Below are 121,047 nucleotides of genomic sequence, written 5' to 3'. Positions count from 1 at the left end.
CTAAATATTTGTTTAATGTATGAATGAATAATGCTGTACTACTCTTATAAGTAGCAACGTAATATACGAAACAACAAACCTAGAAATCGTCCGAGTCACCAACCATAGAGAATGAAGTCTACAAACTTGGCGAGGTTTTTAAGTCCTTCCCAGTCCCGCCCACTTCTCCAGCCTCCAAACCTTCCAGACCACCCACTCCAACCCCGTTCGAGCACACGCAGTTTACTCCCAGCGACGCATACTGCCGCCACTAGGAGATGCCCAAGCCCGGCCGCCCGCAAAGCACAAACACCCGTCACACGTGACCGGCGTCGCAGCCGGTGAGCGTCACGTGACGGACTCAGGTTTCCGCCAATCGTTGTGCACGTTATGGGGATTCCACTCTCGACTTGGCGTGAGACTTAAAACGCCCCATTCTCCCGCCAGCCAAAAGGGCCGGCTCCGTCAGCAAGCTGGGCTGCAGTGTCTCTCAAGAGTCCTCTCGTAAACCGACTCGGGGAGGCCCGGGCCTCCACCGTGCTCGGTCCCGGAAGTGACGTCTCCCAGAGGGGCCGGAAGTGGCAGTGGAGGGAGGGAAGATGGCGGAGGTGGTGAGTCCGGTGCCCGGGGCGGGGCGGAGGGAGCCAGGGGAGGTGGGTAGAGCCCGAGGCCCCCCAGTAGCCGACCCTGGCGCCGCGCTGTCTCCCCAGGGGGAGATAATCGAGGGCTGCCGCCTGCCCGTGCTGCGGCGGAACCAGGACAACGAAGATGAGTGGCGTGAGTGACGTCGGGGGGCGGGGCTAAGGAACCTGAGTGAGAGGGGCGGGAGGGAGTCAACGGAACCCCTAGAAGGGGGAGGGGCTTCTAGAATCCTGGAGCGGGTGGGGCGCAGATACTAAGGAGGGGCGTGGCTTTTAGCCGCTGGAGATGGACAGGGCGGGACTTGGAGAGGGGACGACACTTGGTGACTAACGGGGGCTTGGGCGAGAGCTTCCAAGTGCTGGGGTTTAGGGATCCGGCCTGGGGGTGGAGTTCAGGTCGTAGGAGGGTGGAGCTTCATGGCCTGGACGATCTAAGGCCCTTGCCTGTGCGGTTCCCACAGCCCTGGCCGAGATCCTGAGCGTGAAGGACATCAGTGGCCGGAAGCTTTTCTATGTCCATTACATTGACTGTGAGTTCTAGGCCGGGATGAGGTGGGGCTGCAGGGTTGGGGGGGCAGCCTCTGGCACTCCTTTCTAAGCCATCCCCACTGCTGCAGTCAACAAACGCCTGGATGAATGGGTGACCCATGAGCGGCTGGACCTAAAGAAGATCCAGTTCCCCAAGAAAGAGGCCAAGACCCCCACCAAGAACGGACTTCCTGGGTCCCGCCCCGGCTCTCCAGAGAGAGAGGTGGTGAGTAGGTCCCCTGCTTCACCTCTTCTCTCCTGCCTCCTATTTTTCTCATCTCTTGGCCTCAGTGGCTCCCAGATGGTCAGGAGGGTGTACCCTCCCTCCCTGGCTTCAGCTTGCAAAGGATGGGGGCCAAATTGCAGATGTAGCTTCCATAGTTCAGTGGCTACCCTGTGTCCTTGAGAGGGCAGAGGGCGGGGTTTGATTACTCCATGCTGAGGGGCCCCTACTTCCCTTCCCCATCCCACACCATCCCCACCCCAGAGGAAGACCCTGGACCTATCTCTACAGCCGGCCTCCGCCCAGGCCAGCGGGAAGACCTTGCCAATCCCGGTCCAGATCACACTCCGCTTCAACCTGCCCAAGGAGCGGGAGGCCATTCCCGGTGGCGAGCCCGACCAGCCGCTCTCCTCCAGCTCCTGCCTGCAACCCAACCACCGCTCAACGGTACCCTCAGCAATTCCAGGGACCTTGCTTTCCTCTCAGGTCCCACCTTCTCTACCTTCTGACCCACCTTTCTTGGTTTCTCTCTGCAGAAACGGAAGGTGGAGGTGGTTTCACCAGCAACGCCAGTGCCCAGTGAGACAGCTCCAACCTCAGTTTTTCCACAGGTGAGTCCCCCAAACCATCTCTTCTTCCTGTCCCTTCTCTTACCCTCTGGTAGCCCTTTTTGGGCTCATCTCACAGCCACCCCCTCTATTTCTACCATCTCACCTGCAGAATGGATCCGCCCGTAGGGCAGTGGCAGCTCAGCCAGGGCGGAAGCGAAAATCAAATTGCTTGGGCACTGATGAGGTAGGTCTGGGGAAGAGGGAAGCTGGGTGAAAAGGAGGGGACATAAGCAGGGCAGAGAGTTTAGTGACTAATTTAAAAATGAACAAGGGGTGCTGGGCAGAGATAGTATTGGTGGGTTTAGGAGTGAGACAAAGCCAGTTCAGATCAGGCATTTAGTGATCTTTTCCAAGTCTTGGTTTCTCTAACGAGAAAGCGGGGATTATATTACCCCTTACTTCCCCCAATGGAGTTGCTCTTAGGCTTAAACAAGGAAACCTGTGGAAGGGCTATGTGAGCTGTGAAGTGTCCTGCTTGAGTTGTCTTCTGTAACCCGGTGTCTTCCACTGGCCCTGGGCAGGACTCCCAGGACAGCTCAGATGGAATACCGTCGGCTCCTCGCATGACTGGGAGCTTGGTGTCTGACCGCAGCCACGACGACATCGTCACCCGGATGAAGAACATCGAGTGCATCGAGCTGGGCCGGCACCGCCTGAAGCCGTGGTACTTCTCCCCGTACCCACAGGAGCTCACCACGCTGCCCGTCCTCTACCTCTGCGAGTTCTGCCTCAAGTATGGCCGGAGCCTCAAATGTCTGCAGCGTCACTTGGTATGAGGGGTCCCAGGAGGCCACCCTCCTAGCCCTACCCCCACCCCACCCTCACCCGATTCTCCTCTCTTACTCAGACCAAGTGCGACCTGCGACATCCTCCAGGCAATGAGATTTACCGAAAGGGCACCATCTCCTTCTTTGAGATTGATGGACGTAAGAACAAGGTCAGTGGCTGAGGAGCAGTGGGGAGTCCTTGACGCTAGGAGTCTAGGGGAAGTCAGATGAGCAGCTTCTCCCAGTTGGGGAAAACACTGAGCTTGATGGCTAACAGATCTGTTCAATTCATTTATCACATTCCTGCTGTAGGGCAGGTGCCAGGAGATAGTGACTAGCAATTAGACAAAATCTCCGTTCCTTGAGAGCTCACAGGGGAAAACAGACACGCCAGTTGCTGCTTACAATAAGTGTCGTGAAACAAAGTATAAGTTGTTATCAGGATCCAGAGAAGGTGATCAGCAAATCTTCACAGAGGAGGTAACCTTTGAGCCTTGACACAAAGGACAAGGTGGGTACGGGAATCCCAAGCGGTGGGATCTGAAGGGCAGGAATGGATGTATAGGCAGACCTTGGAGTTACTGCAGGTCCAGTTCCAGACCACCGCAAGAAAGTGAATATCACAGTAAAGCAGTCACATGAATTATTTTGGTTTCCCAGAGCACATTAAAGTTATATTTACATTATGTTGTAGCCTGTTAAGCGTGTAATAGCATTGTGTCTAAAAAAACAAGGCACGTACCTTACTTGAAAATTCAGAATGTAGAAATAATTACAATAGTAACATCAAGGATCACTGATGACACAAAGACCTGAAGTGTGCCAACACCGTTGTGGTGCCTACAGATGTGCTCAATGTGGGGTTGTCACAAACCTTCAATTGTAAAAAAAAAAAAAAAAAAAAAAAAGCAAAATGCCCCATCTGTGAAACAATACAATGGAGTGTGCCTGTGCAGAGACAGCATGAAAGGCGAATCCTCTGGCTGGAGGGCAGGCAGGATGAGGCAAGGCTGTTACTAAGGACAGAGCTCAGATGGTGGGAATGAGGTCAGTTGGGGAGGGAGTGGGGACACTACAGGTTTGGGGCTTCAAACCTGCCTCAGTCTGGCTGTGGGGAGGAAGGGGGGAGCAACCTGGAGGGACCTTTAAGAGTGAGACTCCTCCATTCCTGGTACCTAGAGGGCAGGGAAGGAGAGACAGTCACCTTGACCAGCAGAGGAGAGCTCTGGCTTGGGTGCTGGGGGAGCTTGAGAGGAAGATGCTGCTTTAAAAGACTGTTCCGTATTAACTGTTCTGTATTAAATCACAGCCCAAATTCACGCACTTCACTCTATCTCTCTACCCTGGGCCCCATATGTGTTTTCTTACTTGCGCATCAAATGGCGTGCCCAGCATGTGGTTAAAATCCATGTCTGAAATGCAGGAGAATTATGGAAATAGAAGTAGCAAAGTTAATGATTTTGCTAGGGCAGCCATTAAGGTTGTCATTTTGTCAAATTTAGAATTCCTTACCCCTGGTGTGGAGTGGCAGATCATTTCTCAGGTGTGACTGTAGGTGGGAGAGTGCTGTGGTTTTTGATAGCCAGACTGCTGAGACTATCACACAGGCAGAGCTCCTCTCGTAAGCCTGTCAGTCTCCCTGGGGACACACTAGTTTGTTGACTGTTGTTAATTGTAGCAAAGGCCAGTGCTGGATAGAGGTGTGGGGAGCAGGGGTGGTAAACCTGCCCAGCTCTCCTGGGAGGCAGGTGGTTGAACACCATCCAGAGCTGGTACATGGGTTTCTCAACTCTAAGAAGGGCCTATGCACAGGGACGGCCTGTCCGGTGGACTGGGTCAGGCCCCGGGAAGGAAGGCTCATCACTTATCATCCTGGGGACAAGGAAGCTCCGGGCTGACTCTAACCCAATGGCCCCGCTCAAGGCGGGGTACCCAGATTGGTGACAGACCTTTTTCTTTGCAGAGTTACTCTCAGAACCTGTGTCTTCTGGCCAAATGTTTCCTCGACCACAAGACGTTGTACTATGACACAGACCCTTTCCTCTTCTACGTCATGACGGAGTATGACTGCAAAGGCTTCCACATTGTGGGCTACTTCTCCAAGGTGAGTGCTTATCCAGGCTGTTCTTAGTTCTTCCCTGTGCTAGTTTCCTTCCCTCACACTCACTCGCCCCTCTTTTCCAGGAAAAGGAATCCACGGAAGATTACAATGTGGCCTGCATCCTGACCCTGCCTCCCTACCAGCGCCGGGGCTACGGCAAGCTGCTGATTGAGTTCAGTGAGTACCTGTGCTGCTGGCCGGGGGCCGGCTGGGGGTGCCGGCAGGCCCAGGCCCTGTCAGTGCTGCGCACACAGACCTGTCGGGTTGCTGTGATTCTCGGCCCTGGCTGTACAGCCCAGTCACCAGGGCAATTGGCCAGAAATAAAGATGAGACTCCCCCAAGGTTCTCTCCATTCCAGGGTGACTGCCCTGCTCGTCTGGACGAGGTTCTCAGCCTCTCACAGTTCTGTGGCCAAGGTTCTAAGCACCACTCAGCTTTTCCCAAATCTGACTCATCTACTCCAGGGCCATGAGCAGAAGCCGAGTGAGCCACTCTTGCTCAACTGTCTGGTCCTGTGTGTCATACGTGCTCCCAGGCGAGGACCTGCGGTTCATTTCCCCACTTGTCCCCTGAGCCTTGTGGACAGTAGACATCAGAGTGCTGTGAACTCAACAAATAGACGTGAGCACTGACGTGCAGGGATATGTTCTCTGCCCCTCATCATACGTGAACTCTTCACTGTCCCCCTCAACCCCGCCACTTCCCAGCCTCTTACCCCCCATTCCATTCGACTCACCACTCACTGAACCCTTGGGATAACCAAGCTCTGACCTGGGAGATGAGGAGGGAGCCTTAGCTGTCTGGTAGACTTTGAGGCTTGATTTGATCATGGTCATGGTCTGTTTGAGAAATATTTTGGTAGAAAGATGCCAAGATGGGGTCACATCCTCAGGAAGCCGTCTGCTTGGTAGAGCAGGCGGATGCTTGAAGAAACTCAGTCTAAGCCTAGGAGTTCAAACCTCAGTGGAGATGGGATGTGGGCAGGGCCACCACGGAGATGTGCCAGTTCTGCCCAGCACCATTCCAGGCAGCTCCAGAGGATGGGTGGGTGGGTGTTCACCGGGGAGGGGCCAGGAGTTCCCTGCAGCTGAGGCAGGTGTGGCCTCCAGTTACTCTGTCTGGAGGCTGCATGCACGCCCGTGAAGCTGAGTAAGAACTCAAGTGTGCCCCTTTCCTCTCCAGGCTTCCTTTCTCCAAAGCACGGCTTCTCTGTCCTCCCCACTGGGCTGCCTGGTGGCAGTCACAGGAGGTTGGGCAAGAGGGTCAGACTGGCTATTAAAGATATATCGGGGTGGGAAGAAGCAGAAAGGGTTCTGGTCCAACACAAGGCTATTTATGAGGGTGAAGAAGGGCTTCTGTAAGTAGTGGAGACATCCTAGGCCCCTGATGGGGAAAATGAAGACTCTGAGGAAGAGATGTGGAGCCACTCGGGGTCTTTGCAGGGCCTGAGGGTCTCACCAGGAATTGCCTGCCAGTGCCCAGTAGTCCACAGGATAGGGGAGGGCAGAGCAGGCCAAGTGGGAGGCAACGGGCCGCTGGAGAGGTAGTTACTTGCTGAGGAAAGGCCTGTCTTACTTGGGAAGGGCCTTGGTCTCCTCTCCTTGCTTCCTTAACAACCATCCTGTCAGGCATTCAGGCCAGCCTCATCTTAGAGCAGCTGATGCTTCTCAGGTCACAGCTGGGGGACTGATCTGACTTGAGAATCCAAGCATCCTTAGGCCTGGAGTGGAGGTGTGGTCTCCCCTACCTGTCTCCTCACATAGCCAGGCACAGAATCTGGTGTGACAGTAAAATTGGAGGCACTTCCTTTATGTAAGCCATTTTCTTTGCATTCCCCCCCATCCCACCTGTAATCCCTCACTGGCTCCTGCACGGCCCTCCAGGTTGATTGCAGCCACTCCTCTCAGTGCTCTGAGCACACAGGTGCAGAACATGCTCACTAGTCCTTTATGGAGAAACTGAGGCACGGAGCAGATAAGCCACATATCCTAGGTCACAGAAACCACACGGTGGGGCCCAAGATGGGAGCCAGGCAATCTGCCCCTGCAACCTGTGCTCTTAAACGACCTTTGCGTAATGCTGTGATTGCTCACCCACCCCCTCCTCCATTGCTTTAGGCTATGAACTCTCCAAAGTGGAAGGGAAAACGGGGACCCCTGAGAAGCCCCTCTCGGATCTTGGCCTCCTATCCTACCGAAGCTACTGGTCCCAGACCATTCTGGAAATCTTGATGGGGCTGAAGTCAGAGAGCGGGGAGAGGCCGCAGATCACCATCAAGTGAGCCTGGCCCTGCCTACCCCGGGGTGCATGGCATGACCTGTCTGTTCCTGGGCTTTCTCATTCCTCGGGCTTCTGGGGGCTTGGGGCAGAGAAGAAGGCCCCCAGGAGACCTCATCTCTGCCCTCCCACAGTGAGATCAGTGAAATCACCAGCATCAAGAAGGAGGATGTCATCTCCACTCTGCAATACCTCAACCTCATCAACTACTATAAGGTAGGGGGACCGGCAGGGGGGCAGGTGTGTGTCGGGGTACAGAGAGCAGGCCCTACATGGGCTGACCTGCCTGGCCCAATCTCCTGTCCAGGGCCAGTATATTCTCACACTGTCGGAGGACATCGTGGATGGGCATGAACGGGCTATGCTCAAGAGGCTTCTTCGGATTGACTCCAAGTGTCTGCACTTCACTCCCAAGGACTGGAGCAAGAGGGGAAAGTGGTGACCAGGCACTGCCCATCGCAGTCTCAGCATAGCCAGCAGAACTGGGGCTAACAGCCCATCCCACCCCCACTGGGGTCTCCAACAGGCACACCAAGGGAGACAGGGCTGAAGACAGCTCCACAAGAAGAGGACAGGCCTAGTAAAGGCCGGTTGGTGCTTAGCACCAAGGCGAGCTCAGGGCTCAGGTCAACTCCCAGGTCAGCTGGCTGCAGGCCCAGGGCTGCTATGAACCAGGGACCAGAGGGAGCCAGGCAGCTGTGTACAGTGAGATGGGGGTGCTCTGTACAGAGGACTGGTGGCTGTACAAATTTCTTTTGTAAAGTAGGAATTGGGGGTGGGTGGGTATTGGTTGCAAAATTCTGGCCTCTCTTGCCCCCATTGCCTTGGCAATAAATTGTTTCTATAGGCCAGAGCCATGAAAGCTGCTTTTGGGGAAGGGGTAGTGCTGGCTTAGGGGCTCCAAGGTGCTGGCAAACTCACAGGTTCCATGAAAAGCTCCTTTATTGAGGCGATGAAATCACGGGCTCCAAAGTGAAAAACAGGTTTACTGGGGTGAAGGGATTGGTGGTTTTCAATTTTCAAGCTGCTGTTCTCAGTCCTCCGGTACCTTTGCGTGAATCTGCAACAGGAATCACCTCTACTATTGAATTTCCGCAATATAGTGACTGGGTGGTCCAGACACCCCAGGAGAGACCCAGCTGCTCAGAATCATAGCCCTTCTAGACAGGCCAGAGAAGAATGTTGTTGGGGAAGCCAAGCTGCCCCTACCCAGTCTAATCCCCCAGTCAGACCCAGGATCCATCTGCCCCATTTTTTCCCCAGCCCCAAAGCCCCAAATCCACTTGGGGACAAGATTCTGACAACCCAGGAAATAACCTTCAAGCGGGGAGGAGGGGGTTGGACCGGGCCTGGGAGGGAGAGGGCCCGTCCATCTACTCACCGCTGCAGCGAGACTGGGCCAGTTTAAGGCCCCACGCACTTTGGCATCCGGACCAGGGATGGTTTCCAGGCCCCACAGGGTGAAACTGCTGAAGCTGGATGTGGCTTGGATAAAGCGGTCCTGGGGAAGGGGCCGGCTCAGCATCGAGGCCGCGCTCCCGCCCGCACTCCCAACCCTATTCCCCCGTGCTCACGAAATCCCGCCCTACAGCCTCTGGGGGTTCCACCAGCTGTTGCTCCTCTAGCTCCTCGTCATTGTCCGAACCCTCCAAGAAGTCCAGCTTTCCCACTAATACCTCTCCCTTCTCTTCTGTCACCATCACGTATCCCACCAGACCGGGCGGCACCACCATCTCCTCGCCGCGCAGACTGCGGCCCCGAAAGGACACTTCCAGTCCTGGGGGAGGCACGCGCGGGGTTTCAGAGAGGGCCTGATCCGGGCCTTCCGGGGCAAGCCCGGTACCAACCCTCCCGCCACCTCCGGTGGACCACGATCCCCGGGAGCCCTCGCGCCGCTCCTCGCAGAGGAGAGCGCGGCGCCGGCGCGGGGGCTGCCGGGAGCCGTAGTCCGGCGGCTTGCGCTCACCGTCGGGACTCTGGCGGATGGCCGGAGTGAAAAAGCGCCCCACGGGGGCGGGCCGGTTCACCGGGACATCGCAGGGCAGAAGGTGCAGCGTAACGGGGCGCAACTGGACGCGGCGCTCCTCGACGGCGTCCTCGTCGCTGCTCTCCATCGTCCACGGCGATTCCGTCGCTCGCTGGCTGTGGCCAAAGCTGGCGCGTAAAGCGCGCAGAGCCTGTCGGGAGGCCGGGGGCCGTCCGCGCAGAGCCTCCTGGGAAGCATAGTTCCTCTCTGAGGCTCCTCGGCAATCCCGCCTCCGTGAGTTCAAGTCCCAGATCTTTTTTCTTGAAATTATTTTTTCAATGGTACATTACTATTATAAAATATGAAAACTATTTCTAAAGTACACTCTTTATATTGATTGGTAGAGAGGTTTTTTTTTTTTTTTTTGGTTATGTGTGTGTGTTTAATTAAGGGTTAACAACCCTTCCTCAGGTATGTTGAAGATATTTTATCCGAGTTTTCAGTTTGTCTTCCAAACCTGTGTATAGGTGATTTTTATTACACAGAAGACTTTTATTTTTGTAGTCAATTTTATCAGCCTTTTCTTTATAAATGTCTTTTAGTTTTGGCAGTACTCTTTTCCGTTTGGTTTTTGAACGCTTCTCTATCGTTTATTTGTTCAGATACCCAACTTAGCTATGTTTTGACAAGTACTCTCATAAAATGAACCCACACAAATCTGGTAATTATGGTTAAAACTGCATATAACTTATAGATTTGAGAAAGAGAAAAACATCCCTGAACATCCAGAGCTGGCCTTGGTGTTCTGTTGAACATGAATTTCACAGAACATCGACATCAGACAAGGTCATTGTGTGATATGAGGGATGCAATCATGTGAATACAAAGACACAAATATTGTCCAAAATACAAACATAATGAACCACCCTTTTACATTGGATAAGTGACTGTTGCTATTTTACCAGTTATAGCTTTAGCCTCCATATAGTTAAAATTTGTTAACAGATGATCCTATCATAGAAATACTCTCACTTCCTGACGGCATCCATCCAGAGAAAAGTCCCACTTCCTTAAACCCTCCCCCAAATCCCCTAAACAAGCTCCAATCCTAGAAATCCGTCCTAACACCCTCCTCTTGAGATACCCCACAGTGCAAAAGTAATAACTACAGATGTGTTCCTGGTGGTTTTTGGCAGGAGGGTATTGACACATTAATTTAGTATCTTGCTTTAGTTTTCTACCAAGAATAAGATAATACCACTTATTCATGTCTCCTTTTATATCTTATCTGTACAATTGTGAAGTTTTCTTCTTTTATACATATTTTAAAGCTTATTTCTAGACAGCTTATATTTGTTTCTACTACAAACAAGATTTTTTTTTTCATTTTACTTTCTGATTATTATTTATCTATAGCAGAGGTTGGGAAACCTCACATTTGGTCGCTGACACAATTACTCAACTTTGTCATTGTAGCATAAAAACAGCCATTGACAATATGTAAGTGAGTAAGTATGCCCGTGTTCCAATAAAACTTTATTTGCAAAAACAGATAGTTGGCTGAATTTGGCCTGTAGGCCATAGTTTTCAGGAAAGCTGTTGATTCACACTTCTTATTAATTTTTAACCAGATATCTACTGAATTCTTTTATTATTCTAATAGTTTCTGTTTTACTTCCTGGGTCTCCCAGAAGTAGTCATCTCACTTTTAAATAATGATAATTTCACCTCCTCATTACATCATGTAATTTGTTTTCTTTTCTAGCACATTCAGAACAATCTCAAATATTACTGGTGTCAACAGACATCTTTTTCTTTTTCCTGAAACTTACATCAGGATGCTTTTGCTATTTCACCAAAATCGTGAAGCTGCCTTTCCATTTGTTATACATTCCATTAAAGCCGTACTACTAAGGGTTTTTAACTCAGGAGCAGATGTTTGATTTATTTTTACCTTTTTGGTTCTGTACGTATCCCATAGTCTGGATTTTAGTGATTGCATTCCTGTAGTGTTGTGTTCATCTGTCCTGTGTTTCCTGGGAATGAGCAATTCGATCTAGACGTTTCATCAGAGTCTTGGGGGATGGGGAGCAAGACTGATTCAAGGGGAGTTGTGTGTTTTCCATTATGAGGGACATAATACCTCAGTGCTTCCCTTTTCTTGTGAAGTTAGCACCCATGGATGATTATTGCCTAGATCTTTCAATTCACTGATATTCTAAGCCCACCATTTTGTCTTCATTTACTAGAATACTTCTATAAGGAAAACGTCCCTTCATCAACTATTTGGTTGCCCGTTGGTACAGTGAATAGAAGAAAAGCAAAATAATTGCTTGATATTTTCCTTGTATTTCCCAGTTTTTGAAAAACTTGCTTCCCTGGCATGCTCCAATGGTAACCTTTAAAAAAAAAAAAAGTATCAGTATTAAACAATGGATTTTTTTAATATATTTCAGTTAATTGTGTTTGTTATTCTTTTTAAAAAAAATTTATTTATTTTAATTCTTAATGTATTTTTTGGAGGGAAGATGTAATTAGGTATTTATTTATTTATTTATTTATTTTTAATGGAGGTGCTGGGGATTGAACCCAGGATCTTATGCATGCTAGGCACACACTCTACCACTGAGCTGTACCTCCCCCTGTGTTTGTTATTCTTACTGATCCTGAAATCGTCCCATCTTTTGCTAGTGAGAACCTCTTCAAGTTAGCTCCTGAGTCTTTTGATGTGACCCTAGTAGTCTTTTATAGGTTTCCTTGTTCTGAAACCACAGATATTCCTGGGTCATCTTGAACAGTTCCTGCCCCAGACTTGGAATCCTCCAAGGATCCCTAGTTCCTTTTGCTAAGAAGTGATATTTACTAATTCAGTCTGACACTAGATACACTCATTGCTGCTAGATTGTTTCTAGATATTTTCAGTGGACAAAGCTAGTAAATATGTATTTTTCTATTTTAAAGAAAGAATAATACATCATGAGTTCATACTGTTACTTCTAGGACTACTTTTTTTTTATACTAACCTCACTGCGCTTACATTTGTATCCTTTTCTCCTACACTGAAACATCTCAGTCCTCAGCAACTTGGTTCTACTACATACACAACAATCTCAGAATAAAAATAACAAGACTATAACTAACAGTATGATTACTAAACAGTTTAAAATTTTACTTTTGTAGTTCTTTTGGTCCTTAAGTTATATTCCACTAGATGTACAATCAATTTACTGTTTTTAGTTAAGTTCTATGGTTATTGCCGCCAGTTAGTTAGGACCATTTGTTTCATTTCCCTTTTGACTTTTCAAGATAGCTTTTTTAAAATTTACTTTTGCTTTATGTGATTATTAACATGTTTCCAAAGTCAAATCTACAAAATAAGACATATTTAAGAAAACCTAGTGTCTACCCCATTCCCTCCAACCTGTTATCTCCTGTCCTAAATAACCTTTAAAATATTTTAGTTTATTTTTCCATTGTTTACTCTTTAAAAATATTAGCATACATTTATGTATATTGAATTCAATTTCCTAGTATTTTGCTGAGGATTTTTGCACCTATGTTCATGAGCGGTATTGGTCTGTAGTTTTCCTTTCTTGTGATGTCTGCATCTGGTTTTGGTATCAGGGTAATGCTGATCTCGTAGAATAAGTTAGGAAGTGTTCTCTCTGCTTCTATTTTCTGGAAGAGATTGTAAAGAAATGTCATTGTTCTTTCTCAAAGTTTTTTTTCACCAGTAAAATTCACCAGGGTACCATCTGGGCCTGATGCTTTCTTTATTAAGTTTAAATTATTTTTTGTTGTTATTCATTTTAAGGGAGTTTTTTTCAGCTTTACTGAGGTATAACTGACAAACAAAATTGTAAGTTATTTAAAGTGTACATTGTGATTTAATATGTGTATACATTGTGAAAGGATTCCTCCCATCTAGCTTAACACATTCATCACCTCACATATTTATTATTATATTACGAATATACTATATATAAAAATATATTTAACTATTATATACTATATAACTATTAATTATTGATTCACTTTCTCTAGATGTAGCTCTATTCAGATTATCTTTTTTCCCTTGCCTAAGTTTTGTTATATTGTGCCATTCAAGAAATTGGTCCATTTCCTTGAAGTTATCAGACTGTGGGCATGGAGTTGTTCATAATATTTCTTTATCATCTTTTTAACGTCCATGGGACCAGTAGTGATGACCCCTCTTTCACTTCTGGTATTAGTAATTTGTGTCTTCTTTTTTTCTTAGTTAGCCTGGCTATAGGCCTATCAATTTTACTGATCTTTTCATAGAACCAGCTTTTGGTTTCATTGATTTTCTCTGTTGGCTTCCTGCTTTCAATTTCATTGGTTTCTGCTCCAACTTTTTTTATTTATTTCCCTCTACTTATTTTAGACTTACATTACTCTTCTTTCTCTAGTTTCCTAAGGCAAAGGCTAGATAATTGATTTTTAGATCTTTCTTTTTTTCTAATATATGTATTTACTGCCATAAACCTCACTCTAATATTGCTTTCACTGAATCCCACAGATTTTGACAAGTTGTATTTTCATTTTTGCTTAGTTCAAGATATTTTAGATTTTCTCTGAGGCTTCCTTGACCCATGTGTTAGTTAGAAGTGTGTTGGTAAATCTTCAGATATTTGGGAATTTCCCAGCTATCATTCTGTCATTGATTTCTAGTTTAATTCCATTGTGGTCCAAGAACAGATTTCGATTCTTTTAAATTTGTTGTGATTTATGGTCCCAAATGTGGTCTGTCTCAGTGAATTTTCTACATGCACTTGAGAAGAACATGTATTCTGCTCTTGTTGGATACAATAGTATATAATCAATAGATATTTTATAATCTGTATTCTTTAATCTATCATTAGTATTCTATAATTAAATCCAGTTGATTGATGGTGCTGCTCAGTTCAACTACATACTTACTCATTTTCTGCCTGTTTGACCTGTCAATTACTGATAAAAGGGTGTTGAAGTCTCCCCCAAATACTGCATTTGTTTATTTCTCCTTGCCGTTCTGTCAAGTTTTTTTCCCATGTTTTGACACTTTGTTGTTAAGTGCATATATGTTAAGGATTATTATGTCTTCTTGGAAAATTGACCCCTTTATCATTATATAATGCCCCTCTTTATCCCTGATAATTTCCTTTTTTGAAGTCTACTTGTCTGAAATTAATATAGCCCTGATACTTGGAGGACAACTTGTTTGAGTATAAAATCCTTGGTTGACACTTTAAAAATGTTTTAAAATGCTGTTCCATTGTTGGATTGCTTTGTATGTTGGTTTTAAAAGTCTGATGGCCATCCTAATTCTTTTGCCTTTATAAGTTACTCCATCTTTCTGCCTGGAGATCTTGAGGATTGTTTGGGGAGAAAATCTTCAAAATCTAATTGCTTTGTGAAGATATGTCTCAAAGTTGATCATTCTGGGTTAATTTTCCAAGCTTTTCAGTGGGCCCTTTGAATATGCTGTTTTTTTCTCCTGGAAAGTTTTCTTATAGTATTAAATATCAGTTCTGGTTCATTGTTTAGTTTTTCTTCAGAGACTCCAATAATACAAATTTGATTGATTCCTTCTTTGACTATCTTCTGTTTTCACTACTTTCTTCTGACCCCTTCTTTGTCTTGATCTCACTTTCATTATCTTGATTGTTTTTCTTTCTTCAATGCCCCTTATATTTTTTATTTGAGCCTATTCTCCCTTGGGCATATGTAATCTTTATTTCTAGACAATTTTTTTCTGTTTTTTCCATTTCTTTCTTGAGTTTGAGAGAGGAAGGAAAGGGACAGGGCACAAACACTAAAGGAATGACACAGCAATTGAGGATAGGACATAAACTGGTTAGAACCAAGCTGGCAGAATATTTGATCTCCACTAGACCTTGAGTTTCATTATATGCTCATTGTAATGTATTAGCATACGCACAGTTGCCGTAACAATTCCAAGGCTGGACATAAAAGACCAAAAAGTGGGCGGTAACCCAATTCCTGGGAAATCTTGCCCCTTCCCTAAAGTAGTTGAAAGAATCTTCCTACTTGTTAGCATATGAAATTACCCAGCCCACAAAAAGTAAATACCCTCACATTTCGTGGCTGATCTCACTTTCCTAGAGGACCCCACGCTCTGGGGCTGCCTCTTGCCTTTTGAGACTGCCCACACTCTGTCTATGGAGTGTGTATCAAAGGTAGATACAAAAATAAATTTAAACTAAACACCCCTACACCTTGAGGCCTCTCTGGCCTTGAGATGGCCTGCACTCTGAGTGTGTAACTTCCTGAGTAAATCTTTCACTGTACTTCAGCTCCCTCTTGAATTCTTTCCTGCACAAAGCCAAGGACCCTCACTTGATGGAACTCGTCCCAGGGACTCGCCCAAGACCTGGGCCACGGTCATCCTCTTGCACCCCACTTTCCTGCAACAAGTTCAGTCAACTCTCTTTTCATTTTTTCCTGGGTTTTTCCTATTTCAGTTCTTTTTAAATTTCTCTCCTAAGACAGTTTTGCATATCTTCAAATGCTTGTTTGGAGTATATTTAGTTCAATTTAGTGTTGTATTACAGCTTTCTTCTGCTTCATGGCTGTTTTTTGAGGAATGTGTGAATTTGCCTCGGTTGATATGCAGAGAAATTAATTGTCTGATATTTTACAGTAACCCTGTATGAACCTGCTCACTTTTTTCTTGTTTGTTTGTGTGATGTTGGGTGTTTCTTCTAAGATCCCTAGTTTAATGCGCCCTCTTCTGTCAACACTGAAAAGTCCAGATACTTCAAAGGGTTTGTTTTGAGAGTGGGGGAGGGGTGTGGGTCCTAATTTTGTTCTCTTTTGTCTTGCAGAACCGTGAAATTTCTCCCTTTGCTTCCCCTTTTATACCCAAATGCTAAAGGGCACTTCTCCCTTCCTTTCTACCTTTTTGATCCCCTGAATCTATGTGTTTCAAAGGCTGCCCCTTCAAGTTCCAGGTACTTTAAAATCCCTTCCCTTGAGTCCAAGCTCAGACCTACTCCAGACACTTGTTAACATTTGCAGACTTAGTTTCTGTTTCCTGGAACCGAACCCTTACCAATTGGGCAACGGCGTACCCAGATCACAAAAGCTCCAGCTTGGGACAGACCTCTCCACCCGATCTGCATCAGCCCCACTCATCCCGGGCCCTTCTTTCCTTCCCTGGCCCACCCCAGTCAGAAGGTTAAGAGTAGGAGCCCAAGAGACAGGGGCCACAGAAGAGGCCCTTTCCCCAGGGCAGTAAGGCCCGAGCCGCTGGTCATTCTCCACCCTGCACTACTGACTGTTGCTTCTGCAGCCTCCAGGGGGCGGCCCAGGACAGGAGGGTGGGGACTGTGGCCCTAAGGCCTGTGCAGATCCCTGCTCTGACAATGTGGCAATGGAAACCTGCTCTAGGATGACAAAACATGATTACCAACCAGCTGGGTGACTGCAGGCCAATCACTCAACTCCTCTAGCCTACAGATTTCCTCATCTGTGGGGCCCTGCTGAGCTGTTGCAAGGATGAAATGAAGCAATGGATGTGAAAAACAGCTCGGTGCTTGGCAGCAGAGTTGGCCTCAATACATCTGAACCCTAAGTAACTCATATTTGAGAAAGAACTAAGGGGACTAGTTCTCCTTACCTGGAAGATTCCTAGGTCAACAGACTGGGTTTTCTAGGGGCTAGGGTGAGGAAAAGTCAGCTGACTGTTAGCTCAGATCATGGGGCCCCCTCCTTCAGCCCCCAAACCATAGTAGCAGGCCCTTTCTAGAGCTGGTGCCAAGCAACACAGCCTGGGGAGGCCCCCTCTCTAGGGAACGGGACATCGGGCCACTGCAGCTGCCTGTTTCTGCCCACTGGCCCATCGTCCTATCTGGCCTGAGTACCCTATGCAGAGACCCTGCAGACCTCTGGAGTTATGAAGCACTGGCTCACAGGTCAGAAGGCTGAAGTCCAGCTTCAGCCTCATTCCTAAATTGCTGGGTGGTTTTGGGCAAAGCCAGACCCTCTCTAGGAAGCAGAGACTTGGATATCTTTGCTCCTGCCTTCTGGGCAGGGATTCTAGAGAATCCCCTACTGTAGCTGGGAAGGAAGGAAGTTGCATGCCCTGCAGTCTGGGGGCTCCTAGTCTGGAAGCTTTCCTGGAGCCTCTAACCCCCACCCAGTGTGCCTGTCCCCAACCAGCGCCCAAAAGAAAACAAGCCAGTGAGGGTCATTAGTAAATATAAGTTTTTTTAAAGAAAGGAGCTACAGGACTGTATCCTGGCTCTCAGCAGCCCTTCTTGGGCAAGAGCCTCCAAAGGCCAGTCTTGCTCCCACCTGGCCTGCCCCCAGGGCTCAGACAGCAGCTGACAGCCCACGGAGATAGGCTCCCACCAGAGGCAGCACAGCCCAGTCATCAGTCCGCAGGGCCACAGGCACTCCGTCCGCGTGGGCTGCCTCCAGCCGCAGCAGCAACCTTGAGTCCGGGGGCAGACGGATAGCTATGCAGTAGCTAGTAGGGGCCTGAGCCACCACCACAAAGGGCTCCAGGTGGCAGGACACCAAGGCCTCCAGCCTATGCGGCCCAAGAGGGCACCACAACTGGCTTTCAGTGCCCTCTGGAAGGCAGGAGTCCCAAAGCTCCTCAAAGAAGCCCACCTTAGCCCCCTCGGGAGGCTGGGGGAAAGGCAGAAAGAGATCAGCAAAGTTCACAGGCAGGGGTGGCAGATGAGCATGGCAGGTGAGGCCAGTGGGTGTGGTGTACAGGGCGCGCACATCCAGCCTTGCGGGAGCTGGGCGTCGGGGCTGCAGAGGCAGCAGGAGAGGGCTGGTGGGGCGGCCGGGGCATAGGCATGGCACGTGGACAGCCCCTACAGGTGCATAGAGCTGTCTTTCCACATGGAAGCGCAGCTCCAGCGAATACACTGGCTCCAGCACCTCCACCTGGAGCTGTAGCACTGGGACCGGTCCCTCAGCTCTGCGGGGACCTATGCTTAGCCGAATCGGGGCTGGGGCCTCCTGCACCATCAACGCCGCAGCAAAGCCCTGGTTCTCGGCTACCAGTGAAGAGGCCAGTGCAGGTGCAGCAAGTGAGGGACCCAAGGCCATCCCCAGCTTGGGCCCTGACAGGTGGGCCAGGAGGATATAGTAAAGGCGAGCATGGTCCCGCCCGTCAGGGTCCTCCAGCTGCCTGGCCAGCACCTGCAGCAAGTCGGCCAGGCCTCCCCCGACACCTGCCCGCAGCAGGGCCCGGCAGACCTGTAATAGGGCCTGCTGAAGGCCCCAGTCCAAGCAGTGGGCAGCTGCAGCCTGCAGGAAGCTGAGGGTGGCACTCTGGGCATCCTCATTTGCCACCTTTGCCAGCATCTGCAGGTGCCAACGAAGGGCCTCATCCTTGCCTGGCCTGGACACCACCTCCTGCCGCAAGGCCACCCTCAAGGGCTCCCCCAGCTCAGGGCCCACCCGATCCAAGAGATCTACAAAATGGGGAGCCAGTGCGGGCTGGGCTCGGTACAGCTGGGCCAGTCCGTGGGTCAAGGGTGTCAGGACCATAGGCTGCCCAGCCAGGCAGCGAACAACTAGATATGAAGCCTGGAAGCAGAGAATGGCCAAGGCCCGGGGGCCCCCATTCAGAGCTGCCCTCTGCCGCAGGCCAGCCAGTAGCTCCTCCAGGTAGCACCGGAGGCTCTGATCTTGGCCTTTCTCCTCCTTTTCTTCGTCTTCCACACAGAGCAGGCACAGCAGATGCAGGCGGGCCAGGAGGGCCATCGGGTCATGCAGGAGACTGGGCAGGAGGCCACGGCACAGCTGGGACCCCAGCAGCAACGGAACAGCCTCCTCTCCTGTGGGGCCCAGTGGCCAGTTCTCAGGGAAGCTCAAGAGGCAGTGCAGGTAGAAGAGATGGGCGGGCAGGGGCAGGGCTGGGTGCTGGGCAGCCAGGGTGAGCCGGCGAAGCAGCAAGGCCTCATCCTGGGCCGTGAACAGCGCCTCACCAAAGGCCGCCTTGAGAGCCAGAACAGCATGCAGCAGCGTCAGCTGTGCTGTGCCCAGCAGCCGTACCAGCTGTGGTTTGAAGAGCACTGGTGGCTGTCCCCGAAGACCCCGCACGGCCCAGCCCAGCAGCCACAGAAGCTGGGCCTGGGCTGCAGGAGTGAGCAGGTAGGAGGTGTCCAGAAGTTGGGCCACAGCAGCCCGCAGCTCCCGGGCCTCCTCAGGACTGGGCTCTAGCACAGCAAGGCCACACTCCCCCTCCTCAGCTGCTGACCAACTGGGGGCCTGGGGCTGAAGGTGGGCATCACCCTCCTCAGCCAGTGTCCAGTTCCAGGGACTACCCTCAGTGGGAGAGTTGCCAGCCACGAGCAGACCCTGCAGGCCGGCTCTGGCCTTGGCTTTTATCACCAAGGTGTTGCGCAGAGCAAGTGACAGCAGCAGGCTGAGTGGCTGGATGGGGCCCTCTTGCCCCATCAGGCCCCGCAGCAGCCCCAAGCAGCCCCCTAGCAGCCCAGGCTTGCAGCTCTCCAGCTCCCGCAGGCACTCGCACGCTGTGGCTTGCAGGGGGCGCTGTTCCGAGGCCGGGCCAAAACCTCGCCCCAGGTCGCGGCCCGCGGCCAAGCCAAGCAGCAGGGGCAAGAGCCGGCGGGAGGCTCCCGAGGTGGGGCCCAGCGCACCTCCTGCCGCCAAGGCTGTGGTGGCCGCCAGCAGCAGGGGCCGCCGCAGAGCCGAGGGCCGCGGCGGTAGAAGAACCAGGGTATCCAACAGGGAGGTGGCGGCTGCTTCGGCCGCAGGGGCGTCCGGCCACAGCTGGGCTGGGTACTCCAAGCTCAGAGACAGCAAAGAAACCTGGGGATGGGGGGATCTGGGTGGGAATCATGGAGTTGAGGTTTAGGGCACGATAAGCTGCGGTGACCACATGGGCCAAGGCAGGGGGCACATACGGGGCCTACCTTAGTCTGTTCGCTCAGCTTCTCACTCCTCAAGTCGCTCAGCAGGTCACGACCCAGATCCTCACCCTCGGGACCTACCATGAAGGCGGACGGGCTGGCCCGGAAGGTAGCCACGCGCTGGGCCCAGTTTTCCCGGCTCAGGGGCCCCATGGTCAGGCAAGCAGGTCCTTACAGAGAGGAGGAGGAAGGATCAGACCCGCGGCCTCGAGATGCGCGGGGCCCCAAGGCCGCAAGAGGGCGCGAGAGTCCCCGCGCCAACCCCGAAGGAGCCACCCACGCCAGGGCCGCCAAGCGACCCTAGACGCCGTCGGCCACGCGCAGACGCCAGCAGGGACCCCGCACCCGGGTCCCAAGATGAAACCGAAAGCCTTCGGGGATGACGCTGGGGCAGACCGCCAGGGTCCCCGCAGGGGAGGAGCTTGGGGAGGGGCTGGGCGGGCCGCTGGAACCGGGGTGCGTGCGGAGAGCTCATTAGTCTGCCCGCCCGCAGCCAGCACCGAAACCACAGCGCCGCCCTGGCCCCCGGCGCCCACGGTAACGGGTCGGCCGCTCTCACCCCGCCTGACTCAGCGGCCTCTGTTGCTCAGGCCGGCCGGCTCCTTCCGGGCTGGCGGCGCGGGGTGGGGCGGGGCGGGGCGCACGGCGCGTGGGCGGTGGAGACGGGGCGGGCTCCGGGGGCGGGGCCGTAACGGGGCCGCCGCCTCGCCCGCCCGCCCGGCAGGCAGGTGCCGACTCGCCGGTTTCGCTGGGGCTGAGTAACTGTCCCGCTGCGCTCGGGCCCTCCTCGCCCGAAACCGCCGCAGGCCGGGGCAGAGGCAGTAGAGTTGGGTGGGCCCGAGCTCCCGAATGCTGGGGTCCCCACCGCGCGCGGGCTGCAATCCCAGGGCCCTCCGGTGTTCAGCGGCCCCGGCCCGGCCCACGCACACCAGGTTGCTGAGGATGACAACTAGCGCGCCAGCAGCCCGCGGCCCCGGGGATGACGCGGTTTGAGAGTCTTGGGGCTCCCAGGGTGGCCGCTGGGGGGTGTTCAGGGTGCAGCCCCGGGTGCCCGCGCACTGCGCGCCGCGGGCCTGGCTGAACCGGTCGGGCGGGCGCCGCAGGGCTTGGCTTCGCTTCTCCGACGCCAACCCAGGCCCCCCACCTGCCCGGCTTCGGGGCGCGGGGCCGGCGCTGAGGTCATGGCAGGCGGAAGCTGCTGACCTTTGCCGGAGGCCGCGCCGACGGTCGGCTAGGGTCGCCGCAGCCAGGCCAGGGTAAAGCTGGCGGGGCCAGGCCACAAGCCGCGATGAAGCCGGAAAACAATGGGATGCAGACGTGAGGACTGGCAGGGCCTGACCAGTCACAGGGCCCACAGCATGCCTAGCACGGACTGCGAAACGAGATCAAGGGCCAAGCATTGCCCGCCCGTCACAGTGCTCTTGACTTACAGAGGGCGGGATTAGGGCTCTTTGGGGGCACTCAGCGGGCTGGACCTGGGGCTCACCTAGCAGCCTCTCTTGGGCCTGGGATCCAGGCTGCAGATGCCCCACTGACCACCCATTTCCAGGGCACAGAACCCTGGGCGTCCAGACCCCACACCCACAGGCCGCCGGTCTGAGTACCGCCTCTGGCTCTAATTAGGTGGCTTTGAAGATGAAACAGGCCTGAGCCACCATGCTAGCCACTGCCAACTAGGCTTGGCAGGCCCCTCCCTACCCCATCCTGCTACCCTCCAGATGGGAGGTGGTAGGGAATGGTGGGGTAGAGAGTGATGGAATAGAGGCTCTCTGGGTCCCCAGGGCGCCAAGGAGATGGAGACAGGAAACCACCCTGAGGGACAAGTCCAGCTAGAAAACCCAGTCCCAGCTCCCCTGGGCCCTGGCTCCACAGTTGACTCACAGGCGGCAGCCCCAAACTACTTCCCTCTAGGTGCCTCAGTTTCCCCACCTATAAAATGGGAGTGATGACTCCTGCCTGAGAGGCTGTGGGGTGGGGCTGCCTGGCTAATTAAACCTAAGATGAAAGAGACCAGGATGACAGCAGCCCTGGGAGGGAAGGCAGCTTGGGGGTAACAAGGAGCCTGTCTGGTTTCCCTGTCTGAGGCCCAGAGGGTGCTGATAACTGCACATCCCCAGCCCTTTCCACTTACAGGGAGGGAGGAATGATTATTAAACCCCTTTTACAATTGAGGGGACAGGCTTCAAAGGGTCAGGAAATATGATGCTGGCTCTGGCCCCAGCTCAGCCTCTGACAGCCACCAGCCTTTCTGAGCCTTGGCTTCTTGGGGCCCAGGGTCTGGAGGGAGGGAACCCAGGTGTAGTTCCCAGTGCTGTGGTGGGAGCATCCATGTGGATCCACTGAGGCTTATAGCACTCTGAGGTACCCGAGGATGGATACCATTCACAGATAAGGAAAGGGAGTCCTAGAAAGGTGCAGTCACTTGCCCAATGTCGCAGAGCCCCTAAAGGGTGCAGCCTGGACTTCAGCTCCTTGCTACTCCTGACTTGTGGCTCATACCAGCTCTCCTCAGCCTTCACCTGCCTGCCCAGATGTCTGCTCCCCTGAGGGCAGGGGGAGTGCTGGTCTGTCCCCAGCACAGGCCAGGCATAAAACTATAAAATTGAGCTCAGCCCACCAATACTGAGGACATGAGTGTTCCCTGAATCTGCAGCCAGCAAACCCACCCCTAAGAGTGACTTCCCAGCCAAGAGGGCCCAGGTATGGGCTGTAGCCAGGCGCCTGAGCAGGGAACTCCTCACTCAGTGCCCACAACTCATTCCTTCTCTTTGTGCTGAGTTTCCATCCTCCTCAGTGCAGCCCAGTTCTGGGGAGACACTAGTCACAAGGCTTGTAAAAGGGCAAGTCAGTTTCCCAAAGGGGTCCTGAGTCTCAGTTTTCTCATCTGTAAAATGGGAGATAACTCATCCTCATAGCACTGCACACTGGGGATACAGGGATGCTTTAAAAAGAATGCGTCAATACACAGATCCATAGAGAGCAGAGTAGTGGGTATCAAGGGCTGGATGTTGGGAGGAATGGAGGGTGACTGCTAATGGGTAGTGGGTTTCTTCTGGGTTATGAGATGTTCTGGAAGACAATGATGATGGTTGCTGCACAGCTCTGTGAAGATACTAAAAACCACTGAACTGTGCACTTTTAAAGGGTGAAGTTTATGGTATGTGAATGGTACCCAAATAAAGCTACTAAAAATGGCGTTAAACGATGTCCTTCACGTACAGAACTTATACTGGGGGAGACAGGAATAGACAAACAAAACAAATCAAAATTTCCTGGAATAAAAGATGCTGCCAAAAAAAACCCCAATAAAATAGGGTAAAGGGATAGAGGTGACGGGGGACAGGATTTTGCTAGGGTGGGCAGAGAGCCCTCTTGGAAGGGGGCACATATGGCTGAAACCTGAGGGACGAGAGAGAGCCAGTCATCAAGTAGGAAAAGTGTTCTGGGCAGAAGGAGCAGTGGAGAGGCCTGCGCTGGGAACAGGCTTTGTCCTGCTCAGTGGACAGAGGGCGAGCAGTGTGGCTTGGGGGAATGAGCAGTGGGAAGAGGCATGGGGTCAGAGGCCAGCAGGGGCCAGAGCATGCCAGGCCCCAAGGACTTTATTCATTTGGGATGGGAGCCACTGGAGGGTCTGTGCTGAGCGCAGACAGCTGGCTGGATGGGGGTTGGAGTCTGGGACGCTGATCAAGCAGCTGTTACGTGGGCCAGGTGAGGTGCAACAGGGGCTTGGATCAGGGTGCTAGCACGCTCCACTCTCCCCACAGCAGACCCCAAGTCTTCCCACTACACTGAGCCTCACATGATATGGCCAGTCTGCCTCTCCAACCTCAGTTCCTAAAGCCTTCCCACCCCTCCCCTCCCAGTCCAGCCACCTACCTCGCCTTTTAGTTCATCACACACACGGCTCACTCCTACTCTGGGGCCTTTGTGCCTTCTGTCCCAGGTATGGGTCAGGCTCTTCCCTGCTCTGCACAGCTGGCTCCTACCCCTCATTCAGATCTCAGCACCCCTCAACTGTCACCATCCCATCACCAGTTAAATGTCCCGCATCACACTAATAGTTTCCTTATTTCTTTGTTTGCCTTGCACCACAGAACACCCAGTGCTAGCATACAGTAGGTATTCAATAAATATTTGTCAACTGAATTAAGGAAGGAAGGAATGGTATTGAACCCGCACTCTGTGAACAGAGCAGAAAGTGCCTATCCTTATGGGGCTCATAGTTCAGCTCCATGTTTACCCAGCTTCACAAATTGTCTGGTTCTTGAGCTACCTGTGAACCACACCAGCAGCCTAGCGGTCAAATCTGCCTCACATATTTTATGTGACTCATTCCATGTTTTAGAAAAGGTTGAGTTAACGTTTAAAAATTGGTAGATTTCACATACAAATCTGGATTTCCAGCTTCTCTTGGGAAATGGATGAATGTGGCAACGTTGGTTTCTGTGCTCGAATGACATGCTTCTCACTGGTTCTTTCCATAGGCACAGTCTCCATGGTCCCCCCACTCCCCTATCTCCCCCTGACAGTTGCCCCTTATCACTGAGTTTGCACTATAGTTTTCCTTAGAATAAAGACATTTGCTTTATATTTATGCTTCTAGCAAAAGTTGGAGCATGAAAGGCTGAATGAGTCACATTAGTCAAGAAACAGGATATTCATTCATTTAACAAATACTTATTGCCAATCCCCTCGGTGGCAGGCAGGGTTGTAGATGCCGGAGGCACAGCGGTGGACAGCATGGACGAATATCCCTCCCTCCTGGGGCCTCAATCCATACACTGTGTGACTTTCTTTCCACAAGGGGAGACATTTGAGTTACTCCCCCAATGAGAAAGGCTGCCTCTGTGTCTGCCATCATCTATGAAGACTACATCAGTTTCCAGTAAGCACCTACTGTGTACTGATCCCTGACTGTTCTGGTACAACCAAAATGCCCAATAAATATTTGTTAAAGGAACGAACTAAATTTACCTTTCTCCTAAATGGTGTTGGTCTATCTTATTTCCCCAGGATTTATTCAAAAGATAAGCAAGGAGTAGGTGCTCACTTAAGGCCAACTGGATGAAAAGGTCCAGGGTAAGAGTGGAGGGCTGACAAGGGAAGTGCTGGCTACAGGAGGCAGAGCCCTGGGAAAGGAAGGGGCGTGGCAAACATTAGGACCCCTGCCAGAGCTCACAGCACTCTCAAGGTGGCCCTGGGAAGTAGCTGATAGTATTCTCAGGCGACAGACAAGGATATAAGCTGGAAGGAAAGCCCCTTGGCCAAACTCGCAGGTTCCAAAAAGGAATAGAGGAGGAGGCCCATCTGCCTTCAAAGTCTACGCTTTCCCCACCCACCCAGGGGGTGTTCCACAGACTTACTGTGGGGGATGGGGAAAGTTGGAAAGGGCCCCTGGAAGCCTCCCTCCCCCTTGAAAAACTATCCTCTTCCACTAGGATGCCTGGAAGTCCACCATAAGCAGGCTGCTCCTCTTTTGACTCCTGACTTTTGAACTATGTGAATTCATTTATCAGATTCATTTCCTCCTAATCTGTTCCAGCAAACATTCAATATGTGAGAAAGGTGTGTGTGGTAGGGATTCTGAAATATTAGTTTATTTTACATGGGGGAAGGAGGAGAGCTAAAAAGAGGAAAGGGTCCCATCTCTGCCCTTACTAGGTCACCTGGTAAGAGAAGCCCAGTGGCCAAAGGGTCGCTCACAGTTAAATTACTGTGCCTCATGGAAGCCACCAAGTGCTCCTCAGCTTCCTAGGAAGGTGGGGCCTCACTCCAGGAGGCTGGGCCTGGGGACTGGGCAGAGCACAATGAATGGTTGGAGGGAGGGTCCCAGGCTGAACCTCAGCCAAGGCTACGCTGTGGGGGTAAGACACGAGCTCTCTGCCTGCTGTGGCTGCAGCCGGGCAAAGCAGATTAAGCCTGCATCCTCTGCCCTCGGCTCACCTCCACTTTTGCTGCACCTGAAATCCAGCCATTTGGGACAAAGATGAGGTCTTTGGGGCGAGGGGAATGTAAGCCCCAATAACTAAGGCGCTGGGGTCTTTCGGGATCATGGCGGACCCAGAGCGGTTTAAACGTCCCTTCCTCCACGAAGCCTTCCACACTTCCCTGGCCAAAAGGAGGGCTCTGGGCAGCTCTCCGCGCCCAGGCCGGCAGGGTGCTCCCTGCTTTGGGTTGAAGCCTGGTGCGTTCTGGCCTGCGGGCTCCTACGTCCCCGCGTGCCTTCCCGCACGGAGCCAGCCACCAGCAAATACCTCTGGGCTGAAACACGAATTGCTCAGCCAGGCCTTTAAGACCCGGGGCCGCCTGGGTCCAGGCCCGGTTCAACAAGTGTGGGCCGGGCCGCCCATTCCGCCCGACGGCTTCGCGCCTCCCCAGGTGCCCGGGGCTCACCGACCCGGCTGGGTCCAGTCGGGCGAGTTTCACTTCATCACCCGCTGAGCGTGTAAGCGCCAAATAACGTTGCCCCTTCCCCTCCCTCCTCTCCTCTGCTCCCTCCGAAACTCCGAAACTCCAGTTGGCGAACGCTAGCATTCCCACTGGGAGGTACCCGGAGGGCGGCGGCCCCCCGCCCCCGCCCGGCCACCCCGCCCAGGCCGCGAGGCCACCTCACCGGCAGCGGAATGGAAACCGGTTCGACAGGTAACAAATAGGTGGGTTGTCACCGTTATTTCCCAACGCATGCGCCTTCGCTCCCCGGGCCACTCCAAGCTAATTAGTTCAGATCACCCCCTCCCCGCCCCAGCCACCAACACACACCGCCGCGAGCCAATAAAGCGTGAACCCGTCCGGCCGGCTCGCACTTTAAGACTTCCCGAGCGGCTGCGGGGGACGCCAGTCGCGCCGGGAGACGCTTACCTGCCGCTTCCCCAGCCGCCGGGTGCACCTGGCTGCAAGCGACCTCGTTCGGACGGAGGACGGCGACAGCTCCGCGTAGTTGAAACGGGCGCGCGCAGTCCCGGACACGGCCTCTCGGCGGAACGTCGGGCGCTTCGGCGACTTCGTCCCCGACCTGCCCCCCTCCTCCAGCCCGTCTCCAGCCGGGAAAGGTGGGACGGCTCCGGCTCTAGTTACGGAAGCGGACGGTGCCGGGCGAGAAGGATTCGAAAATGCCCCGCGCGTTTCTGGTGAAGAAGCCGTGCGTCTCCACGTGCAAGAGGAACTGGAGCGAACTCCCCGACGAGGAGCGCGGCGAAATCTACGTGCCAGGTGAGGCGCCCGGCCCGAACGAGCAGGCGGCGGGGCCTCGTCGAGGCGGCGGGCGCGCGGGGCTCAGTGGCGCGGAGCCGGGCGGCCGGCGCAGTTGGGGCGCCCGATTTAATGTTTAAGCGGCCGCGGCCCCGTTAGCCTGCGGCGCGGCCGACCCCGGGCGCGGGGGGAGGGGAGGGCAGGGCCGGCGGAAGGAGCTGGCAGGTGGGGGTGGGGGCAACCGCCGTTCCCAGGCCCCCCGGCGGGGCTGGGGGGCAGGCGGTTCCGAGGCGCGCGAGTCCGCGCGGTGCCGCCCTCCTCTCCGCCGACCCAAGCCGCGGCGCAGGGGAAGCAACGGGGTGTGTCACCGCTCAGGCGACCCTCCACTCTCGCGTCGTAAATCTAGAAAGCCGGGACTTTTATGAGGCCGAAGAAGGGCACTGGAGCGATGCCACTTTGGGGGCAGGGAGCTGGAGTTTCGGCTGATACGTGTTTAAAAAAAAAAAAAGTAAGAGAAGACCCAAAGTTTAAGCTACCTTCGTTGACTCTCCCTCTCACACACCACACTGGTGGCAAGAAGGTCGCGTTGAGGATCGGGCCGGCGGGGAGCTCCCAGATGTGGGGAGCGCAGAGGCTCTGGGGGCGCCCGGCTGCACCCCACTAGCCCTGAAGACAAAGGTGGAATCATGTCTTATCTCGATTAGAAACGCACCTCCTTCAATCTTGCAGAGGACACCGTTGAGCTGAAAGTGGTTTTAAGGAGCCCACCCCACAGCCAGGGAACCAGGCCCCAGGGAAGCGGGTTGCACGGTTTCTTTGCGGAAGACGCCTTGACGGCGTCCGAGTCAATTTTGAATAAGTAATCCCAGTTGTTTCTTTCTCCAGGGTCATATTCTTCATTAGGCCCGAGAACTCTTCTGCTCCTTCTGTCCTCCCCGACCCCCAACAGAATCTTCCGTCAGGAGCTAGCCAGTTCCTTCGGACTCCCCCTCCCCAGGCCTTGCGGGTGGGGCGGGGGTGCGCTGAACACCCTGCCCAGCGCCTCCAATGGGGGAGAGGTTGTAATTAACCAACCGACTTTGACCCTTGATCTGCAGGCTCCCCGGCACCTCCCCAGGCCTTGAAGGAAAGTGGTGAAATGAGGGCGGTAGGGGCCCTGTGAGGGCTCTTGCCTCAGTTTCTCTCCTGAATAAATTGTTGGAGACAGTGAGGTCTTTGTGGCCTGACATGTCAGCATCCTATGGCCTATGGCCCTGGCGGGAGGTTTCACAGTTTAACTTTATCTCAGGTGCCTAGGCCCCTTTCGGCAGCCTCCTTAAAACAAAGGAATGTGCCAGAAGTCCTGATAACTCCAGTAGAGAAACTGACAAAATCGGAAGTGAGCTGCCTCCTCACCTGAGGCGGATCACAGTGTGGGCCCCGGATTCTGTGTATAGTTTCTTGCTCCTCCAAGTTCCCTGGGGAGTTGAATGGTGGTCCACCTCCACAAGAGCCCTGTGAGGGGTGAGGGACGCCATCCCCCTTCCTTGCTCCTGCCTCCTCCCTCACTTGGGTTTGACTTGCTGCTTAGCTGCTCCTTGGGATCTGATAAACTGAACTTGGACTGTGTTAAAGGTGAGCAGAGCCTTGCCTGAGATTCAATGTGCTGTTATTTTTAGTTTTATTTCACATCCCAATCAGTAACAGATCATGTGGTGACTTTTACAAAGGACAAAGAAATTCCGCTTGTTCAAATCATTGACTTCCTTGCATCCTAGTGATTTTCCCCACCACAGTTCTGGTGGCCAAAGTGGGAGTGGTGGGGTTGACCTACACCCCAGGGGCTGACCCCTCAGTTGAGGAGGCGGGTGTCTGGGTGGTCTGTCCACCTGCTGTTGCTGTCCAGGTGAGGGGAGCTGCTCACTCTGCAGAATCATCCTTGATGTTGGGTGGGGTCTGACCTGGAGGTGCAGGTGAGAATTTGCCAGAGAGAGTCCTGTGGGGTCCAGCAAAGAGTAGAAGTCAAAGAACTTGCTTTTGCCTTTAAAAGCCAAGTGGCCCACTGGAGAGTTTTCCCACAGCTTTTGGAAATGAGAAGGGGAATGTTATCAGGCCATGCTCGGGTGCCTCAGATGGCTGGAGAGTGGGGAGTGTGTTTTGTGGTGGCCTGTCCCCTGGCTGGGCCATTCCATCACCAGCCGACCGTGACCCCAGGAGCCGGCTGGGCACGTTTCCTTCACCCCACCTCACACACTCAGCACGTTGTGACCAGCTAAGCATTGACTCCGTCAGGTCCCACTGGGAGAGGCACCGGGAGGGCTGGGGAGCAAAGCATTTAAAGTCTGACCTTCCTGCCAGGGCCCTCTGAGACCCTTAAAGTGGCAGAGAGTGCCTGGAAAGAAAGCATTTACTGACTTAGAGCCCTGGGCCCCAGTCTGACCAGCACTCCAGCCTCTCTCCCTGAGGCACAGTTCTAGAGGTTTCCTATCCTCAGTCCCCTGGGCCTCACTCTCCTCCCAAAGCTGAGGGAAAAGCCCAGAAGTGGGCACAGGGGCTGGAAGGCTGCAAGGGTGGAAGATGGCTCCACTCATGCTGGGAGCATTGAAAGGGGTCATGTTTAAGATGCCACCTATTTGGGCCCTCGAGGTCCAAGAGCCCACACCTGAGGCCCCCCGCCACATTCCCTGGTGTTTCTGCTTCGTTTTGCCAGTATTGACTTTGGAGTGCAGGGAGTAGAGTAATGCTGGTTTCTTGAGAATGAACCCAGGCATCTGTACCCCGGAGTTAAATTCCATCCCCCGGACTGAAGAGGAAGCTTGAGGAAAGGCCGGGAAGGCACTTGAGGGTAGACAAGACCTGGAAGCTGAATGATATGCTCCCAGCCATGAGCATCCCAGGGCCTCTTCCAGGCCCCCAACCACCTGCTCCCCTGTTTCAGACAGAGCCTCTGCAGTGTGTTCTGTCAGGTCATCAGCACGTGCCCACCCCAGGGAGGCAGCCAGGCTGAGGCGCTGGAGACTGGAGTTCCCTCAGTCTGGCTCTGACTAGGTAGTGTGGGAACCCAGGGAGCTCTCTTTCAGCTTTGGGCCCCAGAGTGCATGTGTGGGGGCGGGAGGGAGTGGCACGGAGGAGAGATTATGCCTCTGTTGATGATTATTCTTATAATTCCGGGGAAGTGTTGGCAGTGAAGGACGAGTCTCGGTGCCCTCCAGGGAGCAAGGCTGGGACAGTAGACAGCCAGTCCACAGATGGGGACAGCGTGGCCGGGCAGTGGGTAGATGGGATTCATAGTGTCTCCTGGGTGCTGCCACCCAAGCTGCCAAGCTCTCACTCCCTAGCTTCGGTGACCCGAGGCAGAATCCTGCCTGATGATTTGTCCCAGAAAGAGAGCAGGTGAGGACGAGTCCTCTGGGTACAGGGAGGACAGGAGCAAAGCGTGGCCATTATTGATGTCAGGGTTCCTTTTTAACGCAGTTCACTTTCCATGAGTGTTGTATGAGGTCCCTCAGGGATGTGGAGCCCCTGGCTGCTCAGAAGCCTAGTTGTGGTGGTTACGGCAGCCACCCTGGTGTGAGGGCTGAGGTGCACAGTTTTAACTTCATTACGGACACAATATGAAAAGCGGTTGGGAAAGAGGGGAAAGATACTGCCTGAGAGAAAACTTGGCGCTAACAGAATGGAAACCGGCAGGTCAAGAGATGGGCCCAATGCGTTTGCAGGGCTGCGCAGTTCTGCCAGTTGGCAGCACTGGTTTCCTTTCAGGCATTACTAGCTGACCTGCTGGGGTGGGAGGAGACGGGCACGGGGGACCCCTGCCCTTCCTGATAAGGGAGCACAGCCCCCTAATGCCGGCCTGGGCTGGGCTGGGCTGACACACTGGGCTCCCCTGACCCTGATTCAGAGCTGAGTTACCCCCAACCCCTCCCCACCAGGTCAGCACCAGCCCCTGTGTATCAGAGGCTTGGTGTCCTCACATCTGCTTCACCTGCTTTCCCCAGAGAGGCCGGCACCAGGCCTCGTGCTCAGCCCTGGCCTGAAGCCTTAGATGGAGTAGGACCTGCCACTCTGTCTAGTATTTGGGCCAGGAGCTTTCAACCCAGGAGAGAAGGGGAGGTCTGCTGAGGTGAGGGAAGAGAAGGCCCTCAGGTGGGAAGCTGCTCTGGGCCCGTGCCCGCCACGTCATCCAGGTGGAGGCAAGTTGGGCCACCAGAAGGGAAACCTGGAACCCCCGAGGGTGCAGGGAGAGGGCCTGGCCAGTTTGGCCTTGCCACACTCTTTGGCTGTGGGCAGGCAATGAGTAGCCAAAGCGGCTGCTACCTTGCCGGAAACATCTAATTAGGGGACAGAGAGCAGCATAAGCAGGGCCCAACCAGTTCTGCTTCCTGCCACGCGGCAACACCCAGTGACAGGAGCGGCGGCCGGGAGCACTCCCTGTGCGTGCGGCCGCAGCAGGGCACGCTCACGGGGGTGGCAGGGTGACAGGTTTGGCGGGGCAGCTGGGATGAGGCAAACAGCCCCACCCTGGCAGCCATGCGGCTGCTGATCCAGCCTCACCGGCCCCTTGCTCGCTCGGGGTGGAAGCAGCACGAGGCAGACCAGGCAGGCCCCACCCTGACCCTGGTTCCTCAGCACCATCACTTCGAGGTTTCTGTGGAATGAGAGAGGCAGGCACAGGAAACAGTTCTCCTAAACTGGCGTAGATCCTTGGAACCCTAGCCATGGACCCCCCTCTAGTGGAGCAAGAGTGATTAACCCTCACCTGCAGTCTCTCCTCCCTCTGCTGCTCCGTGTGCATGTGGTATGGCCGGGCTCCAACTTTTGGGAGCCACACTCACGCCATCCGATACTGAAAGACAGAAGAGGGTAGAGGTTCCTGTTTGTTTCTACCTGGGTTGAGAAATGGAAATTGTCATTCAGCTTTGAATTCTCAGCCAATAGTGGGTAATCTGGCCTCAGAAGCTGCCAACGCTCTGCCACGCCCACCCTCCTGCGGCCCCCAGCCCATGTATGCAGGGCTGTCGCTGTGGGAAGATAGGAGGGACCCCAAGAGTTCCGGCCTGACACCAGCCATCCAGGGCTTAGAGAGAGGCCAGGCCAGGGCCAGCCTCTGGTGAATCAACTCTCGGAATGAGGTGGCTCATTAGAGTCCTTGGACGGACAGACAGACGGCGCCAGTGCCAGCAGAACGGGTTTGGGTGGCGGGCAGGCGCGTTCTTCCCTAGTCAGACCTTTGTTGTGTTTTGAGGGGGCGAGAGCTGGGGCCTCTCCCGAAACTTCGGTGCCTTCATATTCACCCTTCCTCCATTAATGTGTTCCTCTGCCTCCCCCACGTCCTGTCCCTCTGCCTCCAGCCTTGCTCACTGGGTCCTGGGAGAGGAGGCAAGGGGTCACCCCCCCCGGGCCTGGTCCACTGTCTCACCAGCTACGGGCGGTGGGCGCAGGGGGCCTTGATCATGGTTCTGAGACCCTAACTCAACCTCCTAAGGCCCTCACCCTGAAGTTCATTCATCCTTTCCTTCCTGTGCCCCTCTTGATTATTCCTTCTGAGGCTTGGAAAATGTTCCTAGCTTATGGGTTTTAAATATGCAGCTAAACCTTTTTGGGAGAAAAATACTAACTAAATTGAAACACGACATCATTTGCCTCAGCCCCGTGGACTTTGAGACTTGTCTCCTCTGCCACTCGGGAGAACTCTCCCTCTTCTCTATCAGGGCCAGGGCATGAGGGGGTCTGCTGTGTGGAGCAGCACATTAGAGGGCTGCCAGGTATCCCTGCGCCTTGCGGAGGGTGGGAGCCTGGCCCTCAAAGTGCCACAGTGAGCGGTCCCTGCTGTGGGGGAGGGTTGCGTAACAGCCGGGCAGGCTGCCCAGGAGACTGTTAGGCCGCATCCACCTGCTGCTCCCTGACCTCCTCCCTGCTCCACCCAACCTGGCCTATTTGCCTGCCAGGCTGGGCCAGTGGGAGTGGGGAGCCTGGGGCCCTGATGAGCTGCAACAGCAGGGACTAGCCAGCCTGGAGGAGGAAGGGGTTAGGACCACTCAGTTTCCCAAGGCCAGCCGCTAAATCTGCCTGGAGGAGAGGCCCAGAGTGGCCCAGACCACCAGGATTCTTCTGGGTCAGGGATGAGTCCCTGGGGCCCAGGGCCTCCAATGGTGCCCTTTGTCCCTGAGAAGAGTGGCTGAGGCCTGGAATCCAGAGGGACTGGCCCAGGTGGGGCAGGCAGACAACTCGGGAGGAATAATTGGCAGGGCAGGTTCGGTCCTCCCAGTTCCGCTAAGACACAAATTACTCAGCGGGCAGGCCTGTGGGCTGTGGTGCTTGGCTGGCGTCACCTGTAATTACCGTAATGGGGCGGGAGGGAGGTGCAGCATGCAGTGGGCTGTGGGTAGCCCTGCTCTGCTACATGCCTGCAAGGGGCGGGACAGAGGTTCCAGGTTCCAGCCAGCTCATTGCCAGGGAACCTTCCTGAAATCCCTCTGAATCCTCTGTTTTCCACCAAGCCCCTCACCTGGCTGTTCTTCTCCCAGTCAGCCTGGGCTTCTGCCCACCACAGCCGTACCAGGAGCCAGAGCCATCGGTTGCCGAACCCCCTTCTTGCCCTCTGGCTTTGGACATGAGCCTTCAGGACTCCAGCTACAGTGTGGCCCCCAGGCCCTGCGTGGTGGCCCAGCTGCCCTCTGAAGACGTGAGCCGCTTGGCAGACCCCCAGAGCAGAGACCATGGCTTCCTGCGCACCAAGATGAAGGTACTGATCTTCACACTGTCTATGAGGATCAGGGGTGCCTGTGTACACCCATGTCCAGCCAACAAGATGTGGCACAAATTAAATCTAAGCAGAGATTGGCTTTGGATCTGGGTCCAGGTTTCTGCAGGGAAGTGAACCTCACTGGGCATAGGTTGGGTGGGAAGGAAGAGGAGTGGGTCTAAAGTGGAATGTCACAGGGTGGGAAGAGGCAGTGGGATTCCAAAGACATTTAACCCTTTGGAGTCCATTCTAGTGGTTGTTCAGTTTCATTTCTGGCCTAAAGGGGAGACACCTCTTTACACAGAAGTCCTAGGAAAAGTGAGCCTAGCTTTGCACCTGGGCCTGGGCCCACGTCTGTGCTGCATCAAGAGTGATGGCCAGAGCCTGTTCGGTTCTTAACTGTCCCCTGCGGCATATGCCTGACAGTCTCCGCCTCACCCGTGTATGCTTCCAACCCTGTCAGCAGAGCCTTGCATCTGGGGCAGGCCTGGTGAGCACGCACTGCTCAGCGGCAGAGGCAGTAAGGAGCCCAGGAGGCAGCGGAAAGGAAGTGCCCCTGCTTTCGAGGAGCAGGCGAACAGCTGGGCTGTCTCTGGCTGGGTCTGCATTCCTGAAAGCTCTGGGATCTGGAAGCACCCGCCAGCAGTGATCTAGTGAAAAGGCTCGGAGAGCTATCGTATGTGCCAAGACTGAAGAAAACTGGCAGTGGAATGCTGTTCCTGCCTCTCTCACCTGCAGAGGCCAAATGTTTGTTGCAATGAGAGAGAAACCGCTAAGATAAGTGCTGGGTGGTTGGCTGGAGAGTCAGCACAGCACCCCTGGTCCCCTGAGGGTCCTTCTCCCCACACCTTGAACCCCAGTGGGTAGGGAGGGTGTGGGGAGAGAGAGCAGAGGGCACAGGACAGAAGATGTGCCAGAGCAGTGAGTCCTGACCCAAAAGGGCTTGACAGTGCAGGCCAGGAGGGTGATGGGTGCATCTGGTGCCCCGGGGAGCTCGGGGGAAGTGGCCAGCAGCAGGGCCACCACAAAGCACAAGTAACCTCCAAACATTCCCAGAGGTAGAGCACTGAGACCATGTCTCCACTTCTGAACAGATTTGAGATGTTCCGTAATTACCAAAAAAATGAAAAGTGTTTATAAGCAAGACAGTCATCAGGGTGGCAAAGGAACTCATATCATACCATGTCAGACCTGGCTCAAGTAAGACCAGGGGCTGGGCTGGCCTGCGAGGGGACTCTGGGCTCCCAGCGGTGGCCTCAGCCTGGAAAGGCTGCAGAGGCCATGCTGTGGACCCTTTCCCCTATCCTAAGGCGTAGAATGAGAACAGAGAGGCGGCAGTGGGGGGAGGGAGGGTATAGCTCAGTGGTGGAGCACATGCCTAGCATGCCCAAGGTCCTGGGTTCAATCCCTAGTGCCTCCACCAAAATAAATAAATAAACCTAATTATCTCCCCCATAAAAATAAAAAATAAATTTTAAAAATAAATATTATTAAAAAAAGAATGAGAACAGAGAGCTACAGAGAAAGATTTGGGCTCAGGGGAGGGAGAACTTTCTAACAGATAAAGTTGCTGAATCAGGCTGTTTCTGTAGAGAGTTGGCCACCCATTTCTAGAGATGGTAAAGAAGGGGCAGGATGGCAGCCTTGAAAACGGACTCAGGACCATGCAGGAGGCTGCCCATGGACCCAAGGGTTCCTTCTAGCCCTGCCACCCCATCTCCATGAGCCTACTGCACAGAGCTGTGGCCTCTGGGGTGGGCACTGCTCTCCTCAAGGGGGCTGGTGTGTGTGTCCTCCCAGTCTGCCACCTGCAGCCCCAGCTCCTGGGCGTCCATCACAAACACTATCCTCGCCACAGGTGACCCTGGGGGACAGTCCCAGTGGAGACCTCTTCACCTGCCACATCTGCCAGAAGGCCTTCACCTACCAACGCATGCTAAATCGCCACATGAAGTGTCACAATGACGTCAAGAGGCACCTCTGCACCTACTGTGGGAAGGGCTTCAATGACACTTTTGACCTGAAGAGGCACGTGCGCACCCACACTGGTAAGAGGAGCCCCGGCCGCCCCACGGAGGCCACTGTGGCGAGCGCTGCTATCTTGGGTCACAAGTGGCCTGGGGTCTCAGAGTAGACATCCTCTGTGGCTCACCAGTTAGGTCACTGGGGGAGCTGGAGTTGGGCAGGCCTTTGTCTGTTCCTCTTCCCGAGTCAGGTCCCTGATGCCAGACCGTGTCCTCCCTACAGGCGTGCGGCCCTACAAATGCAGCCTGTGTGACAAGGCCTTCACGCAGCGCTGCTCCCTGGAGTCGCATCTCAAGAAGATCCACGGCGTGCAGCAGAAGTACGCGTACAAAGAGCGGCGGGCCAAGCTGTACGTGTGTGAGGAGTGTGGCTGCACGTCTGAGAGCCAGGAGGGCCACGTCCTGCACCTGAAGGAGCACCACCCTGACAGCCCGCTGCTACGCAAGACCTCCAAGAAGGTGGCCGTGGCCCTGCAGAACACTGTCACCTCTCTGCTGCAGGGCAACCACCACCTCTGAGCGGAGGTGCCCCAGCCTGGGCGGGCCCCCAAGAGGGCGAGGGTCACCCCCCCTGCTGTCTGGCCAGTCTACCCTCTGTGGTCTTTTGCTGGAACACCTGTGATCAGGACTTAAGCTCCCAGGCGAGCGTGCTTGCTCTGGCCCTGCACTGACTCTGCTTGGATTTGCATTTTTGTCTTTTGGGCAGAGGCCGTTCTGAGCCTGTGTAAGTATGGGGCGGAGTGAGGCCAGGGCTGCTGGCCCTCCGTGGACAGCAGAGTCGGGAGCACTGGCAAAGAGCACCCCTGCAAACAACAGCAGTGGAGGAGCTGGGACGCCCGCCCAGCGCATCTCACTTCTCTGCTCTTCCGCAGAGAGGTGCCCGCGTGTGCACAGCCATAGGCGTGTGCGTGCACACACGGCAGGCCTGGTCACACATCACCTCGTTTTTAAGAAATCAACTACAAGGTGCCAAGGAGGTTTTATTTCCTTTTTTTTTTTTTAAGATGACAAATGTATAGATATTAATATATTTTTGGTGCCACTGGCGACTATTTTTGAGAGAGGATGGAGCTGGCTTTTCTCCTCCCCACGTGGTTCTATTTATCCTGGACATTTCACACCTCCTCTGTGCCTGGGCTCTGGGCTGGCTGCCCTGACCCACCTCCATCCTTCATCCTCCTGAGATATTTAACGCAAGACTCTCCTCCAGCCCTGCCTGGAGGACGTACTGCACTCTCTGTTCTCCTCGTCTGCCGGGACAGCACATCACATCTGCTCTTCCCTCCCCATGACTCTGCCTCCCTCCCACATCCTTTCAAGGCAAGCCTGGGGGTAGCCGAGAGCCTCCTAGTCTCCTGATAACAGACCTTCTGTGGAACAACTCACCATTCTGGAGGTCAAGGGTTTGTCCAACTGCGGCTGTCAGGGTAAGTCAGGTGGGATGATGAGTCTTTGATGAGCCCAGCCTCCACTGCCTGAAGTACCAATAAGAGGCTGCAAAAACCCTAAGACAGCAGCAACAAATTGGGACAGAATAATCACCAGACCCATCAGAAACCCCTATAGAGGGAAGACAGTATTAGATGGTTAACAAACTGTATTTGTAGCCTTTGTTCAAATGGCCGGGCTGGGTCTTGAGCACTTAAGGAAGGAGCCAGTTGGCTCCATTTGAGGGATTCGGCCAGGCTCCCTTGGCTTGGCTGGGTTTCCTGCTAGTAACAGGAAAGAGGTGTGGGTCCAAAGCGAGAGAGGGGTAGGGGTTTGCGCCAGCCTGCTGAAGAATGAGAAGGCAAATTCGAACGAGAACACAGATCACAGTTGGTGGAGCCAAACCCCAGGTAGAACCAGCCTCGGCCTCTTCTTCTGGGAAAGAGCAGTGTCTGCACAGCCCCGGGGTGCAGGGAACAAGTCTTCCCTGACTTTCCTCAATGTGTACGGATTGTTTTGGAAGACTCTCCTTTTATTTTGCTTTAGAGTATGTGGGAGCTGCTGTATTCTGGAAGTTGTGTAGTATAAAGACATTATCTGGAAGCTCTGTCTGGTTTACATTTCTGTAGCCCTGTGTTCATTGCCTATCTGAGGGAGTCACAAAGCTCTGTGTTGTCTGTTTTATTTTATAACTTTCCCCCTAACAATAAAAGAACTATCATTTTCTGTGTTTCTGCTTTTTTGTTTTTACAGGCCTCTTTTTCCACCTGCAGGGAAATTAATTAAAACAGTTGATGCATTCAGTACAAAGCTTTACCCTTTTAGAGTTAGCAATGGGCCTCAAGTCAAGACAAGAACCTGATAGGTTAAGTGACCTGCCCCTGGTCTGGGCTGCGAGTGCCCACTGACCCCTGGGCTATGTGTTCTGCTCTCTGCAGTGGCAGTGGGGCCTCCCTCGGGCTCCTGCATCCTGACTGACTCATGGCTCTCCTCCAATGGGTGCGGCCACTCCAGGTCCTGTCTTGGCTTCTCTTCCCTGCACCCCGCCAGGACCACAGGAGTAAAAGCCCCATTCCCAAACAGCAGGGCACAAAGTTCACGTCACTTCTGGGTCAGACACCTAGCTGTAGGGATGATCACACCCGTGCAGCACTTGTTCTGGGTCAGGTGCACTCGTGTTTCATGCATATTAGCTCATTTGATCTTCCAGCCACCCTCCAAGATAGAGGCTGTTATCCCCACCCGGCAGAGAGAAGTCGGGCAGCTGGCCCAAAGTCTCATGACTGACTAGTAGGGGAGCTGGGATAGAAACCAGACAGCCCAGCTCAGGGTCTACGCTTGGAGCACCACACACACAGCCAGTGGAGAGACCGGCAGGCAGCTTGGCACCTCTAGGCAATTCAGAGTCAAAGGAAACTTAGAGATTACCTGTCTGTCCCCATCATCTACCCAGGATCGCTGGGGGGACCCTGGTCCCTGAGTCCCAGTTCAGTGTTCTTCCATCACCCTCCTGCCAGGGATGGAGGAGGGTCTGCCAGGCCTGGGCCCTTGGTGTATGTATGTTCAGGAGGTGTGAGGAGGGTTGGTAGTCCTTGTGCCATGAGGAGAAAGGAAAACATTGATCTGACCTCTAAGGCTCCCTGTGTGAAGCGCAGAGGATTGGAAAGGGCCCCTAACCCTCCTTTTGTCTCTTTAAGTAGCCAGGCACAGGGGATTTCTCTTTATCTCTAGAAGCCTCCCAATTTTGAAAGGCCAACCAAATCCCATTTTTACATGTCCTGAGATGAGCAGGGCCCATTGTTGGGAACCGATGATTAACCGCTATGTAAACTTTAGGAGGAGCAGGTTTCCAGGAAGCCAGGGATGGGGGTGGGGGGCGGGTTCCTGACTCCCTCTGAGTCTGCTCTCCCCAACTCCTCAGAAGACCTCGAGATGGGGGGACCACGCAGACGAGCCCTTCCCTAGAAGGGTCAGGCCAGACAGTCACATTTCAAGGGCCCATAATGAGCTACGGGCTGTGCAGGATGGGTGCCTTGAGGGGAACAAAAACCGTGTAGGGCCCTCCGCACACTGGGAAATAGGCCGCAGCCAGGCCAAGAGAAGAGATTAATGCAAGTCAATGTGTAACTAAGGGTAAATGGTGTGGCCAGGCTACAAATGTGGTGGAACCCAAAAAGGTTTTTGCATCTGAAAGAATAAAGACTTCTAGGAAGAGGTGGGGTCCAGCTGGGCTGGGGAAAAAACTGAGGGTCCCGAAAAGAACAAAAGAGGAAGGAAGGTGTTTCAGGGAGGGAAAGAGTGGGACCAGACCCAGAAGACAGGAGGTGTGGGCTCTGGGGCCGGCAGAGGGCCTCCCCATATCACTGATCTGCATGCTGTCATTCATTCGGGGCCACACCGGGTGTTCTCTGAGCCCTGCCCAGGTGCCAACAAGAACTTGTAACAAAACAAGATTCTGAGAGAAGGGAGAGCTGAGCCTTATGGAGGATGAAGGGAGAGTCCTGTTTTTACAGCTAAAAACCAAATGGCCAAGTGTAGGGTGGGGGGACCTTTACAGCAACCGGAAGTGCTGTGAAGGCTTATACTTTGTATTTTTATGTATTTTCTAATTTTTTTACAATGAGAACATACTATTTTTACAATCAGAAGAAAATTAAGTTATAAAACAATCAGGGGTTTTAGTTGACTGGAAGTTCAACATGTCACCAGGGGACAGGGCTGTCCAAAGAAGAGCTAGTGTGACCTGGATGATTTAGGAAGAGTGACGTCAGCAGCCAATACCAATACCCGCCCCCCAGCCCCCACCCCGGGCTGGCCTCAGTCTGCAGGGAGAGTGGGGGTGGGGTTTGAGGCCCAGCCCTGTCTCTGGCCCTCTGTGTGGTCTTGAGCAAGCGACCTAACTTCTCAGTTTCCTCATCTATAAAATGAGGTGGGTTCCCAAGTTCAAACGTCCCTTTCTGTCATAACTTCGTGTCTCTAGGCCCCCCTCTCAATAAAACCCTTGAAGACACTCACTGACAAACTGCAGCTGAGATGTGGGGGCGCTGAAGGCTGAGAAAGCTGCTCTGTGAGCTGGGAAGAGCAACAGCTTGGCTGCTGGCTTGAAGCAAGGGGATCCGATCAATCCACAGGATTCCAGTGGATCTGCTGGGCAGAACCTGGGTGGAGAGGTGAGCGTTAGCTGGGAGAAGACCCCACTGCAGGGAGCCCTGGCACTCCAAACCTGGAGCAGCTGCTTGGATGGGAGGAACCCCGGGCACCGTCACTGAGGGGCTGCTGGCCCAGGCTGGGAAGCCATTGGTTAGGAATTTCTACAGGGACTCAGGGGTGGCACTGAACACTGGACAAAATAATCTTCTAGGCTTTCCACCCACGATATTCTAAAAGGCTGAGCAGTGGTCATGACTTCCAGACCTAATCACCATTCCTAAGAAGAGCCAGAGTAAAAATGCCAGTGAAGAGAATGGAATGGAAAAGAAAACACTGGAAGCCGGGGACATGTTGGGAGGACGTGCTCGGGTGGTGAACACCTGGACTTGTTGAGGGAAGGGCTCCCCTCTCACTGCTGCTGGCCCTGGCCCGTCCTCTGGGGCCACCAAGGACGAGTCGACTCCCTCAGGCGATGGCAACCACCTGACCCAGGATGTCCCGCCCTCTTCACGTCGAAGACCAATCTGCCTCCTTCACTCCTCACGCTAGCCCCCTTCCCAAGTTTTGAGTCTGTTCTGATACTCCATCCCTCACCCTCCAGGCTAACACCTCCTAGAGTTTGAATCCCTGGAACCCATCAGTTACTCCATCAATTCTCCCTCTGGGATGGCCCTCCTTGCCTGGCGGCTCTCCTCCTGGTGGCAGGCTCAGTGACTCGCAGGGGCTCAAGTCCAGCTCTAGCACTGCAGGGGAGCTGAGTCTGGGGTGGAGATTCTGGGCAAGGGTGGTACATTGAGAATGAGATCTTCCAGGTTCTGTTTCCTGAATGTGAGAGCCAGGTATCAAGTGACCGATGTCCTCTGTTCCTCATTCGCTCTCTACGTAAAATGGATGAGAATACTTCTACGTCATCAAGCTTTCAAAGTAGAAGAAAACACAAATCAGGTATCTAAAATACCTGATGTGAGGGGTGGGGAGAAGCAACCCTGTGTAACCTGCCTAATCTCAGACGGGAGCACCTGCCGGTCCTCAGACTTCACCTCTGACTTCAGACTTGGGGGCAGCTAGCATGCCCCCACTCCCACCTTCCCACCCCCACAGGGAGGAAACCTGGGCAGAGCTGCCCCTGGCAGGCAGCAAGGGAGTGCCACAGAGCCAGTGCTCTGTGTCCAGGCTGCAGGGCCACAGCGGTGTCGCTCACAGCTAAGCCCCGAGCTCTTGGAGCCACGTCACCAGTCCCTTAATAGCAGCTAATCACTGCTCGCATTTATTGAGCTCCTACTACGCGCAGCAGGCACTGAGCTACGCTTCTCTCTGACATCATCACTCACCTCCACAACAACTCTGAGAGGTAGCTATTATAGTTCCTATTTTTGGACAAAGAAATTGAGGCTCAGGGAGATTAAATGTCTTGCTCAAGGTCATATGATCAGTAAGCGAGGAAGCCAGGCTCCGGTCTGAGGCCCGCTGGGCTCTCAGGCTGGACACTCGTCTCACCGTGATTATGAGATGGGAGAGCCTTTCCTTGCAGGTCTCTGTTTATGGGCGCTGAGCATCTACTCTGCGCCGAGCGCTGTGCTGATGCAAAGACGAATAAGGTCCCTGAGCTCCAGGGTTCACTTCCGGTGGGGGGAAACCCACATGGCCCAGTCCATGGAGGGGGAGAGCAGAGGAAGAAGGAAGGGGGCCAGGCGCCCTGGGCTCTGCCCTTGAGCAGAGCTCTCTGAAGCCCCCAAATGTCCCCTCGTCAGCAGAACTGAGAAAAGGGAAAGGAGGGAGAAGCCCTGATGGATGAGCACCCCCCCAACCCCCCGCCGTCTGCCTGCTGGCTTGTGCGCTAGCCCTGAGGTCTGGACTCGTACTGTCTCCCCAGACAAGGAAAGGGAAGCCTGAAAAGGTTAACGAGCAGCCAAAGTCACCATGGCTGCCTGGCAGAGCGACCACTGCGCAGGCACCTGGCTGAAGCCCCCAGGCTCTCGCTGATGGGCAACCCACTGTCTTCCCACAAAATGTGTGGGAATATAAGAGAGAGTTCTGGAAACTCCTAAGCCAACAAGTCCTTAGCGAGAGACCAAGGGGGCCAGGGGTGTCCGGGTCTAGATCCTGCCACAGAAATGTTTGTTCCTATTAAAGTCACAGCCACAGCCATCTTTGAAATGGAGACAGGGTGAGCGGGGAGGCTCAGGGGATGGAGTGTGGGTCAGGATGTTCCAAACCCACAGCAGCTCTGAGTGAACTCCCAACACCGCCCCTGTGCATACCCTGACCTCCTCCCTACAGTCCCAGTTTTCCGAGGTAGTGATCTTGGCCAGTAAGAAACTCATCCTATCTTCACTCCCTCAGCCTGGCCAGTCCAGCCAGCTCCTTCCCGGCCCCTCCAGGCCTCCCCCGCCACAGGGAGGGGGGTGACTCCAGGTAACAGGCCCGGGCGCCTCCCCCTCCCCACGCACAGTGGTGAGTTGAAGGAGGCCAGGAGAACTGGTAGGACTTGTGTTCCTTTTGCCTGAGGCACAAAGGAACCTGGAACCTGCCAGCGGTAATAACAGGGCAAAGGAGCGGACCAGCCTAAGACTGAGGAAGAGGAGGGCAGGCTGGCTGTCAGCATCCCTGCCCTTAGGGCCTTGCTCGGAAGGAAGAGGGGCACTTGGAGAGTGGGGTCCTCTTGTTCCTGCCGTGACAGACCCTCCTATCCAACAAGACAATTCCCTGTAACACTAACACCCTCTACACAGTCTCCTCCACCGTCCATCCTCCCAGGGGTTCTGAGAAGGTCACATCAGGGTTTTCTAAACTATCACACAGGAACCTCTGGGGGTCCACCCCACCCCTCCGGGCAGCACTGGTGTACACTGAGGAGGCAATGAGGTCCTGGAGGTCGGGGTAGAAGGGATGGGAGCCACACTTACGGGGCTTGGCGCCCAGGCAGGGAGGAATGACATTCCCTAAGGAGGCCAGGGTGCTTCTAGAGGTGAGCACTGGAGGAAGAGCCATCTACAAAGTTTGCTTTGTTTGTGGGGAATTTGTTAAAGAGAAAGTAGAGGAAAAAGAGCAAAGCATCCCTGGTCTGGTTGGGACAGTTGAGGGAAATCAATATATACCCAAATTTGAAGTGGTGTGTTAGGATGCAATGTCAAAACGAGTCTTTGGCAGATAAAATTTTAGCCTTAATATAAGGAGTTCTTACATACTAATTTAAAAAAGAAAATATACACCATTGAAAACTGGCAAATAGTATGGATGAGCTATTCATGAAAGAGCTTCAAATGATAAAAATCACAAAAAGTTAAACTTCATTCATAATCAAAGAAACAAATATTAGAATCAGATATAGAAGTCTATTATAAAACTATAATAATGAAAAAGTAGGAACAATCTAAATGTTTACCTGTAGAGTACCATGAAAAATTATAATGACATATTATGCATCCATTAAATATGATGTTGTGAAAGCATTTACTAACAGAAAGTGTTTACAATGTATTAAGCTCAAAAAGCAGATTCCAGGTGGAAGGGTATAGCTCAGTGGTAGAGTGCATGCTTAGTACTTAACACAAGGTCCTGGGTTCAATCCCCAGTACCTCCATTAACAAAAAAAAAGAAAAAAGAAAAAAGGAGAAAAAATTAAAAAAACAAAAAAGGCAGATTCCAAAACAGTGTTATGGGTAGACACATTTTCTATTTTTGTAATTAAAAGTGAGTCCCTCCCCGTGTACATCATAAAAGTTCTGAAAGACTAGACACTACAATGTTCACAATACTAAGTTATTTCTCTATGGTGGAATTACGATTTTTATTTTCATTTGTTTGTATTTTGTACTTTTCTACAATGATCCCATATTGCTTTTGTAATGAAACCTTCTTGGTGACTTTGAAGAGTCCTTGGCAGAGGAGATGTAAAAATCGTTACTTTATGTACACAGTCTTTACCAAGAAGTGGAATGTCTTCTCCCACTTGCTGATCACAGAGGTGAGGTGGGATGGGAATGGGTGGGAGGTCTGAGGTCACATGGGGCACAGACATGGGGCCAGGAAAGACATCCAGGAATCCCAACTCTGATGTTGCTCTGAAACCCCCACGGGGACCACGACCTTGCAGAGAAAGCACAGAGGATTTGGAGTTGGAGGATGTGAGTGAATCCCAGGTCTACTAGTTGACACCGAGGAAGCCACTTCATCTTTCTGAAACTCAATGTCTATAAAGTGGAGGTAACAGTAACACAGGATTATTGTGAGGATTAAATAAGATAATTATATTATTTGCAAGGTATAAAGCCCGAAACAAATGATAGACGTTGTAGGTAATAACATTCATCACCGGTTCAGGCTTAGCAAGAGAGCTGGCTAGCTGCCGCAGTTAAGTCTGTGCCGGCTGTCAAGAATGCTGGAGGTGAAGGGCATGTTCCCATGTGGTTCAAGAAAATGCTTGGATTTCCTGGTCCACAGTCATAGAATATAAAAATGAAAATAAAATAAGAATAAAAAGAGTTCAGAGGAAAGTGTTCGGGGACCCACTGACTACTCTTTGAGGGTAGAATATGTAGCCAGTGATGAGAACTCCCTGGTTAGTCATGCGCTGGGCAGTGGGAAGGGGGAGAAAATGGTGTATAACCAAAGGTCCCTGACCCCCTTCACCTAGAGTTGTTTACGGATGTTTTGGCAAAGTGCTTGGGGGCTGAGGTGGGTGGACTAAGGATGCCACGGCTTGTCATCTATTGGGAGAGGCTGGGTGGTGGTTCTGGTTAGATGGGTCCCCACCCTGCACGAGATGGGGGAAGTCATGGCTTCTGGGCGGAGGTGGCAGGCACGCTCATGAATCATAAGCCCCTCTTGTTCAGAACCGGTTAGCTGGTTCTTACAGCACCATTCGTGGCTTTTACACAGGATGGCCCCAAACATCCTCAAAGAGTACCACTTTCTTCATCCAACTGGATGAAAGGGTTTTATTGATCAGATGACAAGCTTTCTACTATTGACCATGTTTGGAGACTCATTCTTGACTGCACCCCTCCAAGTCTTCCGAACAAGATGCTTCATCTTCACTTTTCTTTTCGTGCTTCTTGGCTCCATCTAACATGACTCTCATTCCGTTTGCCCCTCTTCTCTTCTTCGGGATCATTGCTCTTCCTCTCCTTGTTCCTCAGTCTCCCTAACCTCCTCCTTGTGCCCACCTCTCTCTGGTTCTGGATTCAGCCAGCATCTTCATCCATGCTCACCATGTCACAGGCAGCTGCCACTCAGAGCCACCTGATGCCAGGTGTCCTGAGCTAAAGCACAGAGGATGACTGTGTGATGAGGGCACACACATGATCAGCAGCATGGGCTGCCCCCTCCAAGCCTTTGGGCTTATGAGCGTTACTCCTCACTTCCTCACTAGTCCCTTCCTCAATTATCCAATAAGCCCTTTAAAATCTTTCTGTAATGAAGTTTTTCTTGTGATACTCCTGCCAACCCCACTCCCCTGCCTCCCCCGGCCCCTCCATCTCCTGCGGGAGCCTCTGATTTAGCTACACCTTGCTGGTGCTGACATGCCCTAGACTGAAAGCACCGCTCCAGCTGTGGTTTCGCCTGATGCACAGAGAGACACAGGGTGCCTCCCGCCTCCTGGTCGACAGCACAGCGGGAAGAGGATAGGCGTGCGCTCCTGCTCAGCTGTGCTGTCTCCGCTGCCTCCCTCCCATTCCAGGCTCTTCTGGGCTTTTTTGTTTATTCCCGCTAGCCAACCAAGTGCCAGGATGGGAGTTTTTTCTGTCTGCTTCATTCCTTAGCAACTTACCCCAGTATGTTTTTTCTAATCTGAATCTCATTTCGAAATCTCCTGCCCAAGGGGTTTCCCAACGCCTCCCAGATTTGAATCAACCTGCTGTTTACAGCGCACCCAGATCAGGAATGGAGACGTCAAGGGGACCGGACCTGATACTACGCCCTGAAGACGCTCCTGTGCTCGCAACTGTCACTGGGCTGGTGGCACCTGGACAAACAAATCTACCCTCTCCTTATCTCCCATGAAAGAAGAAGCCAAGTAGGCTCCAATCTGAGAAGGAGGACTGGCTGGAAGGCAGATCCCAACTCAACCATGTTCCTCCCCAGGGGAGACGAGGAAGGGTCTGGCCATCTCCAGGCAGCCCATGGGAGTCTCAGCCCCTCTCAGGGATCCACTCCACAGGAATATGAATCTCAGCTCCTTGCCCATGACTTACTGGGGTGGATTTCTGGCCACAGAGACCCTGAGTCACAAGTAGCCTTGAGAAAAACACAGAGAAGTGGGTCAATGTTTTTTTTGAACAAGTGAAAACCAGCTGTTTTCTGCCTACAGAGGGGACCCCCTACCTGCCTTGGTAACCGGAGAGCTCTCGTCACCGGCAAAGAGGGTCAGCCTGTGGTCCCAGCCACGGGCTATGCTTATTCTCCAGAGGATAATTCTGGGGTTGAAATGGTACCCTGGGTCTCTGCATCATGTTCCAGCCAACCAGACATTTCATTTTGACTTTTAAAAATCCATTCAAAACTCCGGTTCTGCATCTAATGCTCAGAGAGCCAGTCCCTTCGTCCAAGTGAGCAGAGCAAAACAGAGACACGGGGCCGGCCTCCAGAGTCTGTCGTCACCCTCTCGTTGAGGCGAATGCTGAGGGCCAGAACTAAGCCTTTTTCTCTGCTCCTATAATTTGAGGCGTGAAAACACTGATGCCACAGCAAGCTCCTGCTCTTGGCACTTGGTGTCACTCTTGCTTCACCATGGCTCAGCACAGAGCCTTCAACTGACGGGTGGCAATCACCACGGAGGAGAGAACTCTCTCTCCTTCCCTCCTGTCCCCCCATCAGCAAGGGCGCACACGCGAACCAGGGCATAAGCCCAGCTCCCCTGGACAAAGGGTAAGTGTCCAGGCAGAAGGCTGACAGGCGTACCCCACAGTGAGTGGCACGGAGGAAGGACCTCACTTCCCCTGAGCAAGGCCTGGGCGGAACCTTGGCTCCCAAAACTGCCAGTTATTGATTTTGCCAACATTTTCTTAAAACTCGGAATTGCTCAGAAAAAAAATCGAACAGCACAAACATGCACACACAACACCAAGAGTTGCTTGACATCAAATTGACACATTCTGGTGGCAGGAACACGGGAGCCAACTACTCCCTTTCAACACGTTGTTCACCACGCTTTGTCAATCCCCAGTGCAGGAGTCTGCAAATTTTTTTCCCGCTAAGAACACCTTTGGCAACCAAACGAGTGTTACATTCCCTTTTAGATAATTTAATTAATTAGCATAGTTAAACTTCTCCTCCCGTCACGTTCCATCTCCATGATCTCTCTCAGCCTTTGCTCTGTGTCCCTTTCCTCACTCTGACAACTGCCAGGCTCCTCTCAGCAAGGATTTAATGAGCTCCCACTGGGCTCTGGGCTCACTTCTACAACCCCTCCTCGCATCTCTAGAAGATTCCTGTGTCCCTGCGGCTCTCCTGTGGGTGAATAACCCTCACAGGCACAAGGGTTCCTCCTCGGGGAACACAGACCTAACATTCTTCTCGGAAGAAATCCAACTCCTTCACCACCCACAGAAGAAGGTGGTTCAGGAGAAGCTTGACGGTCCCAGACAGCACACGACCCAAGGAGAGCTGGGGTGGAGGGGGCCGCCCGCCAGCACAGCCGCCCTTCAGCCACAGTCCCACCTGCAGCAGGTCGCAGCATCGTCACGTCGGCCCGGGGAGCACAACAGTATCTAGCTTGCGAGGCCTGAGGTCACCTTGCTGTTCCCGGACCCCAGGCTGTCTAACCGGCTGTCTCCCAGCAGGTGGGCCTTCCCTGGGCTCTCCCATCAGATTTCTGATGCCACCTCGCACAAGGGAGCAGGAGTCACCACTTCCCCACCACCTCATCTTTGAAGACATCTTGTAAAAGTGCAATCTGTTCATTCTACCTCATATCAACTCCTGGTACAGGGGCTGGAACTGTGCGGCCTGGCAAGCCATGCCGGGGACAACTGAGCTCTCGCATGAGGAGGAGACACAGGGGCCCAAACTACCATTTATCCTCCTCCTGGAGATGAGACTGCTGACGCCAAGGTCAGGAATGAGCGACTCCAAGCCATAATTTCACGTGGTGCCGTGTTGTAGCATCTCCTCCTTGCTCTTGGGCACCAAGCCCAGGGTTGTAGCCCAAAGCCCTTGGCCACAGAGATTTGTGAACTGTCCCAAGAGTAACAGCAAGTCAGGCTGCACCCTCCTTGAAATACTTCAAAGTACTTTATGATCATTGTCTCATTGATCTTATCAACATCCCAGGAGGGAAAGAAAGCAGGGAAAGGGAAGAAGAAGCCTTCTCATTTCATCGAAATAAAAGTGAATGGGGATGGGGAGCTTTGGGTGAACCAGCCACTGTTCACCTAGAAAGTCAATGAAGAAGTACAAACCACCTCAAGAACTCTGACCCTGGCCCCATGGCCACAGCGAGTCAGACAGACAGCTGATTGCTTTTGTGTGCCTGTGAGCCAGGGGTCCTCTATTCTGGTCTCTGCTAATCTGACAGTTCAGACTGACTTCAAAAGATGGGCTGAATTTGACCCCTCTGTGCTGGAAAAGGTACCAAAGCACAAATCCACCCCACCCCCAGTGCTGCCCTTCTCCAAACTTTGTAAATAACGAGACGCTCACTAGAGTCATTAGAAGAAAAAACTGTCAGCCAAGTGGTCTGAGGTGTGGCTGAAAGCATCGTGTGTGTTTTCTCTAAAGCAGGACGTGTAGACAGTCAAAAACACAAGTTTAATGGGCTTATAAACTTGGAGTGACTCTTCACATCTTATAGCCAGGTCTGGGGTTCAACTATTTCACCTCTGAAATCCAAGGCTGCTTCAGGTTCATCCCTGAACACTGCCTCGAGTCTGCTTCCTCAGTTTATCCTTTTTCCTGGTAACTGACCCAAACAATTCAGCCCCCATTGTTTTTGCTGAGGGAGTAACAACTCCAGGTATTCAGAGATGTTTTCTGGTGTTCTATCTCTTTCCTTCCCTCCTAAGTCTGCCCCGAGCTACCTGAAAAACCTCAATCAATGCTGATACCCTGTAGGAACTTACATACTTCCTATGAGAGACAGGTACTTGTCCTGGTTAACTCCTACAAATCCACAAGGTTCTCTAATGCTCAAGTTCAAAGCACTCTAATCTCAGTAATCATTGTTTACTATAGTGCTTTTCTAGCCTTTTCTGTCTACAGTATTTCTAAACATTAATTTAATTGAACTTAACAGATATTGTGTATAATGCCACAATTTGGCAAACAAATAATGTAAACGGTGTCTTGCTGACAGGGTGAGTCTAAGACAGGAAACAACGCTGTCAGCAGTGTTGTCCCACATATGACTCCTAGCCCAAAACAGCCGCAGGGCTCCCCGTGAGGGAGGCTCACGCGGTGAGGTCATTCATCTGGGCTTCGCTGCCCTGGCTGGATCTAAAGATCCTCTCCCTCTCCAGGAGGTTTGCTCGGCAGAACTAACACTTGGGGTGTCACTTCCTTGTTTTACTCTCTTTCTGGTTCATGCCAGCCTGGACACTAAGACGGAACAAGCCTGTGGCTAAATACTTGGTCACCGCATTTTTCAGAGCCCCAGGACAGCGTTGCTAACATTCAGGGCTACACATGACCTTGCTGTCCCAGACCACAGAACTCTGTATTAATTAAACAGAAAGATGACCTTATAACTAGGGCGATTACATATACGCCAATATAAGCCATTGGTTCCATTCCTTCCTAAGACTAGAGTGTTTAGAGGGAACTTCTCAGTGATCAATAACGCAGAAATGTTCTCCTCACGCCCCAAGATGGACTCTTTAGTCCACAGACAACTGCAAATATCCCACAGCTTCAGGCATCTGCCCCGAGAGCCTGAGCCTCCTGTGTGCGCTTTTGTTTTTCAGACTGTCATTATTGTAAGTTTTTCCTGTGCTTCTCAGGATATAACCAAGACAAAAGAGAGGTTCCAACTCTGTGTACGCTGGTTGAACGGGTAAAAACCTTAAGAAAAGGGAATTGTGGAGAAACATCATAACATCCTAAAAATTCTTGGTGCAAAAGTTCCCGATGCTACTCCCCTACCTCTAAACCAGTTGGAGACAAGACCTGCCCTTCCTTGGGCTAATTTCGCTCGACCAGACAGGCATCTAAGATCTGTGCTGTCTCCCTCTCAACTGAATCATGCCCAGCTGGTTACCTCCCAGGGCTCCTCAGAGACACTACCAGGTAGAAGTCCTTTCTAGAGGGCGACAGTGCCCTTCGGGGAGCCTGGCATCACCCTGAGAGTGCCACCACAATCCCTCTGCCTTTGGCAGGTTCACAGGAGGACTTGGGAAAGAGGGGGCATCCTGGGAGGTAGCAGCCCAGGTCCAAAGGAGGAGCTGTGCCCAGGGGGACAAGGCCAAGGCCTGAGAATAAAGGAGCTTCCTGACATGCTGCTGCATGGGTCTGAGCTGGAAGGCTGAGCTAGAAACTGAATGATGAAACTGAAATGCATTCTTAGTGGTGATCAGACTCCCAGATTAACTCAGCTTCCTTCCTTTCTTTTCTTTCTTTCTCTCTTTCCTTCTTTTAAAATTCATCTCCCTGTAGCATCTGTTTTCCTCCAGGCATGTGAAAACTTCTTTCTCTCTTCTTGTTGAGTCCTCCAGAGAAGTGAGAAGCATCGGGTTCTGATTCTGTGCCAGATTAGGCCACGAGAAGATGGGCCGTTCTCCTTAAGCGCACCAAATCGAACCGAAAGCCACATTGATCAGACATTCTCTGAATGTTTTGAAGAAGGAACCACAGCAGTGAGGAGCTGTGAAAGACACAGTCTCTGCTTTCAAAAGCTTTCATGAGACTGAACAGGCCTGCATGGCTACACCTGGCTTTATGCGCCTGCCCTGAAATCTGCACAAGGTCAGATATGGAAGTCTCAGCCCTTACTGACTCACTGGGTAATCAGACCCTTTGTTTTCATTGAAGACTCATCTTCCACTGGTAACAGCTTTTGGTAGTTAGCCTCTGGTTTTCCTGTCCTCCTTCTTACTTAATGCTCCAGAAGAGTTTCATATTTAAATAAGTCCAAGCACAAATCTCTGCTAAAGTGAAGACTATGTCTGTAAAAAGGGTAAATCTCCCCAAATTTGTCTGCCTCACCTGGGACTGGCACAAATCATTTTTTTCTAGGATTTGTCTCCACTGCATGTTCCATTTTCTTTTCATCTTTCATTTTTATTTTTTTTAAATCAACAGAGAGGTTTTTCACCTAAACTGAGAAAAAGGTGGATAACTAACTTTCTTATTGTATCAAAAATTCTTTAAGGTCCTACAAATGCAGGTAATTATTACCAAAGGACTTGCATTATAAGGGAAGTGGAGGAATCAGACAGACCCCCTCCAGCGCAGGAAGCCCGGGAGATCGGGGTCTGCTTCACCGCCTGGGTAAAGTCATTCCTTAGGAGATAATGCCTGCTGCTGAACAGGCTCTCCAGTGACCACATGTTCAGAGCTGAGACTTGGTGGCAGTCTGATGTGTGGCCTGGCAAAGGGCCAGTGTCTTCTGTCTCAGAAACTTAGATTGTCCCAGAAAGCTGATGCCACATGGCTGCCCACAGGACAGCTCAAAAAAGCTTTTTTCTGTTGCATTCAGCTTAGCAGGTGAACTCAGGAACCCCCTCCCAGCGTTTCACCTCCCTCCAATTCCCTCCTGCTGGCCACTCTCCTTGGACACCAGAGTTTATCACATTGATTAAAGCAGATGTTCAAATAGTCCTCCAAACCGACCTATCCACAATTTTCATTTTCATTTTTTCCCACCAAATCAGCCTCCCCTTTTAAAAAGTGATATGTCAGCAGTAAGCAAACATAACTCTGCCTACTGATTCTGGGCAAGAGGTGTTAACTGCCCTGTATCAGACTGGCTCTTTCCAGATCGAAAAGTAACTCTTCCAAAAGAAGGTTTTATGGTTAAAATTAAACCACAGTCCAAAAGCTATTCGAACCTGGACTTTGGACAAATGCCAACGAGGACAGTCCTGGGCATCTTTCTGAGAGAAAAGGAAAGACCCACTAAGAGGAAGAAATCTTCAATGATCATATAAAAAGATTAAGTAAAATGTTGGAGCCTGTTCAACCACCCTCCTTCAGTTAGAAGGCACTTTTTAACAACATTAGGAAAGCGAAACTAGCTGTGGGTGGGGTGGAAATGCTGCCAGGTCATCCCGCCTGAAGAAAGCCAACAGTTGTGCCTACATGACGGACGTGCCATGGTGGCACCACCGCACCACGCAGCCATGAGGACCACACTAGCATTTTTTGTGACTCCCGCCGGGGGCTATCCCAGTGTTTTGGTGATCACTAGCTCCTCGCTTGAGGTGACTTGAGTCGCTGGCCCTGAGTTGTTATGTCGCGGCATGATTAAGAAACAATCATCTAGGAGAACACAGATGTACACATCAGTGTGTAAGAAAAGGCCCCAGGGTGCTGAGAGCTTGCTGGGTCGGGAGTCTCTGCGGGAGGGTGGGCAGGGAGGGGGCAGGAGGACAGGACCCGGGGAGGCCCATGGAGGTGACTCTGAGGCCAGCCCAGCAGTGCCCTCCCCTGGGAGGCTGGGAGCACACCATCTGGGCCGGGTGGATACAGACCAGCCCAGCACGGGCAGGTCTTCTTCCAATCAAGTGCACAACTGCCCTCTATAGGGCAAAATGCTTTTCAGCTTTACCCAACAGCTGGCCAAAAGGAAACATTAGCTATAACCCCGTCAGGTGGCATTAGGCAAGGCAGGACCTTCTAAGCCTCAGCCTGTTTCCACATCTATAAAATGGGAGTGATGGTAACAGTATCTATCCTTGCACACCTCCAAGGGTTGTTATCAGGAGGAAATGAGTGAAGTACCACTGTTTTCTACCTTTTCCTGCCTTCCTACACTGCTCTGACATAATCCAGGCCACTTTCCTGGGGTGATCTTTCTCTCGAGCGTCTCTGAACCGAGAGCACAATTATAAAAACAATATAGTCATGTGATTCTAAGCTTTAATAGCTAGTGGCATCTCACTTCTAGAAGCTTTAATACTTTCACAAATGTTTTCAACATAATTTTCAAAGCATTTTATAAGCATTTATTATCATTTAAGTTAATTTTCTGATAATTTATGTTCAGTCTCTAAATCCCCCACCAGATTATGAGTTCCCTAAATGCAGGGATGTGTGTGTCCTAGTATTTACCTAGAATAGTGCCTACTGCGCAGCAGACACGTGATAAATATCTGTTGAGTAAATGATGAATCATAGGAATTGGTGAAGGCCAATCAGAAACAGAACAGAAAGGGCACAGTCAGATATGGGGAAAATCTTTTTTCAAGAGTGGTAACATAGATTAATATTAAAAACGAAAGGCAGGGTGACGACAAAGTTTTGAGACTAAACAGAGGTAGTGATTGCACAACAGTGTGAATGTACGAAATGCCACTGGATCGTACACTTTCAAATGGTTAATTATAGGTTATGTGAATTTCACCTTAATAATAAAAAAATGAAAGGACAGAATTGTAATATAATAATTATGGTCCATGATGATTTAGACACTCTACAAAGACTTGATGAAGTCAATATAAAGAGAATGACTCTGATACAGTGCCTGATGGTTGGCATAAATTATTCATTTGTTCCTTGCCACAAGCCCATAGATTTTCAGAGGAGGAAACTGAGGAGCCTGGATGTCCAGGTCAGCGACTTCCTATTCTGCAGACAGGCCAGGTGCACTCGCCACTGGGAGGCGCTGTCCCCACAGCTTCCTGCTTGAGATGGCCTTCTTTCAAACAGCTGCTTCTTAGCTCCTCTGAGCCCTGCTTGGAGAGTACCCTCATCAGAGAGGCCTTCCCCAACCACCTTCTCTAAAAGAGCAGCCTGCCTTCCCACCCTGTCATTCTTTCTCCCTTACCCTGCTTGGGGATTTTCCCACAAAATTCTTAGCTCATGTCACATATTGGCACAATTTTTCTGGCTCCTTCCACGACAGCATGAGCTCCAAGGGAACAGGGATATTTGTCAGTTTTGCTCTCCGTTATAATCCTGACTTCTGCAATAATGCCTGGCAAATAATAGGTGCTTAATAAACATCTGTCAAGTGAATGAATAAGTATTAGAATTTTACCATGAACTTGGTTGGATCTTTTGGAGCCAAGGCTTTTAAAGGCCATACCACAAGAATGAAATTACAATGGGACTGAGATAAAACACCAGTTGTGTGAGTACTGTAACAAAGTGCCACCTGGTTCATGAATGAGTCCCTGAGTGCTCCTCTTGTCCCCAGGGACAGGGCACCTGTCTGTTGTATCCTTGGCTCCCAGCACAGTGCCAGCCACCTAGTATTGGGCACCTGTCTATATGATATCAGTAAGACACAAGGATTCTGGGAGGTACAGGTGAGGATGGAAGACCTGGGTGCAACACACATCCGGGTCCCACCCTAGGTGTGCACACGGGGTTGGGGAGCCCCTGAGGAGGAGGGGAAGGAGGAAGGAGAATGCGCTGAGCAGAGGTCAGAGTCCAAGGAACACCAGATTGTGGCCTTGCCAGCCCTGAGTACTCTGGGTAGAAAATGGCTCCCGAGACCAAAGCGATCTGCAATGCAAACCACGTGCCATCAGCCCTGGCCCTGCGGGGAGAGCTTACCTGGCTGGCCTCTTGAGAGTTGGGTCAGGGTAGGGCGGATGACCCTTAGGAGGTGGATGGTGAGCCTCTGAGACCCACTGGCCTCCCAGAATAGTGCTCAGTGGCCTCTGAGAAACACATGGGCAGCAACACCCTTCCTCCAGGTCCTGCATCGGGCAGCCAGGCGTGGTGGGAAACTGCCTGGGGTCGCACAAAGGACACAGAACAGGGGTCAAACTCCTGAAGCTCTGGTGTCAGCTATTTCTTGCACCTGTTAGAACCTGTGTCTCTAAGTGCAGTTTACAAATTGCAAACAAACTCATACAAGCATATAATCCATCATTTGTCCAAACTGACTGCTGCCACGGTGACTGTCACATCTTAAATGAAACAAAACACTCAAAAGGGACAAATACCTATTTGCCATCCTGGGCTTCACGTTCTAACCTAATGGTACAGAAACCATGAAAACCATGTTTTTAAACTTTAGTAAATCATAAGACTTTAAAAATAAGTTCTAAAACTGAATTTCTGCAGATACTTCCAAGCTACCTATGCTAGCGCGCACACACGCACACACACATGCATACACGCACATATATTTTCTCTAGAAGCTTCCTTGTAATACGTCCAAAGTACACAGTTCAAAATTCAAGCAAATTATTAATTACAAAACAAATTAAACAGAAAAAAAAAATCACATCATGATTTGTAGAGCGGCCGCTGCTTTCGCTGTTTCCCATGGTACAATCGCTATTTCATTTTAACTGGTGCGGGTTTCAGGAACTACGACCGTTCAGCTTGGCCTGCACCACCTCTGTGTAACCCTCTTCCCTGTGGGCTCTCAAGCACCAGTGGGTATTTGGTTATTCTCAATTCCCACAGCATGAAATAAAAAAAAAACAAACAAAGCAAAACACATGATTGTTTTTATCTCTTGTTCCCTAACATTCCAAAAGAGTATTTGGCCATCAGTGGAGGCCTGGGCTTCACGTGAGATCAAACGCAGCAGCACAGCCTGGCATCAGAATGGACAGGCAAACTCAGGCACCTGCAAAGGGACCCAGGCAGGCTGGCGGGCTCTGGCCAACTGGGGAGCCAGGCCCCAGCAGAAGGGGATGCAGACAGGCAGCAAGGGTGGCTGTATGGGCCCAGTGTGGCCAGATCTTCTTACTTTTCAAGAAAAACCAGAAACCCAGGTTTTATTATAAACTCTAGACTTTTAAACATTAGCAATTAGTTTTAAAAACTGCTTTAAGAATATACTGCACGTCTGTGGCCGGATGCGGTGCTTAGGCAGCCTGTTTGTGAATCTGGGGAGCAGTAGGTGGTTCCAGTGGGTTCCAGCCTGAATCTGCCGCTCATTAACTGCTTCTTACGGTGGTCGCTTCACCTCCCTCCTTTGGGTTCGGATCCTAACTACTACCACAGCGTACGTGCCTGTCACTCTGACTGACCCCTCTCGGCCCCAGCTTCCTCATCTATAAAATGCAGATAACAGTACAACCCCTCTAACATGGATCTTATGGGATTAAATGAGATACTGCAGGCAAAGCTCCCACCTGCAAAGTAAGGTGACAGATACCAGCTATTAGCAGCTGTAAGCCTGGTGCCTCCCTCCTCACCATCCATTCACAATTAATCAGCAAATCCTGTTAAATAAGTTTTCTAAAACTGTCTCCAACCTGTCCTCCTGTTTTCATCCCCACTCTCTCTGCCTTCGTTCATAGCCTCATCCTCTCAGCCCTGAACTGTGCATAACAGTGATCTAATAAACACGCCCCCTTCTTATTGAGCACCTACTCTGTGCCGAGCACCTACTTAGTGCCCACTTTGACCCACCCTCATGCTGCACCCAGTTGATTCCACCTCTTGGCTTGGCAAGTTATGTAAGCAAGGATCTGATGACGTCATTCTCCCTGTCAGCTACAGAACAAAGGTTAACTGCCTTAATCCTGCATTCAATGCTGGCCCCAGGCTCTCCTCCAGTTCATACCCTACCTACAGAGGGTGGCTATAACCCTCTCCCTGCTCCAGCCACACCCAAGTACTTTTCTTGCCTTTTCCTGAATAAGCCACATGGTTCCTGGTCCTCATACATCAGCAACACTATTCTTTCTGCTTAGAATGTTTGTTTGTCCTGTCCTCACCCAGTGTCAACCCCTTCTCACCCTTCTAAGTCCAGCCCCAAACGGTCATCTCCACCACAAAGCCTTCTCTGATCATGGCCCCAACCAGGCCCCACAGTCGCGCCCTCCCGCCTCTGCATTTCCCACCACACTTAGTACATAGGCCCTTCAAACCCATCTCACAATGCATGGTAACTGACACTGAGACACCTGTCTCAACAGGAGACAGGAAGCCAAGGGCCAGAAGCGGGTGCCTTATATTTGTCACACTCCCAGTTAGCACAGAGTGAGTGTTCAGCGTCGGCTGAATGAATTCAGGGGACCAAGTGGGCATTTGAACAAAAGCCAAACAATAATGTCACTTTTAATATAACCTCTTGTTAGAAACAGGGATCTTTGGGAATATGCAAAGAAAGAATAATAAAACTACTTAAAATCACTCAGGAGCCCTAGATTCCCCAAAATGTGTACATCTGGTTAATTTTAGTAAAAAATGGTATTTTATATATATATGAAGTTCCAGCTACCCAGATGATTGAAAATATCTGCACTTACAAGCTGGTGTCACGGTTTCTTGATCTTTGTGTTTTCTTTCTGTGGTCTCAGTGGAATGCATCTGATACTCCGGGAGAAAGTGTAATCCAGCCGAAGAGCAAGTCTGATTATTTGGTTCACAATTTATATACTGTGCAGCGCAATCTGAGAGGCCCACACCACTGAAAACGGCCCGTCTTGACCTCATGCCCGTGAGGGCCTCTCATAAGAGAGGCAACCATTTCTCGGTACTCAGATAATCATCAGAGGAGGCCAGAAGTGGATGATCTCGGGAAGGCAGAGATCTGGGAAAGAAAATAAACATCACTGTTTTTTGGCATTTACATTCTGGAAAACTTGCCTCTGAAGCGCACATTCAACAAGCATTCACTGAATGAATGGAAGGGTTGTTCCACAGCCTCACTCCCCACCCCCCAGGGCTGATGGCCGACCTCGCTTTGGCAGGCTAGGAAAGCGAGTTGTGGGGCTTGGCTAGTAAGAACAGAGGCAATTCAGCAAAGCGGTTTCCAGTGCAGGTCTGGGATCAGGCTGCCTGTGCTCAGAGCCCCGGCAGTTTCTACCTGGCAGATCTCATGGAGTAACAGTTCCTATCTCAGAGAGGTGTTGGAAGGAATAAATGATAGAGGACATATAAAGCGCTTAGCATGGTGCCCACGAAGTTATTCTGGTGGTTACAAGAATTCAGTACACGTTAGTCATCATCCTTGGTTAAAAAGATCCTACTGCTAGCATTGAGCCTTCTGTAGCTTATCTTTAAGACTCTGCCCACACCCAATATCTCTATTTTATTGTCTTAACTATGAGATCGGAGTTCCTAGAGAATGGAAGAAGGGAGCAAACTGTAAACTTCTGACCGATGAATAAGCCGAAACATTGGAGACAGGAAGAAAAAAGGCCACATGCACAGAACACCTGGTCGCGTACAGTGGCTCAGGCATGAAATAGATTTGGACTCTCGATGGCCGTGCTGGAAGGGAGATAACAAAGGGGCCTGCCTACAGACTGCTGGGGAAATGCTATACCTAGACAAGCTTAGACAAGCGCGGAATAAGGCATTTTCAGGCATTTGAGGCTTCGAACAACGTGAGATACGCTAAGGAACAGAGTAAATTGTTCCCGCCATTTCTCAATAGATGTTAAATAGTATTGAGACAGGTAAAGTCATTGAATGTGAAGGACTGAGTCACACCACAGATACCTGCTGAGGGTCTACGAGGTGTGGGTTAGACAGCGGACTAGACCACGTAACCCAACAGATACACACTGATCCCTCACAGAGCCTACATTCTAGTGAGGAGAGAGAGACAGTAAACAACGACAGAAGGGAAACTCTGAGTCACAGGTTGATGAAGGTTCCAGAGAAAGGAACTGGGACCTAAAGACCCAATTCTGAGTATACAAGGACTGCGGGAGAGAGAACTGGTTATATGACATCATCTGGACACAAACAGATAAATCCAGAATGCTGACCTTTGAGAAGAAAACAGGTCAGGATTCGTTAAAAAGTCAAAGTTGTTAAAAACAAAATAACAGGGAGATTAATGTAGAATTAAAAATCCCATTCAATGTACAAGCCCTTGATTAGATCCTGGGCCAAGGGAAAAAAAGTTAAAAAAGATATTCTGGCGACAAGGAAGGACATTTGAATATAGATGGAAAGTTAGGTGATGTTAGGGAATTATTCTTAAATTTTAATTTATTAAATTAAAAAATTTTTAATTTACTTAGGTATTGTGGATATGTAAGAGAATGTCTTTATTCTTAGGAGCTATGTACTGAAATAGATAAAGCAAATAGGGCAAACTGGTATCAACTGTTGAATCTAGAAGAGAATATTTAGTTGCTTATTGCACTAATCTTTCAACTTTTCTGTATATATGAAAATATCCAAAACAAAAAGCTGGATAAAAAGAAAAGGGGAAGAAATAAGCATAGATGACTTTTTGGAGGAATTCTACTGTAAAGGGAGTGTATTAATTTCCTAGAGATGCTGTAACAAGTTACTACAAGCTGGATGGCTTAAAAGCACAGAAATTTCTTCTCTCACAGTTCTGGAAACCAGAAGTCTTCAAATCAAGATATTGGCAGAGGCCACACTCCCTGCAGAGGTTCTAGGGAAGAAGTCATTCTTTGCCCTTCCAACCTCTGGTGGCTATTAACATTCCTTCACTTGTGGCTGCATCACCCCTGTTTCTGCCTCCGAGGTCACACTGCCTCCTCCGCTTCTGTGGGTGTCTGATCTCCTTCTGTCTCTCTCTTATAAGGACACTTGTGGTGGCATATCAGGCTCACTCCGATAATACAGAATAAACTCCTCCTCTCAAGATCTTTAACCTAAGCCCATCTTTCACTCTAGAAGGTAACATTCACTCTTACATCACGTGGGTGATACCCACAGGTTCCCGGGATTAGGAAGTAAATATGTATCTTTGAGGGGCCACTTTTGTGCCTAACACAGGGAGGAAGAAAAATGGTCATAGCTAGAGGGGAATGTGGGGCCAGGAGAGGTTGGTTGTTTGTTTTAAGATGAGAGAAGTGACAACATGTCTACAATAACTGATTTGGGACAGTTTGTGGCACACTGCAGTAGCAGTACAATAGCAGTTTATCTGTCCATTGTGTTAGCGACCGGAATGCAGGAAAACCCGTAAAGAAAATAGCAAAGTACCCTCAGGAAGAAAATCAGGGTTATTCTTTGAGCATTCAGTTAAGAACAATGAAAAGGTAATGGAGGAAGGAGACTTTTTGTCAAACTCAGCAGATTGAACAAATATATACATTTAATTCCAAACACCACCAAGATGAAGATAAAGGAATACATTTGGTGTAAAACTGTAAAAACAAAGAGGGCAGGAGAGCAGATGACAGTGGATCAGAGGGGTGAGCAAACTTTTGGAGTTGGAGGGGGAACCACCTTAGCAGAGTGCAGGATGCTGGGATTTAATGCTCAAATTGGGGGATATAAACAAGAAAAGTTTATATTCTCACTCTACTTGTCCCTCCACCAAAGTTCAGGACCTGGATGGGCCAGATACCTCAGGTAAAAGGAGAAAGGCATGGAGCTGAGAACAGGGAAATGTTTACAAGACTGTATATAAAGCAGTTAAACTCATAAATCCCCTCTCCAACCCTTATTAGCCTAGCATTGGCCCCTTGTGGGGTATCAGAGGGTTATTCTCTGGAGAAACTGAATTTGCAAAGCATCGACTCAGGGACACCAGGCACGGCTGAGACTAGTGGTGAGCACTGAGCTGAAAACAAAAGGGCTGGGTGAAAATATATCTGCTGGGTGTGGGACCCACAACCCTATTCCCCTGCCCTGCAGCCAGGATGTCAGCACTGGTGGCCATGCACATACTCCCCAGATAAGAGACTGGAGAATTCTTCTCTGGAGAAACTGAATAGTCCCAGCAATGTGATGTACAGATTCTGACATTTGAAGGTACCAAAAAACAAAAACCAAAACCCTGCTGCTCCATGTTAGAATGAAGCCCATCAATTAAAAAGCCCCATCTGTGCACACAGAGTTCCCAGTTAGTTCTGCCTAGCATCCTGTTCTTAAATATAAATAGACAAAGATCAAACATTTGAGAAAAACCTCCAACAACAACACACATACACACACCCGAAAGGAGGGAGGGGAATTCAGAGGAAATAGTGAAAAACAGTGAAGACTTAAAAACAGGAAAATCCCTCAGAGATCTAAGAGAACAGGTATAAGAAACAAAAGCAGAAATGTCATGTGTAAAAGAAAAGAAGCAATCAAGCAAACAAGAGAGTTAAAACGGAAAATCCAGTAGAAAGGACAAGAAGATAAAATTAAAATTTTCTATCCAGAGAGTAGAACAAAAATAGAAGGACAAAAGTAGAAAAAAAGTTAAAAGCTATAATTCAGGCTCCAATATCCAATCACAGAAGCACTTGGAAGTTAGCAGAGCGTGGGAGCAATGCCTTTGAAATTCTAAGGGAAAAACATTGCCAACCTAGAATCCCATACCCAGTTAAACTATCAGTCATATATGAGAGAAGAATCAATATTTTCAGACAGATAAGGTATCACAAAGTTTACCTCCCACAGTCATTTTCTCTGGAAGCTATTAGATGATGTGGCTGACCAAAATGAGGCTACAGAACAACAGAAAAGGAAGGTCTAAGATCCAGGCAGTAGGAGATCCAACACAGAGAAACAGAGAGAAGTGTTGTGAAGCTCAGGAAAGCAGCTCTGGAGCAAGCCTAGAATGCAGCCGCTCTCCCATCAGCCCCAGAGGACAAAGGGCTCCAAAAAGGAAATTGCCAGCGTGAAAAAATGGAATTGATACATCTGTTAGATTTGATTATACGAACAAAAATATAGCATGGGGTTTACTGACCTTTTGAAGGCTAGGGAATATTAGGAAAGGGTGTGTAGAAAACTAAACAATTAAAAAACACGAGGCTATTAGAAATGTGTTATGATACAATATTATGAAGTTTCTACCCTTTAGAAATTTTAGAGAATTTAAAAAGCATGTGGAGGAGAAAGGGTGAAGTATTCCTTTCATCTTACATATCCATGACTGCTTTTCACCACCTTTTAGATCCCTACCCAAGAGACAAACAGGATTGAAGAGCCTACGTCTTGATACTGATGTCTTGACCATAGGTACTTAGGGAGTCCCCTCTCTTCCTGGGGAAGAGAGTGGCTGATGGATGACATGTGAAAGCCCCAAAGGAGACAGACACAGGGGAAAAGTCCATGCGATCAGATGAATAATTAAAAGTCAACGATGAGGGGGGAGGGTATAAGTCAAGTGGAAGAGCACATGCTTAGCATGCATGAGGTCCTGAGTTCAATCCCCGCTACCTCCTCTTAAAAAAAAATAATAGACCTAATTACTTACCCCCACCAAAAACAAAAGTCAAAGATGAAAGCAATAATAATAATACAAAATAATTGAGACAATGCCAAAGCAAGTCCTAGCAATTCAAACGTGATATGGAGAGAAGGGCAATTTGCAGGAATGGTGATCATGGTGAAGTGATCAAAACAGTGCAGCCCAGCAATGATTCTGGACACAATTTGGGGGCTAGTTAGAGGGAAGAGCAGTGAGGATAGGCCTGGTCCAGATATACAGGGCCCTGTGAGAGGCCTGTCCCATTAGATTGTAAAATCAGCTACGCGGGAGAAGTGGGTACAGACATAGTGAAGGAAAAACTTTAAAATCCAACAAACATAATCACTGTTATGGGATTTGGCTTCTTACTTTTTTCTTCACTTCTTTATTTTCTTATCTCTGCTCTGGCTTTTGTCACTTCGGAGCTCCTCATTTTTCTTTCAGACCCTCTTTCAGAAATTGTGTTCGTTTACTCCAGCCTGCATCTTCTTTCACAACCTTCATTCTCTATCCTTATCTGGCTGTAACTTCCCATTTTTCTCCCTATGCATTCTCCTACATCTCATAAACCCCATCATATGTTAAACTACATTCTTCTAGCCCATCCTAAATCCATTTCTCAAACCTTTCTCGACAAGCTCCTCAGTCACAGCTCTTCTCCAAGAAACCAACATCCACTTTTCCTCTATCAACACACTAATAAATCTTCTCTTTCTTTTCACAATGTTCCATTTCACTCTTTATCACTCTTCTTCACTTCCTTTGGTCCTGCTCTGTCTGCCTTCATTCCCAGTAACAATTCTCTTAAGCTCAGATGCTCTCCCTTCTCTCTCATATTTACCTTTTCCGGGTCAATAATGTTCTGCTTGGCTCTAATTTCTCCTTTTTGACTTGGCAATACTTCCCCTAGCTGCTTCTCTTTCCTTCTTTAGCTTAAATCCTTCATGTGCCTCCTTCATCAGTACCTTCCTCTGTAATCTCTTTCTCTTCCATAGAAACAGATTCATCAGTATTATCATTCCTTCCATCCAAGACATCCTCCTCAACCTCCACCCCTTCCTCAGTCTCTTCTAGCTCTTCATCAGTCTCCTCTACCCTTTCAGAAGGAATTTCCATCTCAGCATCAGTAATTTCTATCAATCTTTCATCACTAGTAACTTCTACCACTCTTTCAATTTTCTTTTCATTTATGCTCCCCATTCTTAAACCCTCCAGCTTCTCTCCACTAGTCCCCAGCTTCTCCCTACTGGATCCCAGCTTCTCTGCAATTGACCGACGTCTATCTCCAGTGGATCTCAAATCCTCTCCACTAGACCCCAGCTTCTCTCCCCTGGATCCCCTCTTCTCTCCCCTAAACACCAGCTTCTCTCCACTCTGCCTTAGCCTCTCTCCACTGGACCTCAGATTCTCTCCACTTGACCTTAGCTTCTCTCTACTCAATCTCAGCTTCTCCACACTCGACCTCAGCTTCTCTCCACTTGAACTCAGCTTCTCTCCACTTGACCTCAGCTCCTCTTCATTGTGCCCTAGCTTATATCCTCGGGATCTCAAGTCCTCTCCACTGGTTTCCACTCCAGTGAACTTCAACCTCTCTTTAAACCCAGACCCTCGCCTAGACCCTGCATTCTCAGATTCAGCCCCTGTTTTGTGTCTCACGTCTTGCTTTCCTCCCACCTCCTTTGAGCTGTCTTTCCCCAAACCTGCTGAAGCCTGTAATGCACTTGCTACAGTGTGCACTCGTTTCACATCCATCCTCTCCTGACTCCGACCTAACTTTTCTCTCAAGACTGTCTTTCCCACATCTTCCAGTCTCCAGTACTCAGACTCAGGCTTCGGGTCCCACATCCTTGGCTTTTGCGTATTTCTAACCAGGAGCTCCATTCTCTTCCCAATCACAATGAGCCCGTTCCAAGGCATCCACAGTTTTTCTCGCATAATCTGCGCCCCTCTACTTCCTGGCTCCAGTTGCGACCGCCCGAGGACCCCAGCCTGGCTGAGGGCGCCCTGGCCGTGGGTCTTGTCGCGCCCCCTCGCTGCCCTGTGTGGCTTACCCCGCCACTCCCTCATGTTCCAGTAGGGAAATCCAAACGGAACCCGCTTGTCCACAGACAGCTCCTGCCCTCGTCCCTAGTCCGCCACCCCAACCCCGGCTCCCCATTCCCACCCCACCGCACCCTCCCACCCAGACCACTGGCCCATCGCCCCACCCACCGCCTGGAGGGCGCGAGACTGGGCTAGTGCGCACGCGCAGACCGCGCGAGGCCGTTGGAAGGTGCGGCCCAGAGCGGCGGCTGGAGGGATTCAGCCAGCCTGGGGCGGGGGCTGACGGGACACGAGATGTCTGCGACCCTAGAGCCCCCACGAATCCAGCCCCTACGCCATAGCCCATTCCTGGCCCTTTTAGTTCCGTGCTTCCCCTTAAAATGTGGGGCCTGGGCACACGAACGACAGACCTTACAGCCAATGGTGTCCCGCACCATAAATCTGGTATCCAATCAAAAGGCGAGGCTGCGAGGGCCCGGCGTGGGAACCACGCCCGACTTCAGGTGACTCTATGGCAGGGAGGGGAGAGTGTCTCCATCAGCTGATAGGATCCCCATTCCAGTCCGTTCTTCGGGGCGAGTTACTGGGGACCAAGCTGCGGGAGCGTGCGGGCAGTGTGACCTGTCGCGGAATCTTTGCGTGCTGTAGTCGAGGAGGAGAGTGATGGAGGAGCATCAAGAGGCTGGGAAGGAGAGCAAGGTAGAGAAAGGATGCAACCCCCTCTGCCAACCTCCGCCTCACTCCATGATACCCAGTGATGCCCAATCAGGGAGTGGGGTGAGTGTGTGTGTGTGTGTGTGTGTGTGTGTGTGTGTGTGTTCGCGCTCACGCGTGAGCTAGAGAGAGAAGATACCTGAGAAGGGGGGTTGGGCGCCTCTGTGGCATCTGCATGGGGACTGGTGAAGATGCCAAAGGAGGCAGGGTTTACCTTTGCCTTGACAGATGGAAAAGGACCTGTCACTCTTACTCCTTCCCTCCGCAAAATCGACGCATGCTGATTTGTTGGGGAAGAAGAGGGAAGGATGTTAGGGATTGAGAAAGGGCTTGAGTACCTTCCTCCTTTCCCAAGGTGAGGGGAATCCTCAGCACTAGTGGCTTCACATGTGTATCTGTATTCATATAATCGTAAGTCCATTCATTCTTCATTGTTTTCTCTTGACTTCATTTAACAAATAGTTTCTGAGCATCTTTGTGCCGAGGCTGATTGGGGCTGGACATACAGAGGTGCACACTTTTAGGGATTGGAGGCATATACCTGCGACTGAGGATAAGAATGCAGCAGCTATGGGCCATCTTTGAAGTCCCATCTTCTTCAAGCAGTTACCAAGCAGTGCAGGTCAGAGCAGAGATACTAAGCTGGAAGCAGACAGGAGCGTTGGGGCCTACTGCACCAATGAGCCAGACTGTTTGTTTTGTGTGTGCGTGTGTGTGTGTGTGTTGTGGGGTGTGGGCAGTTGGACAGAGGAAGATCCTGCCCTAGGGATGTCAGAGAAGCCAAGAAGTGAGGATTAGGGTTCAAGTGGAGTTTGGAGAGGTGAGAGGGGTTTTGAGACACAAAGTATGGAACAGAAGGCATCTGTTTCAATGTTTATGTTCATATTCATGGTTAAATTAGTTGATATATATAAAATGCTTAGAGCAGTGCCTGTCATATAGGAAGAGCAAATATGTTAGCTATTATATTATTATTATTGTTATCATGTGGGATGCTATGTATTCTGAGGATGTGCTGGGCTGTCAAACTAATGGGTGCACCCCCAACCTTTATAGGTGCCAGGCTGTCTGAAAGTCCACTCTTAGACCTTGTCCTCTAGAGTAAGCCATTGACTTCTCCAAGATTCTCCTTTAAATATAGAGAAAGGAAAATAATAATAAATGAGTATGTAAGTAAAAAATATTGTAGAGGAGAAAATGAAATAATATAAAATACTTGACTGATCTAGCAGAAGTCAAGAAAGAATGGATAAAGAAACAAAAGACAGATGGGACAAAGAGAAAACTAAAAGCAAGATGGCACGTTTATAGCCTACTATATCAGTAATTACAATGATGATGAATGGGCCAGACACTGCAATTAAAAAATAATTTCAGGTTGAATTTTTAAAAGACAACTGTATCCTGTTAAACAAGACATGCTTTATAAGGACACAGGAATACTGAAAAAAATAATGAAAAATAAACACTATGAGCAAACTAACCGAAAGAATGCTGGTGTGGCTTTATTAATTTCAGACAAAGTCAACTTTAAGATAAGAAAGAAGTATTACTAGAAATAAAGAGGGATATTTTATAATGATTAAATAATCAATTCAACAGCAAGATAGAACAGTCCTCAGTTTTATGCACCTAATAACATAGCTTCAAAATATGCAAAGTAAAAAATTACAGAATTAAAAGGAGAAATAGACAAACTTATAATTACATTTAGCGGTTTAACACAACTTTCAGTAAGTGTCAACAGACAAAAAAATCAGTAAACATTTAGAAAATTTTAAATAACATGATTAATCAACTTGATAATTGATCTGTGTAGAACTCTATACCCAACTACTGTAGAAAACACATTCTTTTCAACTGTACATGAAACATATAATGTATTTTGGTAAATACATTGCACTATAGAGAAAGTATCAACAAATTTTAAAATACTGAATTCATATAGAATGTGACCTCTGGCGGGGAAGTTATAGATCAGTGGTAGAGTGGGTGCTTAGCATGCACTAGGTCCTGGATTCAATCCCCAGTACCTCCATTAAAAAAAAATAAAACTAATTACCCCACCCCCACCCCCTAGAAAAGAATGTGATCTCTGATCCAGTAGAATCAACTAAGAATCAAAACAAAAAAGGAACTAGATTCTAAAGTATTTAAAAATTAACCAGCATACCTCTAAGTAATTCATAAGTCAAAGATATTATTATGGAAATTAGAAAAACTTTACAGAAATTATTTTGAAAAGATGACATATCAGAACTCATGAGATGCAGTTAAAGCAGTGTCTAAAGGGAAATTTATACCTCCAAATGCATATTTTTGGGGAAAAACAAGGTTGAAAAGTCAGTGATCTAATTTTAATCTCAAGAAGCTACATAAAGAGGAGCAAATTGAATCCAAGAAAGTAAAAGGAAAGAAATAAAAAAGAGCAGAAATCAATAAATAGAAGATAACTTTACATATAGAGAAAATCAATAATGCCAAAAATAATTTTTTGAAAATGTTAATAAAATTGATAAGCCTCTAGCAAGACTGATAAAAGAGAGAAAGAGCAGGAGGGAGACCAAGAGGGTGAAAGGAAGAAAACATTGATTACCAATATCAGGAATGCTAAAGGGCACATCACTGGAGATGCTTCAGACATTAAAGAGATAATAAGAGTGTTTAATAACAAACTTACGCCCACAAATTAGAGAATTAAGATGAAAAATAAACTCCTCGAAAAATGCAACTTACTGAACCTGAAATTAGAAGTAAAAAAATCTGAGTAGTCCTATGCCTATAATAGGAACTAAATCTGTAATTTAAAACTTTTCCAAAAATACCTAAGACCAGGTAACTTCACATGTGAGTTCTTTGAAGCATTAAAGGAAAATTAATATTATTCTTATATAAATTATTCCAAAAAGGAGAAATGGAGGGCACAATTCCAATTTATCTTAGTAGGACAACATAACCTTGATACAAAACCCATCAAGAGAAGATGGACGATGATGATGGTTGCATAACATTGTGAATTTACTTAATCCCACTGAACTGTTCACTTAACAATGGTTAAAATGGTAAATTTTATGTTATGTATATGTTAACACACACACATACACAAACCCATCAAGAACATTATAAGAAAGGAAATATATGGGTTACTATCTCTTGTGAACATGCAAAGATGCAAAGATCACAAATAAAATATTAAGTTGAATAAGCAATGTATAAAAAGACAATACGTCATGAGACAGGCCTTCTCTAAGGAATCCAAGGTGGTCTAATGTTTGAAAAATCAATCAATGAAATTCAGCACATACACAGAATAACAGGAAAATCTATATGATATCTAATAAAGGAAGGAAAAAAATCGATAAAACTCAAAACTTATTAAACCAAGCATAGAAGGGAGCCTCATTTACCTGATAGAGTATCTAAAAACATCTTCAGGATTAAATTTTCAATGCATTCCCTCTGAGATCAGGAACAAGCCAAGAATTTTCTTTATAACCATATCACCACTTTTGAATTGTACTGTTAAGTCCTAGCAAGTACAGTAAGGCAAAAAATAAAAGCTATGAAGCTATGAATAAAAGCTTGGAAAGGAAGTCATTATTTTAGATTATAGGATTGTATATATAGGGAATTCAAAAGAATCTACAAACTATTAAAAGTAGTAAGTAAACTTAGCAAGGTTCCTGGACACAAAGTACATATATAAAAATCAGTTGTGTGTTTCTATATTCTAGCAACAATTAGAAAATGAAATTTAAAAAATATAATTTAAAATATCAACAACAGCAAAAAAAAAAAAATACCTAGGAGTAAATCTAACAAAAGATATGCAAAACCTCTACAGAGAAAACTGCAAACTGTTAACAGAAAAATTAAAGAAGACCTAAGTGATTGGAAAGATATTCCACGTCCATGAATTGGAAAATTTAGTATCGTAAAAATGTCTGTCCTTCCCAAATTGATCCATAGTTCCAATGTAATCTCAATCAAATACCCACAAGTTTTTTTTCAGGTGGAAGTTAGCACACTGATTCTAAGATTTATGTTGAGATGCGAAGGATCTAAAATAGCCAAAATGATTTTGAAAAAGAACAAAGTTGATTCTATCTGATTTCAAGTTTGCTTATCAATTACAGTAATCAAGAGAGTGTGATATTATCAAAAGTATGACCATATACATCAGTGGAACAGAGAATACAGAACTGATCACACTTGGATCAATTGATCTTCTGCTAAAGTGTGCACCAAAGCAAATCAATAGTGAAAAGATAGTCTTTTTTAAACAGTGTTAAAATCACTGGATATTTAGATGACAAAAAGGAATCACAACCCATTCCTTTACACTGTATACAAATGAATTGAAAATGGATCATAGACCTAAATATTAATATGTAAAAATGGATCACAGACCTAAAACTAATTTCTACAAGGAAAAAAATAAGAGAATATCTTCATAGCCTTGGAGTAGGCATGTTCTTCAAGAGTACACAAAAATCCTTAACCATAAAAGGCTGATATATTGAACTTGTAAAATTATAAGCCATTAAGAGAGTGAAAAGGCAACCCACTGAGTAGAAGATATTGGCAAACATATAACTGACGAAGGGCTCGTCTTCAGAATATGTAAAGTGTTTCTACAAATCACTAAGAGAAAGATGATTAGATTTTATAAAGAGGACGGCAGGGAGGAGCAAAAGACTTGAATAGGCACTTTAAAAAAGAAGATATGAAAATGGCCAATAGGTACATAAGACAGTGTTCAAACTCATTCCTCACAATGCAAGTTAAAGCCGCAGTGCACTGTCACCGCACCTCCACCGGTGTGGCTGAAGTTGGAAATAGCTCAATGCAAGAACAAACTAGTAACTTGGTGCCTCACCGATCTTTTCACTTAGAGAAATACGAGTGCTTGACCTACAAGTCAGGGCCTCTTGGCACTAAAAGTAGTGAATGGAATGGTCTCAGGACCCCCTCAAAACAGGTGGGAACATCTCATCCAACTCACTTTACACCTGGTGAAAGTGCACCTGAGGTAACCCCCTGGGAAGGGGTGGGCAGGTAGCTGAGGAAGTGCCTGGGGTTTGGAACAGAGAAACTCTGTTCAGATCTGGTCTGGACACTTTGCAGCCGTATAATCTTGGACAAGTTATTTTCTCTCTCTGGTGGTCTCAGAGCCCAGGCCTATAAAATGGGGAGAATTCTGCCTACTTCAGAGGATGGAAGGGTGAGAAAGTGTAACAGTAAAGCCATGAGCAGTGACTTCTCAGGATCCCTCTGGGGGTAGCCAGCTGGTGACCCCAGCTGTGTGGTGGAAGTGATGCCACTGAGGTGGGTTCCACAGGAGGACCAGAGCTTGTGGCGAGGTTGGGCAAAGGGGCAGTGGTCAGTCTTGTCAGGGGCCCCCTTCCCCCACAGCCTTCCTCCATCTCAGCGGATCTGCCGGGAGACAGCTCCTTGTGGGTGGAGATCTCTGATGCAGTCAGCGAACGGGACAAGGTGAAATTCACTGTTCAAACCAAGGTGAGGCTGCTTGGGGAGAAAGGGGGTAGTTCAGATGGCTGCCAGTGGAGGCTTCCGGGGCCTGATGAGCCTGCTCCCCTTAGCTTCTGCTCAGCTGGGGGGCAGATGCCAACACAGCCTTGGGCCCTGTTCCTCAACCTAGCTCTTGCCCCCTGGCCCTCTGAGAAAGTGGGCATCTTGTCTAGTCTCTGAAAACCTTTGCCTAAGGCTCCAAATCCTAACCATCCCCTGTCCACCATCCTGAGGGAAATCATGTACACTTGATTCCCAACTTGGGCCTCACCTGGGATGTGACATTGGGGAGGCCCCAAAGTGGGTGTCCAGGAAGCTTGAGGGGTGGAGGTTTTGGAGAGGGGAGAAGAGACACCTCAACACAGGCTTCCCGGCTTTCAGAGCTGCCTCCCTCACTTCGCCCAGACCGAGTTCTCAGTTGTGCGGCAGCACGAGGAGTTCATCTGGCTGCACGATGCCTTCGTGGAAAATGAGGAGTACGCCGGCCTCATTGTGAGGAGGGGCCGGTGGGCCGGGTGGCAGGGGCACTGGGCACTTGGGTGAGGAGGAAGGTCGGGCCAGGCTTCAGGGTGCGGGGTCATGGCCATCTCGACAATGAGAGGCCTCCCAGCTCTGTCCCTCCTTTGAGCAGATACCTCCAGCCCCTCCAAGGCCAGACTTTGAGGCTTCAAGGGAAAAACTGCAGAAGTTGGGTGAAGGGGACAGCTGTGTCACACGGGAGGAGTTTGCCAAAATGAAGCAGGAGCTGGAAGCGTGAGTGCCACTTCCCTTCCTTGTCTGTGACAAAGCCCTGGCCCCAGCTGGGGAACCCCAGTATTTTGCCCCTGACTCTCCCCTATGGGTGCTTAGAGACCGTGCTCCTCACCCCAGGGCTGCTGAGGGGGAAGAGAGCAGGGTGATCAGAGCCCAAGAGGGCCCTTGAGCAGCCTGCCATTCTCTGCAGGGAGTACCTGGCTATCTTTAAGAAGACAGTTGCAATGCATGAAGTCTTTCTTCAGCGCCTGGCAGCCCACCCCACCCTGCGACAAGACCACAATTTCTCTGTCTTTTTGGAATATGGCCAGGATGTGAGCCGGGCAGGAGACCTGGGGTCACCCCTGGGGGTGGAGGGGCAGGGCTCTAAGTGGGCCCAGGCCTCCATCTCTTCAGCTCTGCCAGTGGCATGTGCCTGGGGCGGGAGGTGCAGATGCCCACCCTGACATCATTACCCTCCCCACGCATGCCTCAGCTGAGAGTCCGAGGAAAGAACAGGAAGGAGCTTCTTGGGGGGTTTCTGAGGAATATCGTGAAGTCTGCAGATGAAGCCCTCATCACTGGCATGTCTGGGCTCAAGGTGACTCCCGGGGCCCCTCTCTGGATGCAACCCAGGGCCTCAAGTCCACAGCAAACACTGAGGCCCAGGGTGGCAGTGGGAGGGAAGCCACTGGTGGGGCCTAGCCTAGACGGAGATTTGCCATCCCTGGGTGTCTGTGGCTGACATGTTCCCGGTGACTTGGTGTAAGTGGGTCCTGTCTGGCTCCCTTAGGAGGTGGATGACTTCTTTGAGCATGAGAGGACCTTCCTGCTGGAGTACCACATCCGCATCCAGGATGCCTGCCTGCAGGCAGACCGAGTCATACACTCTCACAAGAGTACGCAGGGCCCGAGGGGCCCTGGATCTCCCACCCCCTCTCCCCAGTGGTCCTACTCCCTGGGGGGAGAAGAGAACAGAAATGCCCGGTGTCTGTCTGAGGCCACAGACACCAGGGATGGGGCTTGGCGTGCAGACTCTGATAGAGGGCTTTTCCCCAGCAGGCCTGGCAGAGGGTTTTAACCCTATCTCGGCTGCACTGAACAGTCTAGGAACACAGGAAGTCAACCAGCTAAAGACGTGAGGACTCCTCACCCACCCTGCTCTCTTTCTATGCCTGTAATACTGTGTCTGCCCATGAAGGGTCACTCTGTGGAAGCCTACTATCAGCTCCAGGTGGGAGGTGCAGAAGCTCCTGTTAGGCTTTGGGAGAGAAAGGTTTCCCCAAGAGAGGCCTGAAGGAAGAGAGGCTTTAAGCCCCACTAAGATCCCTGCCCTAACTCCTGCCCTCTGCCTCCTAGGAGCTTCTTCAAATTGGCAGAGCTCTTTGAACGGTTAAGGGTGAGTACTGCCTTCTGTGTTGAAAGGCCACCCAATGATCCATTGCAGGGAAGAGCGTCTGAGGAGAGGGGAAAGCTCCAGGTTCATTTTTGAATGTTCAGTGGTAACTTGGGCCTAGTGATGCCCTGACTCACTCTCCAGGATAGTTTACTAAGAGGTGGAGTGAAGACAGGGATCCAGCCTCAAGTGTGTGTCGTAAAGGAGGAGGTGGTGGCAGCCGGGCTGGCGAGGCACACACAAGGACGTGCCACGTGCCTCTGCCAGACTGTGCTGTGCTGCCAACATCCTTCCCCAGGCACACTCTTCCTAAACTCTTCTCCAAGAAAGTCACTGGAGTGTGTCAATCTTTCTAAAATGTCTGTTGGATTCCACCTCTTCCCTGCTCAAGGCCCTTCAGTGACATTGCCCCTTCCAGAAATTACCCAAGACACAAAGCCCAAAGTCCTTAGCTTGCATTTTGGACCTTTTGCAGTCTGGCCACTGCCATCCAAGTGCCCCCCACCCGCCCAATTAGGGTTCCCTGAAAACATATCAGGGCTTGCCACACCTGCAAAGCCTTTGGCTGTTGTCTAATCCCTACTCAACCCCCAAGATCCAGATCAGATGCCACCTCCTTTGTGAAGCCTTCCTCAGTCTGCTCCCCTGAATGTCAGGGTTTCACCTAGAGTGGCTGTCAAGTGACCCTGCTGGATGTTTAGATGAACAGCAGCACCCCAGCCCTTAGCTGCCCCTCTGCTAGCTCCCTCCCCAGCTTCCACCTTCCTGTTCAGAAACTAGAGAGCCGAGTGGTTTCTGATGAGGACCTGAAGCTGTCGGATTTGCTGAGATACTACATGCGAGACTCACAGGCAGCCAAGGTGAGAGGTGGCCCCAGAGCAGACCTCAGGGCTGGAGGCCAGTGGGACTGCAGCCACCAGGGAGGGCAGGCAGGCAGGTGAGGGCTGTGGGCCAGTGATCCTGCGCCCCTGCCGACCCCAGGACTTGCTGTACCGGCGGCTGCGGGCACTGGCTGACTACGAGAATGCCAACAAGGCCCTGGACAAGGCACGTACCAGGAACCGGGAGGTGCGGACCGCGGAGAGCCACCAGCAACTGTGCTGCCAACGCTTTGAACGTCTCTCTGACTCAGCCAAGCAGGGTAAGCCCCACAGCCCTGGAGCCCCTGCCTGTAGGCTGCCTACCCTGCCAGGGTCCCTCTTCCTCTCCTCTCCAGAGCTCATGGACTTCAAGTCCCGCCGCATCTCCTCCTTCCGCAAGAACCTCATCGAGCTGGCAGAGCTGGAGCTCAAACACGCTAAGGTGAGCCCTGCAGCATTGTTGAGCCCTCTTGCTGTCTTCCTGGCTTCCCACACCTGGGTCTCTAGGTTCTTATCAAGTGTCTTGGAGCATAGGGCGGTGGGGGGAGGGTGCTGAGGGGAGGTTAGTAAGCCACAAGCAGCCCTAACTGTTCAGGGCCACGGTTCCCCAACTTGGGCCAAGACCCTTCCCTTATCATCAGTATGAGGCTTCCTTAAATGCTAGCTGTTATTGCTGAGGACAGGGATGTGGAGAGGGGACAGAAGGTGTGGAAAGAGCAGCAGGATGGCAGCAGATGGGACATCAAGAACCTGTCTCCTCTGCAGGCCAGCACCCTGCTTCTCCGGAACACCCTTGTCATCCTCAAGGGGGAGCCTTAGAGCCTGCTCTGGGATCTTTAGGGACAAAAGTCCCCCAGACTCCCCACCCCAGGAGCCACTAGTCATGCCCCATGACCTCTCAGGGGAAGCCCCACCCCACCCCAAGGTGCCAGGCCCTGTAAGAGAACAGGGCCACTTGGGCACTGTGTTTGGCCACAGGTAAGCAGAGCCACAAACCTCCCTCCCTAGGGGCTGAGGGGCAGCCTCCACCCACCTCTGGCCCATTTGTTTCCAGCCTGTTCACAAATAAAAAGCCTGGATTTGTAGCAAGGAGGCCTGCTTGTCCTCACTTCCTGTGGCTCCAGGGCCACCAGGTACATCCTCTACCAGGGCACCATGGTAGAAACCCCATCTTGGGGGTGCACTACAGCTCTGTCTTCAGCCATTTTCCAGTGTCAGAGACTCTCTACAGGAAGGTAGAAGACCTAGCACTTGGAACCTGGGAGCAGTCTTCAAGGTGTGCAACCACCCCCATAAACCCTGGCACAGACCACACATAAACCTCAACGCCCATTTTCTGATGGAACTACCCCCATCCTGCCTCCCTCCCAGAGATACTGGCAAGCTCCCAAGAACTAAGGAACCAGCTCTAACTCCAGGCTTTCTTAGTTGACTGGGAGGAGAGGTATAAACCCTGTATTACTACCCCTAGGGCAAAGATGCCTTTATCTGCTAGGCAGGTGAAAGCCCAAAGTACAGGCTGGAAAGAGCCCTCAGCGATGCTGGCAAAAGGCTTGGGGCTCCAGCCAACACCCTCTTGGTTACACACGGCAAGGTGGGGCCCAAGACACCTGGGTCTGAAGTCCTGGGCTCCACCTGGCTAGCCCCACCCTGGACTCCAGCCACATCTGCAGAAGGCCAAAGGCTCAACCTGCTTCTGACTCACTGTAGCCACTGGACTCATCCCTCATAAATGAGTCAGCCATCCAGCAAAGAACGCAGAGAAAAGACCAGAGAATATCGGAAGGTGGAGAAAAAGAGGCAACTAGTAACTTGCAGTCTCACAGCCCACATCTGGGCAAAGCTGAGCAGGTAATCGGAGAATGGGCCTCACTATACTGGTGCCCACCTTGATCAAAGCAACAGAAGAAAGCAGCTCAGGCATTAAGCCCTTCTGTTCAAGGAACCCCTGCAGCCAGTGGCAAACACTCCCTGGCTCAGCTACCTCCTAAACAGCCAGTCTGGCACCGACTTTGGCACCAGAATACAAACAGTGGAAACTATCAAAAGGGAGGCTCAGTCACTGGGGCCAAGTGAATCTGTGGGGGCTGGATGGAGGTAGGGTACAGAGAAGAGATGCTGCTCATTCTCCCAGCCACCACTGCCCCCAACCCCACCAAGGTCCCTTGGGTCCCAACCTTGAAACAAACATCCCATTAGTGAGCCATTTTATTGTTGTGTGTTTTTCTTTTTCTTTTTTTAATTGAAGGTCCCTTACTGGTCCTGCTTCCATGAGTGGCTGTGACCAGGGGAAAAGGGGAGGGGAATCAGGCGGCGTGGGGAGGGGTCATCTCCACAACATTCCATTTATACACAGAACTAAACAGACAAGCACAGAGTCACTATTGCGGTTAGAAATTGGCAGCATGGGAAAGGAGAGGAACAAGTGGGGAATTGGGCTGTCGTTAAAAAAAATACAGGCCCCCCCAAACAGGGGTGCCTGGGGGGAACTTGGTCTGCATCAACCCAAGAGGAATCAGAAGAATCAAAAGCGGTTTGGGAAGGCCAGAACCTTCAGGGGTGGAGGAAGGAGGAGGAGGAAGGTCCAGGGGGTGAGGGGGCTGTTTGGCAACTGGGGTGAAGGGACTGTCCTCCCCCTGCTGGGATCCCCCCAGCCCCTCTGGTCTGGCAGGAAGGGGGCAGCTTGTAACCCCCGTGGGCAGGTCTGGGGCTGCCAGATGCTCCAGGCAGGGGGTTGGAGGGGGCTCACAAAGGCTTGCCCTCCAGGGAGATGACGGCGCTGCCCCCCAGCTTCTCAGCTAGGGTGCAGCGGTCCTTGACCTCCTCATAGCAGTTTGCTTGTAATTCATGCTTGATCCCTGTGGAGAAGAAGGAAGAGCATCTGTAAGGAGGAGGCACTGGGCTGGGGGTGGGAGGTGTGGCTGGGAAGGAGCCAGTCAGAACAGATGGAAGGGACTAGGCTCTCCTCCAGCAGGCACGGGAGAGGAGAGGGAGGGATCTTCTTTATCATGCTATGCACTCCAGCCTGCAGCCAACGCCTGAGCAGAAAGGAGGGGCACCACCAATGCTGGCCCTTACCTGTCAGCTTCTTCTTGATGGCATCCTTGGAGCTGGCATAGATCATTTTGCTCTTGAGGGGTGCACACTCAGGGGCCCTAGAGGGAAAGAGTGAGACAACTGGCAGCAAAGCCCACTCCTCCAAGTCTAGCAAGTGCCCTCAAGTGTACATGACTTCCAGAAGCCCCTGAAATGGCCCTTAGCACTCAAGCTTTTATCAAGTTCCTCATTGACAAGAGTTCTGTTACAATGTCCTCCCCAAATGCACACCTTTGGGTTAACCAGGAGCCACAGACCTTCCTGTCCTGAGAAGGGGGTGTGGGACAGAGCTACGGCAGGTGACAGGAGAAGGTGCCTACAAGAGGAGCTTACCAGAAGATAAACACCAGGTCTTCCTTCTTGCTCTCCTTGGTCTCATAGGTGGCGTCGTAGAGGGCGTAGCGACAGTCCTTGTCTGGCAGCATCTTGACAAAGGTGGCATAGGGGTCGTCTACAGTCTGGCCCACATCACCTACCAGGATCTCCTTGCCCTCCTCCAAGATGATGTTCTTCTTGTCCTCACTCAGGCAGAAGAGCACGGCCTTCTTGCGCTTCTTCACCTCCTCTGGTGTCGACGACTTACGCACCTTCATGTCATTGAACACCTTGATGACGCCATCAGAGACAGCCACACCGGAGGCCTAGAGGGCGAGCCATATGTACCTCATAAGGAAAAGGTTTCTGGGACTTGCCCTGATGTTCATCCTTTGCTTTCTTAGAAGTTCTGTCTGGATGCTAACAAGGATAATCCCCAGCCCCAAGAGATCATTAATCCCCTTCCAAGACTGTCACTATTTCCCCACCCAAGTCACTGTCAAAGGACCAGATGTGACACAACCCCAGAATAGCACAGACAAGATCTTTGATCTCATAATTCAACATCATTCCTCCCCACCCCAACATCCTGCAGCCTAGAAATTGAAGGCCTCTGAGAAACAGAGCCTTGGCCAAGATGTGAGTCCAGAACTAAAAAAAACAAAAAAACAAACAAACAAAAACCCAGACTCCTGGCGCGTTTCCTACTCACAGAATTCAGTATCAGCTTCTGCATAAAGTGCTGAATCAGAACTTCAGATAATAGAAGAGAACCCAGACACCCAGATCACAATCACCTCTAGGAGAGAACCAGGACCCCACAACCCTAGATGGGACACCAACGGTGCTCAACAGTTCCAGCAAGGCCATCAGAACCATTTAGTGCTGTTATTACAGAAAGTATCCTCTCCTCTACTGGGATCTTTCTGAACCAAAGCAGGAACCACAAACCTCTAATTAAGGCACTACCTGACAACTCCCCGTTCACAGGGAAAAATGCAGGACCCAAACGTGGCTGATACAAGTTAGCAGTCGAAATTCAAGGGCCCACAGTCCTTGAGGGCTCTTTAAACTTATATTGTGGGTCGTGTTGGAGGACACCCTAGCCAGGAGTGAAATCTGCCCCCGCTCCCGGAACTGCAGAGGAAGCCGGCCACGTGATCGAGCCGCTTCCGGAGTAGGCGGGGAAAGGAGACCGGCTATACTCAGGGCCTCCCCGAGAAAAACCCGTACCCAGAGGCAGCAGCACCTCCAAGGCCTCAACCCCAAGGAATCACCTTTAGGGACCAACTTATCACTCCCCTCTGCTGCGGGCCCGGACAAGTTACACAATCTTCGGCTCTTGCAGCCGTCAAGCCGAACACAGGGGGCGGGGTGGTTTCCGGGCGGTGTCCGCCTGGGTCACTTCCCTAAACTCGGCTCCACCCTCAGGCCCCATCCGGGAAAGCCGACGGCTCCGCTTGTCCAGGGCTTGGGGCCCAGCAGCCAGGCCTGAGCTTGTGCGCACGCGCCGGCCGACAGCGCCGTTCCAGCCTTTCCCGGGTGTACTCGGCGGAGAACCCAACTCGCCTTATCCGCTCGCTCGCTCCCGAGTACGGCCGTGGTCTCTGCGGTGTCCACTCGGTGCTGGACGGTGCAAGCCCCTAATCCCAGACGCCTGCGCTCGAACCCAAACACCCCCGCATCCCCGCTAGCCGCCGCCCCCGCCCTTCGCGGGCATCCCTGCCACCTGCTCTCGAGACAGACCCGTCTGCGAGGGAGGGTGACGCGGAGACAGGAACAGCCCTTGGGTGGGGCGCGCGCGCCGAGACCGCTCGCGCGCTTTTCCTTCGCCGCCCCCGGGCCAAGTTAGGATGCCGCGTGCTCCCGTCGAGCGCGCGCCCTCGTGAACTGACTCGCTTCGACCCCGCCGCGGCGCGCGCCACCGGCTGCTCCGCCAAGGGCGGGCGCGCGCGTACCCTGGACCCCTCCCCCACGGCCGGTGTCCGCGCGAGCGCCACGGTGGGGGAAGGGAAGGGAGTCCAGGGGGCGCGCGAGCGACGTCCGAGCCAGCCCTCACCGGCGCCCGCGGGGGCGCACGCGCGTCCCGGCGCCGCCCGCCCCTTAGCACGAGACCCTCATCTCGCCCGGGGAGCTGGGGGAGGGGGTGCCGACGTCGCTCTCCTGTTCCCTCCCGCGCGCGCAGACGATCGACTGGCAGCCGCCTCCCCTCCGGCGCCGTGGCCTGCCGCTCACCATGTTTCCGGAAACGAAAAGGAGATAGCAAGGCGAGCCAAAAAGACAAGAGCCGCTGCAGCTGCTGCCGGGATCCGACTGAACGCGGCCTCTCCCGGCCCCTTCCGTTTAGTATGAGCCGCACAATGAGGGGCGGGGCTGGCTTCCGGCGCTCCCCGCGCGGGCCGACGGGAAATGAAGTCCAAGCGTCCTGCGCTGTCCTCGGGCTCGCTGGGTAACAGAGTCATCCTCGTTAGACAGCCTCCCAGCACCACGTTGCCTATTGGGACATGTAGTCCGAGAGAGCCGAGAGGGGCGGGCCTATGGTACGGAGAGCGCGCCCGTTGGTCGAATTTCCCAGGAAACGCTCTGGACTGAACGAAACCCCGGCATTGGGTAATGTGACCAGAAAATAAACCCCGACTTCGCGGCTCTTTACCCCGTAGCGGAACGGTTTTCCTAAGATCCATCTTGGCACTTTCTAGATCCCTGGGTCTGAAAATTTTCAGTGAGCTAGTATTTTGCTTTTCTGAATTGAAGCAGATATTCATTGGCCTGGAATCCAGTCCTAGAGCAAGGAGAATCCCAAGTATAAGGAGCCTTCAATTCAATAAACATTCATTAAGCATCCTCCATGTGCAAAGCTACTCTTGTCCACTGAGAAAAGGCTGTATGCAACTTCAATAAAATAAGAGTAAATAAAAAAAAACACAAGGAAAAAGCTACAGGGAAGTCTTTGTACTTGTTTAAAGGTGTCTGGCAAATTCACGAGGGCAGGAGTTCGTGCATTCAATTCAAGGATCATGTGCCTTTTTACTAGACAATGAAAAAAGAAAACATATTAAACCAGACTTAAATCTCGCTCTCGAGTTGATAACCAGCATATGGTTAATTTAATACCTGCAGAAATTGAGATATAACCTTCAAGAAAAGAAACTGGGTGGGGGACTCCGGGAAGATTTCGCTGGCCTAGAACGAAGACTATGTCTTCTTACTCTGCAGGAAAAGACGACAGGGTCGCAAACGAGAACTGGGGGCCCTGATCCTGAACGCGGAATAAAGAGTGTAAATGAATAACTGGAAGCCTGGTCTTTACGACCCGGGGAGCGACGCCCGAGAGTGGGATACGTCGCAGAGCATGCTGGGGGTTGTAGTCGGGGACATCCCGCTGCATTGCCCACCACCAAACTCCCCGGGGCCCCTGGTGGGGGCCGCAGCTCGACCGTCGCCTCCCGCAGACGACCCATCCCCTAGAAGAGACGGGCTACACCTTTTTTGAGCTTCGGAGTTTCCAAGAGCAACGAGGAGGGGGAGTTGAGACTTCGCAGTTACCCTGGAGACACGCTCCCGCCCGCCCCTAGCTGCGGGATGCCCTAGATGTCCTTATTAGGACATGAGACTAGAGGGGGCGGGGCCAGCCCGAAAGCCCGCTGGAGGCTCCTTATAAGGCAGCGTCGGGCGGGAGTGCGGAGCTGACTGGGGGGTGCGGGATCGAAGCCGGGTGGAATCTGGCGGGGCGGGCCTGGAGCTACCGCGCCCGCCTCCGCTCCTGTAAGGCCCCAGACCTGCACCTCGCCACTTCCGGTATAGCAACTTGGGGCTGTTCTAACTTGCTGGTGAGACTCTCATGCTTAACTGGGACCCCTTTGCATTGTTCCCATTTTTACCGCCCTGAGGGTTCCCCACTTCCAACGAATCCCCGAAACAACGAAGTGTTCCCCCTTTGCCCGGGCTTCTCACCCCCAGGCTGCTACCCTGAATCCAACAACGTGCCCATTTCAGCCCCTTCCACATGCCGCTATGCCTAGCACCTCCTACTTGCCCCCCTTCTACTTGTCCTCTGTCCCCCTTTCCCCAGTCTCCAAGCTTTGGTCTTTCCTGCGTGTCCCCGACTTCGCGACACTCCTCCACCACCTGGATGGGGGAGGCCCAGCTCGGCATCACCATTTCCTCGGAGGGTCCTTCAGCTTCTCACGCATTACCTTTGTGCCCTCGTCCCCTGTACCTAATTCCTAATGTCTGTCCTGGAAATATACCTGCACCCATTTACTCCCCCACCTCTCGGGCTCTACACAAGCCCAGTCAGTCCAGCGTTCTCGGCTAGAGTGAGACTGAAACTGACAGCCTCAGGTTACTCGGTTAAGTCCCGCCCCGGCCGGACCTCCCAGCCATAGGGAGGCGCTGTCCTCCCTCTCGCCTGCACAAAGAGGACCCCGCTCTCAAATCTGGGGTGGGAGGAAGGGGCGGATTAAGGCCTGGGTGGGGCGCATCCAAAAGGTTGGTTCTGGCTGGGAGCGGCGAGAGGGCGAAAGGCCGGGAGACGGCAATAGGCCCCAACCACTTAGAGTAGTAGAGGGGCGGGGAGGGCAAAAGAAGACAGCCCTCCGGTTAGTGTCCCGCGCAGGACCACGTGATTAGAGAGGTCCCGCCCTCCTCCGCCGGAACCAGGTGTTCGAATCCCGAGTGCAGAACTGGCGGCGTCCCCATCCTGCCGGCGTGAGGCGCCCGAGGACCTGCCCTGGTGCTCATGGCAGCGCCCGTCCGCCTGGGCCGGAAACGCCCGCTGCCAGTTTGCCCCAACCCGCTCTTCGTACGCTGGCTCACCGAGTGGCGGGACGAAGCAGCCAGCAGGGGGCGTCGCACGCAATTCGTGTTTCAGAAGGTAGGTTCTGGCTAGGCCTGATAAGGGACAGGTGCTGGCCGGGCTAGAGAACCAGGCCCACCTTGACCCGGTACTGTATCCCCTACCCACGCCAGGCGCTGCGCTCCCTCCGGCGGTACCCACTGCCCCTGCGCAGCGGCAAGGAAGCTAAGATCCTACAGCACTTCGGAGACGGGCTCTGCCGAATGCTGGACCAGCGGCTGCAGCAGCACCAAGCATCAGGTGGTAAGCCCTGGGAGCAGGGGTCGGTGGTGCCCTGGACCTCTCAGTTGCAGCCTCCGTAACCATATGGGATACCTTGGCTCCAGGCTCCCCACTCGTGTCCAAGCTGCTGTTTGACGTTGGGCTGATGGCTGATTCTTTCAGAGCCTCACTGCTCTCACAAACCACATGAATTGGCAGCATCCTACCTGGATTCCAGGGTCTGGAGTTGACTCTTTTCTGCTCCCACAGGTGACCATGCTCCAGGTTCATCTGGAGCGAACAGTCCAGCCCCGGAAAGGCTACCTGCTGAAGTTCAGGACTCGTCCATGCCAGTGAGGAGGGGGCAAGGGAGTGGAGGGGAAAGCAAGAGTACCAGGAGTAAGATTTTCTGGCTTGAGGGACTTAGCAGGGCAGGGTCCAGATCTCCCCACCAGTGATGCCTGGCCTTGGGCAAATGAATTCTATCTGATGCTTAGTTTTTTCATCTGTAGGTGTGGTGATTGACTTATAGTAGTGTCAGCTGAGAGAGTTCCGTGATCAAGTTATTCACAGGGCTAAACCCAGTAAATTGGAGAATATGCTGTCATTGAGTTTTCTTGCCTTACCCGTTCTGTCCTGCAGCGGGTGGTAGAACTGAGGCTGGGCTGGGCAGATTACACCCCCCACCCACTACGCCCTGAAGCTGTCCACTGGCTCATCTCAACTTTGCAGGAAATCATTCCATCACGTGGCCCATTTTACAGATAAAGAAACTTGAGTGACAGCTGAGCGACTTGCCCAGGGCCACATAGCTACCTAAGATAGAACCTGGACTTCAGCTCTGCCAGGAATTCAGTCTGTGACAGCTGGTTGGCTTTTGTGTTCAAAGCTTCCCCCGCCCCCGTACCTTTCAGGTTCCAGCCCAACTCAAAGCAGGAGGCTCTGGCAGCTACTGGCCAGCTCGGCACTCGGGGGCACGAGCAGTGCTGCTGCTGCTGTACCGGGAACAGCTGGTGAGCGCCTGGCTCCACCCGGAGTAGGGGGACTGAGGCAGTAGGGCATGAGGCTCCTGGAGGAGGCTGGCTCAGGCACTGAACCTACCTAGGTTACGTTTCTGCCTTGGTTCCAGAATCCCAGTGGCCCTGGCTTCCTAACCAAGGAGGAGCTGCTGCAGAGGTGTGCCCAGAAGGCTCCCAGGGTGAGCACTGACGTGGGGAAGGACAGAACCAAGGGGCTCTGGATCTGACCCTGAGCCCACTGGAGGCTGCCGTTCTTGGGAGCAAGCCTTGGCATGGGACATATGGTAGCGCCAGGCACTCTCCAAGGGTCTTCTCCCCTCTGAACAGGTGGCCCCTGGCAGTGCTCGGCCTTGGCCAGCCCTCCGCTCCCTCCTCCACAGGAACCTGGTCCTCAGGACACACCGGCCAGCCAGGTGGGGCTGACTACATGGGATGCAGGAGGCAGGGAGGGGAGTATGCATGACATGCTTAGCGTGGCCCTGTGGTCTGAGAGGCACTTGCTGCAGACCCGGGCAAGTCCAGAAGAAGCTGCTGTGAAGGGCAAGAACATGGCTGGTGGGAGGAGGGTTTGGGAACCACTGGACTTGTTTGTGCAGGGTCGCCAAGGCTAATGAGGCCAGCGTAGCTGGGGGTAGGTAGGAGAGCCTGCCAAGTATGAGTGAAGAAGGAAGATCTGTGTTCTCTGTCTCCACCTTCCAGATATTCACTGACCCCAGGGGGTCTGGATCTGGCCCAGAAGCTGGCTGAGTCAGAGGGGCTGAGCTTGCTGAGTGTGGGCATAGGGCCAGAGGAGCCCCCCAGGGAGGAGTCCAAAGTGCCAGGAGCAGCCTCAGCTGAGCTGTAAGGAGGAGGGAGAAAGAGGGTAAACAGGAGAAGGAGGGGTCTCCTACAGCTGAGCTGTGGCTGCCCCCCTCCTATGGGTTGGGGGAAAGATGGCCCTGGCACAAGAGTTCTGGCCTCACACACACCCATCCCCTTCCCTACTCCTCTGTAGTGGCGCCAATGAGGGGAGCGTCCAGCAGCCACCCTTGGAGCTGGGGCCTGGAGAGTACAGGGTGCTGTTGTGTGTGGATGTTGGCGAGACCAAGGGGTGAGTGAGGTGGGAGGAAGTGAGGGAGAGAACATGGGGGGCAGCCCTGGTCTACCCTGACTTGTGCCTCCCACCTTGGGACTCCAGGGCGGGGCACAGGCCAGAGCTGCTCCGAGAGCTGCAGCGGCTGCATGTGACCCACATGGTGCGCAAGCTGCATGTTGGGGACTTTGTGTGGGTGGCACAAGAGACCAGTCCCAGAGACCCAGGTAAGGAGCACGGAGAGGCAGGTGGCTGTCAGGGGCAGGGCCTGGTGGGTGGGGGGATGTGAGCCAACAGGACCCATCTTGGTCTCGGCAGCACGACCTGGAGAGCTAGTCCTGGACCACATTGTGGAGCGAAAGCGGCTAGACGACCTGTGTAGCAGCATCATCGACGGCCGCTTCCGGGAGCAGAAGGTTCTTCACTGGCCTCCCTGCACTCCCTGCCCCCTGCCTGCCCAGGGGCACGTCTGGGTGGCCCCAAGGCAGAGTCCCCACAACCCCAGCCACAACCCCTCTAGAGCTGCTCCAGGGCAGCCCTGAGATCAGACCTCCTTAGGCCCCACCAGGTGCGCAGGTGTGCAGGGTGTCTAGGCTGGGCTGTGGGGCATATTAAAGGTCTCTAGGGAGTCAAGCCCCTGCCGCCTGGGGAGCAAGGCTCACACCTCCACCTCCAGTGGTTGTATCTTGGTGCTGGCTGCTGAGCTGATCCCACTGACCCCACCGTCAGGCCACGAATAGGCCAAGGGAGGCTTGAAGAATGGGCATCGTTCAGGGCTTTCCGTGCAAAAGTAATCCGGTGAGCAAAGGCATGGATGCTGCTCTGAGGCAGGTAGAGACTGGGAAGGTTGAGGAGGTGAACTGGTGGTACCAGGGTCTCACGGCAGTTTTGAGGGTGACATGACGGACACCTATCTTACGGGCATCCAGGCCTGACCCTGCCCTCCCTCCACGTCTGCCTCCCCAGTTTCGGCTGAAGCGCTGCGGCCTGGGGCACAGGGTATACCTCGTGGAGGAGCACGGCTCAGTGCATAACCTCAGCCTTCCTGAGAGCACGCTGCTGCAGGCTGTCACCAACACTCAGGTGAGCCCGGAGGGCAGGGCCAGGCGGCAAGGGCCCTGTGGTATGTGACTCCAATCAGGAGTCTCTCTCTCTTGGGCCGTCTTCCCCAGGTCATCGATGGCTTCTTTGTGAAGCGCACAGCAGACATTAAAGAGTCAGCTGCCTACCTCGCCCTCTTGACAAGGGCCCTGCAGAGACTCTGTCAGGTGAGCAGGTGCCTCTGTCCAGCACTGGCCCCTACTTGCTTGTGCTCCCTCAAGGAAGGTGAGGTGAGGGAGATCTCCGTTTCTAAGGCTGGCCCACTGAGGCCCAGGATTGGGCAAGGACTGCCTAGGGGTTGTCCCCTACAGCTCTGGCCTGGCCTCAGTTCCCTCTTCCCTCAGGGCCACACCCTCCGCAGCCGCCCCTGGGGAACCCCAGGGGATCCTGAATCAAGGACTGGGCCTTTCCCTAACCCTCTCTGCTCACTCCTCACCTTTGAAGACTTCAATGCAGGAGCCATCAAGAACAAGGTACTGCCTCTGCCCAGTTCCTCCTTGTGAGTCTGGCCTTGGACCACTCCTGACATGGTCCTCCCCTGACCCCAGGCCCAGTCTGTACGAGAGGTGTTTGCCAGGCAGCTGATGCAGGTGCGCGGAGTGAGTGGAGAAAAGGCAGCAGCCCTGGTGGATCGGTACAGTACCCCTGCCAGGTAGGCCCCCGAAGAGCCCCTGTCCTCTGCCCCTGCCCTCCCTGCATGGAGTTTAATTCAAGCAATGCTTTGAGTGATCTGGCTCTGTGAGGGCTGGGCCGACCCAGCTGACACCTAGAGAATTCATTGGAGGTCAGGTGGTGAGGAAGACAGAGCCAGCCAGGAACAGTCAGAGTCTCAGGTGTTGGGAGGTGGGAGGGGACATTCTACTTGGTACAGCAGAGAGGCCTTCCTGGAGGAGGAGGCTTGGCCATGAAGACTAGGCCAAGAAGAGCCATACTTGGGAAACATTTGCAGGAGCATGACAGGAGGGGGAGCAGGATGGAGCAGGGCCTTGAATGCCAGCTTCAGGAAGTGTGGCAGTGGTCCTGACTCCTCTAATCCATGCTGACCCCTTCCTGCCTGTCTCCCGTGATGCTGGCCCAAGCCTCTCAGGATGGGCCAGCAGTCAGCCATTGTCAAGATGTAGAAACTCAAACTCCTCACCCCATCTCCAGCCTTCTAGCCGCCTATGATGCCTGTGCCACCCCTAAAGAACAGGAAATGCTACTGAGCACCATCAAGTGTGGGCCACTGCAGAGGTGAGGGTGACAGACAGACCTGGAGGGAGTGGCTAGGGCTGGGGTTATCATCGCCCAGGGCCTGACCCTTACCTGCCTCTCTATTTGTGCAGGAATCTGGGGCCCGCTCTAAGCAGGACCTTGTCACAGCTCTACTGCAGCTATGGCCCCCTGACCTGAGCTTCGCTGCGAAACAGGCCCCAGCCTCCATCTTCCCAGGCTTGCCAGCCTTTTAACTGGAATATTTGGGGTATAATAAAAATCTAAGTGTTTGCAGCTTTATGTGTTATAGAGGAGATGCCAGGTCCCAGGGATCTTTTAAAATACCCAGGTAGGAAGTGGGGAATCCATCTGGTCCAGTGGTTTTTAAATTGAGCTCCTCAGAACCTTTGGGGTTCCCTGGTGGAGCACTGAGACTGCCAGGGAGATGGAGTCAGTGAGGCGTTCCAGCTTTGAATCTAGTTTATCAAAGTTCCCTGATCAAGTAAAATTTCCTTTGATAAGAAGTTCTGTAGCTTGGAAAAGAAAAGTTTAAAAAGCACTAACAGTCTAATTGCCCCATTTTATGGATTGGAAGACTGAGGCTCAAAGAGCTACTAGGCTTTGTCCAAGTTGATAGTGTGAGGCCAAGCTAGGATTGAAAGCTAGGGTCTCCTGGCACTGTCTAGACCAGGACTTTTCAGGCCCCCTGCAGACCAGTCAAGCCTGAATTTCTGGGCTAGGGCCTGGAGTCTGCAGCCTTATGTCCTCCTTTCTCCAAGTGATTCTGTTGCCCATGATATGTAGGCCAGTCCCAGCCTTGGGGATGCAGCTCCCAGCTCCTGTCAACAGGGCCCCTGAGCCTGGGAGGAGACAACCCCCTTTAGGTGGACTTGGGCCACCTCCCATGAACCTGGCCTTTCTTCACCCTGGGCTTTACTGCAGTGTGACCCACCCCCCTCAGCCATCAGGACTCCTTCTTTGTCCCCTTTATTGCCTTTCTCTCTCTACCCTTCACAACAGCATCTTCCCTTTTAGCAGAACCCAGTCATCCCTGAGCCCCAGGCTCCTCGGCTACAGGGAACCACCCCCTCCCTGAGGGCTCCCCCACCCACTCCTCAGAAGGTGTAGGCCCCCACGAAGACGGTGAGTCTCAGTACAGAGCTGGCCCGGTAGCTCATGAGGGAGTTCATGGTGACCATCTCGAGGTCCAGCACGTACTCCCGGGGGCCTGTCACAGGCCGAGCGAGGACCAGCATGGCGCTGACATTGTTGATTTGCTGCAGGGTACAGTTGGGGCGGGGAGCAGACATGTAGATTGTGTCAGCCTATGCACCAGAACCCCACCCCAGCATCACCTCCCCACCCCAAGTCTTGTACCCACAACCAGTAGAGAGAGAAGTAGAGAGAGCCCTGGCCAGCCTGTGACCTCAGGCTCTCATCCAGCTCTGTGACTCCCTCAGTATCTCCTGCACCCAGGCTCCTGCCCTCAGAAATATCCCACTGGTGCTCTTCCCACCCTTTCCAGCTAGTTCTTCTATTGTCTAACCATGGTCAACTGATGATTCAAAGCCAATTGTGAGGCTCTTGGGAGTGGTGGGGCCTTTGGTAACCTGAAGCAGGCAGGCTCACATTCAGAGCACTCAATTTCAGGAAGAGAAAACTAGCACTGATACCAGACAAACCCTAGCACCCATCTTACTGTGAGTCACATCTGGACCCTTCCTTCCTAACAGCTCTACCAGCAGAGAGCTGGATTCTCAGGCCCCAGGCCCCTGCACCAACCCCTGCTGCGTTTCTCTCCAAGACCCGGCTCTGCTTGCTCGCCCTTCCCAGACCATGATACCTGCTACCTCCCAAGGCCTCTTATGCTAGTCCTTTGTTTAAGGGTGAAGCATTTGAAGCCAGATGCACAGACCAGTACAGGGACTCAAACCCTGGTGTCCAAGTGTTTTGCTAGAATTGCATTTAACCGTCTGTAGTTTCTACCAAGGGAATTTAGGATACCCCTACCTTTCTACAGAAGTTCGGCCCACCCCAGGGGCAGGGCTTTGAGAGAAGAGGTGGGGCATGGTGGCATAGTTGAGACTCCTACTTAAGGTTTCCTGGAATTCAGTTTGGGATTTTACATGTCAGTTGAGGGGTGGGATTGGGGAAAGCCTTACCCTAATGTAGAAGTCCCCCTGTGAGTTTCCAGCACGGATCTGAAAGGCATTGTAGGCGCCAGGGTAGACGGAGGTTGCTTGGATCTGGAACACGTCGGCAGGTACACTCCGCTCTGAGGTGATGCTCATGTAGCGGTGCACGATGGATGAAGGCTGCTCCCGGCACAGTGGGTTGGAGGCTGGACAGAGGCAGCGACTGGAGGCCCCAAGATGGGGATACGAATGAGGTCCTAGCCATCTATCAAACTTGGCCCACCCCCAAAATTAGGGATCCCAAAGGGATCCTCCCACTCTTCCTGTAACAGCTTGCATCATTTAATCATGAAGGACTACAACACCCATCAACCCTTGGAACACTCGCCAGCCCTAAGAGGCGCCTGCCAGCTGCAGAACTCTCTGGGAGTTATAGTTTCTGCCATGGCCTGGCGTTGAGTTGACTCACTTGTCGGACACCTGGACGTAGGGCTCCACACAACGGTTGGTGTCGACGCAGCGGTAGCCCCCATGGAAGTTGACACAGGTTTGGGCCTCAGAGCACTGGTGCACACCCGACTCACACTCGTCAATGTCTGCCCAGGGGAGAGGGGCTGGAACAGGGCTATTGGGCCACCAGCCCCTGACACCACCCTGCCGGCTCCACGTGGGCAAGCTGTACCTTGGCACAGGCGCGTGGCCAGCAGCTGGTAGCCCTGTGGGCAGTGACAGGAGAAGCGGCCTGGCTCGTTGACACAGCGGTACTGGCAGAGGTAACTGGAGTAGCTGCACTCATCAATATCTGAGGGTGAGTGGGGATGAGGACTGGCGGGCAGGCCTCCCAGTTCAGTCCCACACACGCTCATTGAGACAGCCCAGCCCCAGATTAGGCTCAACGTAGGAGGACAGAGCCACATGAGACAAGCCCTGCAAAACTCAGTAAGGGAAAGAGGATTCAAGGACGGTCTGCCCAGACTGCCCAGCTCACAGATCTCTCTGCCCCAGGACTGTAAGACCATATAAGTGAGATCATTGGGAATCTAGAGGTTTGGCTGCAAATCCTACTGACTGAGTTTGGGGAACCTCAATTTTCCTGTCAATAAAATGAGTGAATTAGACTGGATGTGCCTTAAGGTGTCCCTGCCTGCTCTGGTTTTCAATAATTTGCCCAATTCCTGCAACTACAGTCAGTCCAAGTACACAGTCACCTCCCGTGGACTGTGAGCAGCACAGGAGGGAGCCAGGTTTTCCTCTCTGCCCCTTAAGATACCCGGCACCGACCCCGGTACCAGAAGGGCCAGACTACGGAGCAAAGCATGAAGCATAACAGAAACAGAGTAGGTGGCCGGTTGACATGGAATGTCATGTCAACTGTGTTGTGTGTGGCCTTGGGCAAGTCACTTAACCTCTCTTCACTGAAGTACTTTATGTTTTGGGACCCTCCCAACAAAACTTGAGGGAGGTATTAACGTCAATTTGCAGAGGAGGAAAAACTCATTCTTACCTCTTAGGACCGTTGGCAGGATTAAATGAAGCCAAGTATGTAAGGGGTGCGCGCTGCACAGGGCAGGCTCTCAGTAAATGCTAATTCACTTTACAGCATTGCTGCTTGGGGCTTAATAAAGCTTGTCTGTTGTCATTTTCCCACTTAATCCTCAAGACAACCCATCTTACAGAAGAAGTGGACTCACAGAGAAGAGTGACTTGCCCTAGTCCAGGACTCAAATGCAGGTCAGCCTGATTCCCAGGGAGAGGGGCACTGACATCTTCACTCGGTCTCCCTATTGCGCTTCAGCGGGGACCTAAACTGCTGCTCCCCTGTGTGCCTCCCCCACCAGGCTGGGAGTTCTGGTGGGCAGCTCTGCAGCCGCCCTGCAACCAGCTGGGGCTGAGTACACAGGAGGCACACGGGTGCAGAATGGAGGGGCCACAGAGACATCAAATGGACAACCGTGTGGCAGGAGGCGCAGCATGGCGGAAGGGCCTGGGGGACCAGTGGAGGAACATAGGGCAGAGACGGAGCTCTCACCACTGCAGGAGAAGCCATCCCGGTGCAGCTCATAGCCCTGGTGGCAGCGACACAGGAAGGTCCCATAGGAGTTGAAGCAGCGCTGCTCACAGGGAGCCCCCATGTCACATTCGTTCACGTCTAGGGGTGCCGGGAAAAACGGGGGAGGGGTGAAAGCCAAGGAGCAGCCCAGAGTCCTGCTTCATCTGGGCTGGTCAGGAAGGGAGCTCCCCCACCCCACCTCACCGTGCCCAGGATCCAGGATCCTGGCCCAGCCCAGCCTCACCCACACAGGAGCGGTTGTTGGGCCCCAGCTGGAAGCCTGGTTCGCACTGGCAGCGAAAGGAGCCAGGCAGGTTCACGCAGCGGTGCTGGCAGTAGCGGTAGCGGCACTCATCAATATCTGGGATGGAGGCAGGGGAAGGACCGCAGAGGACAGAAGTCAGGTGAGGCCCAAGCTGGCCTTACCACCCATAGTCTTGCCTGTGTCTGGGGGCCTGGTCTGGGCTGGGTCAGCCAGGACTCACACATGCATGCATATAGGCCTTTGGTGACAGTAAGGCACAGGTGGCAGGGGACTGGGGTGAAGCCTCAGGGTAGGTTGGAATGGGGCTCAGGTGCTAGGGCAAGAGACAAGCCAGGGGCACAGAGCAGAGACTAGAGAGGCCACTCCTGAGACTCACCCACACATTCGGGTCCAATCTTGCGGTAGCCGTCGGGACAGGTACATTGGTAGGAGCCAGGCAGGTTATGGCAATCCTGGCTGGGGCGGCAGTCATGCAGGGCCTGGGCGCACTCATCCACGTCTGCAGGAGACACCACTCAGCCCCGACCTGGGAGCCCACGTACCACCCAACGTGACAGATACCTCAATGTGGGAGGACACAGGTCGGGTACCACTCACATAGGTGTGTGGGTGACTGACACCCCAAAACAGGAACATGTGGACCCTCCCAACAGCACAAATAACAGTCCACCAGCCTGGAGCCAATGAGAAAGGCACCCCTACCCTGAGAGACCCCATCCCAGGAAAGCATAGGAAATAAGGTCCTGCCTGTACTCCCAGGAGCATGATTCCAGGGCCTTCCTCCAAGGCCTGTGGCACCCAGGGGTGGGACGCAGACCAGGAAGGGGCAGGGGCAGAGGCTGAGAGGCAAGAGATTTTGCATGCATCTGCAGCCATCAAGGGGAGGGCCATGGAGGTTGGCTGAGCAGTGGGACAGTAACTGGGGCCACCTGTGGCAGGCCCCACACCAAAGGAAGATCTGAACAAGGGTATGGATGTTATCCCAGAGGCCCTGAAGAGGCTTTTGAGCATAGGAGGAACATGAGGTCTGAGTGTTTAAGATGCAATGACAGGTGCTTTGTAGAAGGATTGGCAGCCTCAGTGCCAGGGTGACCCTCACTCACCCACACAGCTCTCTTGCTCGTCGGGCTCATAGCCTGGTAGGCAGGGGTTGGGGTGTTCAACAGGGGGCACTGGTGGTGGTGGTCCCTCGCTATGCAGGTCATTGATGACAGCAGCCGAGCGGGGCAGGCACAAGTAGCCCCCATAGTGGTTGATACATTTCATTTCCCCCTTGCAGGCCTCAGGGATGGTCAGGCACTCATTGACATCTGCAGAGAGGGGCCTGCTGGGCACAGCCAGTCTCCTTGGCTGGCCGTGGAGGGGGTGGGAGGCAGGAGCCCAGCTCAGCCTTCTCTAAGCTGTGTGACCCGGGCAGGGCTTCCCTCTCTATTCAATGAGCTAAGGCTGCCCAGGACCACTTCTGAGGGCCTGCCAGGGGCTGATGGTGGGGTGGCTGTTTGCACAGTCACCCCCCTTCTCTTGCCCCCAAAAGGGTCTCTATCCCTCCCCAAAGCCCTGACCCTGACTCAGCCCAAGAGTGATGTGCAGGCCTCCTTACCCACCCACCCCAGACACTGCCCTCCCAGATGGTGATGGGAAAAAGCTAGGTGGGAGAGTGATTAGAGGAGATGTCCAGGATCCAGTCCTCTGGGCAGCGCCCTGTTGTCTCTAGACTCCTGGGGTGGGGGTGGGGAGCATGGGGGTGCTGGCACGGTGTCCTGGTTTCTCTGAGAGGGAGGGGCCTATTGGCTTCTCCACCCCTAGCTGAGCTGGCCCCCTGAGAACCAGAGCTGGCCAGGGCCAGGCAGAGCTGGGCAGGGGACAGGCCACTGGGCACCCGCAACGGCTCTTGGAGCTGGGGTTGCAATCCTCTTCCTGGTTCGTAGAGGTGGGTCAGTCCAAGCATACTCACCCCGGCAGTGCTGGCTGTCGGGGTCCCACTCATAGCCATCTGTGCATTCCTACAAGGGGACCAGAAGTGGCCAGTAGTCACCCCCAGTCCCTTATAGCTGACCAGGCCAAGACCAGGGCCCAAGCCTGGTCACCCTCCCAGCCTGCTCCAAACAACGGCCCCAGCTGCTCCACTAGGGAAGGGGAGAGTCTTCCCCAACAGCAGCCACCCCAGGATCCTGGTTTCTGTGTCCCTGCCCAGCCCAGCCCAGGCCAGTGGCCCCACAGTCCCCCACCGTGTAGCTGTCGGGCTCCTCGGAATCCTGGGGAGACGCTGCCCCCAAGAGCAACAGCAGCAGCGCCCAGAGCAGTAGAGACCCGGGGAGGCAGGAGGCGAAGGGGAGCATCCTGGGGCTGGGAGGTGATAGGCTGGGGTCAGGGCGCCTCTGTCACGGCACCCCCCATTCCTTGTACCAGCATTCAGAGCCCTGGCCCCAGCTGCCTCCCGCCCAGGACCAAGCTTGGGGCCCCGGAGCCTCCCAGGGCCGAGGGCCGACTCCTCACGCAGGCCGGGGTTCGAGGCCCACTCGCCCGGGGCCGCCCCGCCCCCGCCCCGTCCCCCGGCGGCTCGGCCCGAGGAGCACGGGCCTCTCGGCTCCTTGCTGACGCCGACTCGGCCGAGACTCTGGCTCTCCCGCTCCCCCCGCAGACGGCCACTCACTTGGGCCCGCGACGGCCCGGCGGCCCGCGGCTCCGGCGGCTCGGTTGGCTCCGGCAGTGCCTGCGGCAGACGGACAGGCGGACGGCGCAGCTCCCTGGACGCGCGGCCCCAGGAAGCGCCCCCCGCCCGCCCGCCCGCCGCGGCGCGGCCCACCCCGGCGCCTCCGCCCGCCCCTCGGTGGATTCCTGAGCCCGCGCCAGGGGGAGGGACCCCGACCCCCCGCTTCTCCGCCCCCGGCCGGCCGCAGGCCCCCACCCGGTCCCCCGCGGCGCCGCCCGGAGCCGCCTCCCGGCCCAGGGCCAGGGTCCCCTTGTGCTCGATCCTGGGGGCATTGGCCCTGATGCCAGACCCCAGACTCACTAGGGAGCCTCTAGGCCCTCACTTTGCACATCCCAATATGTCATTCTTCGCTCCCAGACCCTACCTAATCTGCGCCCCAAGAATTCCATCCTGTGCACCCACATCTTAATGCCGGGGCCTCCAGACTTCCTGAGCCTCCCCGAATGTCATCCTGGGCAACCAGACCCCACCTGGGACTTCCAGATCCTCACTCTGAGCCCTCCGGAACGTTACTCTGGGCCCTCAGACAGTCTGGAAATACTAAATCGTCCCGGGTCCCCAGACCCTTGCCCTGAGACTATACACTCTGTCCATCTCTGTCCCATTCTCCCCTCCATCCCCAGGACTTTCTTCAGCCAGGTGGTCCCTTCACTCCAGGACAGCCTCCTCTGAGCCGAGCCCTCAGTCCGCGAGGCTACATCAGTCTGGGGAGGGGGCGGCAGTTCACTTTTCGCCCAGAATGAATGGAAGCCCCAGAGAAGGCAGGCAGGGCCGAACTAGGGAGTGCAGGACGCCAGGGTCCTGTGCCACCGCCTTCCTGGCCATCTCCCACCGGCATTCCCACCCCTTCAACACCCCCCACTCCTCTGCGGCCGGGTTTCTGCCTCCTCTCCGAGGCCAAGGGAGCGCCTCAAGAGGAGGAGTTTGGGCGGAGCTGGCTCCCAGGAAGGGGCGGGGTCTCGCCCTGCACACGTCTCAGGGCGGGGCCAGACGGGAAAGGGACGCGTGTCCAGGGATCCCTTGCCTGGAGGCAAACAGCGTGTGGGAACTACAGAGCCCTTAGTTCCTTCTCCCACCCCAGTTTATCCTCACGATCGCCCTTTAGCCCCTCTGGCCGGGGTAGGGGGTATGCAGAGCAGAGGACATTCGGGTGGGTCCTGAAGTGAGCCTTCCGGGTTCAGGGTGAACTGGAAAGCGCCTCCCCCACTCCCAAATCCTTCCACCATTCCCCCCACCCCAGGTTAGGGCGAGGCTAATAATAGTTACTTAAAAGCAAAAAGACAGACAATAACAAGTGTTGACGAGGTTGTGGAGAAACTGAAACCCTCATACACTGTGGGTGGGAATGTCAGATGGGGCAGCCGCTGTGGAAAAGTCGAGCAGGTCCTCAAAATGCTACCACATGACCCAGCGATTTCACTCCTAGGTATATACCTGGGGAACTGAACATATGTCCACACAAAAAAATCTGTACACAATGTTCATAGCATTGAACCAAATTATAGAACCAACCCAATGTCCATCAATTGATGAATGGATTTTTTAAAAGTGTTCATACCATAGAATATTATTCAGCCATTAAAAAGGAATGAAGAACTGACGTGCTATAACGTGGATGAATCTTGAAAATATTACACTAGATGAAAGAAGCCAGACACAAAAGTCCGCATATTCCATTTACGTAATACATCCAGAACAGGCAAATCTGAAAGACAAAAAAAAAAAGTTTTAAAAAATTTAAAAACTAAAGAAGAAAAGAAAAATTGAAAAAAATGTTTAAAAGAAAAAAATTGATATAAATCTGAGAGAAATAGATCAGTGTTTGCCAGGGGAAGGGGCACAGGGGAGTGACTTCTAATGGGTATGTGTTTCTTTTGGAGTGATGAAAATGCTCTGAAACTAGATAGTGGTGATAGTTGCACAATTAAGTAAATATATGAAAAACCACTGAATTGTACATTTTAAATGGTGAATTTTATGGTATGTGAATTATGCCTCAATAAACCTGTTATTTAAAAATATAATAAAAATATAGTTCTTTATTATCAAGATCTAACCATCCCAGGCACCAATGTGTACCTCATGTAATTCTCCTGCCAAGCCAGGGAAGGGGTGTCATTATTACCCTATTTCACAGGTGAGAGAGGCGAGATTTGTCCAGGCACAGCCAGAGTGGTAAGGACAGGATTTGAACTCAAGTCCTTCTGACTCCAAGACTCTTTGCCCCACAGTAGAGCATGAAGGATCCACCATTTGAACACCTACTCTGTGCCACTCATGGTGGTCAGTGTTCCACAAAGTGTCATTCCAGTTAAAGGAATCATTGCTGTCATTTGGCGATGAGGATCTGAGGCCCAGCTGGGAATGACTGGGTACCCAATTTGGCAATTCAAACTTAGACATGAACCTCCATCTTTGCACCATTAGGCCTGGGTGCACCTGCTGCTTGGAGTTGCCTCTGGGACCCTAATGACTTTCCCTGCCCTCATCTGTTCTGCACTGTAGCACAAGGCCTTATTTTGGTTAGTAGCACTCTCCTACCGAGTCGTGGGCTGCAGGATGAGCGGGTCAAGAGCCAATGAGTAAGAGTTCATTCATTCATTCATTTAGCAAATGTTATAGAGTGGCCACCATTAACCAGGCTTTGTGCTAGGCACCAGGGACACAGCACTGATCAAAAAAGACCAAAATCTCCTGGCATCCTGGAACTCACATTCAAGGGAGGGAAGGAGGGAATCAAAGAGGAAGGCCACCCAGCTCAACATCCCTAGACCCTCCTCCCCTCACTCTCCCAAATTTCCACAATCCCCACCACCAGAGACTCATTTTATGACATCCCCTTTGGTGCCCATACTGGGACCTCCAGCTCTGAGAGCTGACATGGGGCCTTAGTCATAGGTCACATGCAGCCAAAAGCAGCTCAGCTTGGGACACATGACCGGGATCTAGACCCATACAGCCAGGTACGCCTCTGTGGATGGCCTGTCTAATGCATTTTAATAAGGAAGCATCGCTCTTTTTTCCAAATAGAGGAGTCCCTTGACTTAATATCCGGTGTGTGTGTAGGGGAAGCTTAGGTGCAGCAAAATGGGGATTCACAGTTTTGGGAAGATTCCTAATGAATGAAGGAATGAGGTAGTGAACACATGAGTGAATGAATCCCAAATCAGAACCCCCTTCTCTTCCCCCCACTCCCATCCCCATGGAACCCAAAGAAAGACAGTTTTTCCCTCACCCATCTCTGGTCTTGGATGCTGGTCCCTAGCCTGAGGCCCATGTGGGAGCTTCCCAACCCAAGGATCCACTTAAAACCAAGGCAGAAGTAACAGGTGTTAACACCCCTGCCTAGCCCTTAGCCTCTGGTCTTGCTCTGTCTAGGATGCTGACCCTGTTATTCTTCTGCCCCCTCATCCACATCCCCAGACTGTGACAGGAATGAGGAACAGGAGGTAAATAGTTGCCACTTGCTGTCCCTCAAACCCTGCACTTTCCTGTGTGAAACCCACAATGACCAACCACTCAGTCAACAAACTCCCACTGAGCCAGCTCTGTGCCGGGCCCCTTTCTGGTTGCTGAGGATGCACGTGCAGCACTCTGGTATGGTTGGGACACAGATGCCAAGTAGACACAGGCACCTCAGGACTTGAAGGGCTGCTGGTTACATCACAGGCTGGGGGAGCGGGAAGGCTTCTTGCAGGTGACCCTTGAGCTGACCGAGCTTTGTGGAAGGATAGTGAGAGTGCTTCCTGGAGGGGCACTGACCACCCTCCATCTTCGTCAGTCTTCAGGGGCCTGTGGCTCCCTGCTCCATAGACCCCTGGCTTCCCCTGAAGGCACTGATGGCCCTATATTGTCACTGCTCATGTAGGATCTGTCTCCTCCTGTCTCATTAAGGGTAGACCCCTCTCAGTACCCGTGGAATTGCCCAGAACGAAGTGGGGAGAGCCTCTGTTTTGTTTTGTTTTTAATTTTTTTAATTCTTTAACTTTTTTTTTTTTAAATGGAGGTATTGGGGATTAAACCAGGACCTCGTGCATGCTAAGCATGCACTCTACCACTGAGCTATACCTTCTACCACTTTTTTTCTTAAAAAATTTTTTTTTCAATTCAAAGAGCCTCTGTTGAATACAGGCGTGGTGTGGAGAGCAGGCAGGCAGGGGGGCTGTGTAGGGACAAAAGCCTGAGGGCCTCTTGTGCTCCTTGTGCTGGGGAACCTCCCCAGCCTCGTTTCCCCCTCGTGGCTTTTCCAGCCCCGCCCTCTCAGCCCCTATAGCTTGGTCTGCACAGCTTCCTGCCCCATACACTAGTCTGCGGCATCATGGCACTAACTGTCCACCTCTCCTGCCTCCTAGCGCTGTTGGTGGCAGGCCTGGCCCAAGGCATCAAGGGCTCCCTCAGGGGCCAGGTAAGTACCTTCATCCCCCTCCCCATACCCTCCCCATGCCTGGGGGTCACCCCTTTGGGAAAAATGCCTTGTTCCTATTTAGAGGGAGCAACTGAGGCTGGAGAGGTGACTGGCGTGCCCAGGCTCACACAGAGAGAAAAGCAGGCTCACCAGCTGCCCCCCAACGCAGTCCTTGAATGGCTGGGTGCTAAGGTGTAGTCCCAGCCATGACTCCTCCCCTCCTCCCCACCCCCACCCACTGCCCTTGGTTTTTCCCCAGGACCCAGGTCCCCAGCCTCTGGAGCTGAAAGAGGTCTTCATGTTGTTCCAGATCCAATACAATCGGACTTATTCGAACCCAGCAGGTATCACAGGGCACGTATGTCTCCAGTTCAAACCCCCTTCTCTCATTTAATAGTCATCTATTAATCAAAGCTCAGGATGGGGAATGTGCTTGGCCAAAGCCACTCAGCAGGACAGTGACAGGGCTGGGGTTTCCCCAATGCACAAGTGGGGACAGGATCATTCTTGGCTATTAACCTGGAGGGAGGTGGCAGTTATGGGGGGTCTGACTGGTCTGAGAACACTTTACTTCCACAGCCACTTTCCTGTGACTCCAGGAGGCAGGCAGGAGACCACCAGCTAGTCACGAGTTCACTCAGCAAACACCTGAGGATACTCATTTTGTCCCCAAGCTGGGGATTCCATCTCTAGCCCCAGGAGTTGCCGGCCATGCTCCTGCAGGGCTGGATCTCATCTCCCGCCAGGGGTGGTCTGTGGGCACTTTTCAGCCCAGGCCATGGACCTGTACCCCACCCTCCCCCACCATGTTCCAGCCACAGACTTGTGGTCGGAGGTGTGAAGTAGAGATAGAGGAGATAACCTGACAGGAAGCTGGTCTCTGACCACCCACCTTTCCCCTGAGTTACTATGCCTCTCAACCCTTTACCTGGCTTCCTCCTCTGGTGGGCAGACACCCCTTCCTGCCTTCTGGGAAAACATCCCAAGTGGTCTGGGGAGCCACTTTCTTAGCCCAGGTGTCTGTAGTGGGGTCTGCAAAGGCCTCAGGAAGGGAGCCAGTGCTCACCTGGGCAAGTGTGGCTATTTCCTGCCCCGGGAGCTTGGGAGCCAGACTAGAACAACCTCCTTTTGGTCCAGAGTACGCTCGCCGCATGGACATCTTTGCCCAAAACCTGGCCAAGGCTCAGCGGCTGCAGGAGGAGGACTTGGGCACAGCTGAGTTTGGGGTGACTCCATTCAGTGACCTCACAGGTACTGGGACCCCCTCCCAGCCCCTAGCTGGTAGGTGGGGAAGCAGAACCTTCTTCAGAGATACTGTCAGATGGACAGGGCAACCTTGTGGCTTTCATTTCTCAGAGGCGCCCGGCAGACCAGAGGCCTGGGTGCTTGTCCTGAATCATAGAGATCAGGGGCAGGAACGCTGCAGGCCTGTGTCCCAGACCAGCTCAGGGGGAGGCAGCAGGTGAAGGGGCGTGCACCACAGCAAGGATCTCAGCCTCTCTCTAGGCCTCAGTATCCTTGCCTTTCTGTCTCCCAGGGTATTACGGGGACACAAACAGCTGGGGATGTGGCAAGCTGGAGTGGGAGGCAGAATGTGGGTGAGGGGGTAAAAACTGTGAACTTAGTGGCCCCATCTGTCCCCCAGAGGAGGAGTTCGGCCAGCTCTATGGGAATCGGAGGGTGCCTGGAGAGGACCCCAGTGTGGGCAGAAAGGTAGGGTCTGAGGAGTTGGGGTGGTCAGTGCCCCAGACCTGTGACTGGCGGAAGGCGGCTGGCATCATCTCACCCATCAGGAACCAGGTATCTGCCCCGACCCAGCCTGGCCCAATCTAACCCTGGCGGTGGGAGGGGGAGGAGAGGGCAAGGCCTGGTCACCTTACCCTGCCCCCATCCTCTCACCACTAGAAAACCTGCAAATGTTGCTGGGCCATGGCGGCAGCTGGCAACATCGAGGCCCTGTGGGCCATCAAAAACCACAAGTCTGTAGAAGTCTCTGTACAGGGTATGGCTGGGGGAGGGGACCTGTGTGACTAGGGCAGTGGGGGTGGTGCCTGAGGCCTGGGCACTCACAATGTCCCTTTCTGCACCAGAGCTGCTGGACTGTGGCCGCTGTGGGAATGGCTGTGAGGGCGGCTTCGTCTGGGAAGCGTTCATAACTGTCCTCAACAACAGTGAGTGCCTGCCGCTGTGGGCAGCGGTGCAGTGGGAGGTGTTCAGGGGCTGAGCTGAGTCTCCTTCCTGGCCTTGCTTATCTCCAGGCGGCCTGGCCGATGAAAAGGACTACCCATTCGAGGGTAAGGTCAAAACCCACAGGTGCCTGGCCAAGAGGCACAAGAAGGTGGCCTGGATCCAGGACTTCATCATGCTGCAGAACTGCGAGCAGAGTGCGGGCAGGGTGGACACTCGGGGAGAGGGGAGAGTGACAGGGACAGGCAGACCAGGACTGACGGGGCTACAGACACAGTGTAGGGGTCTGGGATGGGGCAAGGGGGTGGGAAAGAGAAAGAGAGACACCTATGAGCCAAGAGTAGAGGGCACAGGGCAGGCAGGGCCTGATAGCCCCTTCCATCCCTAGGCATTGCCAGGTACTTGGCCATCCACGGCCCCATCACCGTGACCATCAACATGGAGCTACTGAAGGTGGGGCAGGGTAGAGAATGGGGCAGGGGGAGGGGCACATGGGGGAGGTGGCCCCAGACTCCACCTCTCTGCCCCTGCAGCAATACCAGAAGGGTGTGATCAAAGCCACACCTGCCACCTGTGACCCCCGGCTTGTGGATCATTCTGTCCTGCTGGTGGGTTTTGGTAAAACCAAGTCGGCAGAGGGCAGACGGGCAGAGGCGGTCTCATCCCAGTCTCGTCCTCGTCCTCGCCACTCTATCCCATACTGGATCCTGAAGAACTCCTGGGGGGCCAACTGGGGTGAGGAGGTGAGTGTGGACTGTTGGGGCGGCAGGGCAGGACAGGCCTCTCCCCATTGTCTGGCCCTGATGTCCCCTAACTTCCTAGGGCTATTTCCGGCTGTACCGAGGGAATAATACCTGCGGCATCACCAAGTACCCATTCACTGCCCGAGTAGACCTACCTGCAAAGAAGCAGAAAGTCTCCTGCCCTCCCTGAGCCCGCCTGGCTGCCCCTCAGCTCCCTCCTGCTATGCCAATTACCCCATTGCCCACCCCACCTCTAGGAGTTTGGCTTATTCTCCCAGTGTTCTTGCTACAGATTGAATAAACCAAGACAAGACCCCCGTCTTTGGAGTAGACTCAGCTTGGGTGGGGAAGAGGATGGGAAGTGCATAGATACCATTCTCTGACACGTCCTAGTCCCTGCAGGGCCAACGTATACACACATTCTTACACACTGCGACACTTAAGAGACACACACATGCACACCTGCACACATTCCCACACATGGACCCATATGTGCACCCACTCACAACCTCCTCCAAAGTCATGGCAACTTTATTGTCAGTGTGGGCAGGGGGGTGGGAGGGGGCCTCAGTCATGATAGAGACGCAAGAGGCAGCCACGGAGGGTGCCCATGTAGCGGTCCCAGAGGGCCTGGTGCCTGCAATGATAACAATAACAGTAGTGGCTGTTTCCTGCCTCCTCACCATCTCATGACACTGTCTAAGTGCTCTACACAACTTCACTCGTTTATTCCTCACAATATTCTTATGATCTCTGTCATTATTACTCCCAGCTTATGTATGAGGAAACTGAGGCACAGACAGGTTAAGGAACCTGTCCAAGGTCAGGTCCCAGCTTCTAAGAGGTGGAGCTGAACCCTGGTCAACAGAGACTTCCACCCCCAGGGTGACAGAACAGGCATCTGAGTCTGTAAGAGGGCTAGGCCCTGGCATGAGGCTGGCTGGGGTGAGGTCAAGCTGGACAGGAGGCCTGGGGTCTCTCACCGGAAGCCATCCAGGGAGTGGACCGACGCTGAATACTGATTCAGGAAGAGCCGTACATCATTCAACGGCCAGTGGTCCGAGCGGCAGGGTTCTATGAACTGTGGATCAAAGGTAACATCTAGCACTGGTACAGCCCAGGGACAGGCCAGGAAGGGGATCAGAGGGCAGTGGGCAGGACAGCTCACCTTCTCCACGAGGTCCACAAACAGGTCTCTGACATCCTTAGTGTGGGTCAGCTTGGCGGCCACATTCACCAGCCCCCGGGACAGGTTCTGTGGGGCAGGGAGCCTGGGAGTTCTGCCTTCTGCCCCAGGGGCTGGGGGCTGAGCCCATATCTATCCACCTCCCTCAATCAAATAACTCCCCAAAGTTTAAGAGGTGGCTCCCCCCTCACAGACAGGCAGAGGGAGCAGCAGCACCACCTGCCGGTCAGTCTCAGGCATGAGCAGACTTGCCCGGGTGGACAGTGCTCTGGAGGCTGAAAATGCCCAAGGGACAGAGAGGCTGGCTTGGGCCACAGACCTTGAAGTTGGCTTCCATCTCAGAGAAGACACCAAGTTTTCCCCGGAGGGCAGTGCACACCAGGCTGTAGGGAGACAGAGTCAAGCCCAGAGCCTCCTGGGCCCCCACTTCAGGCCCTGCCCCATGGACCTCTAGAGTCACCTCTTATGCAGGTCCAGAAGGTCCTTGTCAGCCACAAGCACCTTAAGCTCCTTCAAGTCCTGGAGAAACTCCTTGTCTAAGTCCATGTCCATGTCGTCTACCTGAGAGTCTAAGTGAGGCCCACAAAGGGAGTTGGGGCAGGAGATAAAAACCCCTCCTGTGACATCCTAAGCCTTCCTCACCCACCATCTCATTGCACCCCATGAGGCAAAAAAGGAAGTGAAGTGGTAGAGGGGCGGAGTGACTGGCCCCAAGCCATAGAGAAGCCGTGGGCCCTTGGTCTGCACACAAGGTATGTGTGGGAACACTGGACTGTGAGCAGAAGCGGCTGGGGAGGGCCCCTGAAGAAGAAAGGATGCTGGGAACTGAGGCCTGCAGGAGAAACTGCTGGTGGGGAACCAGGACCTGAGAAGGTGAGGGGGTGTCCAGGCACCTGGGTCAGTGGGGGCCTCACCCACGGCTCCGAGAGTCCAGTTCTGGATCATGAGCTCAGCACAGAAGGCAAAGTCACCAAAGCTCAGATACTGCAGTTTTTTCTTCCCTGTCTCAAAGCGATTGTTGGCAAAGAAGACGATAGCTGCATAGTCCCTACAGGGAGAGGAGAGTGGGTCCATCAGGGCTTGAAATTCCTTCTTAGCAAGCAGCTCCCACCTGCAACACTGGCTGGGCATCCAGGTTCTGGCCTCTCTCTACCCTAACTCACTGTGTGATGTGTTTCAGGTCCCTTCTCTCTAGGCCTCCTCCTCAGTGCAGAGAAGGTTTCAGCCCAGGTCTCCTAAAGGACACAACAGGAGACTGCCAGGGTAATGGCTACCATTTACTGAGTCCTTACTAAGCAGGGTAGTGCCATCATGGCCTTTACATTGACACCTCACAACAGCCCAGGTGGTGAACGGCCAGGCTGCGATCTGAACCCAGGCCAGTCTGGTCCAAAGTACAGACCAGGAGTGGGATAACCATCCCTGCAGCGCGGCCAGGAGGTTAAGTGGGTTGTGGGGAATGTGGACCAACCTCAGGAGCAAGGAAGGAGTGTTCAGGAGGGGGAGACAGCTGGCTCCCCGCCTGGCCCCTCACCTGGCTAGCCGGTCAGACAGGAGGAAGTGTTGCTGGATGTTATCGACCAGGGAGCCCCGCATTTCCTCCACCACCTTGAAGACTCGCTTAAAGTTGTCAAACTGCAGGGCAGTTAGGGGAGGAGGGAGGACTGGTCAGAGGTTGCTCACCCAGCGAACTGTTTATTGAACATCAGTTTATCACCTATCCAGGCAACATACACTGACTTAACATTTGTTGTTCCTTCAACAAACTATTACTTAACACTTGTTATCAACTCAACAAGCATTTACTAGCTTCTATCATTTTGCCTCAGATAAATGTTTACATACTCTTATCTCTAAATTCACCCCTATTTTAGCAACATGCCCTCTGGTTCTTCACTAGTTCGTCCTGGAAATGACTCTCCTGGCTAAGCCCCAGGAACTCAAAAAGAAAGCCAGGGGCTGGGGAAATGTAAGCCTAGAAAGGTTGGCAGGGGCAGGATGACAGGAGAGCCTGAAGGTCAAGGCCAAGGAGCGTGGCTGCTATCCAGGAGAGAGTAGGAGCCAATGAAAGTTTATGAGCAGAGGAAAGCTACGGTCAGATCTGGGCTTCTGAAAGTTCACTCTGACTGAAAAGTAGGGGATGGCTTGGAAGGGGCAAAAAAGAGAAGGAAGGAGAGCGGATATGAAGGAGGAGGCTGGAGCTGGGGCAGTGACCAAAGGGATAGTGTGAAGGGGCAGACTGCAGATGGATGCCGTGTCCACCTGTCTCCGGCAGCTCTTGAGGGTGATGCCTGTTTTGGTGCTGATGTCATCCAGATCCTTCTTGGTGCCCTTGGACAGCTTCTTGCCTAGGACCTCCCGCACAAAGGCCTCGTCAAAGGCATAGTACCTGTGAGGAGTCAGAGAACACTGCTGATTTTCCATAAAGGAGGAGAAAGGAGGACGGGCAGGACCTGGATTTGGTTCCTTCCGGCCTGGGTAAGTCCGGTCCCTCCCTGGGTCTCATTTTCAGTCTGCAAAATGGGTATATGGCCAGACTGGTTGGCGTCCCGACCATCCCACCAAGTGAGCACCTTTCGATAAGCAGTGCCTGTCGAGAGGGCGGGATCTGGAAGATGAGCTGGTGCAGCAGCTTGGGCGGTGCGTGTAGCAGGCGCTCAAGCATGTGGAAAGTACGGTAGTGGTCCATGGTGTCGCTCTGCAGCACCGCTGCTGTGGCGCCGGTCTGCTCCAGGATTCCCGAGCGCACCCTCAGGGCCACCGCGTCGCTCACTGGGGAGTGAGCGCCAGCATCAGGCCCTGCCCCGCTGACCCCAGAGGCTCTCCAAGGATTCAGCCCCGACCCTAGGTAGCCTGTACTCCCAGGCCTCTGCCCACTGCCGTCTAGGATGTCTAGTCCTGGCTCTGCCCACCACTACCATCCAAAACAACGCTCTGCCCGACTGTCTCCCCCAGATGGCACCCCACAGACCCGAGTAACCGTCCAGCCAGAGGCGATACACGTCCTCGTCGATGAGGGTCGTGTTCCCCACGAAGATGTCCAGCTCGCTGGTCATAGCGACGCCCGAACCCGGGCGCTGCCGCAGCGCCCCAACAGGAGCGAGCAGTGCCCGGGCCGGGCGCGCCGCCGCCGGGCCACTTCCGGGAGCGTAGACATTCGGCTCCGGGCACCCGGAGCCAGAGAAGGACCACTTCCGGGACAGAAAGCGTTGGGGTAGGAGGGGCGAGGAAACAGGCAGAGGCGGAGGCGCTAGAATAGCCCCTCCTCCCAGCGGAGGGGGACTCAACAGGCTTCTCTGTCTCCACCCCACCCCACCCGAACCCGGGCTGGGTTTGCTGGAGGGCGTCCAGAGTCCAGGCCTCCGGCGGGTACCCCCTGCCCTAGCAGCCTCCACCTTCAGATCCTCCTGGTTTTTCTCTGCCCTTTTGGGGACCTCCTTACTTTGACCTGTATCCTAAATTTAGGGGCTTCACAAGGCTCTATCCTAAATCTTTTCTCAGCAAAAAAGGTGTCTCACTCGTCTTCAAGGTCCCTCGCTGGGAGGCCCTCAGTCCATTCTGTGGATGAGCCGCTCTCCTGAGCATGGGGCAACTGCTCTCATAGTTTTAACACTTCCTCCCCCAAACTAACAAATGACCTCTCTAATTCTGCAGCTTAGACCTCTGCCTGGAAGTCCTCATTCAGAGGACTATCAGTCTGTGACTCTCTCCACCCGTCCCCCACAGGCTGCTCAAAAGCCAGACAGACCTGTTGGTCTCCCCAGTCTGTTTCGTTCCTGCATTCTTATCTCAGTAACAGCCCCAACATCCACCCTGTTCTCATACCAGAAACCTGGGCTTTCTCCCAGACACCTCTCTCCCCACATTCAGTTCTACTGATTTGCCTCCTGAATTTTTCTAGTGTCTGTTTTGTCCTCTCCACCCCTACTGGCACTGTCCCAGCCCAGTCCTTCTGCATAGCTCTCCTTGCCCATTGACACAGTGTTCTTAATAATCTCTCTGCCTACACCCCCTCCCTATGGTCCATCCCACACAGAGCAGCCCAAACAACTTTTTTAATGCATATTTTAAATTAAAAAATTTTTTGTTTCTTTAAAAAAAAATTTTTCCCCTTTGCAGAGGCATTGGAGATTGTGGATCTTGTGCACACCAAGTACCGGCTCTACCACTAAGCTATACACCCCCACCCCCCAAATGCATATTTTAAAATGTTACTCCCCTGCTTAAATCCTTACTGGCCTGTGTAAATGCTCCAGCCTGGTTTTGAAAGCCCTTTAGAATCTGGCTTCTGACTACCTTTGTTGCCTCCCTCCCTCTGTTACCACTTTCTCTATGCACCTGCTTTCAAAGCAAAATCAAGATACTCTCACTCTTCAGAAAGCAGCTAGGCCCTTTCAGACCCCAGCGACTTTCATCATGCTCTTTCCTCTTCCTGAAATAGCTCTCTCATTACTTGCCAAAGTTTTATACATTTTTCAGGGCCCCTCAGATATCACCTCTTTGGGGAAACTTTTCACGGGCGGGGGGCGGTCCGTCAGAATGAGTTCTTCCTCCATTTGCTTCCTGTTTAACACTGCTTGTTTCCTCTGCCTTGTTTACGACTTCTCTGAGGAAAGTGCAAGGATCTTGATCAGAGTTTATTTCTGCATGGGCCTTACACACAATAAAGGTTTACTTAACAAACGAATCCCTTGTATGCCCCTCCCACCGGGCAGCAAACGCTCCGTGAGAGGGAGGGTACGCTAACGGTGAGCCAGTGTGTTGGGACTTAGGGTACCGAGGACTGGGGGAGATGCTCAGTTATCGGAGATTCTCGAGTTCGAGCTGAGCTAGGAAGGAAGAAAAGGCGATCCGGCTGAGTTCCGTCGGTAGGGTGGGCAGGAGAGTCGGGGGCCGACACCCGAGTCTTGGCTCCCAGAAGGAGTCGAGAGGTCTATCCTCGAGCTTGAGGAGGTTTGGGGTTGACTGGCACGTTGGTCGGTGATGCCGGTACCAGACTCCGCTGTCCAGAATGCGCAAGGAACAGTCTCTCTCTGGGTGCTCAGGCCACGCCCCTTTCCTAGGAGGCTTGCCAGGATTGGCTGTCCTTCCTTAACGTCATGCGGCCCCGCCCCGGCGCGCGCACCGCCGCGTGCCCACCCCCGCGCGGAGCTAGCCTACGCTAGCTCCACCACAGACTGTCCGCCGACCGGGTTCCCGAGCCCAAGCGACGCGGAGCTCGTCGTGGGGCTCCTGGGCCGCGGCAGCGGGCAGGCGATGCTCCAGAGGCCTGAGCAGCCATGGAGGCCGAGACGGGCGGCCTGGAGGAGCTGACGGATGAGGAGATGGCGGCTCTGGGAAAGGAGGAGCTGGTGCGGCGCCTGCGGCGGGAGGAGGCGGCGCGCCTGGCGGCTCTGGTGCAGCGCGGCCGCCTCATGCAGGAGGTGAATCGGCAGCTACAGGGTCACTTGGGCGAGATCCGCGAGCTCAAGCAGCTGAACCGGCGCCTACAGGCCGAGAACCGCGAGCTGCGCGACCTCTGCTGCTTCCTGGACTCGGAGCGGCAGCGCGGGCGTCGCGCCGCGCGCCAGTGGCAGCTCTTCGGGACCCAAGCATCCCGAGCTGTGCGCGAGGACCTAGGCGGTTGTTGGCAGAAGCTGGCCGAGCTGGAGGGCCGCCAGGAGGAGCTGCTGCGGGAGAACCTGGCGCTTAAGGAGCTCTGCCTGGCTCTGGGCGAGGAGTGGGGCCCCCGCGGCGGCTCGGGGGGCTCAGGCACTGGGCCTACACCCGAGCTGGCCTTGCCTCCTTGCGGTCCCCGTGACCTGGGCGATGGAAGCTCCAGTACCGGCAGCGTGGGCAGTCCCGACCAGTTGCCCCTGGCCTGCTCCCCAGATGATTGAGGGCACAGCTTCGCGCCGACGTCCGCTCAGATTGCTTCCCAAGCGCCGAGACTGCGGCGAACCTCGGGATCTGGACGCCGCCCCGTTTGTGCACGAGGGTCCGCTGGCATGGACTTAGAAACCCTAAAACTGAGGAGGGCCCCTGGCTCTCGCTGGCGGGGCAGCAGGGGGATTGGAGGCTGGAGCGGAGGGACTTGCTGGGGGCTGGGTGGGGGCTAATAAACTGAGACGGAAGCAGAGCCCGTGGCCCGGGCAGCGTCTGTTTGGGACTTGCCGGCGTTGAGACGGGGGTGGGGACGTTGAGACAGAGTATCATTCCCATAAGGAGGGACTGCAGAACTAAGATGGATGACCCCCATTACTTCAATCCTGGGGCGGGATATTGGACCATTGTTAGCCCCTGGGCCCCCCTATCTGGCTGGCCCCAGGACAGGCCGTGATCCGGCCCCAGAAGTGGCTCCAGCTCCCTTCCCGGCTCCTTCCTGTCCAAGACAATGGGGCAGGAAGCAGGTGTTGGGGGCCTAAAACCCACTCAGCTGCCTCCCTTGAGGCTAGAAGGGGCCATAACAGCGCCCTCTGTGGCACACGCGGGAGCACTGTGGGCCCCCACCAGGAGGAGGATGATAATCCTCTTGATTTGGCACCCCAAGGCACTTCTCTTCCTCCTCTCAATCCTGGAGATGAGGCGGAACAGATGTAGCCTCATTTGTCAGATGAGAAAGTCGAGGTCCAGAAATATCAGATAAATTGTCCAAGGTTGCATAGTGAGTTGGTGGAGCTGAGACGGCTTCTGGCTCCAAATGTTCTCCCTTTATCCTCTCGGTCCAATGAAAGCAAGCCAGAACTTCAAGCCTTTTATTCCATTTTGGCAGGTTTGTATAAAAATACGATCTTTAGGAAAATAAATAGCTGCCTTCGCTGTGGAGGCTTGGATTCCTTGGAGCTAAAGTCTTCTCAGAGCTGGGGGCTGCAAGTCAGCTCATCACAGAAGCCTCTGGCACTCTCCTGAGCTGTTTCATTTAAGAGGGGCTGGCAGAGTGTCCTGGTTCAATAACCTGGTGCCGCTGGCAGTGGGGCTGGGTGAGTTAGTGTTCTAGGCTGGTAGAGTGTCACCTTCTATCAGGGATAGGGTTGGGTGGATCACAGGAAGAGGGTGATGAAGACTATAGGGATGGTCTGCAGGGAGTTAGGGCTCCAAAGGACTTCTGGGGAATCTATAAAGTCCCTTGGGAGCTGCCAGGAGTTTTCTTGCACAAATGGGAAATATTTTGTCTCTGTTCTAGTGCAAATTGTGCTAGAGAGTCCGGCTCTAGAGAAACAGTGGGCAGCTTTGTTGGCCCCCAAGCTAGCTCTACCAGGAAGCAAAATAAGCTCAGTCTCATCTGGAAGGAAGAAGAAGAAGCTGCTGGGGTTGAACATGGGATATGATCCAGACCAGCTGGACCAATGGGTGGGGAGATGTTGGTTAGGGTGGCACCTGCAGGGAGGGGGGCTGGAGTGCTTCATAAGGCTAGGAGGGTTGGGGAGCCAAGGGGGTCAGAAGAGGGGTCCCCACTGCTGCTGCTACTCCTGCGATGGGCTGAAGCACAGGGCTCTGGGGTGCTGGGGTAGGTGAAGACAAGACTGGTAGTGAAAGGAGTCAGGGAGGGTGTGGTCATGAGCGTGGGAGTGTGCAGTGCTTCGGGTTCAAGCACAGGCCCTGGGGAAAGGGAGATACAAGGCACAGGGTGGGAAGGGGCTGGTGGGCTGCTGGTGCCACTGGCAGCGCCTGTGCCTCTGGTGTCGCTCTCCTTGGCCCCTTCCGGGATTTTGCAGATGGGGCGGTGGGCCTCTAGTACCAGCTCCAGGCGCTCCTTCTGCTTCTGTAGTTCCTCAATCTCTCGCTGCAGCCCGGATTTCTCATCCTCCAGTTTGTCGGTTTCCTATGGAGGGTCAGGAGAGGAGTCAAGATGAGAGCCTAATACCGCGCAGCCTCCCTGAGTGGTAGTGATTGGGACGTTGTTGGAGGCGGGGGAAATGGGGAGTCTCCTGCGGTCTGGACTACAACTCCCATGAGCCCCTGGGAGAAAAATGAGCAAGACTCCCGTCAGACCCGGGGGCATCTTCGAAGGAGATTGTCGGGCCCAGCTTCAGATCTGCTCTGTTCAGAGTGATTCGTGCAACTAATTTTAAATCACTTCTTCCTCGTCGGAGTGCTCTTCTGACAGGGAACTGGGAGGAGGGGACTTTATATAGCGGCTCCCCCTTAGGCTCCGCGGGCTCTTGGGAACTGGGGCCCCTCTGAAGTTTTGTGGGCCGGGACCTGGGCACCCTCCTCACTCGCCAGTGCTCACCGCCTGCAGGAAGTCGGTCAGTTCTTTTCTCCGGTTCCTGCACTTGGCCGCGGCCAGCTTGTTCCGCTCTCGCCTCACTCGACGGCGCTCCTCCTCCTCGGGGCTGATCTGGGGAGTAGAGTGAGCAGAGAGGGGGACCCTGTGCTATTGGCTGCCAGGCCCTTGCCTCGTGCGCTGGCCCGGTGGTAGGACCCTGGTGGAGGGCATGGCAGCTAACGGGAGCCCTCAGCCTGCGCTTTAGGGACCATTGCCCCCTACCAGTTCCCTGCTTTAGTAAGCTTGGTTTAGTCAAATTTCCTCCCAGCTTTTCCCTCCTGATTCCTCTCGGAATGCCCTCCTCTGTCCTTCCATAAATCTTAACCCTCCTCATCTCCCAGGACTCAAGATGCCCTCGCCTCCCTGAAGCCTTCTTTTATTCTGCAGCCAGAAGGGTCCTTTCCTCCTCTGAGCCTCTGGGGCCAGGCCACTCTTTTTCAAAGGACCCCCATTTTTTTCAGTCTCTTGATAACCAAGTCTCCTTTTCCCCAGGGGCTGTAAGCACTAAGTGGGGCTAATGAGTGCTGCTAAGTAGTTATTCATTGGGAATCTACTATGTGCCAGCTAAGTGCTTTGCACAGATTCTTAACCCAGCTTTCTGTGTAAGGAACTGAAACCCAGGGAGGATAAATAACTTGTTTTGTGGTTCCAGGGCAGAAACAAATCCATTCACTCTATTTAACATTAAGTAAGAGGCCAGCTGACTGAGACCACCTCCCCCAGAAGGACCCTACTCACAGCTCACAGCCCCAGTCCAGAGTACCCAGGATCAAAGGGCCACCCTCAGGACAGGGCTGAAGGAAGTCCAGGAGCCTGCCTCTGAGGCTCACACCAAGGTCTCCTTCCAGTTGGTCACAAAGGCCAGCCATTCTGTTTCTGGGAAATCCACCCATGGTTGATCACACATCTTTCCCAGGATCCTGACCTCCCTTCCCATCCTCTGCCCTGCTGTCAGAACAAGCATTTTAATGTGCAGACCTCAGCCCACCAGTCTCATATACCAAAATGCTGCAGGGAGAGAAAAGAGGAGCCACTCCTTTAAAGACCCTCCAGGTCTCCTTTGTTTATTTTGGTTAGGACTTTATTAGCAGTGTGCAGGCAGAATGGCTGGGTTGGTGGTGGGGCATGAGTTCCCAGCACACCCTGCTTCAAGCCTTCTCTTAGCTCCTGGTGAGACAGTGTGGCTTGATGGTTAGGATCTGACTGTAGAATTGGAAAGACCTGTCTCATTACTCACTACTTGTGTCATCTTGGGCAAGTGACTTTACCTCTCTGTGCTTTCATGTCCATGGCTGTAAAATGGGGAAAACCAGAGTACATTCCCAAGAGGGTTTTTTGCAAGAATTAAATGAGGTAGGGAAACTGAGCCCCAGAGAGTAGCTGAAGGGAACCCTCTCCCTTCTTTCTTTCCCCGAGCTACGTAGACAGCATAAGCCCACATTCTCCATACCTGTCAGCAGGTGGAGACCCTCTGCTGTCCACATAGGTTTCCACATATACACCTTACACATTTTCATCTCCACCTCCATTCCTGCTCCTGCCATCCTCTCTACCTGGAATGTCCTTTCCCTCATCTGTCTCTATGAAAATCCTACCCATCCTCCTAGGCTAATATGCCTCCACCTCCAGGAAACTTTCCCTGATCCAGAAGTGACCGATTTTCCCTCTAGGTCTCCCTAGGGGCTCTTATCACTTTCTTCCTTGGCAAGTAGTCACCACTGGGCCTCTTCTCACCCACCTTCTAAGCCCGTGTTCTTCTTCTCGACAAGAACTCATCTTCTGCACCTCAGCACCCCTGTGGGCACAAGAACCTGTGCAATGCCTCTGCTCCTTACCTGTTCATAGGGCCGGCGACGCACTCCTGGAGTTGGCCCCAAGGCCCGGATGACTCCTGGCCGGGGCTGTGGGGGGCTGTACTGGGGGTAGGCCAGAGGCCTGGGGTAGCTGCTGGGTTCCAGGAAGTGAGGCTGCACCATCCACTGCAGCTCCTGGCTGCCACTTACAGCGTTGATGCTTGGCACGAGGTGGAACTTCTGAAGGATAAGATATGGAAGACCAGGGATGAGGTCTGTGCGGACTGAGGGGCTTCCAGGGGACAGAAGCCACACTGCTGTCCACCCTCAAGGCAGCTGCTGGTTCTGAGAGATCAGAGAGCACAGCTTGGCAGCCAGAGACTGACTGGCTGACAAATCCCTACTCATGAACTGTGTGACTTTAGGCAAGTCACATAGCTTCTTGTGCCTCTAGTTCCCCTAGCAGAGCTCATAAAGTGTGAATTCCAGGCACTGTCCCAGCCACTTTACAAATACTGACTCATATAATTTGCACAACAGTATCTTCATTTTCAGATAGGAAAACAGTCATCCATGGACACACAGCCAATAAGTGGGAAGTGGGGTTTGGGCTCAAATGGCCAGGCTTGGACCCACTCCTGCACCCTGCCTGAGTCCCATCTGCACAAAGAGGGTAATGACAGCTCCTAACTTCGAGGGTGACTCTGAGAATCAGGTGAGAGAATGTGTGTGACAGAACCTGGTAAGTGGCAGGTGCCCAACACGCAGGGGCTGTGGAGGGCAAGAGCCACTGCTCTGGGTTCAGGCTATCCCAGCTTTTATCTTACCTCAACCACTTACTGGCTGTCTGGGCAAGTTATTTAACCTCAGTGTGCCTCTGCTTCCTCATGTTTAATACTGCCATAGGTGAGGATTACAGCATTTCAGTGATACTAAGAAGTACTTTTTAGTGGCTCTGAAATCAGTTTAATTGGCAACTTTAAAAAAATGTTAGTGGTACAAAATAATGGTGAGTTTTAAAATCAGTGGGGTCTTAGATTCTGTGAAATAAGGTAAATGAGGTGGAAACTGCCCAGCCTGATGCAAGGCTGCATAGTTTGCACTCCAGGTCTTACCTGCCACGATTCTCTTTCAGCCATAAATGTGAGGAATGAGTTGAGATGGGGGCTCAGGGTTCAGGAGGAGAACTGGGTTCAAGCCCTGGGGCTGGGCCCTGGGTGTGGGCACCCAGTAGTCCAGGAAGAGCCCCACATGCCCAGGCAAGTTTAGACAGCAGTGTCCCCGGCTCAGCACTTCAGGCCCAGTGGCCTAGTGACCCAAGTTCCGGGCCGAGGTACCGCCGGCGGCATCTCCGCTCCCGAGGTTGTCCGGGCCCGGGCCGCTCCGGGCCAGGAAGGGAGGGGCGCCCCGGGTGAGTCAGCCACCGTGACTCGGCGGAACGGACGCTGCTCCTTCCCTCCCCTAGCGACACGTGCTCAGGGCCCCTCGACAGGAAATGGGCACCTGCAGCCTCCCAGATCCCCCCAGCCGGCAGCGGGCGCCGTTCGGTGCGGAGAGTCGGGGGCGCGGGAGTTGCCCACCACATGACCTTGCTCACGTCCCGGCACCTCGCGACCTCTACCGGCCCCATCCCTTAAAATGGTCATGAACAGTCTCCTGGAACCCACCAGGCTCGACTGCGCCGAGATGGGGATAAGGATTTGGCGACGGGGTAGGCAGGGACAGACAAACGGGCGGACACACAGACAGACGATCACAGCTTGCCGAGGATTGCCAGTATGTTGGGGCTGGCCTGCGGGTGCCCGGTGCGTGGGGACGTCTTGGCCGCAGCTCAGATTCCAGATCTCGGAAATCAAGTCCGAGATGGATCAGACCCTCTGTGATCCTGTCGGGGCTAGGACTAATCACGGACTAAGGGACCACTTCTGACGCAGATGGAACAAAGAAATTAGCGGTGGACAGGAGGAAGGAAAGAAGGTAACAGAGACGGAGGGACAGACAGCAGAGAGGGGAGAGGGGGAGAGCGAGAGAGGGGATGTTCGCAGACCTTTGTTCAGCCCGCTGTGCGCGTTCCCCTGGGCCGTGTGGGAAGGAAAGTGTCCCCTGGACCCCGGAGAATAAGCAGGATCTACTGCCACGGCCATGAAGCCCGTTCCTCACTCCTGTTCCCGGCCCCAGTCCCTGAGTGTGCTGGAGCGGACCGCACATCCCAGGAGCTGTCCTATGGACCCCAGGCGTCGGGTTCCTCTCACCTGCTGGCCTGTTGCCGGGGGCTGCGCCGGGCCGCCGTACGCACCGCCGGTCCCGGAGCTCGGTCCGGGTTCCCCAAAGTCTCGGAACATGCCCTGGGCTGGCTGCTCTGTGGGGTCCGCGTCGGCGGCTTCGGTTCTGACTCACTCGCTCCTCGCGGATTCTTTTCTTTTTATGAATGAAAAGTCCGCGGGCTGAACCACTTCCACGGAGGAGGGGGGCGCGTTTCTCAGCGGCGCTGGTCACCTCGGGGCTCCACCTCTCCAGACGCGCTGCCTTTTGCTAGAACGCCCCGAACTTTTCGTTGCCTCCTATAGTCCCGTAGCCGCCTTTTGGTGGGGAAAAGGGGCGGACTTGGCGTCCCCCGGCGACAGATCCGCCCCCTCTGACGTAGCTGCCCATACATGGTGCAATTTCCTCGCCGCACCCAGGTGGAGCGAAGGATTCCCCGGCGGCTTTACGCACCTGTGAGCCGCCGGGCGCCCCGCCCCGCCCCGCCCCGTCGGGCTCAGTCCCGGAGCTCTGACTGATACCCGGCCGCCCGCGCTCGGGAGCCCACTCACTGCCTGGTCTGGCCTCAGTGTTTGCATCCATAAAATGGGACGAAATAATCACATAGTGACCTTGCCACACGTGGGAGGCTGGAATGAAGAATGTGAAAGGGATCTGGAAACTGTAAAGTGGATTATAAATGTGACTGATGATAATATATTGTTATCAAATGGGTACTTATTTCATGCCGGGACCCATGCTACTGCCATCCAAGTCGCCGTGTAAGGCCCTTCCTCAGGCATTGTTGTAAGGTTCAGGTATACTAAAAAGTGAATAAATGACAAACCAGGGTTACAAAAACAGTGTGTATATATATATATTTTAATTTTTAGAATGTTTTTATTGAAGTATAGTCAGTTTACAATATTGCGTCAATTTCTGGTGTACAGCACAATACTTTAGTCTTATAGGAACATATATTCGTTTTCATATTCTTTTTCATCATAAGTTACTATAAGATATTGAATATAGTTCCCTGTGCTATACAGTATAAACTTGTTGTTTATCTATTTTTGAATATTTTAGTGTAAAGTTTAAATGCTTACGATGACAAGTTAATGCTTTGAACTATCTGCACATACAATGCAGTATAGTTGCACTACTCATGGGATAATTTTAGGAGCTATGATAAGTTTCAATTCAGAACCCCTATAAGCAGTGAGAGCCTGGACTGGGACACAGTTGTCCCATGGTCTGATAAATGCCATCTTCTTTAAAGACTATAGCTGCTCTTCCGGGGCTCTGTGGTCATCAGCCTTGTTTGTAGATTATGTCAGAAGTCTGTGTGAATGTGAGGTCAGGGCCAAATGTCAACAACCAAAGATCAACAACCCTGGGAGGTAGGTGCCATTATCATCCCCATTTTACTGATGGGGAAACTGAGGCTGAGAGATGTTGAAATGAAGTGCCTAAGATCACTAAGCGAGTGGCTGAAGCTGGTTGCCAAATCAGGGCTATGGGAGCGCCAAGCCCAAGCTCAGGCCAAGATTTTCAAAGGCCTCACAGATACTTTTTCACATATGCAGAATGTCAGTGCTGAGAGGACCACCCTAAAGCTTCTTCTTTGCCTCTTCCCATTCTACAGATGAGGAAACTGAGGCCCAGAGAGAGTAAGGAGCTGCCAGTGTCACACAACCACAGACAGAGATCTTGGCTCTCCTGCTTTCCTTGGTATCTCCATTTGATCAGCTCCAGTTTTGTCCTTAGGGAAGGAAGATTTCAGGAAGGTGAGGTCCTGGGCTGCCTTCCTTGGGGACAGCGGTCAGGGTCTGTGGATGCATTCAGGACTTCAAGCCAAGAGACCAGCTTGGCCCTGGGCTTACAGTCCCAGAGCTACCATTTTCTGTCTCTGTTACCCTGGGCAGGTCACCTTCCCTCTGAGTCCTAATCCCAGTGGGAACAATTGAGCCTTCTGCTGACCTCATGGGGCTTCTGTGGGATCAATGAGATCACAAATGTGAAAGTGCTTTGTAAGCTGTAAAGTGACATGTACTTAGAAGGTGGTTACCAGCCTGGTGCCTCTCCCTTGCCCTTATTCTACTCAATGCTTGTCATTCTCTAAAGAAAAAAAACGCACCGTTTAACCAGAATGAGAGCTATATGGGAGCGTGTATATGTGTACGCGCGCGAAAGAGAAATTTTTGAGGCAATATGACTCTGAAAACGAACATAGATGCTGGAATCACGCAAGCCTGGGTTCTGAGTTTGAATTCTGATTAGGCTGCTCATCAGCTGTGTGTCCTAGATGAGGCACACAATCTCTCAGAGCCTCATCTGTAAAATGAAGACATAATGATAACTGTATATTGATAACATCTCAGGGCTGTTGGAGAATAGATATAAAGTAATGTCTTATGCTTAGTAAAGTGTATAGTAAGAACTTGACAAATAGCAAAAATAAATACACATGTTAAAAACCCTAGGGTGGGCGATTTGGGAGCTCTGATCACATGCTAAGGCACTTATGCAGTCCACATGCACGCAAGTGCATACACACATACACTAACTGATATCTATTCTCCTTGGCTGAGCCCAAGCAGGACAGGTCAAGGTGACACAGGCAGCCAGGTGGTGGCAGATGTGAGGCCTAACACAGGTCAGCTTTGACTGCATCCATCTGCCAGCTCCAGAAACACCACCCTGCCCCGCTCCCCAAGCAGCCTGGGGCAGTGACTGACAAGGGTCTCAGGTCTCAAATGTGTGTGTGCGTGTGTGTGTGTGTGTGTGTGATTACGTGACTCTGAAAGTCCCTTCCTGCTCTAACCGTCAGTGAAGCCACAAGGAGGTCCTTTCAGAGGCTGCACATTCCAAGCTCCTCAGTCACTAAATCCTGTCTCGTGGCTGCAGTAACGTTCCTGGCCCCTGACCTCACCAGCTCTCACCCAGGGAGGCCAGGCAAGAATCCCCAGGAGCCACAGTGATTTCGGGAGTCTGGGACTGGGAGGTCTGAGACACCCAGGCAGCTGTGTGAGTCTGGCTCCATCACTTTCTGTCTCTGAACCCCAGAGAATCCCCACCTCCTGGGACTGCAGTGAGGTGAAAGGAGGCGATGAGTGAATGTGCTTTGTTTGCATCCAGTAGGTTCTATTTGTGCCCCTAGAGCTTCAGAGGTGACGTTTGTGTTTTCCAGTTTCCATTCCCTTTCTACATTAAAGTTTATTTTTAAAATTGAGGTGAAATTCACAAAATATTTCAATTAGCCATTTTAATGTGTCCACTTTAGTGAAATTTTGTGCATTCATAATGTTGGGCAATCACCACTTCTCTCTAGATTCAAAACTTTTTAATCATCCCAGAAAAACACTCAGACCCATTAGGTAATCACTCCCAAAACCCCTCTCCTCTCATCCCCTGGTAACTACTAATCTGCTTTATGTCTCTATAGGTTTGCCTAATCTGGACATTTCATATAAAGGGAGTTATACAATTTGTGACCTTTTATGTATGATTTCTTTTATTTAGGGTAATGTTTTCCAGGCTTATCAGTGTTGTAGCATGTATCAACACTTCCTTCCTTTTTATGGCTGAGTAATATTCTATTGCATGGATATACCACAATGTATTTATTCAACAGTTGATGGACATTGGGTTGTTTCTACTTTTTGGCTATTATGAATAATGCTTCTATGGAAACTTGTGTACAAGTTTTTGTGTGGACATATGTTTCCATTTATCTTGGTTATATACCTAAGAGTAGAATTGTTGGGTCACATGGTAACTCTGTTTAACCTCGTAAAGAACTGTCAGACTATTTTACAAAATGGTTGTTATCATTTTACATTTCTACCAGCAGTGCCTGAGGGTTCTAATTTCTCCACATCCTTGCTAACATTTATTATTTTCCATTTAAAAAATACATCCTAGAGGGTATGAAGTGGTGTCTTATTGTGTCTTGTTTTGCATTTCCTTAACACCAGTCATGTTCCTTAATGATCAATGAACATCTTTTCATGTGCTTGTTGGCCATTTGTATACATATATTTTGGACAAATGTTTATTCAAGTCCTTTGCCCATTTTTTTTAATGGAGGTACTGGGGATTGAACCCAGGACCTCATGCATGCTAAACATGTGCTCTACCACTAAGCTATACCATCTCCTCATGCCCATTTTTAACTGGGTTGTTTCCTCTTGTTGCTGTCAAATTACATGAGTTCTTTATATATTCTGGCTACAAAACATTTATCAGATACATGATTTGCCAATTTTTCTCTCACATTTGTCTTTTCACATTCTTCACAATGTTTTTTGATGCACAAAATTTTTTACTTTTTATAAAGTCCAATTTATCTATTTTTTTCTTTTGTTGCTCATGCTTCCAGTGTCAAATCTAAGAATCCATGACCAAATTTGAGGTCATGAACATTTACCTCTATGACTTTTTTCTAATAGTTTTGTAATTTTGATTCTTTTATTTAGGTTGCTGATGAAATTGAAGTTTAACATACAGTAAAGTGCACTCATCCAATGTCTAGCTCAGTGATTTTGTACATGTATGTAATTACATAAATATATGTAACTACCACCCTGATCAAGGCATAGGATATTTCCAACAGCTTGGAACCTCCTTGTGCCTCCTGCCAGTCAACATCCGCCGCCCACCGGTAACCACTATTCTGACTTCTTTCATCATGGATCAGTTTTGCCCGTTCTTAAATTTCGTATAAATGGAACCCTACAGCGTGTGCTCTCTTGGGTCTGACTTCTTTTACTCAGCATGTCCGAGGGATTCGTCTGCATTGTTGGGTGAAGCGGCAGCTTGGTCTTTTCTATTACTGTGTGTATTCCGTTGCACAAATAGCCCACAATCGCTCCCTCCCTTCTCCTGCTAATGGTATTGGGTGCTCTCTGAGTTTGAGGCTCTTATGAATAAGGCTGCTGTGAGCATTTCTGATGCGTCTTTCAGTCTACCTGCACTCACTTCTTTTGGATAGGTGCCCAGGGGTGGAACTGTGGGTCGTAGGGTACCCGTATGTTTGGCTTTGATTCTCTCCAACAGTTCTCCAAATTGGTTGTACCATTTTACATCCCACCAGCAATGGTTCAGAGTTCCAGTTTTCCCCATATCTGGAGGTGACATTTAGTCCACTTCAGCAGAGATTTCTTTCCCTTGGTTCTGACCCCATCCTATCTGTCCTGGACACTCTCCACAGCCTCCAGCTTAGCTCCCTCCCCTCCACCTCCCACACAGTAGCCTGAGGGATTTTTTAAATGTTCACAGAAGAATCTCTAAAAATTCTGACCATTTTACTCTCAGACTTGGACCTTTCTGAGCTGTGGCACCTTTCATATTGCTACACAGGAGGGTCTGAGGTCTGGGAAGGGGTGGGGTCAGAATGCTTAATCCACCCTGTGTTCCTTTTTTTTTTTTTTTTTTTTAGGTTTACTTATTTATTTTTAGAGGAGGTACTGGGGATTGAACCCAGGACCTTGTGTATGCTAAGCATGCACTCTACCCTTCCCCCACCCTGTGTTCTTTTAAGTTGTATGTTGATTGGGGGTCTTGGAGGGCCAAGAGGGTAACACTAGTGGCTCACACTCATATAGCTCCTATGAACCAGGCACCATTCAAGGTGATTCATTAATCCTCACATCAACCCTGTAGAGACAGATGAAGATGTTATACCCATTTTACAGAAAGGTGATTAGCCACTGAGGAAAACAGCTCTGGTGGTAGGTAGACAGTGCTGGGACCAGAAGCTGGAGGGCGCCAGGGACATCACAGGAGCCCCCAGGAAGGAAGGATTCTTTTCTACTGGGTGTGGGGAGGCAGGGGTACATGGAGCAAGCTTCCTGGCAGAGGAGTATTTGAGGGTGGGGGAGGCATTTCTGGGTTTGAAGTCAGTGGGTACAAAGGCCCAGGGGTTGGGGGAGGTGAGGCCTGGGTCCCTGTGGTCCAGGGCACAGGGTGAACTCTGTGTTGGGACCATGACTGGAAGGGTGGGCTGAGTGAGGCCTAAGCCAGGGCCCTTGAATGCCACATGAGGAGCTAGAATTGGGGGAGGGGGAAGACAAGGGGACCTTGAGTGGTGTTTGAACAAGGAAGTAACCGATTCTCATTTTACTGAGGCTGGAGTCTGGGGAGAGGGGTACTGGAGTCCATGATGGGAAGGTCTGGGCCTTGGAGTCAGAGGGAGCCCTTTGGTGGGTCCCGGCTGAGGAAGGGG

At 52.3% G+C, this 121,047-nt stretch overlaps 13 protein-coding genes across 47 annotated transcripts; 6 read left to right on the top strand and 7 right to left on the bottom strand.

Annotated features, from left to right (window-relative positions):
- Positions 1–420: 420 nt before the first annotated feature.
- On the top strand, positions 421–7,981 carry KAT5 (lysine acetyltransferase 5). 6 transcript variants are annotated; one of them, XM_010957143.3, is made up of 14 exons: positions 423–590; positions 690–756; positions 1,082–1,150; positions 1,238–1,374; positions 1,636–1,818; positions 1,908–1,982; positions 2,092–2,166; positions 2,504–2,752; positions 2,830–2,919; positions 4,713–4,853; positions 4,934–5,027; positions 6,969–7,128; positions 7,263–7,344; positions 7,436–7,981. In XM_010957143.3, exons 1-14 carry the CDS (start codon positions 579–581, stop codon positions 7,568–7,570), a joined length of 1,569 nt encoding a protein of 522 aa, XP_010955445.1. In that variant the 5' UTR covers positions 423–578; the 3' UTR covers positions 7,571–7,981. The 6 variants fall into 6 exon arrangements, with proteins under 6 accessions (XP_074227808.1, XP_010955445.1, XP_010955444.1 ...); XM_010957144.3 differs by having other exon boundaries at positions 427–590; positions 1,663–1,818; XM_074371707.1 differs by having other exon boundaries at positions 421–756.
- Positions 7,982–8,052: 71 nt separating this feature from the next.
- Positions 8,053–9,330, bottom strand: RNASEH2C (ribonuclease H2 subunit C). Its single transcript, XM_074371725.1, has 4 exons — positions 9,095–9,330; positions 8,805–8,905; positions 8,510–8,629; positions 8,053–8,188 (listed from the first exon to the last, which is right to left on the bottom strand). Exons 1-4 carry the CDS (start codon positions 9,240–9,242, stop codon positions 8,162–8,164), a joined length of 396 nt encoding a protein of 131 aa, XP_074227826.1. The 5' UTR covers positions 9,243–9,330; the 3' UTR covers positions 8,053–8,161.
- Positions 9,331–17,305: 7,975 nt separating this feature from the next.
- On the bottom strand, positions 17,306–27,006 carry AP5B1 (adaptor related protein complex 5 subunit beta 1). 2 transcript variants are annotated; one of them, XM_074371701.1, is made up of 3 exons: positions 26,875–27,006; positions 20,020–20,186; positions 17,306–19,915 (listed from the first exon to the last, which is right to left on the bottom strand). In XM_074371701.1, exons 2-3 carry the CDS (start codon positions 20,167–20,169, stop codon positions 17,432–17,434), a joined length of 2,634 nt encoding a protein of 877 aa, XP_074227802.1. In that variant the 5' UTR covers positions 20,170–20,186; positions 26,875–27,006; the 3' UTR covers positions 17,306–17,431. The 2 variants fall into 2 exon arrangements, with proteins under 2 accessions (XP_074227802.1, XP_074227801.1); XM_074371700.1 differs by lacking the exon at positions 26,875–27,006 and adding an exon at positions 20,576–20,669.
- Positions 27,007–27,091: 85 nt separating this feature from the next.
- OVOL1 (ovo like transcriptional repressor 1) lies at positions 27,092–38,110 on the top strand. 2 transcript variants are annotated; one of them, XM_010957148.3, is made up of 4 exons: positions 27,092–27,225; positions 33,711–33,928; positions 35,787–35,976; positions 36,176–38,110. In XM_010957148.3, the coding sequence occupies exons 1-4, from the start codon at positions 27,126–27,128 to the stop codon at positions 36,469–36,471; spliced, it is 804 nt and encodes a 267-aa protein (XP_010955450.1). In that variant the 5' UTR covers positions 27,092–27,125; the 3' UTR covers positions 36,472–38,110. The 2 variants fall into 2 exon arrangements, with proteins under 2 accessions (XP_010955450.1, XP_045374165.1); XM_045518209.2 differs by having other exon boundaries at positions 27,093–27,225; positions 33,715–33,928.
- LOC123617437 (uncharacterized) lies at positions 29,049–64,871 on the bottom strand. Of its 4 annotated transcripts, XM_074371714.1 has the most exons (5): positions 63,092–64,871; positions 57,849–58,132; positions 40,396–40,538; positions 31,943–32,029; positions 29,049–29,179 (listed from the first exon to the last, which is right to left on the bottom strand). In XM_074371714.1, exon 1 carries the CDS (start codon positions 64,787–64,789, stop codon positions 63,665–63,667), a length of 1,125 nt encoding a protein of 374 aa, XP_074227815.1. In that variant the 5' UTR covers positions 64,790–64,871; the 3' UTR covers positions 29,049–29,179; positions 31,943–32,029; positions 40,396–40,538; positions 57,849–58,132; positions 63,092–63,664. The 4 variants fall into 4 exon arrangements, with proteins under 4 accessions (XP_074227815.1, XP_045374162.2, XP_045374164.2 ...); XM_045518206.2 differs by lacking the exon at positions 40,396–40,538; XM_045518208.2 differs by lacking the exons at positions 29,049–29,179; positions 31,943–32,029; positions 40,396–40,538 and adding an exon at positions 40,697–41,408.
- Positions 64,872–64,968: 97 nt separating this feature from the next.
- SNX32 (sorting nexin 32) lies at positions 64,969–75,088 on the top strand. 9 transcript variants are annotated; one of them, XM_074371711.1, is made up of 13 exons: positions 64,969–65,268; positions 70,895–70,999; positions 71,393–71,503; positions 71,643–71,764; positions 71,955–72,078; positions 72,240–72,344; positions 72,537–72,642; positions 72,803–72,881; positions 73,103–73,142; positions 73,913–73,999; positions 74,121–74,280; positions 74,332–74,441; positions 74,765–75,088. In XM_074371711.1, exons 1-13 carry the CDS (start codon positions 65,146–65,148, stop codon positions 74,816–74,818), a joined length of 1,326 nt encoding a protein of 441 aa, XP_074227812.1. In that variant the 5' UTR covers positions 64,969–65,145; the 3' UTR covers positions 74,819–75,088. The 9 variants fall into 9 exon arrangements, 8 of the variants coding, with proteins under 8 accessions (XP_074227812.1, XP_074227813.1, XP_074227814.1 ...); XM_074371712.1 differs by having other exon boundaries at positions 64,970–65,268; positions 74,356–74,441; XM_074371713.1 differs by having other exon boundaries at positions 64,971–65,268; positions 72,806–72,881; positions 74,356–74,441.
- Positions 75,089–76,189: 1,101 nt separating this feature from the next.
- On the bottom strand, positions 76,190–79,804 carry CFL1 (cofilin 1). Its single transcript, XM_010957150.3, has 4 exons — positions 79,646–79,804; positions 77,429–77,736; positions 77,078–77,154; positions 76,190–76,857 (listed from the first exon to the last, which is right to left on the bottom strand). Exons 1-4 carry the CDS (start codon positions 79,646–79,648, stop codon positions 76,745–76,747), a joined length of 501 nt encoding a protein of 166 aa, XP_010955452.1. The 5' UTR covers positions 79,649–79,804; the 3' UTR covers positions 76,190–76,744.
- A 1,255-nt stretch (positions 79,805–81,059) lies between these two features.
- MUS81 (MUS81 structure-specific endonuclease subunit) lies at positions 81,060–87,149 on the top strand. Of its 10 annotated transcripts, none has more exons than XM_045518212.2 (16): positions 81,060–81,240; positions 82,073–82,286; positions 82,382–82,511; positions 82,740–82,822; positions 83,384–83,482; positions 83,599–83,667; positions 83,816–83,901; positions 84,188–84,328; positions 84,483–84,578; positions 84,666–84,787; positions 84,879–84,976; positions 85,527–85,643; positions 85,733–86,134; positions 86,210–86,313; positions 86,811–86,894; positions 86,987–87,149. In XM_045518212.2, exons 2-16 carry the CDS (start codon positions 82,152–82,154, stop codon positions 87,051–87,053), a joined length of 1,833 nt encoding a protein of 610 aa, XP_045374168.2. In that variant the 5' UTR covers positions 81,060–81,240; positions 82,073–82,151; the 3' UTR covers positions 87,054–87,149. The 10 variants fall into 10 exon arrangements, 9 of the variants coding, with proteins under 9 accessions (XP_045374168.2, XP_045374169.2, XP_045374167.2 ...); XM_045518213.2 differs by having other exon boundaries at positions 82,017–82,286; XM_045518211.2 differs by having other exon boundaries at positions 81,483–82,286.
- Positions 87,150–87,317: 168 nt separating this feature from the next.
- EFEMP2 (EGF containing fibulin extracellular matrix protein 2) lies at positions 87,318–94,911 on the bottom strand. 4 transcript variants are annotated; one of them, XM_074371706.1, is made up of 12 exons: positions 94,489–94,911; positions 93,959–94,018; positions 93,534–93,651; positions 93,260–93,308; positions 92,409–92,615; positions 91,682–91,804; positions 91,285–91,401; positions 91,020–91,139; positions 89,673–89,792; positions 89,460–89,604; positions 89,018–89,213; positions 87,318–88,132 (listed from the first exon to the last, which is right to left on the bottom strand). In XM_074371706.1, the coding sequence occupies exons 3-12, from the start codon at positions 93,642–93,644 to the stop codon at positions 87,971–87,973; spliced, it is 1,350 nt and encodes a 449-aa protein (XP_074227807.1). In that variant the 5' UTR covers positions 93,645–93,651; positions 93,959–94,018; positions 94,489–94,911; the 3' UTR covers positions 87,318–87,970. The 4 variants fall into 4 exon arrangements, with proteins under 4 accessions (XP_074227807.1, XP_074227804.1, XP_074227805.1 ...); XM_074371703.1 differs by lacking the exon at positions 94,489–94,911 and having other exon boundaries at positions 93,959–94,355; XM_074371704.1 differs by lacking the exon at positions 94,489–94,911 and having other exon boundaries at positions 89,460–89,586; positions 93,959–94,350.
- A 623-nt stretch (positions 94,912–95,534) lies between these two features.
- Positions 95,535–105,705, bottom strand: FIBP (FGF1 intracellular binding protein). Of its 3 annotated transcripts, none has more exons than XM_010957160.3 (10): positions 105,511–105,705; positions 105,113–105,311; positions 104,802–104,928; positions 104,074–104,174; positions 103,433–103,587; positions 103,000–103,108; positions 102,859–102,922; positions 102,522–102,608; positions 102,337–102,434; positions 95,535–95,723 (listed from the first exon to the last, which is right to left on the bottom strand). In XM_010957160.3, exons 1-10 carry the CDS (start codon positions 105,593–105,595, stop codon positions 95,696–95,698), a joined length of 1,053 nt encoding a protein of 350 aa, XP_010955462.1. In that variant the 5' UTR covers positions 105,596–105,705; the 3' UTR covers positions 95,535–95,695. The 3 variants fall into 3 exon arrangements, with proteins under 3 accessions (XP_010955462.1, XP_010955460.1, XP_010955461.1); XM_010957158.3 differs by lacking the exon at positions 95,535–95,723 and adding an exon at positions 101,867–101,990 and having other exon boundaries at positions 105,511–105,704; XM_010957159.3 differs by lacking the exon at positions 95,535–95,723 and adding an exon at positions 101,867–101,990 and having other exon boundaries at positions 103,454–103,587; positions 105,511–105,701.
- Positions 98,195–101,671, top strand: CTSW (cathepsin W). The gene is made up of 10 exons (XM_010957161.3): positions 98,195–98,423; positions 98,683–98,767; positions 99,561–99,674; positions 100,069–100,223; positions 100,329–100,425; positions 100,514–100,594; positions 100,682–100,807; positions 100,999–101,063; positions 101,144–101,353; positions 101,433–101,671. Exons 1-10 carry the CDS (start codon positions 98,337–98,339, stop codon positions 101,541–101,543), a joined length of 1,131 nt encoding a protein of 376 aa, XP_010955463.1. The 5' UTR covers positions 98,195–98,336; the 3' UTR covers positions 101,544–101,671.
- Positions 105,706–107,663: 1,958 nt separating the features above from the next.
- Positions 107,664–109,341, top strand: CCDC85B (coiled-coil domain containing 85B). The gene has a single exon (XM_010957163.3). It carries the CDS (start codon positions 107,819–107,821, stop codon positions 108,416–108,418), a length of 600 nt encoding a protein of 199 aa, XP_010955465.1. The 5' UTR covers positions 107,664–107,818; the 3' UTR covers positions 108,419–109,341.
- On the bottom strand, positions 109,260–115,274 carry FOSL1 (FOS like 1, AP-1 transcription factor subunit). 3 transcript variants are annotated; one of them, XM_010957164.2, is made up of 4 exons: positions 114,833–115,265; positions 112,623–112,820; positions 110,752–110,859; positions 109,260–110,340 (listed from the first exon to the last, which is right to left on the bottom strand). In XM_010957164.2, exons 1-4 carry the CDS (start codon positions 114,920–114,922, stop codon positions 109,921–109,923), a joined length of 816 nt encoding a protein of 271 aa, XP_010955466.1. In that variant the 5' UTR covers positions 114,923–115,265; the 3' UTR covers positions 109,260–109,920. The 3 variants fall into 3 exon arrangements, with proteins under 3 accessions (XP_010955466.1, XP_074227820.1, XP_074227821.1); XM_074371719.1 differs by lacking the exon at positions 114,833–115,265 and adding an exon at positions 113,696–114,801; XM_074371720.1 differs by having other exon boundaries at positions 110,176–110,340; positions 110,752–110,854; positions 114,833–115,274.
- Between the last annotated feature and the right edge of the window lie 5,773 nt (positions 115,275–121,047).

Source organism: Camelus bactrianus, chromosome 10 (genome assembly GCF_048773025.1).
Source record: "Camelus bactrianus isolate YW-2024 breed Bactrian camel chromosome 10, ASM4877302v1, whole genome shotgun sequence".
NCBI classification, from domain to species: Eukaryota; Metazoa; Chordata; class Mammalia; order Artiodactyla; family Camelidae; genus Camelus; species Camelus bactrianus.
Note: the sequence above shows the minus strand (reverse complement) of the source record. Positions and strands in the feature narration are given on the sequence as shown.

What these genes read in the sequence shown, in the direction of transcription:
- KAT5 (XM_074371707.1), top strand. Translation starts at nt 579, where the DNA reads ATGGCGGAGGTGGTGAGTCCGGTGCCCGGGGCGGGGCGGAGGGAGCCA. An exon ending in TTGTGGGCTACTTCTCCAAG is followed by an intron (nt 4,854 to 4,933) that starts GTGAGTGCTTAT and finishes CCTCTTTTCCAG; the next exon opens with GAAAAGGAATCCACGGAAGA. An exon ending in AGGCCGCAGATCACCATCAA is followed by an intron (nt 7,129 to 7,262) that starts GTGAGCCTGGCC and finishes GCCCTCCCACAG; the next exon opens with TGAGATCAGTGAAATCACCA.
- RNASEH2C (XM_074371725.1), bottom strand. Translation starts at nt 9,242, where the DNA reads ATGGAGAGCAGCGACGAGGACGCCGTCGAGGAGCGCCGCGTCCAGTTG. An exon ending in CATCCGCCAGAGTCCCGACG is followed by an intron (nt 8,906 to 9,094) that starts GTGAGCGCAAGC and finishes TGCCTCCCCCAG; the next exon opens with GACTGGAAGTGTCCTTTCGG. An exon ending in TGACAGAAGAGAAGGGAGAG is followed by an intron (nt 8,630 to 8,804) that starts GTATTAGTGGGA and finishes CCCCTTCCCCAG; the next exon opens with GACCGCTTTATCCAAGCCAC.
- AP5B1 (XM_074371701.1), bottom strand. Translation starts at nt 20,169, where the DNA reads ATGGGGCCCCTGAGCCGGGAAAACTGGGCCCAGCGCGTGGCTACCTTC. An exon ending in AGCTGAGCGAACAGACTAAG is followed by an intron (nt 19,916 to 20,019) that starts GTAGGCCCCGTA and finishes CCCCATCCCCAG; the next exon opens with GTTTCTTTGCTGTCTCTGAG.
- OVOL1 (XM_010957148.3), top strand. Translation starts at nt 27,126, where the DNA reads ATGCCCCGCGCGTTTCTGGTGAAGAAGCCGTGCGTCTCCACGTGCAAG. An exon ending in TCCTGCGCACCAAGATGAAG is followed by an intron (nt 33,929 to 35,786) that starts GTACTGATCTTC and finishes TCCTCGCCACAG; the next exon opens with GTGACCCTGGGGGACAGTCC. An exon ending in GCACGTGCGCACCCACACTG is followed by an intron (nt 35,977 to 36,175) that starts GTAAGAGGAGCC and finishes TCCTCCCTACAG; the next exon opens with GCGTGCGGCCCTACAAATGC.
- LOC123617437 (XM_074371714.1), bottom strand. Translation starts at nt 64,789, where the DNA reads ATGAGGGAGTGGCGGGGTAAGCCACACAGGGCAGCGAGGGGGCGCGAC.
- SNX32 (XM_074371709.1), top strand. Translation starts at nt 65,146, where the DNA reads ATGTGGGGCCTGGGCACACGAACGACAGACCTTACAGCCAATGGTGTC. An exon ending in GAAGTCAACCAGCTAAAGAC is followed by an intron (nt 72,882 to 73,102) that starts GTGAGGACTCCT and finishes TCTGCCTCCTAG; the next exon opens with GAGCTTCTTCAAATTGGCAG. An exon ending in TGGAGCTCAAACACGCTAAG is followed by an intron (nt 74,442 to 74,764) that starts GTGAGCCCTGCA and finishes TCTCCTCTGCAG; the next exon opens with GCCAGCACCCTGCTTCTCCG.
- CFL1 (XM_010957150.3), bottom strand. An exon ending in GACCTGGTGTTTATCTTCTG is followed by an intron (nt 77,155 to 77,428) that starts GTAAGCTCCTCT and finishes CTTTCCCTCTAG; the next exon opens with GGCCCCTGAGTGTGCACCCC. An exon ending in CATCAAGAAGAAGCTGACAG is followed by an intron (nt 76,858 to 77,077) that starts GTAAGGGCCAGC and finishes TCTTCTCCACAG; the next exon opens with GGATCAAGCATGAATTACAA.
- MUS81 (XM_045518212.2), top strand. Translation starts at nt 82,152, where the DNA reads ATGGCAGCGCCCGTCCGCCTGGGCCGGAAACGCCCGCTGCCAGTTTGC. An exon ending in TTCAGGACTCGTCCATGCCA is followed by an intron (nt 82,823 to 83,383) that starts GTGAGGAGGGGG and finishes CGTACCTTTCAG; the next exon opens with GTTCCAGCCCAACTCAAAGC. An exon ending in GCCGCTTCCGGGAGCAGAAG is followed by an intron (nt 84,977 to 85,526) that starts GTTCTTCACTGG and finishes CTGCCTCCCCAG; the next exon opens with TTTCGGCTGAAGCGCTGCGG.
- EFEMP2 (XM_074371703.1), bottom strand. Translation starts at nt 94,290, where the DNA reads ATGCCCCCAGGATCGAGCACAAGGGGACCCTGGCCCTGGGCCGGGAGG. An exon ending in CGAGCAAGAGAGCTGTGTGG is followed by an intron (nt 91,805 to 92,408) that starts GTGAGTGAGGGT and finishes TGTCTCCTGCAG; the next exon opens with ACGTGGATGAGTGCGCCCAG. An exon ending in GGCCACGCGCCTGTGCCAAG is followed by an intron (nt 89,605 to 89,672) that starts GTACAGCTTGCC and finishes GCCCTGTTCCAG; the next exon opens with CCCCTCTCCCCTGGGCAGAC.
- CTSW (XM_010957161.3), top strand. Translation starts at nt 98,337, where the DNA reads ATGGCACTAACTGTCCACCTCTCCTGCCTCCTAGCGCTGTTGGTGGCA. An exon ending in TCCATTCAGTGACCTCACAG is followed by an intron (nt 99,675 to 100,068) that starts GTACTGGGACCC and finishes TCTGTCCCCCAG; the next exon opens with AGGAGGAGTTCGGCCAGCTC. An exon ending in TCTCACCCATCAGGAACCAG is followed by an intron (nt 100,224 to 100,328) that starts GTATCTGCCCCG and finishes TCTCACCACTAG; the next exon opens with AAAACCTGCAAATGTTGCTG.
- FIBP (XM_010957158.3), bottom strand. Translation starts at nt 105,595, where the DNA reads ATGACCAGCGAGCTGGACATCTTCGTGGGGAACACGACCCTCATCGAC. An exon ending in CTTCTGGACCTGCATAAGAG is followed by an intron (nt 102,923 to 102,999) that starts GTGACTCTAGAG and finishes GTCTCCCTACAG; the next exon opens with CCTGGTGTGCACTGCCCTCC. An exon ending in AGATGGAAGCCAACTTCAAG is followed by an intron (nt 102,609 to 102,858) that starts GTCTGTGGCCCA and finishes CCTGCCCCACAG; the next exon opens with AACCTGTCCCGGGGGCTGGT.
- CCDC85B (XM_010957163.3), top strand. Translation starts at nt 107,819, where the DNA reads ATGGAGGCCGAGACGGGCGGCCTGGAGGAGCTGACGGATGAGGAGATG.
- FOSL1 (XM_010957164.2), bottom strand. Translation starts at nt 114,922, where the DNA reads ATGTTCCGAGACTTTGGGGAACCCGGACCGAGCTCCGGGACCGGCGGT. An exon ending in CCCCGGCAACAGGCCAGCAG is followed by an intron (nt 112,821 to 114,832) that starts GTGAGAGGAACC and finishes CTTATCCTTCAG; the next exon opens with AAGTTCCACCTCGTGCCAAG. An exon ending in GTCGCCGGCCCTATGAACAG is followed by an intron (nt 110,860 to 112,622) that starts GTAAGGAGCAGA and finishes TCTACTCCCCAG; the next exon opens with ATCAGCCCCGAGGAGGAGGA.